Genomic DNA, 144,179 nt, shown 5'->3' on the forward strand with positions numbered 1-144,179 from the left:
TTCATTACATTCTCCATACTCTTGCATATATGTCAATGCAAGGAAGAGGTCTTCCTGATAGATTTTTTAAAATCTTTTCTTCAGTCATTGAGGTCATCTCTTCCTTCAGCTCTTTCACCTCAACTTTTATTTCTCATTTTACAGGCATGTACAGGAGCAAAGTCTTGCTTGAGGTGAGCACCATTGTACTATGGCATTGGTTTATGTAATTCTTTAATTAATCTGGTTGTTTAAGTAGACTGTAAACTCTGTAGCATTTATTTGCTCACCACTGTATCTCCAGTACCTTGCATAAAGTATACACTCAGTAAGTATTCATTAAATGGACATGAAATTTGCTAAATGAAATGAAATTTGCTTAAAAAATTAGCAGGACATGTGAAGGATCAATCCATATGTGAAAAACATACACAAGTTGGAAGAAAGATACAAAGATTACATGAAAAGGAGACATAAAGATAGCAGAGACAAGGAACACAGGAGGGAAATCAGGATGAACCACAGAAGGGAAGTGTAATGCCTGGCACATTGCATCAACACGATATCTATTTCAAAATTCAATTAATGTTAGCATTGGAGACTAGAAATAATGCCTTTTTTTTTTCTTTAGAGGTAAAATGAAAAATTATTAAAAAGACAATTTCCAGTTTAAAAGCCAAAAAATTCCATTAGTATGATTTTTGTCCTCAGAAGTAAAAAGTTCTTTGCTGTCTGGGTTGCAGAGCCATCCTTCTGCTTCCGGTCAAAACCTGAAGCCTCTTGCTGCTACCTGCATCGTAAATTGCTAACATCTTATCAGATGTTCCAAAAAGAACATATAAATTAACTTTCTTGTTCTGGGTTCTTAGCAACACGCTCCACTTTCCTGAACGAAGCATCTCGTCTCATTGAGCTTATTACAGCTTCTCTCTACTTTCATTCTCTTGACTTCTATTACATCAAAACAATTGACAGTTCTGACTCCTCAACTTGATTATCAGGGACACCTACTCTCTCATTTGTAGATTATCATCATCACACCATGTCCACCCATCACATTTCCGTGTTGTTCTTCTCAAACATTAGCAAACCCAATAGCTGCTCTGCACCTTTATTATAGTACAATTTCTTTGGTCTCATTCAGACTTGGCATGTTCCTTAATCTAAAATGACTCTGGAAAAAAAAATCTTTATTTCCTTTAAGTCTGCACTCTCTTGACTGGCCTCGAGGCAAATTAATAGTGCTAGGTCAAGATATACAGGCTGCTCTTCTTGATACTAAGTGACTTGTAGAAACAGTACATACCCTCGGGCTATTTTCTAGACAGCATTTCTTAGGATTAAGTCACATTAAAATTTCAAATTCTCCCATGTCAACATAAATTTTAAAAAACAACATATGATGAAAGGAATAGTTGGAAAGCATCTTTTCCTTTATGTCAATACAATTTTCTGATTTTTTTTTTCTTGAAATAATCTAGCATATGGGTCTCTGGAAATAAAATGCCTTGAGACAGAAAATATCGACAAGTTTTTATACTGATAGCCAGTCACCAAGGACAATGGAGAGAGTGGAAAGCTCTCACTTCATAAATGATCCTAAACATATAGACTCCAGCCTGAAATACCAATGAAATTTTTTTACAGCTCATAGAAGGAGCTATTCATATTATGAAACTTACTTTCCTTACGGAATCCCCATAAATAACAGAATTGAGATTTTATCTCTCTTCATGAGATCACAACAAATTTCTAGCTTTCTGGTAATATGTGATTTTTATTTCCTCCCAAAATAGTTTACAATGTTAACAATTTAAAAAATCTATTATATGTAGATTGACTGTACCACCTGGTTTACTCAGGATGGTACCAGTTAAGATTCTTGTTTCTGTGTAATTATTAACGGTGACTTCTACTCTCAAAGATTGCATGATAAATTATATGGTCACCTAATTATAAGGCTTTGATGACTAGCACTATATGTTCCAAAATAACTTACAGAAATAGTGCTCCACAAACCATATGTTTAAAAGTGTAATGTTTACCTATCTGAAGGAACACAATGCGTTTGTCTATTCAAAGAGCACGGTTTCAAAGAGGGAAAAAAAACTCTCAGCAGAGGCCCTGGGTATGAATATTTAGAATCCATGATTAGATTCCTTTGAAAATGTCACATTAGTTATTACCATTGCACTGTGCAAATTGCATTCGTCTCCCTAACGGTCATGAAACAAGAGGAACAATAGTTTATCATCTACTTCACAAATAGATGTAGTACCCAGATAACAATTTCCTAGGGAATCTTCTCATATACTTGGTGTGGAAAGAACTGACACATGTCAAACCTTGTCACCTCTCTTGTGTTTCAGTACAGAGTATAGCAAACTAAATCTTTGGGTTTTCTGGGGACAAATAAATATCACACTGGTGGGTTAATGGAATGACATTTAATTTCCAGTTTGCAATACAAAACTATATCTGTAGCAAATCCTGCTACAATGCTATTCAAACCATATGTTAATGGCTTTAAACATCTGCAATACTGTAACTAGTTTTAAAAACCCTGCTGGTTTTAAGCGCTGATGGAAAACAGCATGTAAGCTCCAGGGAAAACTGCTCTTTGACAAATATCACCACCCCTTCTCACCAGTTCACTTTCTCTCTACTTCAGGATACCCATATTGTTCAGCAAGTGTTGTTAGGAAGGAAATTCCAACTCCTCTCAGAGTTTGCCAAGCCATCAAAAATCTAATTTGTACAGATAACCCTCCAAAGCTACAAAAATAATAATTAGTCTCACATGAGAAAAAATGTCTAGAATAATCCCAAGAATAATAATTAAAAAAAAAAAACAGATAGTCTTTTTGTAATTGAGTCATCACTGCACAATGAGCTAGGATTTAAAATCAAGTTCTCTGATAGGAAATGAAGTATATCTAAATAAGTTGGGATAGGCAGAGAAATTATACTTAGATAAGAAAAAAGAATGGTGAAAACCATGAACAGTATATTCTACATTTATTTTATATAAAAAAAAGAATGGCTTATTTACAAAACTGAACATGATTCTTAACTGAATTGTCTACAAACTAGAAGATGACATGTAGTTTATACATGTATAATCTAGAGATTAGAACATAAAAGAAAAGATAGGCAATGAGACCATGGAATAGTCATTTGGATATTTTAAATAATTCAATGGTGCCACGTCTACCCAAATTATTTACAGGGAATTTAAAGAATCTGTAAATAAATGGCTTATGAAATGGAGACACGCCAGAGGACTGGAAATGTTCATATGTGTCCTCTTTTTGCAATGGTAGCACAGAATCAGTTCTGGAAATTGCTAAAAAAAAAAAAAAAAAAAAAAAAAAAAAAAAAAAATGCTTGATTAAAGCTCCTGGCAAAATTCTACATCAAACTATTTCACATGTATCAAATTAAGAAAACAAAAGAATAAATGTCAATGATGGCCTGAAGTTCTCTCTTTCATGAATTTAAAACTAACTTGAAGCCCCACAAAATAAAATTAGGTTTCTGAGCAACTTTATGCTTTTATTTATAAGGTGCCTCTTAAGTCCACACAGTTTAAATTGCATTTTACTTCCCACATTTCCATTACCCTCCAATGATACGGATCTGCTTTAGGGAAGATGGTGGATAAGGAGAGAAAAGATGCAGTAATAGACAAACTCAGAATCATTTGATCTTGTGTATCTGGTTTTCAACTTCTCTTCCCCACAGACAGGGTGCATCTCTTCCCTTAAAAAAGGAAGGCACTGTTTCCATTACTGTATTAAAAAAAAAAAAAAAAAAAAAAAAAAAACTCAAGGCCCTTCTCCCTGAGTGTCAGTTTTCTCCGTGACCAATCACAGCCTGGCTATTAGCTAACCGATAAATTCCTGCTATGCTTTCTCCTCGTTACCCAAGACCAGCTGTGTGCTTACCAGCGATACAACGTGACCCTCTGGGTTAAGCTTTTCCATTCTCCTTTTAGGACCAGAAGTTTTAACATACATGTTAATGGCTTCCTTGTTTGCCTCGTCTCCAAATTTCAGCTTCCCCATTGTATATCATGCTTTGGGAGACTTCGAAACTTTACTCCTTGTGGTTGTCTGGTGCTGTAATTTCCAAAGAAGGCTTCCAATTTTCCCTTTTCCTCTGTTGCCTGATTACACTGGCTCTTCCTGTTTTTGAAGAACCTAAAACCAAGATAGAGATTCTAGTTTATTTTTTCCCTTCCCACCCCCATCTCTTTTTGTCCACAAAGAAAGAAAACTTTCCTGCCAAAGTGTCTTTCATTCAACAAATACTGACCACTTACAGTGTTCCAGACACTGTGCTTTGATCTTGTAGCTACTTTAGACTTACCCAGATTGTGAGATGGCTACCACTAGTGTGGAGGTGTGAAGAACACTAGGAAGTCAATGAATAATTTTTCAGTGACTATATCAAAAGTCAAAACAAAGATAACATATCTAAGGATTTAAAAATTATGTCATGGCTATCTGACATCTTTAAATGATGAAATTCTGAGGATTCAGGGTGTATACCAAAGATGAAGTAGTTCTGAGTAAGGAGGAGCTCAGAGATGGAGACAGGTCGTGCAGAGTTAAAAGGCAGAGGAATGTGTCCAATAGCGACAGAAAGAATAGAGACTGAAGAAACTTTATGAAAGGTATGAGTTGTAAGGATGGCTGTGTTTGAATCTTTCATGGGTCCTACTCCTTCTGTGTTCTGGTATCATTACATTTCTAGATTTCCCTCAATATTTACCATTTCTTTGATTTTCATGCATATGTATCTTTACAACTAAACCTTTACTGAAACATATCTTCCAATAATTATTGAGCAATCAATATGAACCGTACAGAAGCTATGTGCTTATTATTAAGTTTATATTTACAGTTTAAAGTAAATATCGTCACTCCCACCTTTTATAGTGGGAAACTGAGGGTCAGACTGACTAAAAATAGTGTAGTGCTGAAACAGAAGAGTATTTTGCCAGAGATTAACTTTCTTCCTCTCTTCTTTAGTGAGAAAATCACCAACTCATCTCAATGTTGGTAAGATATAAAATCATCTTTAAACTTCTGCAGGTAGTATTCAGAAAAGAGAGAGTAATAAGACTTTTTAAGTTTATTTTTGATTTCTTTATTTAAAAGGAAAAACAAAGTTTTCTTATCTCTGAAATGAATCAATTTCTAGAGAAGAAAAGGGATTCAATTCTGTGTCTTTGAGGTGGAGAGTGCTGGAACTTGTCCAAAATTTGGTGGAGTCCCTGATAGGTGAAATGTATGTGACCTGAGGGAATTACCTTAAAATCCAAGTACAGTCCCTTTTGATCAAGCTTAGTCCTAACAGAGTAGGATCACTGTTCCATTACGGACCAGGGAGCTTTGGGAAGGCCTCTAAATTAGCAGCAGAACCTTCAAAAATCATGAAAATGCATCACTGATTGGATAATTAAGGAATAAACTTCAAGAGTAATAAAATTAGGAAGCTTACTAGATTTCAATTCCCTGTAAAGACTAGTGTGAAAAATTTTTTGGACAGGCGAACTCCTGGGACAAGTAAGGAGGAGTGGCTCAAGGGCAATGCTCTGATAAGAATGTAGGTGAACCAAATAGTTAATTAGAAAAATGAAATAAGTTTGGGGGAATTCTTATCCCTTTCCACAACTTCAGTTTGTATAGTGGTTCATATTGGTTTCACAAATAATTTGCCCAGAGCACACAGCTAATAAATACTAAAGCTTGGATTCAGTTCTAAAATCTTATGATTTCAAATCAAAACATTTACATCATGCTCCATCATTTCTCCTTAATTTAAATGTGATGGAAATAGTTTTGATACAAATATACATATAAAATTATAAATTGTTACTCATTTAGTTTGATGAAATGCATAATTGGTTCATATTTAGCTATATTCTATCTTTTATTCCCTTTATTGACATTTTGCTTGTCAAAATGAATGAATTATACTTGTTCTTTTCTAAACATACTGAAAATAGAAATGTACATAGTCTTTTAGAGTCTATAAATTTTATGGAAAAAGTACAAAACTGAATATTGATATCTTTAATTTTCTAGCATTTTATCTTCTAATAAGAATTTGAACTATGGGTAAATAGACATAGGTGAATTCTTTTATATTAATATACTAATTTATAACCTGTCTGTAATATTTTGAATCTATTTTGTTAAATAACAACAACAATAAAAATAAAGTTGAGACAGTTCCCAAAGAGAGAGCATGGGATGAAATGGTGGCCTGGGTCAGGAGGAGGAAGGGAGGAACAGTTAGTGACCTCATAACCCCATTTGTCAAAAACTTGAAACACTTTTTGAATCTCATCCTGTTGAAGAAATAATCATATCATGTTGTTGATTTGGCCAATGAAATGTGAAAGAAAGTAGCATGTGACATTTTCCCGCAGAAGCTTTAAGAATCATTGGTTAATATACTATTCCACTTGTTTATTTCCAAAATTAGGGCTGTTTTATTTATTACTCTGAGCTCTGAAGTAAAGAGCTAAACTGACTCATGTTGGACAAGTATAATGAGTAAGAAATAAATGGCCGTTGTTAACCCACTGAGATTTAGGCTGTCATTTGTCATCACAACCCAATTTAGCTAAACTGATTATTCAGAAAGTGACACCCAAAAGTGAAATACTGCTCTAACAACAAAAACAAAAATATAAAATATTGGCTTTGGAGTGTCAGATAGTAAGAGGTGAGGAAATTATTAATGAAGGCTGAAAAGATGGTGACATATGTTTACAGTGGCAAGCAATTAGTAAAGCTATCATCTGCTATATCTTAGAAAGCAGATGATGAACCTAATGTACATTTGGTTTTGATTGTAGAAGTGGAAAAATAGGATATTAATAGCTTGCATTGGTTGCATTTAACAAGGCACTACAAAAATGAAATGAGTTCAGGAAAGACTTGAACAGATTGCGAACACATTTGAAAGACAATAGAGAAAGTCTTGAAATTTCAGAAAATGTAGGGTAGAAGTTGTAATGGATTATCACTTCCAAACAGTAAGATACAACTAAGAAAGACTTTGAAAAAAAATGATTAATTAAAATTCAGTATCCTGAGAATAGGAACAAATCAAGGATCAAAGTATATTTGTAGGGGAGGAGGGGAGAGAAAAAGAGAAGGAAGGAGGGAGGGAGAAAGGAAGGAAGGAAGGAAGGAAGGAAGGAAGGAAGGAAGGAAGGAAGTTAGTTAGAAAGAAAGTTGAAAGAAGAAAGAAAGAAAGAAAGAAAGAAAGAAAGAAAGAAAGAAAGACCCGAAAGTAGCACACCTCCCGACACAAAAGAAACAAGCCAAGTCCCTAGCCCCCGAAAAGGGACAAGCAGAGACAGAGCAAGAGAAGAGAAGAGAAGAAGAAAGAAAAGAAAAATCATGAGCATCTAGGAACCAGCAAATCTTTTAAATTATTTAAAATGACTCAAGTAAGAAACTAAAAGTACAGCTATCTTAAGTGATAGACTTAAACAACCAGCCAAATACATTGAGAGAAAGAGAAAGAGAGAGAGGCTTAGATACTTGTTTTATTAAAAAATGTGGATTTCAGCTATTCATATGCAGAGCTATTTACAGCTAAATATATAGATAAAAAGATGACTTAAGTTCTTAAATGAATTGTATGGTCAGAAGAACCATCAGACTAAAAGAGACAGTAACTAATAAACTCACAAAGTGACTTTTGCATTCTCAACATTGTATTGGCTGAAAGAAGGCTGAGAAATCTGCTCAGCCCCCAAGGAAGATATGTTTTCTAATTTCCCTTCAGACATAACTTCAAAGGAAAAAGTAAAAGAAAGGAACTTCCAGTGAGCAAAACTCAGAGCCATGAGGAACAACTGGTAGGGGAGCAGAACCCAAGCCTAGCCAAGAGAGCTTCCTTACCCCCTTACCACTTAACTCAAATTCAGGAAAACCTTTCCTAGACCACAGGATTTGGTCTGGGCTCTCCTTTTCTCTTCTCACAGAACTATACACTGCTGTTTATATTTTTTAATCTCATTTTGTAATCATACATTTAGTTTGTGATTATTTTTTTAATTCATGTCTCACTAAATTGTAATCTTTATGAAGGCAAGAATTCTATTTTGGTTCCCCGTTACATTTTGGGAATCTAGTCCCATACTTAGCACATGATAAGTAACCGACAAATATTTTTTAACTAAAAGTATTTTCTCCCTTTGTTCCCTTAAGCTGAAAGTGTTTTGAAGATAGAGTTCCCAGTGTACATCTGCCCTATAGGAGCAGGTTTACAAGTACCATGAATGGCAGTAATTCCTCAACCTCCTTTTTCTTGGTACTGACTTTCATTCAGTTTGGAGCTGAGGACAATGATACTCCCACTAGAGGCTGTTAAGTGTAACCGCAAGTCCTGGTTTGCCTCAGATAAACTTTATTTGCACCCAGGTGTCCAAGGATAATTATCAATAACATCTTCTTTTACTCTAAACAGTGCCCAGGTTTAGAAGATGAATTATATAGTGCTCTTATTCCTAGTTGGGGCTACCCTGCTTGAACCTTTTTATTCTCAGTCTAAAATGTTAGGGTTCCCCATGTTCGAAATAATTGAAATTTACTCCTATTAGAATCTAGAGTGCCAAGTCAGAAGTTAAATTAGAGATATTTTCTCATGAGTTATGATGGTTATTTAACCTAGTCCATTAAAAAATAAAATCGGTTAGACACAACTTCCTCAACTGAACAAAAAAAGCAAAGAAGGTCAATATCGAAAATAAAATGCAATAAATGTCAAATTTTTCTCCATTTTTAGGAACTAAGGGCTTCAAAAATGTTCCATAGAAGACAAAAAGATATATGGGAATTTCTCTGCCTTACAGAGACTCCCTCCCACACTGAGTTCAATTGTGATGTGTCTGCATTAGAGGTCTTTATTGCTAGAGCAAATGAAAATGCGATCTGATGGGAGTGAAAAACTTGGGAAAATCCCACACTGTTAGTAAATTAGGTCTTTTAAAAAAGGAACATCCCGGCAAGCTCAAATAAATCAATGTGACTCTAAGAAATAGCACTGAAAGGTAAGTGCATTTTCAGGGTTACATCTTTGTTCTCTTTCTTTCTTAGCTATTTGACTCATGTAGTGAAGTAAATTTCTCTTGATTTTTTTTTCTTTCATGATATACAAGTTACTGAGTCTGATGGACTTTTAACTAACCAGCGTTTTAATTACAAAGCAACACATTTGCTACATAGAATGGCAACACTGTGTTACTGAATCAACTTGTTCAGATATGTTGCTGGAATCCTGTATTCTCTTTGCTTTATAAAGATGAGAAACTGACCAGATGCCCTAACAGCAGGGCTTCTTTCTAATAAAAGGTAATTAAACCTTACAGACAAATGTAGTGCTTTGAGTTCTTAGAACGAGACCAGTTAATACAGGAACACCAGCACAACAGTATACACAAAACTGAATGAGTCACTCATAGAATTTGCAAATATTTCTCTTCCTTCTCATTATCTCTTCAAGGAAAGAATTATTTGCCTAGTCTTTTCCTTGTTCAAATGGAATGAAAGCTCAAAATTAGAAATAATAATGTACCTGATAACTTAGGGGAGGAAAATAGGCACCACAGATTCAAGCTGCACAGACCTATTTAGGGTGTGACCAACTTTCACAGTTTGCCAAGTACTGTTGCAGTTTTCATACTAATAGTCCTGTGTTTCAGGAAACACCCTCAGTCCTGTGCAAGATAAGACAAGGGCAAACCTAAAACTTCTTGGCAAAACTACAAATTTTACCTTATTACAACAACATATGAAAGCAGAAATTACAAATCAAATTTTATAGTAAAAACATTCTATACAGAGAACTTATTAATTCCTGACACAGAAACTCAACCACAAAAGGTAAACTGAGTGCCTATAATGGACATCTAATTATGTATAACAATAAATGGAGGAGTTCTTTAACTCAGAACTTTATGAATAACATGAGTAGTCTAATCTGTGTAATTTAAGACACACACTGAAATCTGAAACATATATATTGTAGTAGAATTAATATAAGCTTAAATATATTTTAAAAGATTTGACTGTTAAATAAATCCTAATATCAATATCTATTTCCTAGTCACTCACTAAAAAACTAGAATAAGCCACCATTGCTAGTAAACATTCTTTCCATTTTTGCTCCATGAGTGTTCCTTCACTTCCTTCCAAGATCTGCTGTCTTCTCCGTGTCTCGCGCTGCTTTCATTTTAGATGCTTTGTGCTTTTCTCCTTCTATTTATGAGGCACATTGGCTTCCTGCATGTCTTTCTCCTCTCAATGGCTCCTATGATTCTGATCATACTGCAGGGAAGGGATCTATGTTTTATAATATTTTGAGAAGCAACTAACTTCCTGATTGGCATCCAAATTGAAAACCGATTTTCCCCATTGGCCAGAATCATGGGAAACATTGTAAGTTCTATGGAACTTGTTCGATAGCATTAAATAGACTTTAGGCCACAACGACTTTTAATGATTCCCGCGCAGCATCATCTGTGACATGTATACAGTGCTAGCCTCTAAATATATGTTGTTTAAAAGCTCCATGTATACATATTTATCTCTTCTGTTATCTATTAAACCAGCTTTTGCAGCTTATATTTGAATTGCTATTTAAGATTTTAATTAAATTTTATAACTTTCAATCACTTTCTCTAAGCTAGCTTTGTCTTTTTCTCTATAATAGAAAAATATGACCTTTTTACACAATAAAAGTCTCATTTTATTATTAATTGAGCATGCATAGCATTCGTATCTTTTATCTTCACCTGGTTTCATCAAAATAAAACTCTCCACCAGACACTCATTTCCTCATTATCAATATAAATTAATTAATTAATTATTTTCAGATGTGTAGATGCTTAAAATTTATGGGTATTTTAGAATTTATGGGTGTTTAAAATTTTATTTTATTAAAGCCAATTTTAAATAAAAATTACATCTACCTATTTTGCCGTTGTTTTTATTTTTCTATGTCTTGCTAGTTTCTCATGATGAATATTTGTACCATGTTAAAAGATTTTAGTTAGGTTTTAAAATACATTTTTGTAAGAAAATTAACTTCCTGATAATAGTTTAAGCTAGGAAAATGGGATACATATAAAAGAAAACAACTTAAATAGTAAAATTTGGTGTCAGGCATAAAAGCTTCAAGAGAAATTCAGGAATCCACGTAGCTAATAGTCATTTAAATCAGGGATCTGCAAAGCCCGGGCCTGGCCGGGTATAGGTACCCATCTGTGGCCTGTTAGGAACCAGGCCACACAGCAGGAGGTATGTGGCGGGAAGCCAGCAAGCTTCATCTGTATTTGCAGCTGCTCCCCAGTACTAGCATCACCACCTCAGCTCTACCTCAGACCATCAGGCATTAGATTCTCATAAGAGCACTGGTCCCTGTTGCTAAAAAGGTTGGGGACACTGATTTAAATAAAAATAAATTTTAAAAAATTAAGTAAGCAACAAAAGAAGAATAAACTCTACTTAATCCTATACATATCATTATCATTAGAATAGTATATTGAGATTGGAGAATAGAGTGAGTCTTTTTTCCTACAGAGTTTGGAAAGATTTTGCCAAATCTAGGGAAACTTTCTATAAAACAAACAGACAAGCAAACTATATTGCAAATGTACTACACACCAAATAGAGAACACAAACTTTGATCTGTATCAACTAATGATCTGTATGTCCTACCCACACAAAGACCAACATGTCAGGTTTGTGTTCCTAAAGAGATACTGGTCAAATTGGGGCCGGGGTGTGGGGAGGAATGTAAGAAGGGTGCAATAGTATTTCCCAGATTAAATTACCATATTGAAATTTTATGACTTCTTTTGTTTATGCCTGAAGATTTCTAGGACCTCTACAGAGAATAGTGAATAGATTATAAAGCCAGTCTGCAAATTGATGGAGTTCACGTTGCCAGTTTAAAGGAAAGTTACAAGAACAGAGAAGACATCAATATGTAGCTGCAGCTATGGTGAACCTGACCTACAGGACATGAATATTTTTTATTGTGGTAAAAATAAATAATAACATGCGATCTCCCCTCTTAACAAATTTTTAAATGTACAGTAGATCTTCAGAACTTTTTCATCTTCCATAACTGAAATTTTGTACAGATTGAACAGCATCTAATTTTAACCACTAGACTTCAGAAGGACTTTTAAACGTTGCAACTCAAAATGTGTTCTTCAAACCAGCAGCTTTAGCATCACCTGGGACTTTACAAGTGCAGGATGGTGGCCCCACTCGCAAACCTGATGAATTGAAATTACCTGGGCATATGAACAAGATCCCCATTTGAAGGTACATTAAAATTTGAAAACTGTGGCTTGAGAACACTGCTTTCCTTTATTTCTCTAGGGCAAAAACCTTAGAATAAATGTATTTTCTCTGCTGTGAAATAATATGATGAAATTTGTGAAAATAATACTTAATTCTTTAAATTTGTGGTTTGGGGTTACTATTTTCATCAGTGAATCATTCTGAAGTCGAAACACAAACATTGCCTTTAAAAGAGAAAGGTTTTGCTTTCAGAAGACCTCCGAATTGTTGTCTCCTAAAGAGCCTGCACATTTGTGGAAATAATTTTGTTGCTATGGCTTTACCTGCAGAGTCTGCCAGTGTTCCAAAATGTATCACTACTATTCACTGTGGCCATGTAGTTCTACTTCTTTATTTTCATTATTTTTGTCACTTTTTGCTCCACTGCTGTATATATCCTATGTCCTATAATACTAAGCAATCCAGGACACAATTCTAAAAGCATCATTCACAACAAATAACTGCCTTGGTCCGATTTGAGAAAAATACCATAAATGTGCTCTTTTATTCCCCTAAAGAGCTGTAAGATAGAAAACACCACAGAAAGTCATTTTCTTCAGGAATTATTTATACACAGATTTAGGGAGGTTTTTTGGCAGAGATAGCTATTTAGAATATGAATGTCACCAGGTCTTTCTCCAGATTGAGCAAGTGGAAAGCATGACAAGGCAAATGCATTCTGCTCTTAACTTTACATCAAGCTTACCTGGTTTCTCAATTCCTTTAAGAGTACTTGGATTTGTGATTTTAGACAAAATACAATAAAACTGGGTATTAAATCTTTTCAAAAAGCATAACTTAGAATGAACTTTCCCCCCATTTATCTTTTTTATTCTTTCCTAAATCTATTTTTAATATTTTGTCCCCTATGTGATATTGGGCAGTAAAATGAGAAAGTTCAGAAAACTTATGGTACATTATTAGTCTATGGTAGTCACCACAATTATTCTTTATTACTAAGCATTTTGTTAATATTTTTCATCAAAAAATAAAAAGATCTTTATAACTACTTTCGAAGAGGATTCTTTAGATTTTAAGCTTACTTTCTAAACTGAACATTGAACATACAAATGAATAATGGGGATCTGTTTCTGCCTCTAAGGGAATGGCAAGCCAGGAAGTTAGTGGTTTCTGAGCATCGACCCCACTGCAAAGGATCCATGTCATGAATAATCCATTCGGCCTTATAAGAATGTGATCACATATTACATTTTCTCATTACCTAGGGAAGTTAAGACTATAGCAAGTCCAGACCCCTTTTCTAATCCTTTAGGCAGCTAGGTTGCTGGAAGCTTTGCTATGTAGCCTCATAAACCTCACACTTCTAGCAATAGGGAATGACTCCAGCCTGTGTTAAGAAAATTGAAAACTGGCAATAATGCATGACAAGTCTCTTCCGATGTTAAAATAAACAGAAAATGTAAAATATAAGTGTTCAGATAATCACAATAATTCAATTTAATAAGCAAAATTTAAGTTGAAAAGTTAAAAATATATTTGCATCATTGACTTGAAATCGCTAGAATTATAATACAGTTTAAACAGCATTTACACATTTTATCTAACCTCTCTAATCAAATTATGTTCACACTTTAAGTTAAGATGATGTAACTCCATGTCAAAGACTACTATAGAAAATGTTATAGAATTAGAGCAGTGACCTCTCACTCTCCTATTCTGGATGCAACTACCCCATCTGTGAGCATGCACGAACTTTCATCCCTTACGATGTTAAAAAGGCTGTATGAATGTAACAGCCACAGTAAGGGCTTTCTTGTGTTTTTACTAAAAGAATTAAACTTTGCAGGAAAGTGAAAGGAAAAGTTGTTCTTTAAAAAAAAATAAAACATCACAGTATAGGTAAAACCTGTGGGGATTCAACAGAACTTGAAAGCCTACTTTTAAGTATTCTTGATCTAAATGATCTAAGGGGATTGTGAGAATTAATGAATAGTGGGTTGCAGACTAGGTCAAAATAGAACTTCGCTACCCTATTACCCCCCAAATTTTTTATTGTAGAAGAACATTCTTATCTCACTAACGGGGGTTTATTCAGTTGGATATTTGCATTTCAAGTAGTCATTTAAATAGATAGTTTATGGAAATCTAATGAAATTATAGAAATAAAGGTATTCACTTTTAAAAACATTCCAGAATTCCATCTATTAGAGAAATCAATTTGAAATGTAAATGATATAATTTCAACACATATTAATTGAGTCTCTGTTATTGTATAAAACAAAATTTTAGGCATTAGAAGGTGGATGACAAAGCGTAAGCCTCGAGCACTGCTTTTCTTTGCATGAACATAACCTAATCAGCAAAAAAAAAAAAAAAAGTAAGAATTATTTTAATTAAAATTACAAACATTAAACAATAATGTTTAAAATTAAATGTATACTAATTGATAATTATGAAATAAACCGGTAGTATTATGAGGTCACATAATTTGAACAAAGGATGAAATTATGTGTACACACACAAAGATGTAATAATTTGGATGAGAAGAGCAAGCCAGTCGTGACTCTTTTGAGTTAGGACCACTATACCAAAAGTCAGCAAATTTTCTTTGTAAAGGACCAAATTGTATGTATTTTTGGCATTCAGTTTTTGTTACAACTGCTCAACACTATAACTGGAGTGCAAAAGCAGCCATAGACAATATGTAACTATGAATGAATCTACTTGTAGTTCAATAAAATCTTATTTACAAAAGTAGGCAGTGGGGCCAGATCTGGCCTGATGGCCATAATTGGCCAAAACCCATTATACAGGATGCTTAAATTACCTCTTGAAAGCAGATTCCTGCAGGAGAATATCTGTTGGTTGTAGTATTTGTACGTGTGATAAACCAACCACTTCAAAACATGACTCTAAAGGCTGAAACTTTACCATGTATGCACTTTGTGCTGTTGAGCATTAAAATTACTCAGTATTTATTGAACTAGGGTCATTAATGGCTTAATATGAAGAAAATAAAACACCAGAGAATATATTTCAAGGGACAATTTTATATAGCCTCAAGGGATAAACTAGATAAGTTGCAGCTTTTTTTCCATTTTCATTTTCTGTATTTTTCTGATTTATTTAGGACGAATTAATAAAACAGGTTTTTTTTTGCATTAGATTCCATATATTGAAGTTTAATAAGCTACAACCACTAGTCAGAATGAACTATTTCTTTCAAATGACAAAAAAAATAATTTTACATTTTCTTAAAAGAGATGTATTACAAACACGTACACACAAACAAATCGAACTGAAAGTACTATAACCCATTGCAAATACCAACAGGTTCCCTAAATTAAAAGATATATTTGACACCTCTAATTTAATTCAGTTTACCACACAGACTATATTATTTACTCCCTAGGAAATTGTAAGAATAAAATATTGTAGCTTTTATTTAAAGATGAATGATCATGAAGGGTGAAAGGAAAACTGTATGAAATACTTGCTATAAGGAACTCAATATCTATTCTGTAAGTATAGTAATAAAATTGTGCTTTGCATTGCAAATGTTATCTTCTGTGTTTCTCACTAACTAGTTTTCAAATACTGAGGAGGCAACATTCTACTCTGAATCTATAATGTCTGATTAGCAAAATGTGTAATTTTTAAATTGACAACTGTAAAGGTTTAGTACACACAAATTGTACAAATAAATAATACCAGTCTGTGACATATCAAGTATAATTTATAAATCAATAAAATATATGTTTATTTAGATTTACTTCTTTTGAAGCTTCAAAAATTTTAGTCATAAGCAAATTTATTTAAAAAATGAAATTATTTAAAGCCCTTCGTTGAAAGATCCCAGAGCTTTTAAAATAAGTTTGAGCAAGAAATTTAAAAAATGTATATTCTCTTATAATAAGATGTCGAATTTAAAAACATTTAGTAATATGCATAAATAATCTAAAAAAGTTTCAAATTTCTATGCTGCTAGAAATGTTCATGAGTGATCTAGCCTTTGCAATTCTAATATTGAAATATAGTCTTTCTTAAATATTTGTCTGCTCTGAATATTACACAATGAGGATGCTGGGCTTTGCTCCAATTAGAGTTGGATCGCTAATATTTTTAACTCAAATTGTAAAAAAAAAAAACAAAAACTAGGTGGTAGATCATATTGACTCACTTTAGACCATGTTAGGGTTTAGCATTGTTAAGGCTTTTTGTGGCTTTTCCATGATGAAACAGAGTAAGGATATCTTTCTATTTGATACAGAGCTTTTTAAGAGACCTATTTCATACTGGGAATTACAAAAGTATCATGGCTTGAGCTGTTGTAGGTACAGAATATAAGTAAAAGGCAAATAGAAACCATATCTTGTGTTGAAATTGCAATGAAAAACATTTTTTCCAGGTCTTCTCAAATAGTCTCTAATTAGACACAGTTTGCCACATTGCTATTTTTTTTTTATTGGTTGAATTTTCTCCCCAATATTCGTTAACATCTAAGAAAAAACTAACTTTTGAATAGGATACTTACATTCTTTTTTCTTATTTTAGACTCTGTAATAGTAATAATGTTATTTCAGACTAGAAATAAACTAACTCAATTATTTTGTATTTAAATCTATTGAAACATGTATTCATTTCAAATGTAACTTCCATATTGATATATGCCCTGAATAAAAACAGTAGAATATTTTTAAATGTTACAGCAGTTTTACATTTTTCTTATGATTTTCTTGTCCATGAAATATTTGCTTCTGAGTTTTCATGTGTTACAAAACCATCCAGGGGCCAAATATGGTGAATATATGTAGAAAAATTGAGTGTGGCATCTGCTACTGTGAACATTTTTAGATTGAATTCTTCAAAACAGATTCCATAATGTCAAAATAAACAGTTTGTAATGAATGTGAATTTACCAGGCAGAATTTTGTGACTTTTGGATACCCCCAGAATGATCAATTTCATGAGGAAATTGCAGTTTTACAGTTAATTATATTCACTAATGTCTAGAGTTTGAATCCAAATTCCATAGTTATCTTTGATTCTTAGATACATTTCTAGATGCAGATTTGTTTCTTTAGCGGGCCGAATGGAGAAACAAGCTGAATAAATTTTGGCAATCTCTGCTGCTGTTTCAAAATTCAGTGCTCTAGGATTATTAACTTGGCATCTAGTCATTTATTACTTCTTCACATAGTGCAGGTAGGTAAGCTTCATGTTTAGAGTTTTATGGCTTCATTTTCTTGCCAATGACCTCCAAGTAAATCACAATACACTTTTTTATTAAGGAAGTCCTAATAAAACTAATTATTCCTTAAGAAGTCAATTATTCCCTGTCATATGGGGCCAGACTATTAGTAAAATATAATAAGGAAAAAAATTAATATAAAGGATAGCAAGAATAGACATTGGCTTATATAGGCAAGTATTTTGAGATATGACAAAAACCTTTACTTATCTGGAAACATGAGTACTTAGTTTCAATTTAAATATGTTATAAATAGTTCCAGAACTAAAGATAATTTATTGGATAAAATGATCACAAAATACTGACATATTATATGCAATAATGGGGAAAAATTGCTATGCATAGAATTATCTGTCCTTAGTTTAAAAAATGAACTACTTCTACTCTTATCTAATGAACTTCAGCTAATAGAGTATTTTTGGAGAGAGACACTAGAATTCTCATTTTAAACTCATCCATTTACTTATATCTCCATTAACATTACATGAGGACTTACAAGAACACTCTGGCAGCTTATTTTGGTTAACCTTAAGAAAATGTTCTTTCTACATTAGAAGCATACTTTTATTTTTATTATTATTATGTCCACAGCATCAGTTGGTGTGCCTCTTAAAAAGAAATTGTAACAATTAGATAGAAATCCTTCAGAATGGAAAACAAGTCAGAGGAAAGTAGTACCCAGCATATAATACCACTACAAATGTTTTCTTTTCAATGGTTATTAAATTTGGTGTGTGTTTATACACAAATAAAAAAATAATTTATTTTATAATAGCAACAAGCAGTGGGAAATATAAGTATTAGAGAAAAGCACAGTGTCATAGCATTGTTTCAATGGTTACCAAGATTTCATAATTCTCCGTCATCTCATAAGAGTAAGCTTCGTGATGTAGAGCACCTGTGCTATGGAGTCTATTTCATATGTTCCACAAAAACATGATTTTTTTAGAAGCAAATTATTATTTTTTAAACCTAGTTCAAGAAATATAATTTTACAATAAAATTGGAAATCATAAAATCCATTTATGAATGAATAATTTGAGAGACGATAATGCCAATGATGCTATAAAAGAAAATTACTTCAACAGTCAAGCTAGACTTCTATCCACCTCGTCAGAGAGATGTCCTAAAGATGCATGCCAGGAGTGTGAGGGTAGCATGCTCCAAAGGGAAACCGGCGAGCATTTGATTCATTCATAATGAAACTAAAACTGGCATCTGGAAATAACTTAGAAGTAAGTTAGTTGTGCTTTTGGTATGGAAAAGGCTTTAATTAAAACTGAGTTAGACTTGAAATGGTTTAAATGGACAAAGAGAATGCAGTTGTTTTTGTTATTATACCACTTCCTATTGATGATGACACTGTCTTAGGATGTAAATTCAGAGCACAAGGAAGCATTGTTTTAATAGAGAATTTTCAATATGTTTGTCATTTATGAGATGTAGCACATCTGCTATAGTCAAACTATGGCAAATCGATACTCCCCATATCATTAGGGACCAGGTTATGGGGAGGTGATCGGTGTGTTATCATGAACAGCAAGTATTTCATGGCTTCCAATCACCAAACAAGGAAAATGTTCTAAGGGTAACTCCTCTCTCTTCCTTATTCCCACATAATTCAAAACATGAGCAGATTACAAATCCTGATAGACACCAATGGATTAGGTTACAGTCTATAGCATTGCCACTTTTATAAGTCAAATATTAGCAATCTCATATAGTGCAAGTTTAAGACAAATCATGTTAAATTCTAAATGGAATTCTCTTTTTTAAAAAAAAAAATTACTACTCAGAGATTATAGCTGAGAATAAGCAACATGGGGAACGACACAGTCTAAGTTCTGACAGTAACCAGTCTTTGCTGAGAAGTCAGCCCAGTCATGGGACTAGCACTGCCCCAGCTCACCACACCCCTGGGTAGTACAGGAGGATGATTGGGGAGGAGACTTAAAAGCAAAATCATACTTTAAGTAAAAGCACTGTTTTTGAAAAGAGAATATTCTCTCTTCCTACATTTCTGCTAAAGAAGAAAAATAGTGTCTCTTCTTCCATAATAGAGTCATGTATAGAGCTCATAAGAAAAGGAATTGCTCATAAAACTGAAGAATAACTATAGCAAAAGTTATTGACCTTTTATTGCCTGATTAGATATCACTAATGTGCCCTACTTGCTACTGGCAGTGTGCTATGGACTAAACTGTGTCCCCAAAATACATATGTTGAAGCCCTAACCCATAATGTGATGGGATTTGGAGATGGGGCCTTTAGGAGATACTTAAGTTTAGATGAGGTTGTGAGTGTAGGGCTCACATGATGAAATTAGTGCCCTTGTAAGAAAAGACACCGAATAACTTGCTCTTCCTTTCTCCCTACCATGGGAACACAGAGAGAATGTGGCCTTCTGCAATCCAAGATGAGCACTTCCACCAAAACCTAACTATAATGGCACCTGGATCTCAAATGTATAACCTCCAGCACTATGAGAAAATAAACGTCTGTTGTTTAAATCACTTAGTCTATGGTATTTGTTACAGCAGCCCCACCAGACTAATACGCAGAGCAAGGAAGACTTCAGAGCAGTTGATGAAACGGGGCGGCGGAGGGGACGTATAAAAGAGGTCCAGGACCACCACCTCAATTTTTCGTTTTCCAAGTAATATATAAGATAGATCCTACTTTTTCCCATTTTACTTAACTTTGAGGATTCCAGAAGGTGGATAAGAATAGAGGCCTCAGTCTTACCTGTAATCACAGTCCTATGAGGCCCCAGGTCTGATGCTCCCAGGTGAGTTTCAGTTAGTAAATATAGCTACAGGATGAGTGGTGGAGAAGTTCTCTTGTCAAAAGGTATATGAGGAGAAACAACAACAACAAGAACAACAGCAACCCAAGTGGACGATGATTTCAGATAATGCTAATACAGGGAAGAAGATCTGTCTTAGAATAGGAGATGCCCCAGACACAACTGGTGAAGCCACAAGTCTGGTAGGATTCCAGTATTAGACTGATGATCCCAAGCAAACAGGACTACGTTTTAAAAAATTAGATTATATTTTTCTAGGAAACAAAGAAAAAAGAATGAAAAGTTAGAAAGTCAGACTGATACATTTGTTATTAATGAAGTCTGCTACCCATAGTGAGAAGAAGTAGCCACAAGAAACAGTTGGTGCCAATTACTTGGAAAAGTAAAATTTCTTCAAATTAATAGACAAACCATTTGAAGCTCTTTTTCTAAAGCATTTATACTAATGTTTTAGAACATAATTACATGCTGATACTATGGGCATTTCTAGGAGCATTCATTGTCATTCTTTCCGTGTATAGTACTCTGAATTACCATAAAATTGTCTCTCAGGAGATTTATGCTAGACAAATGAAAACATCTTTGAATGTTTTGCAACAAAAGGTATCACTGAATCAGTTTCTGTAACTAACAAGCATTAATTGAGTACTTGGTATGAGCTGAAATTTCAAAGAAGAGAAAACAGTTCTCGACATTAGTAAAATCAAATTCTAATAGGAGAGGCCAATGCTCATTCAAATAATAAATTTTAATAATGAAAGGTTTACAATATACATTTCATTTCTTTTCTGATTAAATACATTTTTGCTACCATCTTATTAGTATTATATGAAAGAATGTATTGTTATTTAAATTGTTTATGCAAGCACACTAATGATAATACATATATTCCAGAAGAGAAATTATATTCCAGTTAATTGATTATTTTAGAAAACCAATGCTTTGTATGCATGTAACAAATGTTGATTTAATATCTCACTGCAAATATTTTCTAAATGAAATTACAAGAATCATTAGCCACAGAACCTATGATCAAGATCTTCATAATTATTTACTCTCACTTCTATTTGTCCTATTTTTTTGTTTATTTCACTACAAATAGTTTGTAAATGGTAATGAGTCAGAAATTTTGAGTGACAATTTGTAATATTTATTTATGAAATTTATTCACTTCTTAAATTAAGTCTAATAATTTCTCTAAATTAGTCCTATTATTTACATACAAAATGACATATAAGTAGCCCCAAGTTTCCAAAGGTGAGGGTTTTAGAATCACAAATATTTGGTCAGCGATTTTCCTGTGTTACATAATCCAGTGAACTGAGCAGGAGGTTATAGTTTTTTATTTGTTTCTCAGTTCTCCTGTATCCTATAAATTACAGCATACCAACATATTCCACCAATACTCTGAAACGTTTCCAATTCTTCCTCCCTTTTTCCCGTCACATTCTCATTTCTTGTGTTCACTGTAAGAGCTTCGTCTTTGCCTCCAGTTTTCAGTGCCACATGTCATTTTGTACAAATCTACTGTCAACTACCTATATTAAATATGCGTAGAGAGAGATCTAAAGTTTTTATATTGCTTATAAGAAAAAGATTTCACACTCTTTAAAGTGACATTCTAGGTTCTTTATGGTCATTAACAGTCTCATATACAGATTTTTACTAATCTATTTACCTTATTTTTAACAACACTTCTCAAATACGGCATGAATATCTAGGTTGTATCAGTCAGGGCTGAATAGGATATATTGTGGGAACAAACAACTTCTTAATCTCAGTGACTTAAAACAACTAAACTTTATTTCATAATTATCACAAGTTAACTGAGGACTCTGCTTTATGTCCTCCTCACTCAGGGGTGCATGCTGAAAGCACCTGCAGAAAATGACTGGGAGAGAGGAATGTAGAATGTGTTTTACTGGCTCTTGTATGCTTTTATTTGGAAGTGATACATATAAATTATACTCCCAACCTATTGAAAAAGCAAGTCATATGATCACACTTATGTAAAAAAGTCAAAGTATGTGCAAAGTCACATGTCTTCATGAATTCTTTCATTCCCCTTTCACTCCCCCAAATTTACCTTTTTTTTTTTTTGTATAATAAACTCCTTTTCATTCTTTATGGGTGAGCTCTTTTTATACTTCTAATAATATCTTGTTAGTGTGTTTCATAAGTATTTATCTCACTATAATAATAGCATTAATAATAGTAACAGCACCAAAAACATCATTTTGAGCACCCATAGTGCTAAGCACTATGCTAGGTACTTAACAAATATTTTACTCAGTTCCGAGAAAAACCTTGTTGATAGGTATATGTCATTTTGGAGAAGCAAGCTTGAAACAGCGAGGGCAAAAAGGCTTCGTTGTATCTACACATTCGGTAAATGGTCAAGCCAATATTTGAATCCTAATCTGTCTGGCTACAGAGACTAGTTACTGAACCACAATTCCACAATCTCTAACTTGCATGATAGAACCCATTCTGAATTCCTTAAGTGAACAGCCATTTTTTTATTCCTTCTACTAAGGAGTTTTCAGTAAATAATTGGTAAATTATTTAGTATTGTTAGTATATTTTCTAATGACTCCACAGTCCTCTGTTTCTCCTATAGGAAGTGGTAATAGTTCTTTAAATAAATAATTTGATTCACTTATATAGGGAAAAGACTCTATGAAACCCAGATTCGTACTCACTGCAGAAAATTTTGGTAGACTTTGCTTTTCATTAAACTATGGTTCAAACTATTGGCAGAGCAAATAATGCAACTGCTTCTAGATTCCAGTTGACCAATCCTGAAAGTGCAAACAAATAATGGCAATTCAAAAAGGATTCTGAAACCTCCATGGGGTACCATTTTAGAGTCAAATGCACATATAACTGTGCCTCTATGAGGCAGTTTAGCAGCAATATTTGAATTTTATCTAATTTCACTCTGTTTTAGTGGCCCATTTACATGGTATAAACTCTGACTACTTTAATTATGGCTGCCACTTTCTCTAAATAAATATCGGTAGCAAATAAAACTAGTATTCAATACTGTTTTGTACTCCAGGCGTGCCTGTCAGTAAATGAGTTTGAGCCTTTGATAGTGATTTTACACTGAGCTTGGTTAGTGCCAATATAATTGGTATAAAAGTTATGAAATCACATCATAATTTTAGAAGCAATATAGTTACCATATGCTTGCATTATAATAAAACTGTTGGTTTTGTTTGCAGATTACACATGCCCCAGGCATCCTTTAGAGTCATTTCGATTTATTTAGAGAAACTTTTACATGCAATCTATTGGAATGATGCTTAGTGAAAATTTTTTAAAAAATAATTGCTTAGTTAAAAAAAAAAAAATCTATGTTTATTTTTCTCAACAAATGATCAGAGAAAGCAAAGTCCCTAAAGTTTTTACAATGAAATTATGTCCAGTAAATAGAAAATCTTTAGTGCTAAATATAACAGAACTAACCAAAGCAAAAAATGTTTATATTTTTTTCTGTGTTGGTCATTTTTATGATAACAGAAATCAGTTTTAAAGTTACATCAATTTAAAATATCACTAGAACAATTTTTGCATCTTTTTTTCTCATGACATCAAGCTTCAAGTGGAAAAAGAGTCAGATAGAGAGAGATTGGCTATGTAGACTAAAATAAAATTAAAATAAGTGGGATTGAGTGTTGACACATCAATGATACACAAAAAAAATCTTGTAGATTAAAATTTGGACAAGTAGTTTGCCCTTTTTCCCTGAATCTTGATAGTTGCCAAACATTTGAAAACATCATAGCAAATACTGTAGCATAAAAAGAGGGAGATTTTTCTGGTCAATTACTTGATTTTTAATTTTTTTTAAGATAGCATTCTCTAAGATTCGGAATATATAGCCATATAACTAAAATGTATTAAGCAGAATTTCCTTCATATTTAATAATTCAGAAGATAGTTCAATGCCTTGCTGCTTCACAGTTAGCTCTGTAGTCATTTATCGAAAACCCAAAGTTAAGCATGGACTGTCTTCTAGTGTGATTTCAGAGGCATCCCTCCTAGGCTAAACTAGGCTGTTCAAAATGTTTGAAATGATTTTACCAGGGAACAAAATCTTTAAACACACTAATAGAGATAAGGCTTCAAATGTAAGTATTCTTGGTTGAGGAAATATTTTAAATAAGATTTGTAATTAGGTACACAGATGGCTTTTGGTTTTTCCCTCACGAAGAATCAGTTCTTACAGTAGAAGAGAGCAATGGTAGAATCAAAATGAGGCCAAGAGCGCCTTAGACTCTCTTCAACTCTCTTCAACAAGATCGACATTGAGATCTAAAGAGGCACATAAAAATTTATCTACTTACTTGACTTCAACTATCCTCTCTCTTTGGGTCACTCCCAAATTTGGGTATCATTCATTATCTCTTCCTATATTCTAGGTCTACTGGATATGTGTACTAACATGTCAAACTCAATAGACTTTAAAGGGCATTTCGGTCCTAAAATTATGATGAACAAACTATTTTTCCAGTTCTCAGAAAGCCACTTTACTTTAATCATTCACACACACACACACACACACACACACACACACACACACTCAAGATCTTACATTTATTTCTCTAAAATTTTATTTTCCATATTAAAACCCTCATGTTATCCAGTCTTCAAATCAATTTATGGTCTCCTATTTACTCTTCTCATCTTCAGTATCCTGAAGTTACATATCTTTAAACTATCACTTAGGCAAACGTTTTTTCTTTTAATGAATGTAGGATTTCTTTTTGCTAAGGATGTTGACAAAGTTTAGATTATTTTATTATTTAAGTGTGATACACTTCCAATTATTTGAAAATAAGCAAAATGGAGATTGAGTGTCTTGAAGCTTGTAAAATTAAACTTTAAATCCAAAACAGGATAACTGGAAAAAGAAATTTAAAACAAAGAGATTTTAGAAAGAATAGTTTAAAAAGAAAAAGGTTAACAAAAAATTTTAAAAATAGGATAACAAAAATGGTCCAAGCATGTTAAGCAAACATTTTTAAAACATTGTTTTTTTACTGGTTAAACTTTGTTCTCAAGAATGTGCAATGACTTTACATTGTCCATTTTCTCTCTGTATATTAGGGAATAATTTTTTATTATTCCCTAATATACAGATTACACTCTTACTATGTGCTGTATGTAATACACTCTACATATATAGTGCACTTTCCATATATAAAATCTATTCCATTCATTTGTTTATAAAAATTTTCTCTAATCCAATTATCTATTAAAATTTTACAATCCTCAAAGATCCAGTTTATGTCTTCTTTCTTCCATGGTATTCTCATCTACTTAGATTTTTCCTTTGAAGTTCTGTTGCATTTACCGTCAGTACTTACCCAAGATAAACTAACTCTTTCTAATGGCTTCAAATACTAAAGTTTCTTTTTGTTTTCCTTGAGAACAGGGGTAATATCCATATTATTACTTTTTTATAACTTACAACATATATTCAATGATGACTATATATCAGGCCCTGATATTTTTTATCTCATATACTGATTTCCAGTAAGTTTAAGGCTAATTTACTAGACTAGGTAGAAACAAATTGTCAAGTAGGTTAATTTTTTTTGCTTTTATGCAAGTGTTAAATCACTATAGGTAATTGTGTCTTGTCATTTATTTAGGATTTATACCCCCACTTCTACCATCCTTCTCCGAGAAATAGGAGACCTAGATGATCACTAAATTCCTTCTTATTCCTGAAATTTTATAATCTGAGAGTAGATAACTCATATAAGAAAGCAAAATTGAAGTCAAATCAGCTTGTATAGGCTAACGTGGTTTGTATAGAAAATATTCTGAGGTGGGTTACTGCAAAACCTGCAAAGCAAATAAAAATTATAAATATGTAAATATAAATATATCCATCTGAAATAAAGATAAAATTATATGTTGGAAAGATTGATTAACATGAATGATTATAATGAGCTAAATTTATGATGCTATGTCAGCATTGGCCTAATTATTAAAAACTGAAAAGGTTTAATAAAAACATTTAAATACATTATTCAAAAATTAAAGGTAAAGCGTAATTATTTTATTTTATTTTAATTTTTTAAATTGTTTATTGGGGCAACATTGGTTAATACAATTATATAATTTTCAGGTGTACAATATTATTTGACATCTCTGTATATTCTATGGTGTGTTTACCACCCAAAGTCCAGTTTTCTTCAGCTACCATATATTTGATCCCCTTTACCAATTCACCCTCCCCCTAAACCCTATATTTGAGCCCCTTTACCCTGTGCACCTCACCCCTCCTCCTCGACCCCACAAGTAACCACAAGCCTATAATCCATGTCCATGAGTCTCTGTTTGTTTGTCCTGCTCATTTGTTGCTTTTAGGTTTATATCCCACATATAAGTGATATCATGTGATTTTTCAACTTTTTCTGTCTGGTTTATTTTGCTTGGCATGATTATCTTGAGGTCCATCCACGTTGTCATAAATGGTAATATTTCATCTCTTCTTATGGCTGAGTAATATTTCATTGTATATATGTACCACAGCTTCTTTAACCAATCATCCATCATAGGACACTTCGGTTGCTTCCATGTCCTGCCTACTATGAATAATGCTATGAACATTGGTATGCAAATATCTTTTTTGGATATGAGTTTTCAAGTCTTTGGAGTAAATACCCAGTAGAGGGATTGCTGGATCATATGGTAGATCAATGCTTAGTTTTTTGAGGAACTTCCATACTGTTTTCCATAGTTACTGTACCAATTCGCAGTCCCACCAGCAGTGTATGAGAGTTCCTTTTTCTCCGCATCCTCTCCAACATTTGTTATTAATCGCCTTGTTGATTAAGGCTATTCTAACAGGTGTGAGATGATATTTCACTGTGGTTTTGATTTGCATTTCCCTAATAGTAATGTTGAACATCTTTTCATATATTTGTTGGCCACTTGTATGTCGTCTAGGGAGAAGTGTCTGTTCAGATCCTCTGTCCATTTTTTGATTGGATCATTTGTATTTTTGTCGTTATTGAATTGTATGAGTTCTTTGCATATTTTTGTTATTAGGCTCTTATCAGAGTCATTGCTTGCAAATATATTTTCCCATTTGGATGGTTGTCTTTTTACTTTGTTGACGATTTCTTTTGCTGAGCAGAAACTTTTTAGTTTGATGTAGTCCCATTCATTTATTTTAGCTTTTACTTCACTTGCTTTTGAAGTCAAATTCATAACCTCTTTAAGTCCAAGGTCCTTCAGTTTAGTTCCTATGTTTTCTTCTATGCATTTTATTGTTTCAGGTCTTATATTCAGGTCCTTAATCCATTTTGAGTTAATTTTGGTGTGTGGTGATATACCACAATCTAGTTTCATTTTTTTGCAGGTGGCTTTCCAGTTTTCCCAGCACCATTTATTGAAGAGGCTTTCCATTCTCCTCTGTATGTTTTTGGCTTATTTGTCAAAAATTATTAAAGCATAATAATTATTATTACACTTTTGTGTTCTTTAAGAGTTGTATGTACTCTAATCAATACTAGAAGTTAGAAAGAAAATATTTTAGCTGTGGTTTGATTCACTCTTATAGAATATAAATGGCAATTCATGTCACTTATTAAAGTTTGGGCTGTTTTAATCTAAAGGTAATTATGAGAATATTTTCCCAAGAATCTTACAGGGATACAAACTCAGCGATAGCTTTTGGGACCAAATCCTGAAGAAGGCATGAGCTTCAACTATATGCATCTGGAAGCTATCCTCATTCTGCAACCAAGGAATTGGCTACAGAGCACAACAGGGCCTTTCTCTAAGGTCACAGGTTTTAGGAAACCATTTCCTACCTGGCTGCTCTCATCTTTTTGTACTATTAAACTGGCAGGTAGAAATTCCTGCACAATAGAATACTAGGGTAAATAGAACATCAATCTGTTTCTTTTCTTCTTAAGAGACAAAATAAGAATGTAACCTCCCTCTTATACTTCAATGCTGGGTTATCCCTGCCTTTCTTTCTCCCCTACCCCCACCCACTCTGCTCTGATTAATCCTGTTTATTTTCTACAAATAGAAGATTTACATGACGTTATCAATCTAAACCTTATATCTGCAAAGAAAAGTTAAAATCTTTGAATGAAAATGTTATTTTCCTATGTAAAATTGTTTCAAACCCACGTGGGGCTCAATAGGAGGTGAAAGGAAACCACATCCTGTGTATTTCCATGTTATATATACATGACTCCTAAAAGCACTTTTGGGAGAATTCACATTGGAAATTCATGGGAGTGGTTTTAGAGATGGACATCCAATGTCCAATGTAGTAATTACTTTTGGTAATAAAAGCACTCAAAACCCCTCAAACGACTGAATAAAATAGTCTACAAAGAACACAAACAGATATGTTATAGGTTAAGTGTTATTAATTTTTAAGGCCTTCCAATATTTTCATAAGATTTGGGGGGCGGGGGTGGATTACATGCAAGGAGGTAGGAACTCACATCAAATTCTAAGCCAGCAAGTCTCTAGGGCAGTTAGGTTAAAATAAGCATCTGTTTCAGAGAGAAATAGATCTATGCATATGGATGTGGGATTACTTTCTTTGTGGCAGGATTGATCTTCCCCCCAGTGATAGGTGTTAGGGAGATCCTCTGTTAACTAGATTGTAGGCCAGAAGTGTGACTCAGATTCTGATGGATACATTCATCATGTAATTATTCACATAGCTAATGAAAACGACATTAATGAATTAAATCATTGTATTCTACTGCAAATGAATTCTTAGAAAGGACACAATTGACTCCAGATTTTTTAAATTAAACTTGAAACTAAATAACTTAAAATGTGTAATAAGTATATAAAATACCTAGCTTTTCCTGGTATCGTCTCTCTTTCTTACCTCTTTAAGGTGACAGATTTGCCCTAGCTAAAGTGTGGAAAATCTTATTATTTTATTTCACCATAGAAGGAGAACAGTATTGATTAGAAACGATGGAAGAGAGAGAATGATATCTCAATGGAAAATAAAGTGTTGGCCTTTCTTCTTTATGCAGATTTGAACAAAAGCACAGTTTTATTGAGTATTTTGTTATCTTACTGCACCCTATTCTTTCTGATAAGGTAGTAATCATGAGAACAATTGCTATCTAAAGTGTTTATAGTATAGCGTGTACTTTATAGGCATTATTTCATTTAATGTGTGTAATAATCCTGAAAGGTGGGCCTGATTGTACCCTTTAACAGATGAAGAAGTTGAGGCATGGGGAACTTGAGTTATACTCAGGTTCAAATCCTGTTACAGTGGCAGAGCTAGATTCAAAGCCAGGTGTTTTTATCCTATAGCTGAAGTTCTTATCCTTCTGCTCTGCTATCTCACAAAGCTAGAATTTATTATTTCCTAATAAGAAACAAAGGGAAAGGAACTCTATACTTTGACTTTTTAAATATGTGAAGAGTTTAGTCTGTCCTCAGATTCATATCATTCAGGTCTCCCAAAACTTTCTACCTTAGTATATTTAGAATTTGATTTTAAATTTTTCCTTCGAACTCAATGTCCTCGAGGGGCATACAAGTTAATTTAAAATATGCTTAAGTCAAGCCTTTTTCTCCAAGATTTTTTATGAAGATTAACTGGTAATAAGAAAGCATTTAAAATTTGTAAACCAGAGGACATGCCATGATATTATAAAGCCTAGTTTTACTTTACAAGTACATGAAGAACACTAAAGTGAGAATAATTTTTAAATATGGGTATTTTCTCTTTTGAGTTGAGAGTTGTCAAATAGACACTGATTACTAGATTTATTGATGCAGATATTACAAATTGTCTTGTATTATCCTTCAAAGAGATGTTGGGGCTTCCAACAGAAGTTTAAATCTGAAGAGGTTCTAAAATGAAGACAACTTCATTGAAAGTAGATCAGAGTCAGTTGTCACAAGTGCCTAGTGTGTTGTTTATGATTATTAGTAATGTCTGCTGAATTGCAAAGCAGGTTGAGGCTTTGTGTAGAAACAGCCATGTGGTGATGAACTACACTAGGTATTATTGCATTCTGGTATTAAATTACACCTTACAGTGTATCTGTAGAGTTGCATCTAATCCCACAATATAACATTTGCTAAGCAAAAGTATTTTAATGTCTTTTCTAGGCAAGTAAATGGCAGAGCAAGCATACATTATTCTCAGCAGGGAAATTCAAGCATATTTTGCTGCTGCTGACAAAAAATTAAATAAAGAAAATCTAATTTAATATATCAATGTTCCAGCAATAACCTATAGTGAAAACAGAACTCCGAAATAAAAAAAAAAATTTGTTACCATCTTCAAGAATAAGGACTTGCGCTATTTAAGACAGTTGAAATATCATGTCCTTTTTCGTTTTTTAAAAAAGTCATTTGCACTAAATTATTTATCAAATGATTGAATTTCCCCCCATAGACAACAGATGCAGAAAGAAAAATGCCTTTTTTTTTTTCCTGCAGGAATAACATTGTATATGATACAAGAATAAGTATTTAACGGACATTATCTAATTAAAATCTTTCAACGGCCTTACAAAAAATGTTATTTTGTTAGGGTTTTACAGAAGACAAACATTAAGAATCTGAAAGTTTCAACAGATAACCCAATATTGCACAGCTAGTAAATTGTAGAGCTAAAATTCAAACCTCTGTCCCCATAACTTCAAGGCTAATCAATTCTCTTACTTAGATGCTATACTTTCTTGTGACATAAACTATGATTCACCCTGTCTAGCACTTTTTATCTAACAAATAGGTTATGATTAATAATATTATTTAAAAAATTAAAATAATTTTCTTCCATGTGTCAGAAGAAAATTGTGATAGTCAAATAATTTGGAAATGAACTTGTTATCTCTAGTTACTGCTTTTGAAAAATATTTAGCTGTCCTATATATATAAACATATTAAATTAGATAAATAATTTACTTCCTGGTGAACAAATGCAACTCAATTTACTGAAAAAAAAAGGAAAAAGAAAAAAAAGAAAGAAAAACAACTCATAGAAATAATCTCTATAATAAGATTGCTGATTTGTTTTTGTTTTTTAATACCTTAGTACCTCTTTCAAACTTCATAGGAAATCAAATACAATCAGTTTGTGGTAAGTGCTAATCAAAGACAATAGAAATACAATTCACATGAATGTTTTTTTTGCAATTTTTCTCAAAGGCTATGTAACATTGATGTCTGGACTATCAAGTATTCAACTTACATATACCTTGAGAAGAATGCCATAAATGTTTTCTCACCAATTTCTTACACAAAGCTGGAAATTCAAGCTTCAGTCAAGAGGTTGATCTCTCCTACACAAAAACAGTATGATTCTTTTCACACTCCTGCCAGAGGCAATTATGGCTATATTTAATTCCCGAATGTACAGTTCTTTGAACTACTATTCACAGTCTCAGAGGGGAAAATTAATGTGCTTTGTGTCAAAATACAGTATCTATTATTTCTTATTAAGATTTTATTTTTTAGACCAGTTTCTTAGAGCACAGCAAAATTTAGAGGAAGATACAGAGATTTTCCATAACTCCTCCCTACACACACATAGCTTCTTCCAGTATACACATCCCCTACCAGTGTGGTATATTTATTCCAATTGATGAACCTACATTGACACATAGTAATCACCCAAAAACCATCGTTTATACTATTTTTCACTCTTGATGTTGTATATTTTATGGGTTTGGAGAAATATATAATGACATGTTTTCATTTTTATGGTATCATAAAAATCATTTTCACTAACCTAAAATTCTCTATGCTCTACATTTACATCTCTAGGTACCTAACTAAACTGTGGTAACAACTGATTTTTCACTGTATCTATAGTTTGTTTTTTTCCAGAATGTTATGTAGTTGTAATTATACAATATGTGGTCTTTTCAAATTAGCTTCTTTTACTTAGTAATATGCATTTAAGTTTTCCTCATCTTTTCATTGTTTGATAGCTCATTTCTTTTTAGCATTGAATAATATTCCATCATCTGGGAGAACCACAGACTATTTATCTATTCACCCACTGAAAAGCATCTTGGTCGCTTCGAAATTTTAGCAATTATGAATAAAGCTAATATAAACATCTCTGTCCAGGTTTTTAAGTAGAGATAAATTTTCAGTTCCTTTGAGTTAAGACCAATGACTGTGATTGCTGGATCATATCATAAGGTATGTTTAATTTTACAAAAACCTAATAAGCTTTCTTCTAAAGTGACTGTACCATTTTGCATTTTCTCCAACAATGAATGACAGTTTCTGTTATTCCACATCTTTTTGAGCGTTTGGTATTGTCGGTGTTCCATATTTTGGCCATTCTAATAGGCAAGTAGTGGGATCTTGCTTTTGTTTTCATTTGCATTTCTTACCTATTATGTGGGGCACCTTTCCATATATATGTTTACCATCTGTCTATCTTCTTTTGTGAGGTGTCTGTTTAAGTCTTTTGCTCATTTTTAAAGGGGTATTTGTTTTCCTATTGTTAAGTTTTCAGAGTTCTTTGTATATTTTAGTTACAGTTTTTTTCAGATGTGTTCTTTTAAAATATTCTCTCCCAATCTGTGGTTTGTCTTTTCATTTTTTGACATTGTCTTTTGCAGAGCAGATGTGTTTAATTTTAATAAAGTTTAGCTTCATTACTGTCCCTTTGGGGGTGTATCTAAAAAGTCATCTCTATACCCAAAGTTTTTGTCTAGGTTTTCTTCTATGTTACCTTCCAGGGAATTTTACTATTGCAAATTACATTTAAGTAGGTGATCCATTTTGAGTTAATTTTTGTGGGGATAAAGTTTGTCTTTCGATTAAGTTATCTATCTATCTATCTATCTATTTATTTATTTATTTATTTATTTATTTATTTATTTAATTTTTGGCATTTGGACTTCTAATTATTTCACCATCATTTGTTGAAAAGACTATCTTTGCTCCATTGTGTTTGTTGCTTTTGCTCCTTTGTAAAAGACCGATTGACTGTGCCTATGTGGGGTCAATTTCTGGGCTCTCTATTCTGTTCTGTTAATTTATTCGTCCTTTTTTTTTTTTTTTGCCAGTACCTCATTTTCTTGATTACTATAGCTTCACAGTGAGTCTTCAAGTAAGGTGGTGTCAATCCTCCAACTTTGTTCTCTCTCCCTCAATATCATGTTGGCTCCTCTGAATTTTTTGCTTTTCTATATAAACTTCAGAATCAGTTTAATATCCATAAAATAACTTGCTGGAGATTTTAATCGAGATTGCATTGAACCTAAAGATCAAGTTGAAAAGAACTGACATCCTGACAACATTGAATCTTTCTATCCACGAACATAAAATATTTATTTCCTTAGTTCTTCTTTGATTTATTCATCAGAGTTTTATAGTTTTCTCATGTAATCATGTACATATTTTATTAGATTTATATATAAGTATTTCATTTTGAGGGTGCTAATGTAAATGGTATTTTGTTTTTAATTTAAAATTCTACTTGTTTATTGTTCGTATATAGAAAAACAATTTACTTTACTTTTTTTTTTTTTTTTGTATATTAACTTTGTATTCTTCAACCTTGTTATAGTCACTTATTAGTTCCAGGAGATTTTCTCTCAATTCTTTTGGATTTTCTACATAGATGATCATGTCATTTGTGAACAAAGACAGTTTTATTTCTTCTTTCCTAATCTGTATAACTTTTATTTCCTTGTCTTGTTTCATTGCTTAGTTAAGACTTATAGTATATTGCTGAAATGGAGTGATAAAAAATGACGTCTTTGCATTGTACCTTATCTCAATTGGAACACTTCAAGTTTCTCATTAGTAAGTTTGATGTTAGCTGTAGATTTTTCATATTTTTTCATATTTTCAAGTTGAGGTAGTTTCCCTCTATTTCTAGTTTATTGAGAATTTTTATCATGGATGGGTGTTAAATTTTGTCAAATGTTTTTATTACATTTATTGATAAGATCATGTAATTTTTATTTTTTAGCCTGTTGACATGATGAATTACATTAACTGATTTTCAAATGTTGAACAAGACTATATACCTAGGATAAATTTCATTTGGTGTGGTATTCAGTTCTTTTCATATGTTGTTAAATTTAATTTGCTAATATTTTATTCAGAATTTTTACATCTATGTAGATGAGACATATTAGTCTATAGTTTTCTTGTAATAACTTTAACTTTAACTTTATATGCTTGCCTCATAGAAAAAGTTAGAAAGTATTCTCTCTGCTTCCACCTTCTGAAAGAGATTGTAGAGAATTGGCATAATTTCTTCCTTAAAAGTCTGGTAGAATTCACCAATGAACCCATATGGGACTAGTGCTTTCTGCTTTGGAAGGTTATTAATTATTGATTCAATTTCCTTTATTGATATAGGCTTATTCAGATTGCCTAGTTCTTGTTGTATGAGTTTTGGCAAATTGTGTTTTTCAAAGAATTGGTGCATTTCATCTGGATTATTAAATTTGTGGCCATAGAGTTATTCATTGTATTTATTATTCTTTTAATGTTCATAGGATCTCCATTGATATTTCTTCTTCATTTCTGTTATTAGTAATTTGTGTGTGTGTGTGTGTGTGTGTGTGTATTTTAGTTAGCTAAGCTAGAGGCTTATTGATTTTATTTATCTTTTCCAAGAACCAGATTTCGATTTTGCTTATTTTCTCTACTGATTTTCTGTTTTCAATTTCACTGATTTCTGTTCCAATCCTTATTTCTTTCTGCTTAGTTTAGATTTAATTCATTTTTCTTTTACTAGTTTCCTAGTATATAAACTTAGGTTATTGGTTTTATATTGTTTTTCTTTTCTAATATATGTATTCAAATCTATAAAATTTCCCCTAAACACTGCTATCACTACATCCTGCAAACTTTGGTAAGTTGTGTTTTGTTTTCATCTAGTTCCAACTTTTTAAAAATTTATTTTCACCTTTCTTCTCTAACCTATGTGTTATTTAGTAGTGCATCCTTTAATTTCCATGTATTTTTCCAGTTACCTTTCTGTTATTGATTTCTGATTTAATTCCATTGTGATCTGAGAGCAGACATTATATGATTTCTGTTCTATTAAATGTATTAAGGTGTGTTTTATGGTTCAGAAGATGGTCTGTCCCAGTGAATATTCCTTGTGAGGCTGAGAAAAATGTGTAGTCTGTTATTGTTGGATGAAGTAGTCTATAGATGTCAAATATATTCAGTTGATTGATGGTGTTGTTGAGCTCAGCTATGTTTTTACAGATTTTCTGCCTGCTGGATCTATCCATTTATGATAGAGGAGTGTTGAAGTCTCCAACTATGATAGCAAACTCATCTATTTCTTTAGTATCTCTTTTTAAAAAATAATCATGTTTCTATATGTTTGATTCACAAATATATGTTTTTATAACAGTGTATAATAATCTTTCAATTGACGACTCCCAACTCCAAACATATGTAATAGATTAGTACTTTAAAGTCTTATTTCATCTTAACAATCCAGTTGTCTTATGCTAAAATTAAAGATTTTCAAAAATTAAAAGTACTTTATAATTTACTTTGTATTTCACAAACATAGCAGAAGATAAAGCCTTACTTGTTTTCATTTTTTTATAACTGCCATCTTCTACCTTTGGTATTATCAAATCCACTCATGGAAAATAAATGTGAAAAAAATTTATATGAAGACCAATCCTTTGTCTTATTTTACTTCCTAATTGGACTTGACTTGGCATGAACCACTCATGCCTATCACCCATTTCCATATATCCATAAAGAATAACTGGAAATGTTTCCTTCTTCTTATTCACCTGTATCTTAAATTAGCAGATGACTCCTCCTCGCACATAGCTATTTGTATTATATATGTATAATATTTAATACAATTTGTTTATATTAAAATAAGTTCATTATATTTAGTGTTACAGAAAAGTTCTTACACCATCAGTAAATCTCTCAAAACCCAAAATACTGAATGTCTAAACAGTATACAGTTTTTCCAAGTCTCTTATTTTTTTTTTATTTTAAACCAAAGTTTTTATAGTCTCCAAATCTCTTTTCTAAATTCTCTCTTAATTTTATACTTTGTTTATGTAATATCATAATGTCTCCATCACTCAAATTGCTACATACAAAGAAAGTTCCAATGATTCTATAGTCAAGGTCATTTCTTATGAGATGTGAGCAAGAGATACTCCTATGTTCACTACCAGAGAGATGCCCTAAAGAGGTTATAATCCCAGCACAATGGTTTGCAATATTGAGACCAAACTTTATATTCATGGCTAAGAAAAGGATGTTTATTCGAAGGTTGATATTTGCTTGTTTTCTTGTTCTTTATCAGTAGTACCAAAAGTTAAACATTTTGCACTACTTCTGTAGGATGTAAGTAGAGTTTAAAGAGAAAGAGTTAAGAAAACAATATTGACAACCAATGGCAATTTTTAAAATGTTGACAAGTATTTAAATTGTTGGCTATTGTTCCAATATACGTCTAGTCCGTGGACAAAATTTGTTGTAGTTTCCTTCCAAGAACAAAATGACTCTAAATTGGGCATAAACTGATTAAATGATACTGTTGTAACAGAGTGAGGCTGTGGAATATAGCAGTCCAGAATATGATCCCTGCAGCCACATCATCTGGATTCACTTATCTACAAAAGGAAGACAACCACGGTACTTACTTCACAAAATGTTATGAGGATTAAAATGGTTCATAATGTTGAAGTATGCTGGACATGCATAGGAATTAAGTGGTCAGTAAGTCTGGATCTCCTTTTGTATGCCGCACATGGTATGGGTTAGGAAAAAGGAGAAGAAAGCCAATAATCCCCATACCTGATGCTATTCAATATGGAAATGTTTCTGATCAAGCTCCAAACAGAAATAGTGCTTTCTGCTAATAAGGATTGAAATAATCATAGAGAGAGGCTGTCAGTTGCTGCAGGGAGAAAGCTAGTTCCAAATAGAGGCCCACGCTGCTGACAGCCATAAAGAACCCTGTGTTCTTTTGGTACTGGGTAAAGCAGGTAATGATCACTTTGTGAAGCATATGGAAAGAAAACATTTTACATATACATAATAGAAAAAGATTCGATTTTAAAAGTTTATATATTGAGCAAGTATACAATGAAATGTCCTATAGCTAATAATAGAGGCCTAAAGTAAAAGAGGAAGTGTTAACACCATTGTTGTTGGATGTAGAACTATAGTCCCCAAAGTCCATATCCCAACTCTAAAACCTGTGAATGTGTTACCTTACATGAAAAATAAAGGACTTTGACAATGTGATTAAATTAAGGATATTGATAAGGAGATTATCTTGAATTATGCCTGTTGTAATTAATTAATCATGAGTCCTCAAAAGAGCATGAAGAAGGATCAGAATCTGAAAAGGGGATATGGTGATAGAAAAAGAGTCAGAAAGAGAAAGAGAGAGAGACTCGAAGATGCTACATTTGGTTTGAACATAGAGGAAGTAGTCATGAGCCATGGCAAAACAGTCTTGCCTACAGCCTCCTCAAGGAACACGGTACTTCTGATACATTGGTTTTAGTCCTTCAGGCCTTCAGATCCATGAAATCATAAATTTGTGTGCTTTAAACCACCGAATTTCTGAAATATTTGTCTGTAATTTCCTATTACAGCTGAAGTAGGAAAATGACATAATTGACTATACAAGAAAAGTATCTTGGATGTACACACACACACACACACACACACTCACACACACACACTCTGTTAGTCCAGGGCTATTGCACTATTGCATCACTGAATGATACGTCACCAATTCTTTTGTAAGAAATAGCTAAGATAGTATTAACTGTATATTCTTTGTACATTGTTCTAATTGTTTAGAATACAACAAAAAACTTCCAATCTCAACAAAGTATTCCGTTCTATTTACTTCCACTAAGTCACTAGTTTGAAAAACCAACAAAGAATAACAAATAAGCTATAATGTATGTGTAATTCCTGAACAGGGAATCAAGTTTCTAGTCCTCTAAGTTTGCATTGGTCTTTAAGGTCTATAAAGCTAGAGTTCATGCTTTATTACCCCTAAACCTAGCACAGATTATGGCATCGCATAAGGTCTCATTCACAGTTTGTTCAGCTCAATTGAACAAGATAATAAAAACTAACTGAACAGGGTTTCTTACATAATTTTTTGTACAATCATTCTAAGTATGATATATGTTCTCTTATACATGTATGCCTATATGAATATGTGTATAAATGTATATGTGTGCACTCTCTATCAGCAGATAATGTTTATGTTTTTATCGTTCTGTAGTAGTAGAGGATTTTTTGCTTTATGACAATATTTCACATTTATTAGATGCCTGACCAGAAGTATGAGTGAGGCTTCTGTTCGTGAGTCATCGGAGAGAAGAACAACTGGTCTTCACCAGAATTTTCCTCACACAGCATCCAAAACAATGTAGAGATCCCAGTGCTTATTATAAGTTAAATGAGATTTTATGATGATGATAAAAGTATTCCTTTTAGTTACTGTTTGCCAGTGTCTATGAATAAAAAGTCAGTCTGAATGTGCATTTACAAGTGAAAAAAATCTCATAAATTCAAAAAGGATTGATTAAATCTATTAATATTCAGCTAATATATATTCTAATCCACACTAAACCCATAAACACAAATGCCTGGTTTATTAAAGACACATGGTGCTAAACTTTGTGCATGATTACTGTCTGGTAATCTAGCTTCACAAATAGCTTTAAAATGGAATGTAACAAATGAGATTAGCATTCTCATCTGAGTGCTAAATATCTCATTGCAATCCACAGCAGCCAAGGAAACTTCAAGGTCTGCTACTGCTGGGAATTGAGAGGGGGTAGACTAAATCTAAAACATTTACATTTTTAGTGCATCATTTTTCCCTTACTAAGAACTGTCCAACTGCTGTCTCATTTTCTCCATTAAAATCCCAGTTCTCGTCACTCTAGTCTGTCTTCAGCAATAAGAAAGTAATTAATCAAACCCCAAGGAATAGTTTTTAAAAAGTCCTTTTATAAGCCTGTATCTGTAGTGTAATTATAGAGCTTCCCTATGCTGCCATTTTTTTCGGGCCCTATGAACTCACATATGTGCAGGGACAGTAACAGCCGTCATGAAGAAGCTGGAAGAGGTTTCTGAAAGGATTCCAAGACATTCTGCCCTCCCAGAACTCTTCTAGCTCTATTGCCCTCCTTGAAATTCTGTTATGTTCCTTCTTATGTTCTTTCTTGCTATCCTTCTGAATACAGCATGATAACACATTCTCTCGATGTCATAGCCTCTTTGAAGCCACAATATTCTGGAGCCAAAATTCTAAGGAAGGAAAGAATTAGGACTGCTGTTGCTATTTTCTGTTTTCATTTAAGTTGGTTTTACAATAAAGTAGCATCCAAATAACCTGAATACAAAACCATAAGCCATTAAAAGCAGTGAAAAAATGAGGATAAAGCTTGTTTTCAAAGAAATCGAAATAAAGCACAACACAAATAAGAGCATGTAGAGTGGTAGCCAAACATAAAAATTGTATCTTGCCATTATAATCTGGATTGATAATTTTTAAAACTATTTTACGTATGGAGGACATGGGAGGAGAGATGGGGGGAGGGAGGGAGAGAAGGTGGGAGAAAGGGAAGGAGGGCGGGAGAGAGAGAGAGTGAATACTTCATTTAGTCTGAACACAGAAAAATGGGTTTGGTCAACAAACCTACTTTCAGACCTGCACTCAAAGGCTGTAAGAGTAAATTGGCCTATATGGCAGGAAGCGGGCAGATGGCTCTGATCACATGAGACCCCATTCCTGCCCCCTGCTCACACATTTATGTGTCAGGAGATGTTTAGTCTCCCTCTATTTCTTTATCTAATTAACCAACCTACTTTGGAGTACAGTACAAGTGAAATTATTTCACCAAATCTTTTATGTACAAAAGCCAAAGTATATACTCCCCAGAGAGCTAAGATAATAAAACTTAGGAACTATTTCTGCATTAAAATGACCAAGCATATGTACAGGAAAGTACGTTCCTAAAAATTCAATTAAAAAAAATGTTTTCATCTGGAGAGCAGTACTTATTTCTTAACACAGTTATATATGCACATGTAATACAACAATCCTTCCTTATTATAGTCACAGGGGATATGTTCCAAGATCCCCAATGAATACCTGAAACCACAAATAGTACCAAACCCTATATATACTATGTTTTTTTATACATATTTACTTATAATAAAGTTTAATTTTAAAACAAGCACAGTAAGAGTTTAACAACAAAAACTAATAATAAAATAGAACAATATAAGGATATACCATAATGAAAGTTATGTAATGTGATTTCTCCCTTATGCTCTGTCTCTCTCAAAATATCGTATTGTACTGTACTCACCCTTCTTATTCTTGTTATGATGTGACATGTTAAAATGAGTAAGCCTACATGAGTAAGGATTACTTGAACACAAACACTGCGATACCATCATAGTTAATCTGATAACACAATCAGTTACTAAGTGACTAATGGGAAAGTAGCATATACACTGTAGATACGGTGGACAAAGGGATGATTCGTGCACCAGGTCACCTGTAGAGCAGGGCAGCACAAGATTTCATCATACTACTCAGAGTGGCACTCAATTTAAAACCTATGAATTGTTTATTTCTGCATTTACTATTTTTGCATTTAATATTTTCAGTCTACTAATGCTTCATTGACCACAGGTAACTGAAACTAAAGAATGTGAAACTGTGGATAAGGAAGGGAGAAGACTATTATATATAATAAGCATGTATTGAATACTTTTAAAAGTTAAATAAAAAAATAAGTGTTAGGCCACTTCCCTGCCCACATCCTTCTCCTTTCTACTCCACATCATATGTCCCAATATCAGTGGGAATATGTTGCCACTTTGGAAATGAATCTAATGTTTAAATTGTTCAGTTTTCATAAAGCAAGGACCCCTACACACCACCAAACTGCTTCTTTTGGTGCTTCAGCTAAAAAATCAGTGATTTATTCTCCAGAGGAATTTAAAAGAACTGCCGAGAGGACAAGGTGGCTTCTAGCATAGCTCGGGCTGGTTGTCCTGTCTCCTGTGCCCTGAGACTTAGTGGGGCCACTTAACAAGGCTCCTGCAGAAACTTCATTCCTAGACTTGCCCATGTGTCCCCATGTTCCCGCAGAACCACTTAAGACAATTTCCAGCAAAATTAAAGAATCCTTGGGAAAAACCTATTGAAGCAAGAGTGGGGATTAAACTAGACTGCTTGGCTGGATCGAAGCTGTTCCCTGTTCCACGCTGCGGTCTTAAGTTTGAACTTAAGTTGTTGAGAAAGCCCCACTGATAGTGCAAAGGGGCAGCAGTGAAATGGTGGTTAAGGAAGCTTTCTCCAAGACACTTTTGCTAAATTTTTTCTGTATCTTTTCAATTTTTTCATTCTTTTCTCTCTGTATATCAGGAAAAATACTCTGTGGATGTGACATAATGAGATTTGTTCTAGTTCTCAGGTATTTCTGGAAAAAAAAAAAAAAGCTTAAAGATTAGATTTAAAAAAAAAATGCGTGGAATTGATAGCTTTGTGTAAGTCAGCACAATCAGCAGAAGTATAAACATCTCTGTGATGGTATTTCTCCAGGACAGCTGAAAGGCCATGCGTAGCCTACCATAAGACAAGCAATAGAAAAACTGTTACAAATGTAAAGCATCACTGTTATGTGATAGCTTGCATATTATGTAAACATCTGTGATGGGCAGGCTGTAATGATAAAATTCAAGGCCAAAGTTCAAATTAAACTTGTCTACCAAATTCAAGTATAACTTCTATTCAGTAATTGATAGTTTCACCTCTACTTAAAAATCAGATCTGCCTAAATATTTCTGACAGTTTTTCCCCTTCATTTAAATCAGGGTTTCTCAACTTCAGTGCTATGGACATTTTGGGTTGGATAATTCTTGCTTTCTGGGGGCTGTCCTGTGCATTGTTGAATATTTAGCAACATCTCTGGCTTCAAACATTTAGGTGACTGCATCACCACCACCCCCAGTTCTGACAATCAAGGATGTCTCCAGATATTACCTTATGTGGATTATGTAGATTAATGAACTCATTTCAATAAACACCTAATAATTATACTAATGCTAAGAATACCAGCTTGAATATAAAACATTTCTAAACTTTAAAGACTTCACATTCTATCAGAGTAAGACCATAATTTTGACTTAAAATCTATACCGTTGTGTAATTTTTTAAATAAGGAATGTACAGGTTACTAAAAAGACATGAGGATTTAACCAAACTTGTAGAAACTGGATTTAGTGAAGATATTAACCTGGTAGATGAGCTTGGGCTCTGAAGAGAGGGTTAGCCTTTGCTATATTCCAAATAACAATTCATGTTAATGTCATTGAAGTGATAAGGTTACCTCTATTTTAAAAAACAATATTGAGACACAAAGTAGCTTACCTAAAATCACTCAGGATTTCAACTTTTAATTTTCTCAGTCAAACTCATGGTCTATTTTCTTTTTTAATTTGAAAGTAATTGCAGATATACAAACAGTGGCAAAAATAAGAAAACATGTAGAATCCCTACACCCTTTACCAAGAGTCACCTAGTTTTGGTTTGCACCATTTGCTTTCTCATGCTCTTTCTCTCTGTTCCTTTACATGTAAAAAAAAGAGTAATAATATATTATAATAATATTTTATATAAATACCAATAATAAATAATATATTATGTGTATTATATTTATACATTATATATTGATATAATATATACTTTAAACTAATATACATTATATATAATATTTTTTCTGAACCATTTGAGAGCAAGTTGAATAATAATAGCCATTTACCTTAAATTCTTCATTATGTCTTTCCTAAGGATAAGGATATTCTTTTAGCCACAGTATGAATATCTACTTGTACAAATTTTAACATGAATACAATGCTTCTATATATATATTTTCATAATTATATTTCAGTTTTTTCAATTGGCCTAATAATGTTCTTTATAGTGAAATTTCTCTCCAGTACAAGATTCAGTGTAGAATCAGGTATCATATTTAGTCATTCCTATTTCTTCTTTGATCTGGAAAGTTTCCACAATCTTCCTTTGTATTTTTGTGTGTGTGTGTGACAGTGGCATTTTTGAGGAATATAGCCCCTCCTTCCTAAAATGTTCCTCATTTGAGGTTTGACTGAAGTTTCTTCATGATTAGGCTCAGATGCAATACTGGTTTTCATGCTAGATTAGCGAGGGATATCCTTCCTAGGACATGATATGGGAGATGCATAATGACATTCTGCCTTTTATTGGTGACAGTAATTTTGATGCAATTGTTAAAGTGTCACTCATTTCTCCACCATATATTTACTGTTTTTCCTCTTGCAATTACTAAAGAGTCTTGAGGAGACACCTTATGACGATACATATAATCTTACTCCTATTCAATATTTCTGTCTAGATTTAGCGTACATTGATACTTTCCTGAACCAACTCCAGCACTCCTCCACGTTTACCAATTGGCCCTTGATATTCTACAGTACATAAAACAGTCCCTTCTCTCTCATTTATTTGTCTATTTATTTTTGGTTTAAAATTATGAATGCTTAATGTTTAGAAATTACCTAGAGTCCATTAGTGTCATTCATGACTTTAGGGCACAAACTTCTATATTTGGTCAGGGAGAGATTTTTCAAGCTGGGCCGGTATCTTTGCAACATACTCTATCACTTTTTGAACACAACTTAATTTTTTGACAAAATAAGATCTCCCAGTCTTATCTTTTACTCATCTTGCCCCAGTCTAGAAGTCCTATTTCCTTTTGGCATAAGATAAATGGTAGAGAGCAAGATATGGGGCAGTAGGTACACCTATTGTTGCTGGGATGTTGATGCTTCTAGACCTAACTGCTATCTAGAGCTATGCATATAACAATTACACATACACATGTAGAAATGAGAAGTGACTTTTATTCTTACTATTGAATTCTTCAACTGCATGAATCAGAATGATAGTTAATTGACTAAATATTTAATTAAATGTGCCATCTGAGGCCCTCTCTCTCTGAATGGAAGTTAATTTATACAAACTGCACTTTACAACCAGGATACACGGGGGTCTGACCCAGAAATGTTTGCTGACAGGTTCTGGGTCTCATTGGCTCCACAGGTTCTCCTGATTCAAAACTACTAGTAGTGCAAAGTTAATTAAAATGATGGCATGTTATAAAAGCAGCTGTTGTGATTTTGGGGTCTACCTGGGATGTCAGATGGTGTGTATATTATAAGAAGTTGAACATTTACCATTTAATAGACTTGGATTAAATTTTTATCTCCAAATCTTTAGGAAATATCCATTTTCTAAACTATATAATTAGGATTATTGTAAATATAAGATTACCAATATGTATCTTTCTCCTATATCTTATTAACGTGTATATGTATCTATTAGACATTCATTGGTGCTATCTCCTTCCTTTACATCATCATCTTTACAATAATCTTAATTACTATTGGCTAAATTTGTAGTCTGCACATGCAAAAAAGGTATCACATGATTTTAGACCAAATCTTAGTAACTATTTCCATATGTAAGTAGTTATCTCTATTATATCTCGGAATTGTGTAATATAGATAGACCTTACATTATCACTATAATATTTAATTTCTAAAAACCACGTAATTTAGACTACGGAAATCTCATCCTTAGGTCTTCCAAGTCCCATGATGATTGATTGTGGGTACATCTTTCCTTCAGGGACAACTCCAAGTTCTATCAAGAAGGGTGTGGCTTATTCCCTAAATGCTATCGAAGATCAATATAATACTTCTCAAAAATGGTGTTATTTACTCTTCTGGCACTCAGCTGATAAACCCTGAGTGGGCCACTCTTTCAGTCCTCTGATACTTGGACAGACCTGACTAAGCAACATAATCCCGACTCCTACACATCATGCACAAAGCCAGGCCAGTCAGATTCCAGAATTCCAAAGTGGAGACCTCACATACAAAGAAGAGGCACTTGGACACCATAATTTCAAATTGAGCACCACACATGCATAGCAGACCATCCCAAGATAACAGAGTTTAAATAACAAACTCTAATGCAGCTAGCCACATTTAGAGGTGTTGCTTTCTACATATGGGACAGAATTTGGAGTCTCTGAAGTTTAAAAGTCCTATTTCACTTCTCTACTCCACTCCTCACTTTTAAGAACTTTCCTAAACTCTGTGTTAAATTAGGTTTGCTGCTTAGCAGTAAAGAATTTTTTCACCAAGTGTTCGATCTTTGGCCTCCATAGTCTTTATTTATTTATTATTACTATTATTGTTGTTGTTATTGTTATTATTATTATTAGCATTAGCATTATTATTGTTTGTTAACGCACATCTATATACTACTAGCTCCTTGCTGTAAATACCACAGTTCTCTTGGCCTGACAACTTTTTTTGGCTGTGGGAACATGTTCAGCTCCCACACGGGCAAGGCAAAAATGCCAAAAAAAAAAAAAAAAAAATACTCCCCAAATCTGCCCTCGACCAATAATAGAAAAAATGTTAGTGATAAATACCTTAACTCCTACTTCCTTGGGTAACTCTGAGCCATGTTCTATACTGTCTCAGATCTCAGATCTTGTCAACAAGACCGAGTTCCAATTGTCCTCCCTCTGTGGTCATTGACTCCCCGATGTACCCTATATTGGTTTTTCTCTCTTCCATGCCTTATGTTCTGTTCTTTTACTGATGCTTTCTCAGACTTGGCTTCACTCGCCAAATAAACCACTAGCATTCAAAACCGTATCTCAGGGTCTACTTCTAGGGGATCTAAAACCAAGACAACTATCCTTTCACAGGTTTTTCTAATGAATGAGATAAAAAGAAATCCAGTCCTCAGCAGCATGTCTGGTTTTGGCTTCCAATCTTCGTGACAGTGACAAAATGTTGAAAGTATATTCTAAGAATAATTAATACTCTTCAGGCATTGGGAAGTCTAATTCCAAATATAAGAAAGGAAAACCATTTTAAATCCTCAGGAGCATCCAATTTATTTTATGAGATTGAACATATAACATTTTTTAGCATCTGCCTTTGGGAAGACCTTCAGGAGAAATAAGTATTTTCTCTACAGCTACGTGAATACAAAGTCTCAGCAATTTTGAGTGTATCGAAGAAAGAGCTCTATCCAAAGGTAAATCCCTATTTCCACTTTCAGAAGCAGAAAATTGTTGAAGCTTTGAGAGAACAGTCCTGCGGCATCATATTTCCCTTTTAACACTACTGTTTTAGATATGTTTGCAGACAGGGATTTAAACTTAGCCATCTTTATTCATCTAGCACCTTGCAGGCTCCAGTATGTTTAAGAAATATTTGTTGGTCTCAACAAAATTTAATTGAAATAGCTTCTTTAGAAAATACGCAGTTATAATCTGCTACCCTAGCCAGTGCATCTCTGAAATCCTTAAGGTAAAATAACAACTGAGTTTTGTTCTATTAATTTTGAAGCCGGTTAACAATTAATGAATTAATAGATTTCAGATATAAGATCAAATGGATTTAAAATCAAATATAAAGGTTAATAATGCAGTTGAACAGAGCAGTGATTTGTGAAATCACTTGTAAATAAAGATTGCATATAGTTTCAAAACTCAGATTCTGGAGGCGTATGAAGATGATTTTATTAAATTTTATTTCAGTTGAATTAGTTGTTTAGTAGAATTACATATGTAGTATTAAAAGTTATTCTAATAAATAGAAATGTACTAAAGAGTTTTGTATAAATACAATTAATGCACATTTGCAAATCATTATTAAACATATTATTGCCTTATTTATAAAACATAAATGAACTTATGAACTCATGGTGTATATGTAGATGTACATATACATATCTATATATATTTCACAATACTACTTTGTATTTCAAAGTCTACTTTGGGGAAAGAAATCTTGCGGTAAGTGTCTGACTATATTATAAGTATTACTGATAATTAGATTTTTAACTTTTAGGGCATTAGTATGTGACACATCATGCTATTTAAAGCCATAACAATATTTTATCTACTTATACCTATGTTTCACTTTAGCTACTCTACCAGAAACACACATTTTGTTCTTTATACTTAGACTTTCACAATGTTTATGTATTTTAACTCCATTATTTTCCTTTGTTTATTAATTTTATCAAATAGAAGAACACTTGGTTGTATGGCTACAATTTGTCCATCTGTTACTATGGCTATAATCTATAATACTGAATTTCACTTGCCATTATATATATCATTAATGTTAATTAGTACTTTTAAGAATATATGGAAATTACAGACAGATTATGCCCTTGTGAAAGCCAAAGAGGTACCAAGGTACAAGTCTAGCTCAGCTCTTTTAAAAGACTATTTCAGACATTATCAATAATGTATTCAAAGAATATATACCTTTAAGAAAATAAATATAAAGGAGAGGTTGTTATCCCTTGGAAAATACAAAGTAGGATCAAATTAAAAAGAATTTATAGGAAATATGGCCACACTGTTAAACTGTTAAATTGAAACATTTTAATTGGACTTCTGTAAAGAATAAAATAGACTTTCTAATGGAAAAAAAAGTATCAAAAATCAGTGGTAAGTTACCAGGAAAGATAAAGAATATTGATATTGAAACGAAAATATTTTCATATACAAGGTCACTTGTTTGCTAAGAATTTAAGAAAGAGGTAGAGCACATTGTGAGGACATTTGGAGCTGTGCTATTGATAAAGACATTTAAAGACAAGTGTCCCTCATTTTTTCTCTGTTTCCCCAACACTGTGCATTGGTCTTATGCAGTTCTCTTCATTATTATTTGCTCTGGAGAAGAGCCCTCTCACTAGCCTGGGAGCCCCTGGGGGGCAGCACTAAAACAGTCATCTGTGTATCCCTGTTCTTGGAGCATAGGTTGTGCTCAGGCTTTCCTGACTACTCCGAGCTGGGTTGCAATTTTTTTTTTCTGCAGAACTGTTAAAATTCATGCTTTCGTAATTCTCAATGTTCACTTTAATATTAGGATATCACACAATGGATGCACACTGCTATCCTATTAACATAAGAAAAACTCACTGAAATTAATTTTGAAAAGAAAACAATGATTCTGTGTTTGCAAACCATCATGTGCTAAAACTTACTAATAACAGTATTGTAAAGTGTGCCCCCCCCTTTAATTTCAGTCTAATATGCAAAACTACTTCCTATTACGCTGGGTTCCCCCCCACCATTCTTTTGTGATTTATTCAGTGGCACAAATGGGGATGAGGTGGGAAAAAGAAAGTGTATTATCATGTATTGAACTTGTATGATTTGTACTGACAATATAAAACTTAGAGCTTTTCTTCAGTAAGTATATGTGGTTTCACCTTTGTCTTATGCTGTCTAAATGGGCCAGGGGCACAAGAGCAATTTCTGCTTGGTTCCTATTAGAAAGATCTCATTGCTCATTAACCAATAAAAACAATGACACGTTTTTTCTGTTCCACATCACTTTAATTTACTTAATTGTCATTTTGAGAATTTTTAATTCCTTATTTTTATTACTTATTCAAGAAGATGTGAGTAAAATGCTTATCATAATGACTACAGCCTTATAAAATCCAGCTCTTTCGAAAGGAGGAAGTACAGATTTATAGTACATGTTCGATTTCATGATCTCTTTTAAAGTCACAGAACAGAATGAATATGAATTAATAATGATTTTAATTATTATTCCAGATTCTATATTCAAGGCAACGTAAATGAAGAGAGTTTGGAAAGTTGACATATTCAATAGATAATTTGTCCCTTGATGTGTTAAAGAAAACCATGCACCCAAAATGGCTAAAGCCCATAATACCAAACCTAGATTAGACACCTGATCTAACCTCACCCAGAAATATAAACTTAATCGGTCTGGAATTTTTCTGGTCAACACCAATGAAGTAATCTATCACTTGGGCCCTCTCCATCCACCCCCTCCCATAGAAAGAAGAGGCAATCTCTATTTAAAAAATGAATAAATAAAAACAGACCATCCCCTGCCCTCCCCAAACACACACACACATACCTCCCACCCCTGCCAAAGAAGAGGTCCTGGTCTAAAAATCATCTTTTCTTTTCTTTTGTGAATAGCTCCCTCGCCCCACTCTTCTTCCTATAAAACCTTCCATTATGTACAATCCTTCAGTTTTCCCTTATAGTTGCTAGATGGGGTGCTGCCAGATTCATGAATCGCTAATAAAGCCAATTAGATCTTCAAATTTACTTGGTTGAATTTTTTGAATTTTGTTCTTTATCAGATTCCATTTGAACTTATGATTGGATAATTTAGCGCTGGCGACTTAGTATGAAAAATAGGTTTATGCATTTTGACTGGATTTCCCATCTCAGTACTGAAAGCCACATTGATCATTCCACTAGGGAAAGAGGGTTATATTTTAGAATATCAAATTTGTTTTGAAGATACAGAAAAGAGAATTAAGTGTATTGTTAAGTATTCTTTCTTCAAGGTGTTATAAGTATAAATTGTTGACATGTGGAGAGAAGAGATGCCACGTTGCAGATCATTCTTGTTGGATGAAGCACTTACTGAAGTATCACTTTCTAACAATTAAGAAATTAGTACTAACAATTATGTGTTATTTCTTCTCTAGAGCTCACAGCATGATTAGTTTATGCCTAATTAAGGGCCTAAATCAGCAAAGAATGTCTGGCTTCAGCCCGAGGGAGAATTCCTGTAGGCTACTTTCTAAGCTTTCTCTACCTCAATTAAAATGTAATTCGATTTTAAGTGATAATCTAAAGAACTCTTTACTACTTCACAATTCTTTCATTTCAAACAAATCTTTGGTTTCCATCTCCTATCTTTTTCTTGCTGTCCTTTTTTAACTTGTCTAAATAAAAAGAGAGAGAAAAGAAAAACAACGAAAGTTGAAGAAACGTTCCATTACATTTGTATAGTCTTTCTTTTCTTTTCCAACAGGTGGTCATCTCTATACAGTCATGAGCTGCATAACAATGTTGCAGTCAACAAGGGACCCCATGTATGATGGTGGTACACCATATAGCCTAGTTGTGTAGTAGGCTGTATCATCTAGGTTTATCTAAATACACTCTATGATGTTCACACAAGGACAAAATTCTCTTTTTCGGAACATATTTCTCAGAATGTATTCCCATTATTAAGCAGTGCGTGACTAATTTCAAATTCCTCAAAAAATCTTCTGAAACTAAAATCTACAACTCAGGACCAAAAACCACACCTTTCTCTCAAATAAAAAGAAAGTAAATATTTATTTTGCTATATTTAAAGTATTTTATTGATTCTTTAATTGAATAAAATTTTTTTCAAACACCTTATTAAAAAATAGCAACATAAGGAAATGACTGGACACAATAAAACTACCAGAAAAATAAATAAAATTGATAAATGGCACATATATACATATTTATATGTATGTATGAGTGCATGCATATATACACATGCATATGCACACATATACACTACATATTTATGTATAGATATATACTATATTTAATGTATGTAAGGCATTTGTTCGTACACATATGGAATTTATCATGCTTTATATTCTTACATGCACTATATTATAATATTATCTCTATTTTACAGCTGAGAAAACTGGAAACTGAAGCAGAGACGTGTTTATTAACTTTCACACAGTCATACAGCTAGTAAAATGGCTGAGGCACAAAGTAAAGAATACAGGACAGACTAATATAAAATAAAGGTCAAATGAGTGCAAATAAAATTCCTAATTTAACGTTGCCTTTATGATTAGTTACACCCTTTCAAAACTAATTTAACTCTTAAGGAACTTCTTATTTAAAAATATAAAACAAATGGCTCCTACAGTTTATCAAAAATAAGAAAAAGATTTTAATGCAATTTTTCTTTTTCTTTTGACATTTCTTTGCATGACAAATTTAGAAAATATGACCAAAGGCAAAGCTGTTTTCCTAAAAGAGAGAAATAAAAAACTTTTATGATATCAATGTGGTAAAAGAAAGCAACCGAAAAACCTCGATCTTATGGACATATAAACAGCAATGCTTATATGTTAGAAACTACCTACAAGAAATTTTCCATGTTTAAGTAAAACTAGTTTTATCTTCCTCCAATTTTCAGAATGGAAATCAACGACTTCTAAAGAATAAAAACAAAAGAAAACTAAAAGAGGGAACAAAATAAGAAGCAAATTATACATTTTTTTAATTAGAAGGCAAGCTTAGAAGAGGGAAAATGCCTTTTGTATACCACATATTAATCCTAGAGGCTCCCTTTCACTTGCAATTTATTTATTTGGTTTGCCAGCATATGCTTGGTTTAAATGATTCCCCATTCATGTGCATAATAACTAATCAAGAAAACACTTTGTTTCTTTTTCTCTGAGACAGTAGAAAACAAAAATGAACCAGGTTAAAAATCTACAGATTTTTATCTCTTCCAGCCACTCAATTTACCTTCAAACTGCTTTTCAAATACCTTTGAAAAACTGGCTACTCTTGCTGGAGGGGGCCACAGAATCACAGCATTATTGATAACAACTGGTGATTTTTTAAATTTTACTTAGTATTTCAAATACATTTATTATTGGAGGACCATTGTTAGAGACAGTTTTAATATTTTTTTAAAGATTGATATGCTAAAGTATATGAATGTATCTGTACATATATTTATACGTAAATATTCACACACAAATGTATATAATCTAAAATATATACACTGTTGGTAGTTGAGTTTTGTCATGGACAACACTTTGATCCTAGGACCCCTGAAGAACCAACTAGTACATAGCAAAAGACATACCCATATAAAATCATTAACATATATTCAAATATCTAGAGCAAAAAAAAGTCAGAATGGATCTAAGAAAATCAGGGATTTGACCTGAAACAATTTCTATACTGTTACATTTGGCTTATCCCCAACTGAAGAGGAATTTTACTGGGAGAAGCATAAAGTCTAGATTAGTCACTATGGGCATCACCACCACACTTGCATAAAATACAAGCAGCAAAAACTTATGGCAACATATATTTTATCAGTCTCAAACTATTTCTTCCTAAAGAAATATTTTCTACTTCCAACTCCACTTATGTAATAGATTGACATAGAATATTTATTCTATTATCATTTTAAAATTTTGTTTGATAATGATAATCATGAAAATATTGATTTCCTGGTATTCATTTTAAAAGAGGTATAAGGCAATCTTCGCTTTATATTGATAATCGTAAAATAAATGAATTCTTATATCTGAGAAACAGACTAAAAATATCATATACCAGCTTATTTCATACTTAAAAGTTGTATAGTTAGAAAACATTTCTATGATGTTTTGCCATTTTTATATCTTCTTCAGAAAATATAGAAGATTTTATATTTATATTTTTAAACCAGTTCAACAAAGCTTAACTTTGTTCTTCACAAGGGCTGTAATTTTAAACTCCTTTGTTTCCCCTTGCACAATACCTGTATTTCCATCAGGTTTTAAGGAAGGGGGGCAAAGGTGGGAGGAACAATGGCTTATTTATTCTACCCAGAGCTTTTCACCTATTAAAAAGTCCCATAGAATTAACCCTAAGAATTAGGTTATAGCAAAATTCCAATAAAGTTTTTTTTTTTAATCAGAAGTTTTGCAAGCAAATGATCACTAAAACTATTTCATGTGTTTTAATTGAAACATATTACTTTGATCACAATACTATTGAAAGAAAGGAAGGTGAGAGGGAAAAAAAAAACCTTATTTGGGAAATATTGGAAAAACTAGATTAAAATGCACTGTAAATAACTACCTTTTTGTCATTTTTAAAGTTATTTTTGCTCTATTCTCAATCTGGTTTAGAAAGCAGTTTATGAAAAAGCATTCACCATTGCAGGCATCTAAATAGAAGGCCTTTGATGACAAGTTTCTACCCTATTGTCATATTCAATATTCATTTGGTTTAAGAGCATTATCTAGTGAACATGACTGCTCTATAATGGCTGAATCAATGATTTATGTTGGACCAAAATATTCATCAATTAATAATAAAGAATATTGTCTGCTCTTTCAGAAACAAATGAACAACAAATAAACACACGCAGACATACACACAAACATAAACCATCAAAATTTGGTTCTTTCCATTTGTCTCTGGCAACGGGTAACTTCTAAGATGTTAAAGAGAAATATTAATCTTTAATGAGGAGAAGGATATGTTTGTAAAATATATAAATAGAGGAAATAGTTCCTGGCCTGAGCTACTGATCTGGTTATACTACTGAAAAAAAATTGTTTCCTCTTCAAATATTATTCTAAGTAACATTATAGTTATCCAAATAAATGGATAATCACTTTCTCAGACTGCTCATTAATAATTTATAGAAAAACAATGTTAAAAACAGGGTACAAAGTTTTCCATAGTCATTGCCAAATATTAGAAATTGAGGAAATATTTGGATAAATTTTTTTATCTTACAAAACATGTCATATAATTTTAAGAAAAATGACTTAGAAAACCGAGTTAAATGGGAAATTTTATGAAACACACAATAAGTTGATTTAATTATCAATAATTAAACAGCTTCTGTGTAGTGAGTTATGGCTATTTTAAGGGCCATATTCTAGGACTCAGACCTTTGACACAGGTATGTAAAGGAGCATAAAAGTACCAAATGTATTTTGGCCCCGAGGGTGGAAGGAACCGACTTGAGTACAGGTACAATGACCTTTACTTGGGTCATAAATTGAAGCCCCTGAATAAAGAATTACACTTCCCAGTTCTCATTAGATTGAGTGGAGTAATAGTTCCACCCTTGACATAAAGGAAGTCTGAGATGAGAATCTCACAGGGGATTTCAGAGCCTCACTCAATACCACCTGGAACGTAGAAATTTACAATGTCAAACTGATATTACAATTCAATGTCTACTATTTAGACATGGCTGGATATAAGTGTGTAAGTAATGCAAATGAATAGTATCTTTTAAATTATGGGATCAGACAATAATTCCCAACATACCTTTGTGTCTTTTTTTCAGAAAGTCCTGAGGTAAAAGCACTGTCTGATATTGTTATTGGTGTAAGTAGTCCCACCAAAAGGGAAATATCCAACTTCTTATCTTTGGGTAATTAACTGAACCTCAGTTCCTCATCAGTAAAATGTATAAGTATGGAGCTTGTTGTAAGAATTAAATGCATTAATAATCTTAAAGCCACATTTGAGAAAAATAATTACCACGTATTAACTGTTAGGTATAGGTATCTGTTAGCTAAAGTTAGAGATATGAGACTAGAACTCTAGAGAGTTCTAGGGTAGGAAATAGGTTTAAGACTCCAAGATTGAAGGTTCCATGACAGTTGGTGAAGCCATGAGAATAAATGGTTATGTGAAAAAAGCAATACAAGAAGGGAAGCATACAAGTCAAATCTAAACCCTCGGAGATATGCACATTTAATAAGGAATAAGAAAGCTGTATAGAGAATTAAGAGTGTGGTAACCAAGAGAATATTAGAATATAGTCAGATAGAATCTGAATTCAAATCTTAGCTCCTATTTTCTAGCATAACACTTCCATGTTATTTATTCTCTCTGATACTCACTTTCCTAAGCTATAAACTGAGGAGGATAAAAAAAAAAATGTCAGACTTGCTGAAGAGATAAAATTGCATTAAATATTAAAGCACATAACAAAAATATTAGTCCTTAATATATAGTAGTTTTTTAATAGTTAGTAAAAGTAGACCAAAAAAAAAAAAAGCCAAAATAAATAAAAGAAATAAAGGAGAGAAGGAAAGAAAGGAAAAAAAGAAGGAAGGAAGGAAGTAAGGAAGGAGGGAAAGAAGGAAGGAAGGAAGGAAAGAAGGAAAAAAAGAAAAGTGGAAAGAGAAAAGAGAGGGGGCAGAGAAGGGAAAAGGAAAGAAAGAGTAGAGGAAAGAGGGAGAAAAAAGAAAGAGGAAAAAAACAAAAGAATAAAGTTAAATCTCCAGGGGATTTTAATTTTGAAGAACCATGACCAAGTGTTTCCAAAATATGGTCACTATTCCTGGGGGAATGTGGGGGAAGGGGGGCGGAGGGAGGGGCTAAAGTGTCCTAAAGATAATTTTACTACATTGATTCTTATTTCCTTTGCTATTTTCGTCATAACTAGAAAAATGTGTTTTGAAAGAAAGTTTGTTATATGTTTGTATAAACACACACACACACACACACACACACACACACACACACAGGAAAATAGGAAGTTTTTAGGACATTTACTGGTTTTTTTTGTCATTCTTGGTTTACCAAAGTGATATTTTTATTACAAAGAAGTAAAAAAATTACATAGAATACCATATCCCAGACATAAAAATGTTACTATTTTCTACATAATTTTTCATATTTTTCTAAGCATATCGGTATATATATTTGTGTGTGGCTTCATAGGATACACATTTTATGTGCACTTTTTTATTTAACAACATAATGATTGATATATTTTTACATGTCATTCTAAATGATTGCATAGAATGTGCCATGCTCTCTAAACTAAGTTCTTATTGTCTTCCTCATTTTACAACTGAAAATAAAATTGTAATGAAAGTCCAGTACATAAATCATGTCCATAGAATAGTTTTAGAAATGAAATATTTGTATCAGGGCATTTAAAAAGTTCTTGTAAATCACAAGTAATCATTAAAATAAGGAAAATTAACACCGATCAAGTAATGCATGTCAATATAAAATACTACAAATTAGGGGGAAAAAACTTTGAAGAGTGCCATTTAATGGCAGTTCGACAAGCAAACAATGATGGAAAAGCGGTTGATCCCACCTTCTTCAGTGAAATTTCATAACAGCAAGGAAACAGTCACCATAAAACTGTTTGTTAATTTTTGTTTCTAATTGTTTTACTGTAGTCCTGGGTATGAGTGGAAAAGAAAAAATGTAATTGGTTCCAGATGATGATGTCTGTTCCCTCTTGCTTTACTATGAGGTCTGGTTTTGGAGCTAAGTGGAGAGAACTTGAATTGTAAAGGGTAGAAAGAGAAGAAATGTGACAGGTGAGCAAACAAAAGGCGACTCCAAAAAAAGGGCAGGAAAGGAAGCCGGAAGAGGGAATCTGGAGTGGGTTGCCCCTGTTTGGAAGTGGAACAGCAGAATTAAGGCTGCTAAGAGCTCCATTTCTAAAGGTTCTGACAGGAGTCTTTCAAAAAGTTAAGCAAGTTCTCTCTCCTACATAATTTATTCCTTCTAGATTAGAGAGAAATATATTTACCTGTTTGAGAAATCTTTTTAGAAAATTTGTAATACCTTTGAGATATCAGTACTCTAGCTTCCAGGAGACAAAATGGCTTCTTTTCTGACTAAAAATATGTTCTTGAAAGTAAACATAGTTTAAAGTAATATTAAAACTTTTTCTAAATCGTATTTATATATAGTCTAATTTCTACATGTTATATAAAAATAAAATTGAAGCACAATAAACAGAGTTAACATTTACTAAATGTACAACGGGGAAAGTTCCAGATAGTGGCTGTTCTGTCAAGTTGACTCCCAACATGGTGCTGAGGGCAACAAGGGGCTTGAGCCACAGTCTCCCCATCAGGGCATATAGCAGGGATGAAAGAATAAAACAAAAGAAAAAACTTTGCCATTGAAAGCCACTTCAGTAAAATCTAGGTTAGTGCACATCTCAACGGAAAAAAGCAAAGGAAGAACCAGGAAATTCACATAAGATGAAGTATAACTAAAATATAGATGAAATATATACAGATAAACGAGCTTTTTCCTCACCAGAAATAAAAAAGTTAAATCGATGATTGCGTATATATATAATACATATATTTTAAAATAAGAATCAGTGCAATGCTGGTAAAAATATAGTGAGTGAGCAAATGATGTAACTTTATAATAAGTAATTAAGAACCTTGAAAATAGATCTTTCCATTGGATTTTCTTCATACTGTTACTTATTACTGTGAGTAATAACCAAAACACACACACACGCACACACACAAAGTCTTTGTTCCACTACTCCCAAAAATAAGAGAATGGTTAAATGTATATTTTATATCTTCATTTTGTGATAATTATATAGACATTAAAAGTATATGTTGGAAGATGAGAAGGTAAAAATGTAGATTTTTACATGAATCATAAACATTAGTATAATTTCTCATACTTTGTGAGCCTCCGATGTGTAGGCCAAATGTATGTGTATGTGTGTACATTCTGTGCCAATGATTTGTGACCTTGGGTGTTAGATGACAAGACAAAATCAGGCAAGGAGAGATGGGAGGAATGGCTTCGGAAAAGGGCATTTACTATGAATGTATTCAGCAAAATGTTACATCCTGTGCTGTGGGACATGCCTGCAAGGACAGCAATCTTCTGTTAAGTTACAAAACTTCTTACGGAGAAGTTTTCTGCATATTCCCTAAAAAATTTTATTGTAAAAATGTTCTTCTTGAATTTGCTATGAATTGCAATGAATTTGAAAACATTGGGGATGTTTTCAAAAGTACTAAATTTGCATCAGAATTGAGGGTAGTCTGAAAGGTTATCCATGAGGTTAATGGAAATGACTTAGGGAGAAAAACAACAGGTAGTGAAAATTTCTAAGTATTAAAATTTCTGAGTGTATACGTGTGTGTGTGTGTGTGTGTGTGTGTGTGTGTGTGTGTGTGTTTCTAGCAGCAGCCAGAAAACTCAGAGCTAAGTTTATGCTTATTTCAGTAAATTCCTTTTTTTATGGATTTTCTGTTTATTTCTTAAGTAATATTTTAACATTCTTTTATTCTTATTTTCATAGTTCCATTGTACATTCATCATGTTATAAGCTGCCTATACTTATTTTGAAAGTGTCTACACCTGCCATGCTCCTCTTCACATTGTAGTAACTGAGCATACAAGGCTACTAATGGAACGCCTATGCATGTATTGTTTTCTTTTATGGCAGAATCGGTAAAATTATTTTGATTCTATGAAGTTTGGACTGATTATTAGCTCCTCTGGGACTGACAATGATTTGTATATTACTTCCACAGAAGTTATAATATTAAATTGCAATTATTTTTTACTCTTTCACCAAGCTTTGGGTTTCTTGGTGACTAGAGTTACCTTATTCATTTTCTTAGCATTACTGAATACCACCACAGGGTGGAATGCTTAATAAATACTTAAATAAGTAATGTTAGACAAATAAGTAAAACTAATGTGTTCGATCAATTACTTAAATGACCACATTTGATTTCTTTTTTAGGAATTTATTTGTAATTTTTTGAAATTGTAGAAAATAATCGAAACCATATTGCCTTTTATTAAAATCTGGTTTCTATTCATGTGGTTTGATAGCCATATTCTGCTTCATTTATCATTTGTCCTTTTGCAAAATGTTTAATGGGACCTACATTGTGCCTAGTGTTGAACTAGAAACTGGAGAATCAAAGGAAAATAATACAGGCATGATCAATGCCCTCATGAAGTTTCATTGGAGCAGCAGAGACAGATATTAAACAATTTGTTAAATTTATGGTTATGAAAAATGCAAGCAGAAAATGCACTGTGTTCTAAGAGTTCATAATGGAAGTTAAGGATGTTTCATTCTAAATAATGAGTAGGAAATTAGCTTATAAAGATAATAAAAGTTGGAGGGTAAGGAGTTAGGGGGCTTCTGGGGCCATGGAAGCATCAGTGTAAGTCCTCAACTCTTTTAAAGTCTTGAAATAAACTGGTGGCCAAGAGATAAATAATACACTTTTAAGCCATTAGATGAAAACAAGTAAATCTAATATCTGGAATGTAATAGTTTGAAAGTTAAAAATTAGTTTCACAGTAGGATTCCTCTCCACTGGATACCTACAAGAGAAGAGATGCTCTTTCATCTTTGCATGCTTGCTACTTTCCACAGACACATAACAGATACATAAATATTTCTTGAATTACTTTCCATTATCAATGAGAAATTATTCTTTTTTTTCTAAAGAGAACTAGGAATTTTTAATTTATCTTTTCTTGAGGAAGGCAAAGAAGTATTAACACAGAACCTTTTAATACAACACTACAATGAACAATTGGGAATGAACACTTAAAAGCAAAGGTCTAACTCACAAAGTGTGGAGACTAATTTAAAAAGATATATGCCCCCTCATGTTCACAGTAGCATTATTTACAATAACCAAGACATGGAAACAACCTAAGTGTCTATGGACAGATGAATGGATATTATGAGATATATACGTGTGTGTGTGTGTGTGTGTGTATAATATATATGTAATAAAATATTATTTGGCCATTAAAAATGAGAGAATCCTACCATTTACAACAGTATAGATGGACTCATTAAGCTAAGTGAAATAAGTCAGAGAAAGACAAATACTGTATAATCTCACTTATATGCGGAATCTAAAAACAAATATACAAACTTCCTAGAAAAAGAGATCAGAGTTGCAGTTACCAGAGGTGGAGATGGAAAGAGGGGAAATGGAGGAAGGTAGTCAAAAGGTCAAACTTCCAGTCATACGATCAATAAGTCTAGGAAAGTAATGTACAACATGGTGACTACAGTTAACATTGCTGTATGATATGAAGGAAAGTTAAGAAAGTAAATCCTAAGAGTTCTCGCCACAAGGAGAATTTATTTTTCCTTTCTTCGTTTCTTCTCTCTTTTTACTGTATCTATATGAGGAGATGGCTGTTAGGTGAACCTATTGTAACCATTTCGCAATATATATAAATCAAATCATCATGCTGTATGCCTCAAATTTATACAGTGATGTGTGTTAGTTATTTCTCAATAAAACTGGAAAAATGTACAGGAACATAGTTATTAAGGAATAAAAGGGCAAAATCACATTAATAATGTGAGAAGAAAACTAAGTTTTGATATAACATGTATTTCTTTTTTAATATAAAATTCCTTATATTTGCATATAGTTTTTATTCAAAGCTCTTTAGCATAAATAATTTCTTTAGGTAGTTACAGTAACCCTTCTTTTAAATATTTTCAAGTTCTTTTTATAAACCACTAACAGAATATGATCACATTAAATCAAGTTTGTCACCACTGAGCCAGGAACACCTATAATTCACTACATTATGACCCGATTACTCTGGTGCTTTGATTTTGTCTCCAGTTTAAAAAATTTGTACCTACCATTGAGTAACAACACTCCTTCATGCAGAATTGTCAAACAATGAAAATTTGGTGATTGATTTATTGATCTTGGTTACATTTTATTTCTGCTGCCATCTTGATCTTATGCAACTCGACTAATACATTTCAAATTTTAAATTTACTTTGACAGAAATTTTACACACTATGCCTATTTTTAAATGTATTAATTATCCATAATAACTTCTTCAAAGTCCCTTCAGTCTATCAATACATATGCTTGTATTAGAACTAACTTTGACAACAGATTAGCCTGAAAAAAAATCAACTACAGCTGTTACTCTCTAATTGTGAAGTCCAATATTTTGGCACTTTTTAATAAAATGGCTTTTGACCCAAAATACAGCAATAGCTTTTTTTTGTTTTTAGAAAGGGAAATATTGACATAATTCTTCTATGCATAGTGCGAAAGCTTACAATATGTTAACTAATGGAAGCAATAAGCAATCTGCTTTCTGTGTCAGTGGGAAAAAACTCTTTAAAGAAATAAAACTTTGATCTAATGAAAAATCATCTTTTAGGAGGTAAATTTCTACTGTAACTCAATAAAAGATCATATTTAATTGCAAAGAAATATAAATTTTAAGTTTTCTGTACACATACACAATTCTTATTTAGAAGTTTAAAAAATGAACAACTGCAAATAAATTTAGGAAGTACTCATAACTTTATTAAAAGTCACTTGGTGTTACAAAAAATTGTAGTCAAGCCACTCTGAAAATTCTGTTGCAATTAACACAGCTTAAACTTTCTGTATCCAAATTAAGATATTTGTGATCTAATGCCTTCTGCATTATACATGAGAATATTTTAGATTATTCATATCACTTCACAGTATTTATTAATAATAATAATGAGAATAAAATTAACAATCACTTAGTAGGGAAGAAGAGCATAAATCGACTCTGTACTTGATATTAGTTTTAGTATCCCGTGGCATCACAGGGAAACCATTCAGTTAATTTGCAAAGCTTCATCTGAATATCTCCATTACCACCCAAATAACTGCCACACTCCTCAACTTCCTACTCACTAACCTTCTGTCTATCCTCCAGACTTCATTCTGGGTGTTTTTTGTTTGTTTGTTTGTTTGTTTGTTTTCCAAAATACAGACACTAATTCTTTCACCTCTCCATTTAAAATCCATCACTTTCTAATATCCTCAAGACAAATTCCTTTACCTCTTTACCCTTTGCTTACTTAACTTTAAAAAAAAAAATGTTCTCACTTTCCTCAGTCTTTATCTATTAACATATAGGTTCAAATATCTCTTCCTGTGTATTCTGCACTGCCACCTTTGGGTGTAGTTTCTTGACTATATCACAAAGCACCCATACACCACTTCTTCATTACGCCAATCACGTTTATCTTTCTAATTTTACTTTTAGTCTCTGCCTCTCTTACTAGATTCTTACTAGGGTAAGAAAAGAGTCTGGCTTTGCTTAGGATCATTGCCTGTTGCCTAGCACAGTTCCTGGCATATAATTATGGCTCATTAACCTATGTTGTATTTGAATGAGAACTGAACCAGGAATTGAAATCTCTGCTCTTAATTTCTACTTGACTGTTTACTAGCAGTGTGAACTTGGACTAGTGTTTGTGTGTCTTACCATTAGACCGCAGAAGAAACATTTCTGTAGACTCTCAGCCCCATGGATAATTAAACCTTGGTTGCACATTCCCAGTATTCATTGGCCAGTTTAAAGGTCACAGATTTCCTTACCATAATTAGAATCAAAGAGCTTCATTCAAATGGTAGTAGGCTCTAGTCATATGGAGTCCATCAAAGACCAATTTGGAGCCATGGCAAAGCAAGTATACCGAAAGCCAAAGTCATTGAGTAATGCAACCAAGAGAAGCAGAGAGTTGTTTTACAGAAAGAAGAAATAAATAAATGGAATAAGAGACACAGAGATAAAGGAGTGAGTAGATGGGAAGAGAGAAAAGAGAAAGGGAAGGAGATCCACATGGACAGAGAGAGTGTGATTAGTTATCTTGTGACTTTCCAATTTCCCCTCAGTCCTGGCTCTATTCCCAGCTTCATTTTTCCCTGATATTTTCCTTTGTTCTTGGAAAAACTCCCATTTTTTTCTGAATTAAACTTAGTGAGTTTCTGTTCATTTTAACCAAAAATTCCTGGCTGAGATATTGAGTTTCTTAAAGTATCTGACTCTCTGTTGTCTCCTTGCTAAATGGGATTAATAATAGGTCTGCTGTGTATCTCAATGCTACTTAGAAAAAAAATAATAATGCATGTGAGAGAACAGGCATTTATAAAAATTTTAATTGATTTCTTCGTATATCCATTCAATAAACATTAATTACATGCCAACTATGGGCCAGATATTGGGCTCGTTCAGAGATTCAATAATGAGTAATCTCTATAATACCTTTGAGAAGCTCATCATCTAATAAAAAACACAACACAATTGTTTATTATTTTGATTTGAAACTATCAGTACTGTTTTGTTTTTCCCTTTTTCTGCAGCAAATTATCTAAAACTTCTCGCATCATTTACTATCTAGTCAGTTAAGAATAAGATATGAATTACTTCATTAAAATCTATTTTTTTCCAAACTGTGAAGCTTATTGCCATTGCTATATGAAATTTTGTATGTAACTTAAAGAGAATAAGTAGTTAATCATGCAAAAAGATCTAATCACTAATGCAGGAATCTGGTTGTAATTTTTCCAACATAAACCATATAGCAAATATTATCTTTACACAAAAATCCTTTAGAATGGATTATAGTCATGCTCACTGTCTGAATATTTTTATATAGCACACATTTTGAGATTTAATTCAATGTTCCTAAAATTCTGCTACTAAGACTCTAGTATTCAGCAAGATTTTTATAGGCATTGTGTTTAAAATAGTTCTGAAGTAAACAAACAACTAGATTTCATTCTCTACTCTCTCCCTCATACACACACACACACACACACACACACACAAACATACTTGAGATTAGAGATCATTAAGTGATGTCTATATGTATTATTTTCTCTAGTAGTGCTAACTGTACTAAAAGAAGATAAATGTTAAAAAGATACAGAGCCTGCATCTTTTGCAGAGTATAATAGAGGAAAATGGTGATAAGGGAGATGAGTGTAGTTAACATGTTATAATTATAATGATGAACCATGGCATCTAAGAGTAATGAGGACAGAATTAAAGGCAGGAGTAGCCTGAAGAATAGAAAGGAAGTAGTAGATTTAATTGATTAAAAGACTCAACAATGAGTTTTGCGATCTTTACTGTGTACGAAAATAATATGTCATTTAGGAGTTAAGGCATTTAAGAGAATGTGTGAGTTCCATACTCACTCTTTTTTCCTGCTATGGTGACCTAGAAGCCACATGTTGAAATTATAGAGCCAAAGGTGTAGGTAATGGATTCCCGAGTCATCCCTTGGGAGCTATCCTGGAGAGACTTTGGTTATAGAGCAGTATGCATGAGCTCTTGTGTACCCATTAATTGAAATTTCTGTTATGCAGTATAATATAGCTTATTATGACTCCTATAACAAGTGAGCAATACTTTTATGTGAAAAAAATAAATATAGCAAGGAAGAAAAGTGAGTCATCATAATTCTTATAAGTAGTTATTTTAAATACAGGCATACCCCAGAGATATGGCAGGGTCTATTCCATACCACCACAATAAAAGAGATGTCATAATGAAGTGAATCACACAATTTTTTTTTGGTTTCCCAGTGCATATAAAAGTCATATTTACACTGTAATGTAGTCTGTTAGTGTGTAATAACATTATGTCTAAGAAAACATAGATGGCATAAGTAAAAAATACTTTATTGCTAAAATATGCTAACCATCATCTGAACCTTCAGTGAGTCAAAATCTTTTTGTTAGTGGAGTGTTTTGCCTTGATGTTGATGCCTGCTGACTCATCAAGGTGATGGTTGCTGAAGGTTGGAGTGGTCATGGCAATTTCTTAAAATGAGACAAGAAAGTTTGCCACATCGATGACTCTTCCTTTCATTTGAACATTTAGAGGTCATTGTAGGGTTATTAATTGGACTAATTCCACTCTTGCTCTGCCTCAGGGAGTAGGGAGGCTTGAGGAGAGGGAGAGAGATGGGGTTGGGAGAGCAATCAGAACACATAAAACAATTACTGATTAAGTTTGCTGTCTTATATGGGCATGGTTCATGAGACCCCAAAACAATTACCATAGTAATATCAAAGATCGCTTATCACAGATCATCTTTACAAATATACTACTACTAATGTTTGAAATATTATGAGAATTACCAAAATGTGACTCAGAGACATGAAGTAAGCAAATTCTGTTGGAAAAGTGTCACTGACAGACTTTTTTAACACAGAGTGTCACAAACTTTTATTTTGTAAAAACAAAACAAAACAAAAAGAACAAAAAACAACTATAAACCATATGAAAGAAATATTTTTAAGGATGTTGGACTAATAGATGTGTATTCCTGGGACCTTAACATCACTCCTCTTTTGAAAGGAAAGTTCTTGATACACCCTCCCTTCTAGACTTTAAAGGGAATTGGTGAAACACATGCTGAGTAGTTCAAAAGGCTTCTTTTAAATACTTATCAAACATGCAGTATGACTTTTTTTTTTTTTTTCCAAAACATTCATTAAGCTACATCCTCCCGACCATTACCAAATAAGCTGCCTTTGTAAACAGAGAAATGCCTTGGTTTTAGTCTGAAGACAGTATAGGAACAATGATTTATTGTTCTCCGAGATCTTGTGTTCCTTGGATAAATTGTGCAATCTGAGCTTCCTAGCACCTCCTTATGTTCTCATGCCTGTTTAAGAATCCACTGCATGGCTAGAAGGAAACTGATCATAGACGCCTTATGTTTCAAAAATCCAGAAAATAATAGTCTTTTTGGCCCCATTTTTCACACATTACTTATTTGAAGAATGATTGCAGTGTATATCTAGAGAAGCAAGTGCTAGCAGCAAGAGTAGGAGAAGAGGGAAGACGAAGACAATTTTGATTTGATAAGTCTCCCTTGGGACTTATCAAAATCATGAATTAGATCCACATTTCACCTGTTCTCTGAGCTTTCTGAACGCTCTTCCCAGAAATTTCATGGAGTGGTGGCAAAGCAGGGACAATGGTGGCAGAAACTGGTGAGTGACCCTTCAAGGAGGCCAAGTGCCAATTGGACAGCATCTGGAGCCACTTTACCTGTAGTTAATCACATATTTTATCTCTGCTGCATGGTATCCTTTCTAATAAATCTAACAAATCTCTTGTTTTAGGACAAGGAATGAGGACTGTTACTTTTGTGTTGGTAAACTCTGAAAAGATAAATAATCCCACATGCTTTGAAAAAGGATAAAAGACCAAATATCAGGATGAGACCTCTTAAACCTACAGTGACTGGGCAAAAGTAAGGGAAGAAAGCTCATGTTTGGAAAGAGGTTCACATATGGGCTCTATATGAGTCCAGCATCCAAAAGAATTGGATAGGGCAGTTATAAATTGGGTGAGGTCGGTATTCAATACAACTCTTGCAATTGTCATAGATCTATGCTATATCTCCTTTGTTCATTTCATTACAGGTTTTTAGCTTTTTTTTCCTCCAAAATTTCAATGCTTTCAAGCTTCCCTAGGTCTTCACTCACATGAAGAAAGATAATTAAATCAATTAGTATTAACCTGTGATTACTGAATGCTTTAGCATTTCACTAAATATTTATATTTTATAAAAAATACTGTAAACTCATACCATTGTATTAAGCCATGCCATTGCATGCTCATAGCATTCTTTATAAAATGTAAATATTTAGTGATGAACTACACATAATATGAGAAAATATTGTAAGGAAGCGAGTGTTTTCAATATATCTCATATGATACTGGATCACATACTATTACAAGAATAATGGCAGAAACCTACTTTGTATCTTTCAAAATGCTATCTTAATGAAATCGATGAGATGAAATGTTTACTAATATTTTACTCTTCCAGAAACTAGAATAGTGCCTGAACATAATAATCATTCACCAAATATTTGTCAAATGACTCAAATATCTAGAAACTAGCTTTTGTCAATTGACAGCCAGGTTTTGACAGATACCTTTAGTTATCTTTCTGTTCTTTTCAATGATCCAGTCATAAATGTTAAAGAAAAAATTAAGCACTTTTCTCCATATAATAACAGACATACCTATGAGTTTAATAAATCTTAAATTCATAATGAGAGGGTACTCCTTCTTACCAAACTGAGCAAGACCTTCTTTCTTATTCTAGATTATGACATTTTCATCTACTAAACATACACTAAAAAGGTTACTAACATCAATTAAGCACCAAATAAGGTCTATGCATTGTTCTGGATATAATATTTACACAAAATATTGACTAATTATTATTATAACCACATCTTGCATGTAAGAAAATATACCCAGAAAAATTAAGTAAAATTAAGAAAAATTCTATAGCTAAAAATACAGAGAGTTAGGATTTAGGATTCAGACTTATTCTGAATTCTAAAGGCTGGAGGCTATCTACCTATTATACTATATAATAAATTCTGCTTTAATACTATTATATTATATAAAAACAATCTTAAATTATGTTTATATTCTGATTCATTAAATTCTCTTCAATGAATTTTTATTTCTGAATACATACAAATGAAGCAAACTTTTATTATAAAGAGAATAGAATTTTTAAATAAACATAATCAAGTAGCCATGACCCTCTATGGGTTACAAAGGCTAGAACAAAAAACCTGGTATCAGTTCCTGCCACTACAAACATTCCTGTGTTTTCCTCCAAGCCAACAAGTTAAGCTCCTGTAACAGCAACACACATTCAAAGGCAGCTGAAGTCTTTCATAGACAAAACACTACCCGACAACCAAGCATTGGAAAACATCTAAGGAAAGATGACATCCTGATAAAGAGGCATAAAACTTAAAATCATTTTTCGAAGAGATAAATTTAAACAAGAGAAAAAAATAAATATTATTTTTAAAGACATTCAAAGAGATGATGTACCCATAAAATAAAACAGACATACTATAAAAGAAATAATTAGTGATATTGGGAATTAAATTATTTGATTAGCAAAATAAATATAAAAAAGGGCAAGTTTAAAAATAGAATGTGCACAACAAAAATAGAATGTGCACTATTATATAGTGCTTAATGAGGTAGAATATAATCCCCATAAAAAGATAAAAGGTCAAAAATACATAAAAATTCAAGAGATTCAGAGGACAAGTCCAGAATATTTGATATCTACATAATAGGATTTCTAGAAGGAAAGCAAAGAAACAATGCAGGAAAGAAAATGGAAAGTAAAATAATAGAAGAAATAAATACTGTAAAAACTTATTCTAGAGTTGAAAAAATGTCAAAGATTAAAAGGGTCCACCAATTTCTATGCAAAGTAAAATGATACTGAAATATATGAGTGTAATTTTAAAACAGCAATAATAAAAAAGAATTTACTAATAGCTCAGCATGGAGATAAAAAAATCAAAGACTATCTACTAAAGATTCACAATCGGCCTAATTTTTGGTGTCTCTATTACTGGAGGCTACAACACAAATGAACAATGGCTACTGGGGAAAGTTATTTCATATCCTAAATTCAATGTCAATTATCATTCAAGTGTGAGAATAAATTATAGACTTCTTTAAATGAAAAATTTATTGTGTTTTTATGAATACACAATTCAGAATGAGTAACAAACTAAAATTTAAATATGAATTGAAAGAAAACCATATATTACAAGAAACAATTGGTGTTGAAAATATAAAAAATAAAAGCAAAAAAGTATATTGACACTTTAAGTATAAAGTTGTTGATTTACTACATGAAATATTTACGATAAATTAGAATTAAAATTTCAGATCATTTAAGCATTGGATTTAGTCAATTGATCGAAGAGAAGGGATGTGACATATTACATTCATATTAGAAAAGAAAGATGAAAAAGTAATGACCTGAGTATATAATCTAAGAAACTAGTAAAAAAGAAAAAGCCTCAAATTAATTAGCTTACATTAATTTCAAATAAAAAGAAAAAAGAAAACCAAAAAAACCTGGACTTTTTTTCTTTTTGCTGACCTAACCAGGTAATAAAAAATGAATAGACATAAGAAGGAGAACAAAAACAGAATTAGAGCTAAATAAAAGATTTATTTATAGTCACAAAAAATATGTAACTAATAGATATACTTTTATTTCAATACATTCAAAAAACAAATGAATTGGAGGATTTTCTCAGAAAATATAAATTATCAAAGTCAGTTCAAAAAAAATAAAAATATAACACCGGAATAGACCAAAAAAAACACACACACACACACACAAATATGTAAAAGAGATTATCTGATCGAGGTAGACATACAGGTGAGGTCTAGCAAAACTTCATGGGAAAGCTATTATCTCAATAATTTCATAGCACACACACACACGCGTGCATATGCGCACGCGCGCACACACACCACTGTGGCCCAAATTTATACACGAATATATGTGGGGAAAAATATTAAGTGAACTATTAGCAGTTCAAATCCAGGAAAATGCTAAGGAATCAAAACATCATGGCCAAGTTTGCTCACTAGAAATAGAATAACATTGCAATAAAGCCATTTGTTATGTTATGAACTGTAAGATGAAAAAAATCGTTATCCCATTTGATGCCGGTAAACTATTGAATAAGATTTGACACCCATTCCTAACTTTAAAGAGAAAGAGGGAGAAAGAGAAAGAGAGAAAAATGCTCTCCTAAGAAGCTAGAGATAAAAATTAGAAACAGTCAAGGATTCCTTGCCATCACCGTTACTATTGTGTTGCCTAAGAAAGTCTCACTGTTGTTACATGAAAACAATAGCCACAATTCTAAACAATGGAAATAATAAAACAAATAAAATAAAAATAGCTATTTTCAGGCTTTGCTACAATTACACATAAACACTAAGATAATCCACTATATTTGGTTAAATTTTTTTTCATGAAAATGTATGGATAGTTAAATTGTATATTTTTAATTAAAAAATTAAGAAAAATAATTTATTCCCAGAGTTCTCAAACAACCACAACCTAAATTTAAAGCAGAACTATATGCTGACTTTATAACTGAATTTGTGTCTTTTCCTTTGAGTAGAGAGCAATTACAGAAGATAAACTCACTGAAAATGATAGAGGAAATGTTTTCATATCTATAGTACAGTCCTACAGAATCAAGACAATTGAAAAGCATTTCTAAGGGACCATAATTCCTTTAATTTAGGGAAATTCTGTTCACTGACCTTAGGGGTGTGTAGAAATCTAAAGGTGTGTAGAAATCTAGGGGATTCTAAGAGATTGAATTGCAGTCTGATGAAAAGGCTTAATTGTTGTGATTCTGAAATAGCTCTACACTCTTGAGGCCCAAAGCAGTTTCCATACTATCACTGTCCATCTCTCTGCATGCTTAAGCTTTGCATATTTCTACTCTGAAGATAAAACTTATTAAATGTTTATCTTGTTATCCTCAAGCTTCTTAATCTTTAATCTCATCTAGATTCAAGTCTTTAATCCAGTTTAGTAGTTATAAGGATTCTGGGGATAGACCTGAAAGATTATAAGGCTGAAAAAGAAATTATACCTAAAAGAAAAATCTCATAAGAATTGAAACTCTGCAATTAAAAAATAAAGAAGGCAACAACTGTGGACTATCAAGAAAATATTAAGGACATTCAATTCTTAATATATTCAGAGGTAAAATAGACTTGTGAGTAAAGTCTTGTGAATATGCTATGGTACCAGATTTGCACTTTTTTGTTCCTTTGAGATGCTAACTAGTTGTGTGGCCTTGCTCATTTTACGTGACCTTTCTGAGGTAAAGTTTTTATTTTATATTAATTAGAGTAAATAAGACTTACCTTAAATTGTTGCTGGGAATTTTTAATGACACCTGGTTTCCGACTTACGATAAGCAATGTAGGCAATAAATATAAGGATTTCCCCATCAAATGCTGCACAAAATGAAATATGTCACAATGTATCATAACAGATAAATTTTTTTAAATTTGCCTTTGATTTTAAATAAAAATGTTTGTGTCCTTTGTGAGATGACAAACCTAAATCAAAATTATCTGTACATACTTAGCATAGGCATTTAGCAGTTTAATTTATGTATGTTGAATTATATTATTAAAAATAAACATTTTTAGGAGTATAATGCTTTTAGTGATATTCTATAATACAGTATAAGTTGTATTTTTCAAACAAACCATTAGTCTGCATATGATAAGCAAATACATTTTCAAGAAAGAATGAAACATGTGAAGTTAAATTTTTAATCAAATCCCTAGTCTCCTATCAAATTTGGTTATGAAACACAAGAGAAAAATCCCAATTTGCATGTGTCATGCTGGTTTTGCCTGATTTTATTCTACTTCCTTTATAATAATCTTATAAAAATATATTGTCTATAATCATTTCTATTTTGGGGGGGAGATGTTCTTGTATAATCATTTTACACAGTTATGTCCTTATGAACAGATCTTATGTTAGCTAGTCAAGACAATTGTCTTTGATTTATTCTAGAAAAGAGATGGAATGTATAGACTCAGGCTGCCACTCTGCTTTCCTCTGGCTCAAAAAAAAAATCACATCCATGATCACTGAATCTTAATCTTCATGAAGCAAGAAGAAATGGCACTTGAGATATTATGTGAATATCTATGCTGTTATCACAAGAGGCTGTACACCCTCTACAGTAATATATGCAGATGAAAAAATTTCTAATTGAGAAAATAACATCACAGGTGGTGCAAGAAGTCTCAGCTGCAGCCATAGTACATGTTAATTTCATTGGTAATAGAATTCAAAAGTCAGCATGGCTTAAGGGTTCAGTATCTGGGCTTTGGATTCAGACAAACCTGGATTTGAATCCTGGCTCTGTCAATAACCACATTTGTGACTACAGAGAATTTATTTAATCTTTCACATCCTTGGGTACCTACATGAAGAATTGTGATAATTAGTGAGATAAAGTATTTATGAGATCTTAGCATGCTGTCCCGAACATGATCACAACTCAATAAACATCAGCCAATATTAATATTAAGTGTTACTGTGGTGGGAGAGGAAATGAGAGAGGGGAGGAGTAGGGGGATGATTGTATCAAAATATTCCATTAAGTTATTTGCTTTTCAGCCTTAGTTTTAAAAATTAAATCTAGGGAATCAGCTTCTTAACAATATCTCTTTCTCGTATATTAGAAAGAAAACCATTAAATGAAATATAATCAGAGGAAGCCATCAACTTCTCTTCCAGCTAAAATTTTGCCTTTTTTTTCCTTTTTTTTTTTTATGATTACTAAGTGGTCTTCTCCTTGTAACAGATATATTTCTAAACTTGGCATTGATCCTCTTCATGGAGTTGGCCGAATAAACCATTTACTAATATCAAACCCAAAGAACAGGATTCCTATCTTAGTTTTGTTTCTGTATATAAGTGCAACATTGGTAATGTCTTCAATATGACATATATAATGTTGGAAGTTTGGGGGCCCTGATAATAATGCTCTTATTGTTCACCTACGATCAAAGCAAATTGAAAAGGAGAGAACGAAAATAAAGAAGATTGAAAAAAAAATTACTGGTAAATTTGAGATTAAAGAATTGACATGCACGGAGCATCATTGAGCCTCCTAATGCCAAGCATCAGAGTTAGACTTGTTTTCCCAGTCCTCCCTGGTTCTGGGACGCCTCCCACCCCAACCCCTCCCCTACCTGCTCTGAAGGGTCTCAGTGTGTGGTGTAGCCAAGCAAGTCCTCTGTGGGCAGCTTACTCCCAAAAGAAGGGATTTGGCCACTGTCTCTCTTTACCAGTTAGAACTAACAAGCCTCCCCTGCCGCCCAGAGAAGGAACGAGGGAGGGGGGTGGAGAGAGACTAAGAGTATTATGCTAATATATGTCTCTATTAAGGATCTGATAGGAAGGAGAATTAATGTATCCCTCACTCAGATTCCCTAACTTAACCCATTGATTAGGCTATTGTATCATTTAGCTTATTATCTCCTAAGGATTGCCCACTGCGATGGGGGATCTAATGAAGATGAACAGGCTATTGGGACAGGCTTATTGGTACCTTCCTGCATTCATGCCATCCACTACTTTTCTGGGTGTTCTCTTGGGGAACATATAATAGAATATAAAGATTTTGCCCTAAAAGGAGCTTTAAATAGTTTAAAACACTGTGTTAAATCAACTGCAAGACCACTCTGTATCCAAGGCTAAAGTACATTGTCTACTCTATTTCCTATCCTAAATTATGTCTTTTCATATTTTCCATTATGCTTCTTCAGAGATTCTGCAATATGAAATACATCATAGAGATATTCCAATAATTACATAAATACACATATTCTAATAATATAATGTCAGAAACAAATAGAAGTCACATATTTAAATAAAACATATCTCTCACATTCTAAGAGAGACTAAGTTTAAAAACCACTTGTAAGATGAAGTTCAAAGACCAAAGGGAACTAAAATACAAGATCAAATATTTTTCTCTTATGAGCTAAAGGTACAACATATTACGCCCCACCCCTCCCTTCCCCCCATCCCCCTCCACACACACCTTATTATTGCCCTGTTTCAACCATAGGAATTCTTTATGTTTAGCTAGAGCTGAAGTTTCTTTGGCCAACTGTGGCATTTCCATGGGTGTAAATGTGCTTTCTTAAATATTTGAATTAGTTCAATGCCAAATTTCTAATACAGCACATGTTTTAGAGTCTTCAATAAGTTAATGGAATTTGCAAGATGATCATAGCACTGACTTCAAAGGAAGCCATTCCCCAGCCTCCACAGTGATTATCTAAGTTGCATTTATATTCCTAGAGGACAGTACATATATTCCCAAGGACATAACAAGGATTCAGAAGTGTTTGAGTGACATAGGACAGATATAAACTTCCTGTTTATAGCCTCATGAGGATGCCAGTAGTTCTTTGCTAACTTCCTGTGCATTTATCTGACTTTGAAAATTCTCTGAGCAAGATGTTAATTTTTGCACTCTGGCTGTTCTACTGTCTAGGTAGAATTCCATCCAAGCCCATATCCTCTCTCCAAGAATGGTATTTAAGATATTGAAATATCTTGTAACATTTATAAATTTGATGACAGGTTCTCTCTGAGGTGCTTTTCTTTCTGCACTAGTATATTGAGAAAACCCGTGATTTCCATTTCCTCTTTGTACTGCCTACCTACTTCTAATACTAACAACTTCATACTAGAACCTCATCTGTGCTTTGCTTGAAACACAGAGCTCAGCATCTTTGTGGTTTAAAATTAATAAATTCTGAAGTATTCATTAATGCATAAAGACGTGTAGAGAAAGGGGTTCTTTCTCCTAGAGATCTTTGTCTTGCAATTTATTGGGGCCCCTGAAGCATGTCTGAGTCTGCAAAGGTTCCTAAAGAGCATCAAGCCATAGTAACTCATATGATAAAGTCCTCAACATGGAATTAGCTGTTTTTCAGTGACAACAGTTGCTCAATAGAAGCTTCTTGAGTCTCACAATACTCTTACCAACCTCTTGACAAGGGTTTGAGAGGGTTGGGCAAGACACTATGTGTGTTCAATTAATGAATGTCCCTCTTCATGAAAAAGTTGTCAGGATCAGGAAAAAAATCATTCCCTTCCCCTTCCTGATAATGTATATATTTTTAAAAAGTACACTTAGGAAAATTACTTTAGTTGTAAATTGCCCAATACTCACATACTCACAACACTTAATTCAGAAGTAAAATTAGTTAATAAGTATTATTATCATTAAAATTAAATTTTTATTAAAGCTCAGTACCAAAATTGTGAGTTTAAAAAGCAAGTTAAGTTTTAAGTTTATTGAACTAAACAACCATTTTTTAAAAAATTTAACTCTTTAATTTAAAAATTTATTGTTTACTAACTTACTTTTATTTTAACTTACATATTTGAACTTAATGATAATAAGCTTTTCTTTTAATACATATAATGTTTAAATCCGGTAGGAATCTCACAATGGAAATAATATTACCAGTGATGTTAGTAATGATTCTGGAGGCTAATCCTATAGTGGAAACTTTTGTAGACAGCTGAAATTAATAAATGATTAAAAAACACCATATCATTTTAAATTATAAATGATATGAGAACCATTTGTATAAAGAAATCCATGTTCTGTCATAACAAGAACAACATATTTCTAGAGATAAAATATGACAAAGGTAACCCTCATTCCTTGCAACTTCGGTGGGGTGGGTAGGAGTTCGGTTGCTGTATTTACGTTTTATCCAGTGTTGGCCATGTTTATCTTATTTCTTTGAAGCTGAACATTGAGGCTCCTTGAGACTTTGGCTTGGGTACTTATTAATGATTTAAGCACATCTATTTTTTTTTCTTTTTCAGCCAATACGCCGCTTTTTTTAAAAACTCAAAACCGCTTTATCTTACAACCAAAAAATGTTTTGTGGAGGAGGTAGCTAACTAAATGTTGAACAGTGTGTTATTGTGGTTATCATCATCATCATTAACACTCATTAGGGCTTTTCATCTTCAAAGTGCTTTGTATGCATTAGTAACTCCCTCCCTCTCACCTCTTGTCCACCTTTTCTCTCTTTCTCAAGGACCGTAATGGATCTTTAACTTCACGTGACCTTTGAATTTTTATAAAGTGCAGTCATTGATGACGTTTACCCTTTGGGGTCAACCTTATCTGGTGGTAAGGAGGAACATGTGCCTTGAGGTTCAAAATTAATAAGAAATAAAATGCCTTCCAAGTGGAATTCAAGGACTTCTTTGCAACACATCTTGCTTTGCTCACCTCTCCATCCACCCCCACTTCAGGTCTTTAAAGTATCGCACACATGCCACACTGCTCCAGCACGTGGGGTTGTTATACAAAGAAAAGTGCGCTGCTATGTCTGGACCCAAACATTTCATTGCCAGGTGACATACATTTTTAAGACTAGAAAGAAAAGAATTCCAACAAACATTCAACAGGATGTAGAGTAGGTTAATACCAGAAAATATAATTTGTGAAGACAACATGTTTAAAAGAAATGAGGCATAAACTTGATCTGTGGAAGGACTGCCTGCTGTTCTTCATCAATGTCTTCCTCTAAAAGATTATTCATAAAGGAGAATTAATTACCATTGGCCGCACAGGAAAGATCAGCCTTGAGCATATACACTCCAATTAACTAACTAGCTAAATATGTAGAAGCCAAAAACAGACATGGATTACCTCTGTGCACCCCCCCCCACCCCCACCAAATTCTTTAGAGTTATTCCTGAAGTACAAGCAGATTATATTTTGTTGCAAAAACTCAAAACTACTGACTCTTACCTGTTAAGCACTAAAGCAGGGATAGCAACCTTGTCAGCAAAGCCTCCTTCCAAAGCAGGGATAGATAGCAACCTTGTCAGCAAAGCCTCCTTCCAGAAGATAATTCAGAGGACGATGAGAAACAAAGGTATGACAGAATTTTTGTATGTGGGATGCTTCAGTTAGACTGAACCCCTTCCGCTATTTACAGGTGTGACTGGTGCTCTGTTAATATTTGGAACTATAATTATGATTGAAAGGGCCTAAAGAATAAAAAAATTCTTGAGCTCCCATCTCAAGTTATCAGCTTTTGCCTTTTCTTTGCCTTTCCCCCTTAATTCTGAGAGGATCACTCTGCAGTACTGAAAGAATATGGTTCTTTTTGAAAAAGAGGGATGGGCTTCTGTTTTCTTTTTAGAATTGTTTTAATCTGGGTTAGGTTAGCCAGGGATGTAAAGTGATTGCCTTAGGCAAAACAAAACGACACAAAGCACACATACACACAAATATTCAACATCCGCATTGTTTGTAAAACTCTTCAGCAATGGTTTAATGTTTAGCAAATGGCAATCCTAACAAAAGCTAACTTTTAATGAAGTATTACAGTGTTTCAAAGAACACACAATTATAGATTTTGTATCCTTTGTTTTGTTTCCAGTGTCCTTTTTTAAAACAATTTTCCATCCAAAAAAAAAAAGTATTCGGCCTTTGTCAAAGTCACTTTGATTAAAAAAAAAAAAAAAAACCCTATTGCAACTTAATCATTTCCACATTTCTAATTGTTTTCTCAAAGAAGCTAAGGATTATTAATTTGGTGAAAGTTGTAAATGTTTGGCACTTGAGTTTCTGGGGAATACTTTGGTAAGAATTGTTGGAACCGTATGTTATAAACTATGCTCTATACTCTGCATTGATAGAATAACAGAACCCAATGTTTTTAAGCCTAATTGCTCTATAGGGATCAAAGACATGTTACTTACTCATCTTACACTAGGTTTTGGGATCAGAAAGAAAAGTAGCTTGATCCCCCAGAAAGCTTTTATGAGGCAAAATGGGGTGTAATAACCCATATTTGAGCCAGGAAAAAGGGGGAACAGATTCCTAGTCAGTTTTATACAATGGTGATATAGGAAATAGGTGATTAGTATGGGGGAAAAAATGATTGTGACACATAGTTAACTTGGCAATTATGATCAGTGGGTTTATAAGGATACATTGGAAAGTATTTTTTTTAGTATTTTAAAAATCACATGTATTAGCTAAATTTTAGATTACATTTCCCAAACTTAATAGGAAAAAAAAGAGAAACTTTCATCTATGAGTTTTGCACAGATCTGGTTTTCTAAAAATCATTCATCTACTCATTCATTGGTTTGTATATAAAAGAAAAAAATTAAAATTTTTAAAGAGTTAAAAAATAATAAAACAATGATGTAAAAAGAGTTCTTAAGATATTGTGAGAATGATTTATTTCCTAAAATTTAACAAATGAATACCAGAATGTCTTAATAGTTAACTTGAGAGCTTATACCCACTATCTCTACATATATGATAAAGAATTCCAGAAATTTCCACTGAATTTTCTCAATTAACTCCTCCCACTAATTCAACACATGTCTTATTGGAGCTATAATTTTCAACCCTAAAATGAGAAATTTGCATAGTGTATTTAGTCCAATTAAATCTAGATAGTAATTGTAGCTGATATTTATTGAGCAGTTAATAAACTGAGACACTTAGAAACTTCGTATTTTTAATCTATACTCAGAACGGGTCTAAGAAGTAGAATTATAATTATCTTCACATTACAAATGAGAAATCTGAGTCACACAGGGTTCAAGTGACCTGCTCAATATTCACCAAGATGGCAGAATTCAGAGTCCATGCCTATAACCCATAATCACAATCCCCAGTTTTATAAAATCAAGGACAACATTTCTCTAATTTGTGTCAATTATAAATCACATTCAGATCTAATTTCACCTAAACTGTTTTTCCTTTCACTCAATTTTCTCATTTGCATGTCAGACCTTCCTCCCTGACTGTGCCTTTACACTTAAGAAGTATCATTTAGTACCTTGATACTCTCACGGAAAACAAAATGCTTTCTTGCTTAAATCATTTTATTTTTTTTTTGCTCAAATCAAACTATATGTGAAAATTACACTGAAAAGCACTGTAAAAATGACTCCGTTCAAATGAGCCTCTGATACCCTAGCTAATAGATTGAAAAAGAAGTCTCCTTTAACAAGTAAGAGATTGTTCTTATCTTTTTATTTAAAACATGCAATTTATTAAATGAATGGGACTACATCAAACTAAAAAGCTTCTGCTCAGCAAAAGAAATTGTCAACAAGGTAAAGAGACAACCATCTGAATGGTTGCAAGCAATACCTCGATAAGAGCCTAATATCCAAAATATATAAAGAACTCATACGACTCAATAACAACAAAAATCAAATGATCCAATCAAAAAATGGGCAGAGGACCTAAACGGACACTTCTCCCTAGAGGATATACACATGGCCAATAAATATATGAAAAAATGCTCAACATTGCTAGCTATTAGGGAAATGCAAATCCAAACCACAATGAGATACTATCTCACACCTGTTAGAATACCTTTCATTAACAGGACACGTAATAACAAATGTTGGAGAGGATGCAGAGAAAAAGGAACCCTTATACACTGCTGGTGGGACTGCAAATTGATACAGCCACTATGGAAAACAGTATGGAAGTTCCTCAAAAAATGAAGAATTGATCTCTCATATGATCCAGCAATCCCTCTACTGGGTATTTATACCAAAGACTTGAAAACCCATATCCAAAAAGATATTGCATGTTGGTGTTCATAGCAGCATTATTCACAGTGGCCAGGACATGGAAGCAACTGAAGTGTCCTATGATAGATGATTGACTAAAGAAGCTGTGGTACATACATATATACAATGAAATATTACTCAGCCATAAGGAGAGAGAAAATACTGACATTTGCCACAACATGGATGGACCTCAAGATAATCATGCTAAGCTAAATAAGCCAGACTGAAAAAGTTGAAAATCAGACGATATCACTTATAAGTGGGATATAAACCTAAAAGCAGCAAATGAGCAGGACAAAGACCATGGGCATGGACTATAGACTAGTGGTTACTAATGGGTTGGGGAGGAGAGGGAGACAGATCCGGTAAAGGGGGTCAAATATAGGGGAGCTGAAGGAAACTGGACTTTGGATGGTAACCACACAATAGAATATACAACTGTCAAATGATAATGTACAACTGAAAATGATATAATTGTGTTAACAAATGTTATCCCAATAAACTAATTTAAAAAATTTAAAAAAATAAAATATACTATTTATGATTCTTTCTCTCTATCCCTTCCTTCTTTTCTTCTCTCTCTCTCTCTCTCTTTTCTTTCTTTCTTTCTTTCTTTCTTTCTTTCTTTCTTTCTTTCTTTCTTTCTTTCTTTCTTTCTTTCTTTCTTGTTTCCTTCATTCACTATATTCATTTGCTAACTCATTACCCCCCAAATTATCCATTTTATAATTTAGAACTAGACTGAGCTGACCTATAGACCAGTTAAGTGAAATGATCACTTAGGAAATAAATGATATATTGATATTAACAGTATTCCACTGAACAAAAAACTCATACTAAAACAAATGTTTGTCTACTATACACATGTACACATCAACATAGAGGTAGTTATAGCCTAATTTAAAAGTAACTAAGCTAAAGCAGGTTCCAATGGACTATTACCATATCTTTGTTAACAGAAGTTGAGTTTGTGATTTGTATTTGAATTAAAACCCATTTCTGTTAAAAATTCAGAATCTTAATTCCAACTGGCAATTTGACCCCATGTTTTTAGACTGCCTTGGTTGTGTTTCACTATCCTGTGGATAATTTTCTTTAGTAATTTTCCATTTCTTTTCATGCCCCTAATACATTTAGTGAATCAACTTAACATCAGTTAAACTATAAATATGCAAGATAGGACCTTCCTTTTTGTTAGACTAGCATCAGGTATGCCTGAATGTTTAATAAAATCTTTGATATGATGATTATATGGATGGCAAAATGACAATGATAATTTAAGTTTGAGGTTTTAAATCTCTAGGTTTATTATATAAATTTAGAGAGGTAAATGAAAAAAATATATACATATATATAAAAGAAAATAAACCAAAAAAGTAAAAATATTCTCAGTGCTGTCATTCTTGCCCTTCAATTTAGTAATTATTTATTTTTTTAAGTATTCTGATTATAGATGTAGTCCTCTGTTTCCAAATCCCCTCTCTTACCTTTTTTTTTTTTTTAATTAAAATAACTGACTCCTCCCGTGGTTTAAAAATAGAGCCTCCTTGGGATAGGAAAGAAACCACATCACCACTACTGTATGACCACTGGAAAGATCCCTATTCATGTCTTGAGATCTCTAAAACAATACCTACCCAGCATCCCTATCGTTTCCAATAGGCAGCATGTATTTGGGAAGCATTATTGATTTTAAAAGGGTCTGGCCCTTAGAATTTTTCTTGTTAAGATCCTTTGCATTTTTCTTTTCAAAGGGCTTCAAAATGGGGACCTGGTAAAGAAGGATTAATGCAGTTTAACAAAGTGAAAAACTAATTAAATCATTAACTCACTATTCAGATTCAAATATCTTCATTCCAAACCTCATTCACTATTTACACTTCTGCTTTGCTCCTCTGCCTGACTCTTTTCTTCTCCCTTATTGGTAAAACTTCTTAGTCTTAGTTCTAACCCTGAAAAGGTCATGTGAAAATGCACATCAAGCATGTCAGAGAAAGTCATGGCTGCTAGAGTGAAGACTCAGAAGGCTTTTTGCTCTAGAAGTTTGAAATCTTACAATTCACTTTCTTTGACTACTTCAGAACCCTGTTAATTACTTAAATTGACACAAAAACATAACTGGCTATCACTTCTTTTACGAATTAGTATTTGACAGTTTGGGGTCACTTTGTATACCTTATTGAATCCTTTTATTTCTACTTAGAACATGAATTCAAAGTTACGATTCAATTTCTCCAAAATTTTGCAGTTAACGGTAGCTTCTTCACATAATAACACTCCTGTAGGTTTACTATCACTTTAAAAAAAAAACTGTGGAGAATAATTTTAAAATGTGTATATAGTGCAGTGTGGACAGGTAATCATCTCATACATAGAGAGAGAAACCTAGGGTGTGGGTGAGGTGTGCTTGCAGGAGGCTATTTAACAAGTCCAGCACTAATAAGACATTCTTAGCAGTTACTTTCTGTATTTCATCTCCCACATTTTATTGGATCACTGGCAAATTTTAACCTTTAGTTTAATCTTTAAACTAAACCAGTGATAATAAAATAATCATCTTAAGTGGCATATTATATATGTTTAATATATAATTAAATTGCTACAATATATGTATTTTTAATTTTTATAATAGGTTGAACAATTATGTTCAACCTATCATAATAAATTATTCCATTCCCGCTAGTCTAATCTATTGTAGACTCAATGATTTCTTCCAGGCAGACACAGGTTAATGTATATTGATAACACAATACAACATTTAGTTGACTAGAAATAATATATTAACTAAGAGAACAATTCATGGACTTTTACAAATAAGCCATTTTCTCCTGAAGCACTGGTAGACTCAACTCCATTTTAGTTCATTCGTCTTCACAATAGTAGTTATAAAACAAACATTATGAGGAATTACTCAGAATTGTTTTAATCCCCTAAATGGAAATAGTCTTGAACTTAGATTTAAAACAAAACTCAGTCTCAGTAATGTTTATCATTTAAAGAGAAAGAAAAACGACTGCTTTCTTAAATAAGATCACGGCAGATAAAAATTAAGTCCTAATTAAATGCAATTCCGTTTGTGGAAGTACCTAATGCAGTGCCTTGCGTATGGTAGGTGCTCATTTAGTTATAATTATAGTTATTAGCAGAACTGGAACTAGCCCAGATGCTTTAAGTCTCCCAGTCCCTTTTCCCCATATCTTATTTCTCCTTGTAAACCTCTAGCACCTCGTTCTGTGCAATTTATCATCCTTGTACTAATCACACTCAAACTGCAGTTTCCAAGAGCAGGAGAGAGAGATAAACAAATCAGGAAGGCTTGTGTGCAGTATTACCATAGTCTGTACCTTCCTGAAAAGGCCCTGGTTTCAGTTATTTAGCATTTCAACTACAAAGAGTTATTATTATTGTTGTTGTTATTATTATTATTATTTTACTGACATCACCAGAAGCCTAATTTATACCTGAATATTGACAGCAAAATAACATTATAAAAAGTTAAAGTACTCTTGAGTTTGATGAAGTAAAGCTCCAAATGAACCTAATCAGATTTTGACGATTCATCAAAGATAATGAAATGCATTGCCTTTTTTGCACATTAGAGCAAAGAACAGCTAGTCTGACAGCCAGTGGTTCTATTCTAGATTCACCCACAACCTAGTGAGACTAGAGAAGAGAACCAAATGGAAAAACAACGATAAAATTCTCAAGGATAAAACGGGAGTTTTCTCCACAGTTTTTCAAACAACACAGTATTTTTCTTCACTAAATCCTCTTTTTGTAACTTAGTATCCTTCACTAAACAAAAACAAACCAAAGAAACTTTGCCATAGTAGCAAACCCTTAGAGGAGGCTTTTTCTGCGTTCCCACCCTGCCTCGGGCTAACCCACGCCAATGCTGGCACTGAGTTTGGTGACGGGAGGCCAAGCCAGGAAGGGGCCCCAAGAAAGGGCCCCAAGGTTGTATGTAAAGTTTTATAGTTTTCTTCTCTCCACAGCTGAGATTATTCCTTCTGAGGGTGGATATCCGAGACATATGGTTCGTTCTGATGCTACAAGAAGAAAATGAAATAAACTGCTCCGTGTGCTTTCTCAAGGCTTGGTTGCCTGGTCTAAACAAAAGGAGGACGCAATTTGGATTTACCTCATTCTCAGCCGCCTTGCCGAGGCAGATGTCTTAAGCACTCTGTTTTAAGGATTCAAAGCCCATAATATTACTAATAACTCCACATACTTGTTTGCATTTCCCATGTTACCTATAAATGTCAGAAGCAATGACTTGTAGCCCCCTTTAATCTCGTGACAGCTTTATTATCATTGGTTGGCTGAACTTCAAGAAAAGTTATGACAGTGGCGAAGTTCTGCAAACTGCAGCACATATTTCAGTAATTAGGTAAAGGAGCGAGAGCTACATTTAGAATGCACAGCTGAAATTATTTTCTAAACATTTAAGATGCGGAGGTATATCACATTCCTCCCAGGACAGCTTTTGAAGGATGATTTACAAAGCATTTCTTTTACTATTTAACCTTTTTTTCCCCCTTCCAGTTAGGCTGTTTTAGTTCTTACTTGAAAATGGATCTTCTGATAATGGAAATACTGTGCTTGCAATGTGAGAAGGTGAAAGGAGGGACTGGGCTAAGGCTCTGTGTTTTTTATTTTCTTCTGTTTTGAACTCAGCTTTCTCAAACAACTGCATCTCTCTCATGAATGCTTTAGCATTGGACATTGGAGCTGATTTTTTTTTTTTTCATGGTTCTGGAGTCAGGCCAACGTTTTCCAATCTTGAAATAAAGTAATAAAAACTGCTCAAAATACATTTTGATTTCTCCCAAACCAAACTATTTGTCTTTTTTCAAAATTTAGTTATCAGTAAAGTCCATACTATTACCTAATAAAGTTGCTGGTTTTTATATCTTGTTACAAGGTTAAATACTGCAACAGTTTCTTACAGAGATTTTTTTCCCAGTATAGTAATGGGTTTCAATGAAAAACCCCTTCATTCTGTTTCCTTTATAACCAAAATCATGGAGAGAAAGAAAGTGTAGAATCTGTGACTGAAAATAATCTAGAATTTGCTTTTGTGCAATAAATTTATTTTAAGAACACCGTCTTTTAATTACTAAAGTTAGCCTGCCCAGACTCATAGTTAATAAAACTTGTTCATCAACTACTAAAACCTTCGATTTTTGTTTTAATCTGAAATTCAAACTATCTTCATCTAATCCCGTAGATTTCGCAGAAGCTGATCTGAGTAACATTTAACAAATTGACAGAAATTCTTTAAATTTTCACGAGAAGACATGTGCTTTTTGTAAAGTGAAGAAGAAAAAATTCTATTTGTACTGTCTCCTCTGTTGCAAGGTATTCTGCATCATGCTATAAAGAATGCAAAGCAAAATTCTCTTGTTCTTATTTACTTCTCTCTTCTTCTCCTCACTTCTTTCTCTTCCCTTCTCTTCTGACTTCTTTCCTCTCCTCTTCTCTCCCAAACTATATATCTCGGATCTTGATCCAAAATAGATTTAGAGAAACTTAAAATATATATATACATATATATATATATATATGATAAAGGATTTTTTAAAAAGTATATAAAAAGATTAAGCTAAGGAAAAAAAACAAGAGCTTGAAATGAAAGCCTCATAAAACGTATGCCATTATCCAAGTGCTAAAAGTTGGCTGCAAACTGACTTTAAGCAGGATGAAAGTGTTTGGTTGGTTATGTGACAGGATTCTCAATGTTTTTAAGAAAGAGCAAACCTAAATATTGAGAAAGCAGAGGCACTTCTGATCATAGAATGAGCAAAAAATTCCTTTAAGGACTCTGTGGAGGAGAAAGAAATTTTACTCTACCCTTCTAGGTTCTTTTGTCCAGTCTAATAATTAAAGCAACATGAGACAGGTTAGCAAGAGAAAATAATTAAATTTAATCACACACACACACACACACACACACACACACAAACCACATATACATGAAAAGTTCTGAGACAGAAGCATAAATTGAGGTATACGTAACATCCTGAGCTAAGGTAAGGGTGAGCTAAGATTCCCTGAGTCTTCAGACAGAAGGCAAGTAATTTCCTAGGAAGATAGGAAGAGAATATGTTCAGTAATCAGAAGTTTTCCCTGACCTACAGATAGGTCATAAAAAGTTATTTCTGATGATACTCTTAATAAGGGCAAGGCCCTAAATTTAAATTCTTTAGGAGAGAGGTAAAAGTTTCTCATGAGCCCACAGGGTCTCAATAGCTTTCAGCTCCACGTAACCCACATGCCAAAGTAGTACATCTTGGAGCCTTCTGTTCTGAACCTCTCAGTACTTAAAAGAAGAACATTACATAATTGTTATGCAACAAACAGGGTCACTTACCACAGAGTAAGCGAAAATAACAACTTCATAGATTTATCTATCATACTTATCTTCTGGTTACCATGCTTTCCTACCAAGACCCAATTTAGTAAATGCTGTCCTACAAGTAGGCTAGTGTGCTTTAGGATGGCCTTACTTCAAGAGTATATTATTTACTATCTAAAACAATAGATTCACTATATATCTCTCAAATGATCTCTCAGTAATATCTCTTTCCGTTGAGCTTCGTTAGACATTGGCAAGCACTGAATGCCAGTCCATACTTCAGACAGGAATCTAGACTACAGCTAGGCTGGGTTGCACTAGGGTACAGATTCTTATGGTATAGCAGTCGGAAGAATTCCAAGAGATTCAATTCTTTGTTGCACCCTAGTAGACACCTTTTAGAAGACTTAAGGGTTTCTCTACTGCCCATGTTCGAATTTCCAATTTATAAGATTAAATAAAGAAGGGGGTAGAGAGAGAGTGAGAGAGAGAGAGAGAGAGAGAGAGAGAGAGAGAGAGAGAGACATGACATTCTTTTCATAGAAAAGTGATCAGGAGAAAGTTTGATAACTATGCAACTTTTTCTTCAACTATTACATGAATATCAAAGAATTGAATAAAAATTTTTGTACTTTATGATTCAAATACAATTTGTTTTATAAAATATATACTTTGAAAAATATCATTTTACCTTCTTTTCTCTGAAATATGTTTAAAACAATTTTCTACCCTTCGCACTTTATTTAAATAAAATGAATTCTGTCAGCTATTTTTCAAATTTTTTATTATTTGGTTTTCAAAATAAGGATTTACATAAATGCAATAAATATTGATTTAAAATTTATATCAAAGATAAATATGATACAAGCTAAGGACCAGTAAGTATCTGATTTCTCTGAAAATCACTTATCTAAAACTTAATTTGATGTTTGTTTTATTATTAGATCTCATCACATAGTTGATATTTCAAAATTAGAAGTCAGAACTAATATAAGAACCCTCCTTGGAAGTCATAGGATCCTGGAAAATTATAAGTGTCGTAGGTAATTGAAATGCTCAGATATACCCATGAAAAAAGAGTACTTACCATTGAAGTCTTGTTCTCTTAGTCCTTTAAAAAAGGGAGGGAATAGTGGGAAAAATATAAGAAAAAAGGTTGATGTAGACCTGTGAATTTATGTAAGAAAAGAGAAGTAAAAAAAAAAAAAAACTTATCATTTATTGTATATCATTCAAGTCACTTGGAGCAAGTAAATGTTGGTAACGTCATTTTAATGTCAAATCAGAAACTGTATGTAGTTAAAAAATGCTATGATCCATTTTACAAAGAGACTACTATATTTTATCACAAGTAATATTATTAGCTTTTTAATAGGTCACCTAGAAATGTAGTTATGTGACTCAAAATCTTTTCTATGGTTAAAAACAATTAACGATCAACTTAACGACTATGTTCAACTAATAAATCTCAATCTCCCAGCCATGCATAACCTTATAAAAAATTTTACAGAATAATGGCATATTTATTTTTCTGCATTTTTGAAGTAAGTACAAGAGAACAAGTACTAACATCTGAGGATAGCTTTTTTTCACAACAGTGTAAGAGAAACATGGTATACAGCAAAACTGTTGAGTATCATATAAACTAAAAGTTTCTTTGCCTTATATCCTTCAAGTGCTAAATATGAAAAAGAACAAATCCAGCACTGTCATCAAGGGACTTTCAATTTGGTAGGAAGCAGTCATTCAAGCAAAGCAACCTCAATGAAGTAGATAAAATAAGCAAATGTTGGTTGTATATTCTCTAGTCATCGTTTCTTACGTAGTATAATAAGAAATAGTATTGGTCTTTGTCCCCGGTTCTAGCAAAGAGGTCCAGAAATCCTTGGAATTTCCTTAGTAGTAGGAATGTCTTTCCTTACTCGTAAGGGGGCCTCTTTTGAGCATACCTGAGTTAATGTTAATGAGGTGACTTAGGGTGGGGACCCTAAATAGCCTCAGGATAGGGCTATTCACCCAAAATACCTAGTGATTAGTTGGTTGGAACTTTTAGCCCCACCCACCAACCTCTGGGAAAAGGAAGGGGATCTGGTGGGAGATGAGAGGTAGAGATTACTTCTATAAAAACTCTTGAGCAATGAGATTTGATGAGTTCCCTGTTGGTGAATGCATTCACACGCCTGTGCTTGATGCACTTCAGTTCCAAGGGACAGAGGCTCCTGTGCTTGGGGCCATTCCAGACCTCTTCCTATCTACCTCTTCATCTGACTGTTTATTTGTATCTTCTGTCATGTCCTTGGTAAGAAACTGATAATAAATGGCTCCCTGAGTTTTATGAGCCATTCTAGAAAATTATGAAACTTGAAAGAAAGGGAAATTGTAGGAACCTGGTTTATAGCCAGCCAGAAATACAAGTGATGACCTGATTTTGTGATTGGTGTTTGAGTGGGGGTAATCTTGTGGGTCTAAGTCCTTAACCTGTGGACACTAATGCCATCTCCAGGTAGACTGTGTCAGATTTGAGTTAAATTTTTAAGACACCCAGTCCACATCTGATGAGAATTAGAGAATTGCTTGGTTGTGTTGGAAACACTTCAGCCTTACCATAGCATTGTTTCTTACTAAGCACTCTGATATTGTTGAGATATTGGTCAGCTGTCTGTTTCATAGTCTCTTCTCCAATTTCAGAAGTAGGATGGTAATTAGCCTTAGCCAATCAGGATAATTCCATTCCACTTAACAATTGTAGTTTAGCACTGAATGTGATCAATATTGGGTCAGTGAGATGTTAGGAATATGTGCTGCAAAAACTGTTCTTGTAAAAAATTATGCCCACTGAGTGTTATTCTGTATGTTCTCGTGTGAGTTTGAGTGCCTGGACCTGCTCCAGCTGTCTGTGCACTGACCTACCAGGAACGTCTCATGTTGAAGATATTACAAGTTTCACTTACTTCACATGACAAATCGACATGATAAAAAAAATAAATTCATCTTAATGACTTTATTCAAAGGTAGATTTGCATGTATAAACTCATAAAATCAATGGGATTATTCTTCTAGTGGAAAATTAAGAAATTCTGACAGGCAATGGAGGAGATATTTATGTGATTCTAAAATACTAGCATGCAGACGGTCTTTCATAGAGTTGAGTCTAAGTAATTTTTTTGCTTGTTTTTATTTTTAAATAATTTTCCCTAAATTCACTTGATTTTCTTCCTTGCATGACCTTTTTCTATACCTTAGATTTTATTCTTCCATGTCCTCATGTTCTTACAAGGACATTATTTGCACAAATAAAGGGATTATGGATGTAAGAATTTTTTTTTTTTAAATCGTTGTAATTATCAAACAAAATTATGTATTTAATCCCGGCAGCTTCCTTTTCTAAATTAACAATTTGTACATACCTAAAAAGTCATTAGATATCTATATAAAAAACTGCAAAATAGTCTATAGCGGGTATACAACAATTTGTTCAGCAATTTTCCTATGGAAGAGCGTTGGGAATGTTTTCTTACTCCACCTCCACCTATAACATTGCTCCAGTAAAAACTTTCATTTATATATATTTATGTTTCATGTATACTTATATAAGATAGATTCCTAAAGGTAAAATTGATGTGTAAAAGGTAAGATATATATATATATATATTTCCTCTTCTTTAAATAAAGATTTCCCTTTGTTTGATTTTTTTTTTAATTTTCCAATCCTGCCAAACAACTTTTCCTTTTATAGAGAATTGAATAAAATATATTCTAATGTATTTACACATGTTTACTTTACCATAGAATATATTTTATGGGACTACTTACCAAAGGGATTATCTTCCTGAGATTACCTGCTTGAATTTCATTCTAAGTGGTCATTTGCAGAGTTAAATAAATGATAGAAAAAAATAAGCTCACAAAGCTGCCCTTTAAGTTTTCTCATTCTGGAATTGCATTATGTTACATATTTCAGTACTAAATTATTTTGCAGCTACTACTTTACAATAGTGAACCTACAATTCATAGTTCAAGTTCTTTATTGTCATTTTATTTGAAAGCAAGCCAACCTCAAACCTTCCTGGTATTTAATCATTTTTTCTATTTTACGAAAGAAATAAGACGAAGTATTCACTGATAAATAGTGAACTTTCTTTACTCATCTCTTCAGTTTAAAAGTCAGCACTCAGAAACAGCACTGTTCTTTTATAAGGGATCTCTTCTGAAGGGACAGGTGTGAAACAGCAGCCAGACCAGCTGTGGAATTGGCAGTGTTTCTAAAATATGTTGCTTTGGTAAAACAGGAGGGCATAAAGATAGTTATATTGAAGTCCTGAAAAGACTTGCTTATTGGTTTATTCCTTCTGTATTAGTCTTGGAGCTTGAGACAAGCAGAAACATAACTGCAGTTGTCATTTGCCAAGATACCACTGGCAAAGGAGTTACAAATGGAGCATCTCTTCTTTCCTGCCAGAAGCAGCCATGGTGACAGGCTACCACAGAGAGGATTGCCTGACTCTTCTATTCACTCTTGTGACAAAGAGATCAGTGTCATCTGTCAATTTGGCGCATTTCACAGGCACAAAATCCACATGAAAATCAGAGATTGAGAAGGATCTTCATTAGAAAATGATCATGTGTAGCAGTAATCTGAGGAGATAAGACTTCTAGAAGAGACAAGACATGACACAGTGTGCAAAACTGAAGTGAAATGGTCGTTTAAAGTGCTCATTTCTAATGCTGAAGTGACTCATGATACATTACAATGAAATACAAGATCAAGGGATATGAACAAAGTTATGAAAAATAGAATAAGTATTTCACTCCTAACACTGTGCGATACAGTCTGTGATTACATTTACAGCTGATACATCTTAATGAAATGATGGTTAAAACTGAATTCATCTGATAACAAAATATCTGGCAGTATGAAAGTAGAATCATTTATTACATAATGTGCTGTTGAGCAAAATGGGTAAAGGAATATTAACCCTGATATTTTTAATATTGACGTAGCTTTCAGAGAATCCTGAATTATAGGAGAAACTTTATGTTTATCTACTCAAAACCCAGGGAATCGACATCCTTTTTCTGTTCATTTTTTTTTTTGTACCTGCGAAATTCAATACTACTTAAATTACAAAGATAAAATATAATAATTCAAAAAAATTTTAATAGGTATTTATAGGTGATCTAAATTCATTCTGACATTTCTATGCATTGCATTACATGAACATTAAAAATCAGTTTTTCACAGGTAATGAAGGTCAAGATAAAATTGTATGTTATATACAGGAAACAGTAGAGGGTAATAGTTCAGATATTAGACTTTAGAGTAAGTCAATCTCAGTTAAAATTCCAATTTCATCATTTGTTTTCTGTGGAACTTTAAACAAGTACCCTTTCTGTGCCCTGATTTCCTCATTCACAGAATGTGGCTGAGAATAATACCTATATTAGAGATTATTATGAAGCTATAAGATTTAATCAATGTCAAATCTTAGAACGAGGTCTTAGACATAATAGATGCCTAATAAACATTAGCAAATATTGTTTGACAATTTATCTTCACCAGGCCCAGTCTTCCTCTCATATTCCCTTCCCTAGTGCTTAAACACTCGGTCATCCTGTATCATCATCAACATATGTAAGTAAGAAAGCTTGAGCAAGCCTGTAATCTTCTATTAGAATTTAAGTCAATGTGTTACCTCTCTCAAGGCTATTTAACTCTTGAGAGTTTTCCCTCCACTCAGATTCTGCAATTAAAGGTTTACCATCTGTCACAGATATGGCAGCAGCTCTGAATGAGTTTGAAGGTATTTCGGGCCCCAAGGTGTTATTTCCTGTCACAGATTAGATAGCTCTACTTTACTAATTCGAACTACACATGGGGCCTGTCTACTCCAAACACTCACAGGAATGTAAAGCAGGTGTCAAAGCACTAAAAATGAGGATTTGTATGTGTTCTAAGGAAATTTTTTTTTAATGTTTCACAATAGAAGATTTTTAATTGTGCTTTTATTTAAATTTTTCACATCATTTTTATTCTATATAGAGATTTTCAATAAGTTCTACCTCCTCTTTTCTCCAACTTTCTAAGAGATTTAGAGAAAGCAGAAACCATAAAGTTAGTTTCCTGAAATGTCATCAAAAGTAACAACTTAAAAAAAATATACAATTAATGTAGTTTCATTTTCATTTTTGATCAAATCTACTCATTCTTGTTTATCTAAATCTGCAATGGTCATATGTGTGACTTATGTGTGGCTACTTAGCTATATGTGGCTACTGAATGCTTAAAATACGGCTAGTACAAGTTGAGATCTATCTAAGAGTAAAATATGTACTGTATTTCGCAGACTCAGTTTGAAAGAATATATGTAAAATATATCAATTTTTATACTGGTAACATGTTGAAAATATTTAGTTTTGATTTTAAAATATATTATAAAATTAATTTCATCTGTTTATCTGCTTTTCTATGTAGCTACTGGAAAATTGAAAATTACATATGCATCTTGCGTTTGTGGCTTCCATTTATTTCTCTTCAATAGTGTTGCTCTTGACTATTAGAAGGGAAATATTGAATTTATAAAACACATACATGCATGCAAATTGAATTAAATTTTTTAATAAAAATTTTAAAAAGAGATGTAATCCCAAAATTCCATTTTGTAAATGTAATGGAGTAGTTCCCTTGATTAGAACAATAATGGAAACCAGATTTATTATTCCCCTACAAAAAAACACATTGTTTGAAAATGTCAGAGAGCTATGGAGGCAACCCACACTTGAGGGAGCAGAGTCCTGGGAGGAAGACCAATGCAGAGACGTGAACTAAAATAAAAGAGCTAGAGAACCCAGTGGCGTCTTCTGGGAGCCAGGGAAGCCAACAATCTTAAGGAGATGAAAAGACAAAAGTTGGAGTTTGGGACTTTCAGAAATCCAGGGTTTGAAGTTCAAGACCTTAGAGAGGAAGAAACAAGAAAGAAACGAGCTGAACACTAGTGGAATTTCATGAAGGTTATTTGCCAAATTCTTAAACCATTCAAAGGCAAAAGACTAAGATGTTAAGCAGAAAGTGTCTGAAAAGTAGAATCAAGTTTTTGGCTGTCTTATGATTCCAAGGAATTAAAAACTGGGCTTTCAGAAGATGCCAAAGTAGAAGGTGCCATAATAATGACTTCAGGCTCCCTGTTGGGACCTCTGGAGTACCAAACCAGAATTTGAAGCAGTCTTGTGAAAACTCTAATCAGTCATGGTGGTTAGAGCCCCCACTGTTTTATTTTCCCCTTTGGGTGAATTTGGAGAAACAAGCCTAATGGAGAAAAAACTAGGTAATTGACATAATTGCAGAAGATCCATGGTCTGAATGTGTTCTCCCAAAAATTCAGATGTTGAAACTTATCCCCTAAAATAATGATATTAGAAGGTGGGAACTTTGGGGTGAATAGATCATGAGGGCAGAGCCCTCAGGAATGGGATTAGTGCTTTTATGAAGAGCTCCCTTGCTTCTTCCACCATGTGAGGATACAGTGAGAAGGTGCGTTTTAGGAAGTTGGGGCCACACCAAACTCTTGACCATGTTGGCACTTTGATATTAGTCATTTCAGGCTCCAGAACTGTGAGAAATAAATTTGTTATTTATAACCTGTTCAGTCTATGGTATTTTCTTTTAGCAGCCCAAGTGGACTAAGACAATCTGGTTACTAAAGTTATCAGATATGGCCTCTGATTATTATGTTTAAGAAAATGGATGACAGTTATAAAAAAAAAAAGTTAAAAGTCAAATGGAAACTCTAGAACTACAAGTGCAATTACAGAAATTACAAACTCTGTGGGTAGGTTTAATAACAAGAGATAGGATTCATTAACTCTAAAATAGGTCATTGGAAAATATCAGGCTCATTCAGAGAGCAAAAATGATAGAAAACATGCAAAAGAGGGAAAGAGACATATAGGTCTCAATAAAATGTTCCAATAATAAATATAATTGGAGTCTTGGAAGAGGAAGAGAAACACAACACACGGTTATCATATTTGAACAACACTGGCTGAGAATTTTCCAAAACTGTCAAAAAATATCACAACTCAGAGTGAAGAAACCCTAAAACTCCAACTAGGATAAATGTAAAATTACATTAGGTACATTGTAGTGAAACTTTGGAAAAACAAAGACCAAAGGATGATCTTAAAAGCATAAGGGCTCAGGGTTGGGGTCAAGAGCTGGTAGCTACTCACTTGCTAGAAGAAGAAGATGTAACTTGGCAAGTTGTGAGGCTGAATGAAATTAGACATCAAAACTGTTCTGTGAAACTAGCTCATAATTCAACATCCTTGGAAAGGCTGCTGCAGATTAACGAGCAACCCTCAAACTAGCCCATACAGGGAAACAGTCAGCTGTAACTAGTAATTGCATGGTGCCAATGATTTTTAGTTTTCTGGCGACTATGGGGACAGCATCCACCAGAAGAAAAGCACAATAAAAAATGGAAACAAACAAAGATTATCTGTTTTTTAAAGCCACTTCACTAGGCTTTAAGATTGTCATAATTTTGGCTTATGTTACCAATGAATAATGTTGGAAACTTTTTTTTGAGAGTTGTCGGAGTAGAACAGCTATTGTAATGATATGATCCTACTCTCTGTTTGAAAAAGGACCATCAGCTAGTTAGATCAGACTTACAAACAACATCATAACCTAAACCCTTTCCAAACTGCAAAAATTTCCCCAAATTTACTTCTTCCATTCATATTTATTCACATCCTCTTTCAACAATAAAGGATAGATGTGCCTATTAGCTGTAGTAAATAAATAAATAGAAACAAAAACAAATCAAGCAGAAAGTTTTCTCCATCAAATATCACTGAGAAACAACAATAATAGAGAAAAAAAAGAAAAAGCATAATGCACATGTCATATGTATATGACTATCATACACTCTAAGTGTATTGCTTCTGATGCTGCCTCATGTAGTCAGTTCTGAAGTAAATTTACGGTTCTAGTGGTCTGACCTCTTCTGATTTTACCAATCTTCAATATCTGTCCCTCAGCCATTCTTTCCTTTTTTTTTTCACCCATTTATTCTGCAGATATTTATTGAGCACCCACTGTGTAGCAGACACTATTCTAGATAGGGTACCTAAATGGATGAGACAAAGCAATTAAGTAAAACACAATGAATTGTTAAATATTTATGAGTGCTGTGGAGAAAAAATAGATAAGAAAGAGGTTAGAAATTGATGGGATGTGATTTTAGGTAAGATAATATGGCTAATAAGATAAAATTAAAGGCTCGACAAAAGTAAAGGAGTAGAGAACTTGGGGGCATGTATTTCAGTCAGAGAATCCATTAAAAATGCAAAGGGGCAAAGGCCATGGGGCAGGAGTAGGGCTGATATGTTCCAGAAAAGGGAAGCCCATGGGATTGGTGCAGAGGGAGTTTAAAGATTATGAGATTTAATCACAAAGGTGACTGGGAGCAAGTTCCTAAAGGGCCTTTTAGGTCATTGAAGAACTTGGGATTTTACTTTAAATGAGATGCGGTGTCACTGGAAAGACTTGTGCACAGGAGTTATATGACTAAAGTTGGATGTTAAAGGATTGTTCTGTCTGGATTATGTGGAGGACAGAGGTTAAAAGAGGCCAAGAGTGGGAGCAAGGAGACTTGTTAAGAGGCTATTACAAAAACCTAGGCATAAAATGATGACACTTTAACTTAAAGTGGTACTGATGAAGATGGTGAGAGATCATTGGATTCTGGCTGTATTTCACCCAACGAGCCAAGAAATTTTGCTGATGGAACAGCTATGAGGAAAGAAAGGCATTAAGGATGACCATAAGGATTTTGGTTTAAATAGCTCGGGAAATGTAATAGGCATTTGTTAAAATGAAGATTGTGGGAAGGGCAAATTTGGGACATCTGTTTTAGACACATTAGGTTTAGATGCTAAATATCTAAATGATGAATTGTATTCTGTGTGTCTTTGACAAAAAAAAAAAAGTTAAAAAGGGAAAATAATTATAAGTAAATACTCATTGTAATTTTTTCACAATCAATTATTTAGATTTGCAATGTGTTATTGGGAGACAGTCTCTTAGATTTGGCTCCTCAGCACATCATTTTCTCCACCTTCTCACAATGAGAAACTGTCTCTACTCCAGAAATGAGGTCCATGTGATCCAACCTTGGTTAGTCATGAACTCTGTGCTCTTTGACAACACGATGTGGCCCAATCAAACTACTCCTGTTATTGACATATTGGTACTGATATATTGAGTTAAGAGAAATAAATACTTTCTCTAAGGTTCCAAATTTAAGATTATGTAAATCTGCAGCTGCCAGACATTTCATCCATTCATAATTCAAATTTAAGTAGAAAATTAAAATACTAAAGATTAAATGCTATCCCCTCAAAAATTCCAAATCTACATTAAAATCAACTACTTTCATTCATTATTCTAAATATGTTTTATGGAAATTCTAAGCCATGTGTCAGTTATATTTTCATAATTTTATCCAATTTCTAGAGTCATCCTGTTGTGGTGTGATCAATTCTAAGACCCACGGAGCCAATTGAGATGAATTATGAGCCTTTATTAGCCAGCTGGCGACTGACTCTCCACCACACAGGGTCAGAGAATCAGCTCCAAGCTCCCAAAAGAGGCAGTTTATAAAGCCTAGACCCACACCCTGGAACAAGCAAGCAGATTAACCACACCCTGGTTAACATCAAACAACCAAGTATATTACAGAAGCAGAAGATGGCTCACTTGAAAATTTTCCACCCTTAACAATCCTTACTTTGCTGAAAAGACCAAATTCAAAACTGAAGTGACTATAGAAAAAAGATATACCCAGGGTTCACTGAACCCATTGATTCTATTATTTGCCTTGAATGATTAAGAACTTGTCATATTAATAATCAAGAGCCCAGAAAACATTCCGAGACAAACTGAGTTAAAATTATTTAGGTAATAGATTCTTGGCTGAACTTTGGAGTACTATTATTATTTTCAATCTCCAGTGTACTCCAGTTTATAATTATGTATCATTTACTGTATCAGCTGGTAGACAACTTGCCTTCTAAACTCAACCATTAAGCACATACTTGAAATTCTTTTTATATCTGTATTGGTTATTTTATAAATGTAACAATGGCTTTGAGGTTGGTCCAAAAGGCTGCAAATTTTTCTTTCATGCTTTTTATAAACTACCAAAAGACATGCATTTATTTCTATCAATAAATTCAGTATTCACTAAGCAAATTAAAAAAAAAAAATTCAAAACATATACTAAGAGATATCTTTAGAAATGTCATCTCTCTTTTGCTGGTGGGGAGGGGAGAGGGGGACTAACTTTTGAAACTATTCTTAAAATAAACTTTTCTCATTTCCAAAGAGAGTTATTGCCAGATGAGAGTAAATTAAAAATAAAAACTTTTAGAAAATATCCAGCAGAGAAAATATGACTCTAAAGGAGGGTGGTTTGCCTCTCAGGGTTCCCTCGAGCAATCAGAATGAAGATCATTCGCAGTGTCTCTACAGAAGATGATTAACACAAATATTAAAAAAAAAAAAAAAAAAACAAACAAGAATCTTATGATTCCATGTCTTAGAGACATCAGCATTTTCTTCTGATTTGTTTTATTCAATTCTTGAGTAACTCTGTAAGTCTAAGGATTAAAATGCTAAAAAGAAAATGAGAGGAGGCCTTATTAGATAGTGTGAACTGTAGTCTAAATAAGAAGTGAGGCCCTGAGCATTATCCTCATGTGAATGGAGATTCCTTGGATAATGCCTATAGATTGGAAAGGAAAAAAGGCTTTGCACACAGCCATCCATTGTTTAGTTTTTGTTAGAACCAAAATAAGTAGAGACTGGCTTTTCAGGGCCACTCTGTGAGGACTAAAGAGAGGAATGCCACAGTGTTTGATGTCTTCATTTTCCAGGGCTCCTCTGGGAGTGACCTGGCAGGCAGGGGAGTCTCCATAGAGAAAAGACAACTCCTGATCCAAGTCGCACTTCCCTGGTAATGAGCCCTGGGGCACTTCTCTTAGGATAATGTGCTTTATTGTCAGAGTACAGCTAATAGAGCTGTGATGACATCACACACCCTGTAATGAAAAAAATAGAAGAAGAAAAAAAAATCTCCAGAGACCACAAAATTCCCCAGAGGGCCACAACTAATAATGGCAAAACTGCAACAGACGGATATGTAACATATTGCATGAAGGGCAGGCATGAAGAAATCACTAAAACGTTTAAGCCATTATTTCCAACTACAATCCACCTGGCCCATCCACCAGAAGCGTGGGAAACTAGAAATAAACATATGAAGATAACTAAATATTAAACTTTTGTGGAGGGTTGGCTATCTGTCAGGGTTTAGCAATTTTCTTAGATGTAGGATTTTGGCATGCTTTATCCTTTGTGTATATTCAAATATTTTTAGATTCAGAAATATGATCATATTGTGATTTAAAACATATTCTAAGTATGCACTTCTTAAAGCACTCAAGACTCTGTCAAACAGCCATTTTACAGTTCTCTGGATTTTTACTACTCAGCAAAAATTACTGGTCTTATAAAAGCCAATTTCATTGTCTTGTAAAATACTGCAGGTATTTATACCACAGCGTGATAAATTTCAGAGAGAAAAGAAAGTGAGTATGAAATTTTTAGATCTATTACAGCATTTAACTCAAAGAATGTTGATATGACCCACTGCACAAAGTTTAAGTACATGAGGCACTTTTGATTGTTAACTCCCTGAACTTGCTGGTGGAGCAGAGTGAGACAAGACATTTCTGAATAGTTTGTGTGCTTTGGTATTGTTATCAGCAGTAAGGCACTTTCTGTCTTGTCAACTGCTTTAGACATCTGCTCAACTCCATAAAACCTGCACACAGGCGTGGGTTTTATTTTTGTTTGTTTGTTTGTTAGCTTGGAGTTAAGGCGTATTAGTTGATTATAAGTTAGGTCTGTTACTCAAAGTTAGATAAGACAGGAGAATTTTAGTGATAAACTTAGTTCTCAAAAAAAAAAAAAAGGCTTAACCCATTCAGTCTGTTTCCTGGATATATTTTCACCTAAAAAAACAGTGTATATTGCTTTATGTCTTCTAAATTACAGCACTTTGAATAATAAAGAAAAGAAAATGTTCCATCCTAATTTTCCACATAACTCCTTGATCATTTCAGAGTATTTTTTCCAGATTTTTATATAAAACCTTGTACATAGTCTAAAGATATAGTAACATGAAATATACTCTGTTGTTTTCCTTTAATATGATTTTATATATTGCTTTATTCCTTCATAAAACACCATTTTAAATTGCTTCAGAATGTGAAAATTAAAAAATTTACTTATTGTTATCCTGTTGTTGATTATGTAAGTTGCAAAGTATTTCTGTGGGGCCCAGTTGTGAAGTTAATCCTACGCTTGCTTCTGTTTTTAGGTGTCCTTTCCCAAATTACATAACACAAACATGTTTCTCTTCATTTTATTGGGAAAAAAGGCTTAACTTATATATTAGTGTTCGGACAAATTGCTGTGTGTATTTTTGACTAAACTTTAAAATTCGTACATGATAAAATGAATCTAAGATGCATGTTAACATTCCAATGCTCAATTGTTGTGCAGGTCTGTCCTGGGCCCACACATACGCCCAGTTTCTGTTGACATGATTCCTGCCAGGCACAGGAATTAATTCTGCTTGGCAGGAAGGGAACAGGATTGTGATAACTAGGGTGTCCTCCCAGGCTTAGAAAGAGGAAGACTAATCAAGCTGTAGTTCCAGGGTAAACTTGCAAATGTAAAGATTCTAAATTTAGGTAGAGTACACAGGGGGAGCTTTAAGGCTGTAAGGACAAGCTAACATTTATGTTTTGGCATCTTTCAACCGTCTCCCTCTAGTCTTCTGTACTATCTTCACTGGCCACTTCCATTCATTGAGTCCGTGGCCCATCTATTAATATTCTTAGAGAACTGAAGACTTGGCAGAGGTGAGTTCCCTGTCTTATTAGTCATGATCTTATTGCTGGTAAAAACTTCCTCAAACTTCCTCTCCACTGGGACAGATCTAATTTAGCCTATTGATGCTCTTGCTATTTGTTCAGAAGTGACTAGCCACAAAGGACGTTGGCAATAGGGCCAGGATAGAGCTAGGGTGTTATACTGGAGATTGACAGCATAGGCACTTCTTCATCTTATCAGAATCCACTCATGAGAACATGATATGCCCCCTGACTTCATGGAAATAGGCTTGAACTCATATATTTTAAACAAAGACTCAAACTACAGCCTTCGAAGAGTTATATTAACTAACTAAGTTCATTTTGAATTTAATAAGATATTTATTCTTTAAAAAATAATTTAAAAATTAAAAATGTCCTAACACAAGTGCATTAATTAGGCAAGAATGCAAGAAATTTTGTACTACCTACAAAATTGGTAATATTTGTAGCTCAAAGTTCTGTCTCCATTATTATTATAATATATTATTATATGATGATAGCATGTCAGCGCTGGCAGCCCTTTAAAATATGTAAATAAAGGAACTAAAAATGCTCAAACACTTAAGTCTCACATTAAATAATAACCTCTTGACTCACTCATAATTCCTTAATGTATTCCCCTCTCCAGTTACTGCACCAACTCTTCACTCCCCATTTTAGCACAACTCCTTAGAGTTATTGATTCTGGCTTTCTTTAATTCTTTTCTTATTTTATCATATGCACTTAAGCCATTCTTTTATCCCCAGCGTTTCCCTAAAACTGCTCTTGTCAAGGTCACCCATGATCTCCAGGTTGATAAATCTCATGTCACTTCTCAAGCTTTCTCTTAAAAGTCTAGCAGCAGCATTTGGCCCAGTTTTCCTCTTTCTTTCATGAAACGTTTCTGCACTTGATTTCTGGGGCACCATATTTTTCTGGTTCCTTCCTAGCTGACAACATTGCTGGTTCCTCTTCATCTCTCAGACCTCCAACTCTAACTGTACCTAGTTTCAATTCCTGATGCGCTAGTCTTTTTTTTATCTACACTCACCCCCTTACCCATCTGTCAGTCTAAGGCTTTAAATACCATGTATCCCCCGATGACTCCCAACTTCACACCTCCAGCCCAGTCCCCTTTTTGTTTTTCAGGTTTAACCATTTCACTTGGAAGAATAATATATAATTTTAAAAAATTAATCTAAAGCCAAACTCTTGATATTCCCCCAAAAGCTCTTCCTCTTCTCATATTCTTTACTATTTTAGTAAATGGCAACTCTATCTTTACAGCGGTACAGCCAAACCTTTGAAGTCATTGTGGAATCGTCTGTTTCACCCACTCACAAAATCCGAATCTCTGAGAAAATCATTTGGTTCTTTCCTCAAAATTTATTTGGAAATATACCACTAATCATCATCACTACTAATATTGCCTGGTCCAAGCCATCAACATCCCCCACCCAGATTATTGCAACGGTCTCCTATCACTGTTATAGGAATGGCCCATATTAAATAATTTAGATAAGTAATATAATATAGGCAAGTCAGATGGTATCATACCTCTGAGTCCAAAAAAATTGAGGGCAAGATCATGGTCTGGGTTGCCACATAAAATACAGGATATGCAGATATATTTATTTTCCAAATAAAGAAGGGATAAAATTTAAGTATATACCAAAGATTGCGTGGGATATATTTATACTAAATACATATATATGCATATGTATAAATATTTTATATATGCTGTATAAATGCAATATAAAATATATACAGATATGTATATATACACAAATACATCCAAATATTACATGGAACACATTTATATTAAAAATATACATAAATATATAATATTATAAATAGCTATAAAATATAATAATATATTTAGTACAAATATGTTCCATGCAATGTTTGGGGTGTATGTGTATATGTGTTAATTGTTTATTTCAAATCAAGTCAAACAAAAATTTATTTTGTTTCTGTGTTTATTTGTTAATTTATTGCTAAAGATGGCAATCTTAACCTGGAAGACTGTAAATTCTCTTAAGTAATGAACATTATTTGAGTCTTCTTTGGGAAAAACATGCTAGCTTTTTGTTGGTGAGAATAAGCCAAGTTGAGCCCTACTTTTCCCTTTAAACTTCATTTATTTTAATTTGCAATGATAAGGACTCTTAGAGCCATAGTTCAACTGTCCTTAATTTCACTTACTATTCTTTTATCACTAAAAAATAATTTTCATCTAATAACCATATCAAAATAGGCAAATAAACTATTTATAAGCTAGTTAATTAATATTATTTTGTACCTAGTAAATTAAATTTATTTTGTAATCCCCTTTGTCGTCTGATTAAACATTTGCAATGTGTAGTATTCAATAAAAATATTTATCTAACAGGCAAAGCCTGAACTTTTTATCAAATGGTGACTAGGCTAAGCTCTTCTCTCCCACTCAGATTCTCTTAAATTGACGCTTAGACACCTTTATGAATGTGTGCTCACACTCAACATGAACTTGAGTGGGGCTAAAGTAACATCCCCACTGGATAGAGTCCTCTTTTTTTTTTTTTTTTTTTTCTGGTGGATCTAAGAAAGTGGAGGCAGAGAAGTTGCTGATATACTTTCTTCCCCACATCACTTCCAACTTAACGATTATCATATTTTTTTTCCTACTTGATGCAGTGGTCCCAGAATCAATGCTGCAACTACAAGAGCTAGAAACAGGGATGATTCCTAAGCAAGAAATTTCAACTGTGTTTTTCACCTTATGTCAGAGTTCATAAGGACCTGACGGGGCACCATGTGCCTTTACCACATGCGGCAAAAGTTGAACTAACAGTGAAAGCAGCTATGTATGGTTCCTGGCACTTAAGATAGCCCACCAGTTCTGCACCTGCATGCCCTTACTCCATGTGAATAAGAGTGAACTGAGGGGGAAGTACTTGCTAAACAAGTATTGCTGCCAGCAATCTAGACCAGCACAATAGCCAAATCTAATGTCCCTCCTAAAGCTGGAAGGGATTCGATATAAATAAAGAGGAGGAATAGCAGATAAGTATAAATAATGAATAAATGAGTTATACAACAGGGAAATCCAATATTTTATTAACATCCCAAAAGTGGCTCAGAGTAAGAGATGATATTGTCTCTTAGTTCAATTGTATGAGATGCTTGAAAGGGTGAAGCCATCTGTTTGTCTAGGTCACTCCTGTTTTGGGAACATGGCAAAATTGAGTGGAAGCCTACAAATCTGAGATACATTTTTCATGTGATCATGTGATATAATGATCAACTGGAATGATTATTAACAATTGTATGGAATTCTAATAACGTGCCAATATCTTTTAAGTTGTATATCATTTTACTATACATATTTAAAAAAAAAATCATGGCCAGAGACCAGCGGGTAGGCTATGAGAGAATAGAAAATATATATATTGTTTCTGCCTCTGGTTCCTGGCACAGAGCTTCTAAAACCCTTATAATTTCTTATAAGAATACTAAGAATATCTCCTGTTCTACTATTGGTCTTTGATATCTGTTCTTGACACAGACTCCTGAAACCCTAGTATCAGAATTGAGTTGAATCATGGGACATCTAGGTAGTATTATAGGGTATTGCTTGGTGTGGCAAAAAAAAAAACCTCCGCACATTTGTCAAAAGATGTGAAAGTGTTTTACGGAGTAGTAAAGAAAACACATAGAGAAGAAATACACAATAGAGAGGAATTGATTTTTTTCCTACACAGGTGGAAAGCTGAGTTTTTCATTTTTAAATGCCATATTCAAAATAGGGGTTAAATTTGTTGAATTGAACAGAACGTACTTAGGACCAGAGAAATGATGGTTGTATCGTTACCATTCGTACTCAAACAGAAAACTGGCAGTACAAAAACATTAAACTTCCTTTCTACATTTTCAATCATTTTTCTTTATAAGGACAAAATAATCTGTAATTAAAGTAAAGTTTATTTATATTCATGTAGAAATAATATGCAATCCCTTCTTCCACCTAAAAAGACTAGTTCTGTATGATTGCAGTAGGATCTAATCAGTTACAATTTGTATAGTTTCTTATTTTTCTTTTTTCAGAAAGCTAACTACATTTACATGATCAGCATGATACATACAAAAATATGTGTTAATGTGAACTTAATCTGAATAATACCAAGTTTTATGGAGCTGATTCACCAGGTGGGAGTGACTGACATTTTTCCCCCTTGCAAAGTTTTAAAAAACATTTTGAGACTTAGGAGCTAGTGATAAGCTTAATTAAAGTGAAACCAAAAAAAAAAAAAGAATGAGTAGTTAAATGAGTTTTTTAAAGATACCTAAATTTCAGTAAATCATTATACCATTATATCAAATAATTACGGATGTTGCAGGAATTTTCAGAATTTCTAATGTTCACTTGGTATCTTCATTTTTTTTCCTTTGTCTATTCAAGGATTTAAGTTCCTTTGAAGCCTGAAAGTGGATTATTGGATTTGCTTTCTCTCCCACTTTGAGTTCTTAATTAAGGTTCTACCTCAAAGAAGAATATGTGAGGCAAACATTACTAATTGTCCCCAGTATCTATATTTTCTCCATTCGGCAATAGGATCTCTTAGACACATGTCTGTGCAGATTGAATATACATTTCTCAATCACCTTTACAGTGAGATGTGGCCATGTGACTAATATCTTGACAATGAGATGTGGGTGGAATTGAAGGGTGTAATGAACTATCAGGACTTTATCTTCTTCTCTTCTTATGTGGCTGCAAATTGTTTGGTCCATGCCAAAGAAAGCAACACATTAGGAGAAGTTGAAATAATAAAATAAGAAACCTGGATCCTTGAATGATCGTAGAGAACATGATATCCCACTGAACTGAACTAATAATCATCTTTAGATTTTATGTGTGAGAGAAGTAAATTTTAATCATATTTAAGACACTGCAATTTTTAAATCTCTTTGTTAACCTGCTTAGCCTCTGGCCTATCTAACGCAATTTATCAGAATTCATTGTCTAAACATTAGAATATAAATTGATGACTTTTGCTTTTCTAAATGTTAATTGACTCTTCTGGCCTCGGTTGTGGGCCCAAGATTCCCTTTTCACTATGTAAGCCCCGTCATCTACACATGGGTGTAGGCTTTACTAACTGACCTCCAAGGCAATTCTGGATGCATTTTAAATATATGGCTTTCTTGTATCCTTTAAATTCCCTTTTTTTAAAATTATTTTTTTCTTATTTCAACAATATCTTAAATTAAAATATCACAGGCAGTATGTTTTTGCATATATAGACAAAGCAGGATAAAGACTGAAATACTTTGCTACTTAAAACGTTTTGTCATATGAACACTAAACATGTTAAAAAATATTGTGAAGGAAATAGTAATTGTTCACAGCACCAGCATGGTTGTACTAGATGCATTGAATTTAGTATTCTGGCCTTTTATTAGCCTTTAAAAAGGAGTAGTTTCATAGATTTCACTTGGCATGAGCTTCTTTTTCATAAGAATCTTGAAACTGCCGATGATGTTTCTCTTTTTTAATAAATACTTGTTTATAAATACTCATTTCTCTTTTTTAATAAATATTTGTTTATGAATACTTGTTTCAATATACAAGAGATCAATAATATTTTTAATACACGATAAATTAATAAATAAGTTTACATGGTTACCTTTAGAGAATAAAATTTTGTTAAGTGATTCAGAAAAAATAGTAGGAGATTTCCACTATGATGTGAGATGAAATACATCTTCCCACTTTCCATTTGCCACCTAACAGCAAAATATTTCTTAAGTCTTCAGATTTTACTCTTTGAGCACACTTTGTGGGGTCTAAATTAAATCTTAACAAGAAAATCTCAGTTAACGTAACAGGAAGTCACTGTATGAAGAAGCAGAGAAAGCTATTAATATAGGTGCTAAAATAAATGTTGTCGGCCCTATTGAAAAAAAGGTGAATGTATCATCTATATTAATCTTATGCTTTGCAGAAATTGAATGTTGGTATAACTTTTTAATATAGATGGATAGACAGATAGATGATAGATAGATGATATAGGTAGATGATATAGATAGATGATAGATAGATAGATAGATAGATAGATAGATAGATAGATAGATAGATAGATTCTTTACTGTTCAATTTGATGTCGTAAAGAACATTGATATTTTCCACAACCTCCTAAAAAGTATCTTCTGTTTGCTTATGTCTTTAATTTATTTGAGGAAATTAATTCTGATTTGACCATTTAATTGCATTCCAATTTTTAGTACCTTATTCTTTTGAGATAGGTTTAATGACAGTAACAGTCTTCATGCACTTTGAAGTTGAAAGGTCACATAATGCCCCTTGAACCCTAAATACTTCCATGCATATTTTATAAAGACAAGGACAGTCTCCTAACTATAAAACTACACTGATATTAACTTTCAAAAACAGAAAGTTAGCATTAATGCAATATATTATCTAATCTACAAGTGTTATTCAAATTTTCAAGCTGTTGCAATAACCTTTTTTTATAAAAGAAAAAAAAAATCTGGTCCAGGATTCAGTCCAATATTACACATTAGATGTAATTGTTCAGCCTTTAGTCTTTTTTAATATGGAACAGTTCTATAGATTTTCTTTGACTGTCATGACCTGGATATATTTGACGAATACAAAGTGGTTATTTTGTAAATGTTCCTCAGTTTCAGCTTGTCTGATGTTCTCTCATAATATGATTCGGATATGTCTATTTGACAGTAATACAGAAGTAATAGCTTTTTCTCTGCATCCTAGAAAGAGGTGCATATGTGGATTTTGCCTATTATTGGCAGTGTTAATTGTGATCATTTGCTTAAGGTGATGTCTGCCACGTTTCCCCACTGTAGAGCTACTACTTTTCCCTTGCAAATAATATTTTCTGGTGATATACTTAGGGGATTGAAATATCCTATTCCTCATCAAACTTTTACTTATTAGTTTGCATGGATGATTATTACTCTAATGTGAGCCAAATGGTGATTTTTTGCGAATCACCATTTCCTCTAAATTTATTAGTTGGCATTCTTCCTTAAAAAAAGAGCTTTTCTTCTTATTCATTCATTCATTCATTCATTTATATCAGTGTAGTTATGGCTTTTTATTTTCTTTAATGGGTTGGAATCTATTATTATCACTATTTTGAAATTCAAATTGTCCTAGCGTTGGTCACTAGAATTTCCTTTGAGCAAGCTCCTAGATCTTTTTAACATGACCCATTCATTTTTTTAATACATCTTTATATTCCAGACTTATCTTGTCCTTTTTCTGTGCCAGCCTGAGATCAGCCATTTCTCCAAGTAGTCTTGGTTTCTTCTACTGGAGAATGGTTTGGGAACCAAGATATGAATAGAACATACGCCAATGTTACTGAAGAGACAAAGTCTCTCAGCAGACAGAGCTAATAATTCTATGCTGGTTCCTCTCTCTCTCCCTTTCTTTTATGATTCAGAGTCATCTAGTCCAAAACAGATATCTTTCAAGTTAACTTTTGTATCTTTCAAGAGTGAACTAATTATTTTTTCTCCTATTATGAAACAATCTCCAAAAATTACCTGTTTGTTTTTTTTTTTTTCATTTTACCTTCATCAGAAACATTGTCTTATCAAAACTTATTGAATCCCAGGGAACTTTTAAGTTTGCTCCATATAGTCAAAGCTCTAATTTACAAGGACATTTTTTCAGTATTTTCACACTTGAGATTAACTTTCTTCTGAAGGTGATTTTATTCAATGTCTTTTCTCTCTCCCACACAACTTCCCCATACTACCCTAGCAATTTGTAAAGGTTTATAGCAGGAGCTGAAGAATTAGCTCTGTTGGATTTTTTTATAAGTAATTTGAAGTCTTTAGTTACTTTGTCTTCTGATTATACTGAAGGTATTTTCTGTGATTTTATTTGTTCTTTCATTGCTCTTTATAGTTTATTGATAAGGTGAATGAGAGATTTTCATTTTGGCTACTGACATACCCTATCTACTGGCAAAAAAAAAAAATACTTTCAATTGTCAAGTTAGAGAGGACTAACGTACAGTGCTTACAAAAGGATATATGTTTAAAAATTCTCCCATTATTAAATAATTCGGTCCAGCTCAAGTTTGTTCCTCCAGTTAAATATACAATCTTCTTTTCATCCGTTAATGATTTGTAACATATTATGTTTCCTCTCTTTCAGAGGGGAAGAAGATTCTGGTAATCAAAATTTGTTGTCTAATTTTGGGTTTAAATAAGTTACCTTCAGGTTCTCGGTGTAGGTATTTATTTCCATCCTTCAAATCCATGGTTTTAATTTGCATTCTGTGGCATTTTTGTGGTTCTGTGGAGATGTGGGAAGACTACAACATAGCTTCATCAAAATAGGTCAAATTTTAATGTGTCTTTATTTTGAATTTGTTATGCTATCTTACAAATATATAGTTCAAAGCTAAAAATATACAAATAAAAATAGAAAGAGAAACACTACATACCTCTAAATGAATTTTGAGTCTTTTTTATGTCCTTCTAAAGATACATTGCTTTATATTTATGTGTATTTTCTTAGTAAACCAACTCCAATCCCAACTGGAAGTAGTTTAGTGGAAATAGAATATATGGATAAGGGTCATATCTAATTAGCATGTCCCTTTTCTGATTCTATTTTTTACAACAGATGCTGTTGTTAATGTTATATATTGCTGAAAAAGATATAACTCTAAAATTTAGTTACTTAAGCCAACAACATTGTTATCTCTTACAGTTCTGTGGGTTGACTGAGTCCACCTAGGCAGTTCTCTCCTGTTCTATTTAGGATCCTATAGGGTTGAATTCGGATCTCATCTGGACATTTGTCTGGGATGCTTAGATGGCTGGCCCACTCTATCTCAACATAGTCTTACGGACTTTCTCCCTGTCCCTTTTACATAGTGTCTCAAGCAGGGTAGCCAGAATCTTTACATGGTGGCTTGGGGCTCCCAAAAGTACAAAAGTGAAAGCTGTCGTCTTTTGTTAAGACATGAGCTAGAACTGACAGTATTAACTTTCTCCATATCTATTGGCTAAAACTAGTCGCAGGCCCAGCCTATATTCAAGGAGTGGGGACAATACAAGGGCATAAAAACCAGGACACGTGGTATATTGTGTTCTGTCTTCACTGTGCTCATACCATGTCTTATACACAGAAGTACAAAACCAGGAATAGATTATCTCTCTTCGGTTCTATTATTTTCACAAAATAAACTACTCTGAATGAGTTCCTACTTTTTTACACTTGTTGTGATTTACTGTGTGCTTTCCCTCTCTGACTTTTTACTTTCCAGTGCGGATTGTTTAGACTGCCAGGACCAAGAGCCAAACCATGAATATTTACTATGCAATTTTTGTTTTCTACAAAACGTCTTTTAATATAGAAGATGCATCCTAAAAGCATGCCTTATTTTTTTTCTAGTATAAATAGAAATTACATATGAGTCAAATGCCTTGAGAGCTGGAAATATACTTGCTTTTTATTGCATCTTTTGCTTTGTACATTGTAAATGATAAAACATGCTTGTATGAAAATAAATTTTACAGTGAAATCCTTGTGTTTCATGCTTCAACTAAGTCCTGTGAGAAACTTGGCCTGCCTAATCAAGATAGTGCTTCCTCAGTAATTTTATTCCTTCTAAACAATTGAACAAAAGCTGTTTTGAGGTTATAAGCTAGCTCCCCAGTCCTAGACAACTTGGTATGGAAGACCCAGAAAGATTTCTTCCCTTCACCTTGAAAGTCTATAACAGAAAGCTCTCCACCTGAATATACCTCACCTTTTGTTCTCAGCAATTGTTATCAGAATTATTCTAGTATTGACTACACTAGAACTACTACCAACACATTCTGTATATGAGCAAACTTTGTTAAATTTCATTTCCTAATGATTAGTTAATATACCAAAAACTCCAAAACAATATTCAGTTTAGATTTTGGTTGACAAGTTTTTCAAACCTTGTTCTTTTAATCAACTATGATATTAAAGAGGTGCTTCTTGAACAGTTTATTCTACTTTTCAATTTCGATGTCAAAATCTTGCCCAATGGTTAAGAAGGTAAAGGTAATTTTCAGCTAAATTTCATCTGATGGTTAAATTTGCAGTAGGTATCCTACTAAATCTTGATCAGTGTTCTGTGGCTCCTTTAAATTCTATCAGTGGGATGCCTACAAAGAACTGAACTAGTAAATTCTCTGCTGAACTTATCCCAGTAGGATTTTTCTCTATTGAACATTTCACAGCAGTCTATCATCTGATGTGTGGGCATGTCTCTATTTCAGCAATTAAGAACTGGTAGTGTTTAGTAATATAAAAAGTAATTTTAAAGTAATGTTAGCTTAGATTATAAGCTATATATAAGTTTTTTTCTTAAGAACATTTTTTTTTCTATGAGTGTAAACAAGAGAAAGCAGTTCATATAGCTATTTCTTGTGGCTCATTTCTTTCCCACACCAGTAGTGCCTGGCTACAGTTAAATCCCCACAGGCCTGTGTAAGCCTTCTCAATTCTTTGTTTTAGCAAAGGCAAACATATACAGGGCAAGAGTTAAAAATTCACATTGGTAAGTGACCAGGTATGACATGTTTCACCATTTAGAATGTATTCATTTATATCTTTGAGGATTTATTTATGTATCTGTGTAAACAAATCATTAGTAGTCATTTTTAGATACTTTAACTGAGTACCAATTACTACAATGTGGAACACTATCTATGTGTAATATGTACTGGTATCTTAAAATTTGTTACTTAGGAGGAAAACTCCAAAACAAGTCTGAAGATCCTAGTTAGATTAGGGAATCTATACATACACATATACACATATCCATATATATATATAATTTCTCTATAATTTTAACTTTATTCATCTTGAAACTTACTCCTGTTAACTTTGCTGAGACTTTTTTCTCTTCTTTTCTAAACTAATTTGATCTTCAAAGCTTCCCTGAGAGCTTTATCCTGTACTTTGACTCTGACTAGGCTCCCTGACCACCTCAATTGATCATAAAAGAGGTAATTTTCCTTTTTTGTCAGCAAGATTCTGCTTCTCTCCAACATTTTTCTATGTACCTTTTCCCTTGTTGGCTTAGCTCTATTTCTTTGTGTTAATAATTAAAAAAGGAAAGAGAAAAAGAAAAACACATAAAGAATGAAAATTATTACCAACAATATTAATTTTACTCTTAGAATGTTTCAGATTCATTTATCAAATTAATTTCTTCTATATTAATTTACATTAGGTTACACAACTGCAAGTTGGTAATGGTAAAAAAAATTCATAAATAACTACAATTAAAAGGGAAAATAGATAAGTGTCATACTCATAAGAATATAGGCAATTCGTACATAGTAAATGAGACCAGTTCATTAACTATCCACCTTTATAAGTGAGGAAACTGAGATGCAGAAAGGTTAAGTAAGTTGGGCAACATCATACAGGAAGAGTTGAGAGCTGAATCTGTGTCTAGGGAAAGATTACCACTAGGAAACAAAGTTAAGTGAGAACTCATTTGTTCAGTGACATCAGGTACTTTGCTGGGTACTTTACGCATATTATGTCATTTACTACTCATAACAACTACATTCTAAAAGCATTAATTGCCTCATTTTGAGAGGAGGAAACAGATTTATAAGCTTTAAGAAAATGTTTAAATTCAACAACTATTAGGATACAGAACCAAGTTTAAAACTTTGGTCTATTTCGCTCAGGAGTTTCTTTCTGCTAAACTTTGTGATGTTGGTGGTTTTTGAGCTGGGTATTACAATCAGCTATACTCAGTATACAAAATGTGGATGAATGTATTGGGTAGAGGAACCTTAAACACAAAAAGAATACTATGTTGTGATACAGAGGCACAGACTAGCAAATGGTACATCATAAACAGTACCCTTTGTGTGCTTTTTCTGGAAGGCAGTGTGACATGTTTCACCATTTAGACTATATTCAGTTATATTTCTGTTTTAAGTAAGGGGTAATCAGGAAAAATGAACTTTTTAGGAAGACCATTTTGATATTACTTTGGAGGACTAATGGGAAAGACGTGATATTGAATCTGTACATCATCAATGTGCAATTTAATGTGCAATTATGGTATATCTTCCATAATTGAAGGCTAATTGGATAAAGAGAGTAAAAAATAAATAAATCATTTGGTTTGAGGATCAGTTTTGAGTGGGTCACTGGATAAAAAGTGGGGATATTTGCCAAGGTAGAGAATCCGGGTGGAGGAGCAGATTTGGAGGAAAAGATGATGAGTTCAGTCTAGTAAATGTATTAGCTTGAGGTGTACATGGGACATAGAGATATCCACAAGTAGTAGGATGCACAGCTTTGGCTCTTAAGATTAAAATTCTGGAGTTATTAGTATAGAGGGGATAAAGATCTTCACATTAAGATCCTAGTTAAATTTGCTTAGAATAAAAGCATGCAACTAGAATAACCTTCTGGGTTAAACGCAGCAAAATAGTCTTGGCAAAGTCAAAGAGATAGAAACCAAATTTTAATAGGTTTAAGACTGGACACATGAAGGAGATTAACTAGAGCATGAATAGAAGGATGGAGTAAGGGTAGGATAGGGGTTAAAATTTTGTTGTGATTGTTCTTTTTCATGATGATTGTGATAGTTCTTGTTTTGCTTAATGTTGCCATTTAAGGTAGAAATGACGACAATGAAAAACCCCCAAACCTGAGATCGTTTGTAATGTTAGGAGACTGAGTCAAATTGCAGGTAGAGGCATTAGCTTTTAAAGGGAAATTAAAGATGTATTCATCTGAAACTAGAAGAGAATGAAAGAACAAAATAGATTTTGAAAAATTGTTAACTATGGAAGTAAAAAATTGATTTAGTTCGAATCACACACTCTTAATTTTCTTGGAAGAATTGGAGGTAAATTCATCTTCTGAAAAGGGCTACAGAATGAATTATTATATAATAGAACATTAACTATATTCAATAGAAGCAGCAGGAGAAAGGAAGCCACAGCCCCATGGCATAGGTACTCTATCAAAGGGAAGTGCAGCTTCCAGCAACGTGTACCTTTCAATTAAAGGATTAGAAGACCTCTTGAACTCAGAAGTACTCCAAATTGCCCACCACCTGACAACTAGTTTTATTTTTATAGCGCAGGTAATTTGGAATACTTAAAGACAGAAACTGAAAATGATTTTTTGGTCCATAAATTAAGTGTTGAAGGCTCTATATAAATGATTCAAGCCAACTTCTCTTTATGCGGTACTTCACATTAAGATCCTAGTTAATTCTAAGAAATTATATATGACTCTACCATATTTAAATCACCTTTTTATCAGAATTTTTACTCTTTTTGACACGTTCTAGTATCTACAGTTAGACTCTTACATCTAAGACAGACATTTTTCTGTAAAATGTGTTCCGGAATGAGATTTACTTGAAAACTGAGATAGAAATTTGAAATGGCTCTGAATTATTAACGAATAATGAGCAGTATCTATGATTCATTAAATGGAATTCTCCACCAAACAAAATTCTGATACTTGTGTAAGTTTTTCTTTGATTTTGTAACTAATGAAATAGCCACAGTATCTTTGGTGCTTAAAACTCCCTGAATGGCTTTCCATAATATCCTTGAACACTGAAGAGATGAGTACATGACACAGTTATTCCAGGTTAGAGTTGGCACGGTCACTGTAGGAGCAGGTCTGATAAATTATTTCTTCAAGGACTAGATTTGAAACATAAATTTCTAGGAACTTTCTGATTTTCATCATAGCAGCAAATTTATATGTTTGTATTAATTGTAAGAGTTTTATCTGTACATCATCAATGTGCAATTGAATTGTATTTGTGTTTTTACTTAATTTACTAGATAATATGAGACAAACATCAAATTTGACTCTCATTTTCACTAAATTGACAGTTCTTTTACTTACATGACTGGTTATTTTGGCACTGGATATAAGCAAAATCTCCCTAGTGAGTCCAAGATAACTTGTGATAGTATTGCACTTCATCTCTCAAGTCAAATCTTATTTAACTAGCTATTTTACATCTAGTGACAACAGTAGACACTAACTCATTAAAATTCAGCATTGTGCTTTACATAAAATCTACTCATCCCTTAACTTTAAAATAACCATAGCTATTATATGCACACAAGCACATATATATGTATACTAGTACTACAAATGCTTTTGTAATGACTTTTCTAAGTAACTAAACCACAAAGAAGCCAAAAAGAGCTTTTTCCTGGGATGATTTGAAGAGCATATACAAAAGATGACATTTTTTAAAAGAATGAAGACGAATTGGTTTTTATGCTTTCAGAGTACATTCTGGAAGAAAAAATGGGACTAAGTTGGTCACTGATGGTTATATTCTAAAATCTAATTATTTTATCATCTTGTTAGTGATAGTGTATTTTTTACAGTATAGCATTGGAATATATATATTCTTTGTTTCCATCTGCTATAGATTTCATTACACCATTCTCACGAATAAAGAACTCTTTAAGCATCCATTGCTTTAGTCATAAAGGCTCAATCTCTTTACAACATATAGTGAGAAAAATAACTTAACCATGGGCATGTTGTTTTCATTGTTTAGAATCACTTTAAAGCAAATCATTTCCTTTCAACCCTTCTGCTAACACCTAAGTTATATCTGCAAATAGCTTCCATGATAACCATTTGCTTACATGACCACTCGAAGAAAAATGTGGAACATTTTCCAGTTGCTTTATAGGGAGACCCCAAAGTAGAAAGCAGAAGTTTTTCTGTTATCAGACTGTCTGACTCCTATCTTCCTTCTTATAAAAGACCTTTTAAGTTAGCCTATTTTTGTCTGTAATCAAATATTTCAGAAGTGGCCCTTCAGTAAAGTACATGTACTTCCTTCCTTTGTTAGAACTCTTCTTAAAGTCAAGAGTCCTCTATTGACTTTTAGCTAAGTAACCTCCTATAAACTGCAACTTCCATTCTGATGTTCTGGATTGATAGTAATTTCTCTGCATATGTATTCTTACATACAACAATGTTCGGTCATCAATGTTGCAAATGCCAGCGGAAATGTGATCCACTGCTAGAAGGAAGCACTTAGGAATTGGCAAAGAATAAATGAATGGCTGCCCTTGGGTATAAGTGCTTGTCTTATCAAAGATTTGACAAACGTATATGCTTGGAAGACTTAGTGTAATAAATTTCATCTACACCTACCAGATGTGATATCTAGAAATTTGCCAGGTGTTGTGCAAATATATATTGCCTGGAAAATCTTAGGAGTAAATGAGATTTAATTTCATTTTGGTAAATATAGTTAGTTTAGAAAAATCTAAAAACATACTTTTCCATGTTCATCACTGTATATTTTTGCCAAATTAACAATATTTAACAAAATCAACAATATTATTAACCAATGTCACCATACTAAAAAATAAATTAATTAACTTAAAAAACAAAGATCATAATTCATTTGTAAAACATTTTATACTGGAGATTTTCAGTATGTTTGAAGCACAACAGTACAAAATATAAAATAAAGAAAAAGATATACGAAAGATCATATCCATGAGCTATTTGCTATTTTTTTTTTATCCTAGAAGTTTTGAGTTAACTTTTTAATTGTCTTTTGAACACTTCTTTTCAACAAAGGTCAGAAACTGCTTAAATTAATATGTTCTTCCTCAATTCAAATGCTAAATTGGTTTCTTGGATGCAATCTAACAATATATCTGATAATTAAAAGAGGAAAGGGAAAGTAGACAGTCTTTTTAGGTATTAACACCAGAGAAATTTCATCATCCAACAAAGAAAAGAAAAGACTGTCTAGAAAAGACTTAAGTTGAATTACCTGTTGCTAAGAGTTCAAAGAAATCAAAGTAGGATTAGTATTAATGACAAAACAAACACATTGTATTGTCTTAACCATAAATGAGGTACAGACTATCTGTACTCACTGAGATCAAAGGATAATTTTCAATGAAAGTTCAGCATACTTTCCAAAATAGTATGAGAAACCTAAAAGGAGACAGAGTTCGAATTTCATTTTTTTCCTCATTTGATTCTTAAATAAAGATGGATTAAAATACTTTTTTGAAGGTGTCATATTTAGGTGTTGAAATGTGTAATCTTATTATTACAGACTTGCAACAGTAAAGTATCTTTTTAAGAGTATGTTCTGACTTGTTAGAATTTGAATAGATACATTGTAGGAAGGAATATTTAAACTATCAGAGTAGAGTTATAGGAAAAGTGTAAATGCCTGCCAATACTGTTGTAGCTTGAATTGTGCTCCCTCTCCAAAGTGGGCAGCTAGAAATAAGGGCACTCCTCAGAAGATTTTTGTTATAAGAAAGCTGAGACAGAAATACCCATAAGAAGATGCCTTTGGTCTGCACCAAAAGGGGAATGTTTGACTATAGAGTAGTTTGCTTGCTCTTGAGACCTACAATTGTGGAACCTCTTTTCCATCTTATATGATCACCACATTCTCTCCTTTCAGTGGACATCTATTTTTCCAGTCATTTCATGGTCTCTTAACCCAAGCGACCATCTATCAAGTTGGCTTTCACTGTTTGGCATGTACTGCTTCTACTTTTCCACTTATCCTATTCTTTTAGTTCATACTTATTTCATTATTATTATCCCATTACAGAAACTTTCTTGACCTTAAGATACCTTCCATAGACTGGGTTAGATACTTCTTGACCTTATATCCTACTTACTAAACAATATTACCATAATAAGTTCATTTATCACATGTCCTATTAGACTGAATTCTTCAAGGGCACTAACTGTGTCTTCTCAAATTCTTTTGGTTTTGTAGGTAGGGTAAATTTTACTGAATGTCATAAGATAAAACTTGCCTGAAAGTTTTAAATTATGGCCCACAAGTGGCTTAATTCCCACCTAATCATTCCAGTTTGTAATGGGTCTTTTAGAATCACTAAGAGTTAGAGACTGAGTATATTCAAGTATTGAATGTATTGGTTCCTTTCAAGACCTCTGACAACATGAAAAGGCCACAAACTACAGTCACCACCAAAGAAGGCGATAACAGAGATGATGAGAAACAATCAAATGTGTGTCTTTAATTTCACATTGTCTTGTCGCCCTATGATTTTATTCAATGTTTTAATGTATATCTTTATAGGGATGGAGGTAAAGACTGTAGCTCAGAAGACAGTTTTTCGGCCCCCTGTGAGAAAACCAATATAAAGTTATCCCAATTTTGTTTGAAAAATCCCCCCTTCAATATTCTTTGGTATCTAAGAATCCAAATGGAAAGAAAGAGAATTTTGCGAAACAAATTAAATGTGATTTTTCCTAAATCTAATACTATGTTGTTAAATATATGACCAATCTGAAAATGTTCAAAACGATCTTTTCCCCAGTTATTCATTCAAAAGAGCACTGTGGATAGTGGAGAGTGAGGGAACTAATGGAGATGAACATGAGATAAAACGGGGCAGCTTGGGCAAAACCAGATCTTTTCCTTTCGAGACCTTGTAGAACATGGCAGACAGTTTGAATTATATTTAAAATACAATGGGAAACTATTGGAGGGCTCTAAGTAGTTTTATTTGCATCTTAAAATGAATACTTTAACTGCTACAAATAGCATGAGCAGAAGTGCAGTGAACAGTTAGGCAGTTATTACATAACAAGAGAAACTTGTGTCCCTAATAAGTAAAATGGCAGTAAAAATGGCTGGAGTGGACAGATTCAAGATTTCTATACTGGGTATAAGTGATAGGATCTCTGATCAATTAAATGTGGAGGATTAGGGGAAAAAAAAGAATTGTCTCTAGCTTGAACACCTAAGTGAATACTGATACCATTTTCTGATAAGGAGAACAACTTTGGAAAAGAAAATCACTTATTACATTATTTACTGGATATGTTACATTTAAAACTTCTATGAGAAATCCAAATGAAGTCTAGTAGGAGTTGACATGTCTGGCTTGCTTTGGAGATATACATGAGAAACATTACCTCTTAAAAATCATCTAAGGCCGTGAGACTAGGGTAATATCACAAAAAGATAGAGGAAAAAAGTATTCTTAGACCCAAATACCAAGGTTCTTCAAATTATATTCCAAATCTAAACACTTCTCTCTGCTTAATCATTGCTACCACAGTCATCTCTCACCAAGCTTTTTTCAAGCACTATCATTTCCCAACTACTTTCACTCTTGCCTCCTACAATCTATTTCTTAACATAGGAACAAGATGAAAATTAAGTCAGATGTGCTCTAAACTCTCCTGAAATGAAGCAAACAAACAAAATGCGAGATCCTTATAGTGACCAATGAGACCCTACCTGATCTGTCCCACATTAAATCTTAGACTTAATATTTATTCTTCCACTCTCCCCTCCAAATGATCATCCATGCTGCTCGCCTCACCGTTGTTTATACTCACCAGCTGTGCTCCTGCCTCAGTGCCTTTTGCTCTTACTCTCCTTCTGTCTGGAACACTGCCCTCCTGTACATGTGTGTATCTCAGTCTCTTGCCTCCTTCAAGTCTCCACTCGAGTATTATCTCAGTGATTTCTGCAAATGCCCAGAACCATCTTTATGTGTGTGTGACCTGTGTAGCTGTGCAGGATCTTAATCTTAAACAGGCCCAATACTTGTTTTAATGCCCTGCAGCTGCTGTCTTAAAACTCTTAACAATATTCGAACAAGGAGCCCTACATTTTTATTTTGCACTGGGCCCCAGAAATATGTTGCTCATTTTGTAACCACCAGCTCTAATCCTCTCCATCCTCCCTATCATGAATTCTTTTCCTACATAGTACATATCTACTTTCAATCTACTATATTTTATTCGATTATTTTCTCCCTCCATCAAAAGTTCATAAGAGGAGAATATTGAAAATATGGTTCATTGTTGTATCTCCAGGGCCTATATTAGTGGCATACTATAGATGCTCAATAAGGGCTTTTGAATAAAAGAATAAATAAATAATTGAATGAACTCTGACATCAGGAGTTAAAGAGTGAGGAGAAAAAACAAGCAAAGAAGAATGTGATGAAGTATTCAGTGAAGTGGGAGAAAAAATTAAGAGTGCATTCCAATGGAAATGTAGAGAACAGTGCTCCAAAAGGAAACATAGTCAAATGTGGTAAAACTACTGAGGGGCCAAACAGCCAATGAGGCCAATGTGGTATTTGCTGTTGGTCTTGAAAAGAGTGATCTACATAAGCATAGTGGTGGGGATCAAAGATAAATGGGAGTAAATGAGAAAAAGTAAATATAAGGTAAGAAAGAACTGTTTTTTAATAAGTTAGACAAACCTCTAAAGTATTAATCTAGGTATCATGTACATTCCATATGTCTATGTATCCAAATAAAGAGCATAATTGTGCTCATAAAACTGATCCCCATAAAATTTATTTTTACTATACACCTATAAAACTCCAATCAACAGAGTACTTTTTCTAGACTTTTCTTCAATCTCCATTATTTTTTAACACTTATCAGGGAAGAGATGAAAAAGTCTATGCATTTTTTCTTTACTCAGGAGTTTTCAATATAATTATAAAAACATGACGAACATCAAGTCAAAAAACCCTGAATTTAAATAATATTTTGAAGCAACATAGAAGAAATATCACAATATTATGCACGATGAATACTTCGTAACCAACAATAATTACAGTTAAGATTTCAGAGGAGAAAAAAAATTATTCAGACTGTGGTAGTTAATCAAAGTTTTAGAATAAAGAAAGATTTTTAAAGTGATCTGAAATAATAAATAACATATTTATAGACAGGAAATGTCAAAAAAATACTCCACATCTTTGGCAGAATCAGGATCAGAAAAAATTAGATCAGAAAGTGTAAGATTGATTTGAGCTAAGTTAGTTTGGAATGGATTATTGAGGAAGATGAGAAATTGAAAAACGTAGAATGGGAATTTATATGTGACTAAGAAGCAACATGTGTGATAAAAATTGTATTTGCTTTGAAGTAATAGAGATCTATATTTTTATCCTGTTGCTGCTCTCCATTAACTGAGTAACTTCAGATTGTGTAGAAATTCAATATATTCAACCTAAAAAACATTAAATATTGCATAATGTTATTTAACTTATAGGTTCGATGTAAAGGTTAAATTCACTGAAGTAAGCAATTTGATGCACCTGATATATAATTGGTTTCCAATACATATTTGTCATTTCTCACACATATCCAGCCTTGCATTACAGATACCTTAAATGTTGAAGATTTGTTTCTTATCTAGGTAGAGGAGAATGTTTAAAGATTTCTAAATAAGCAGGCAATATGTTCAATAGTGGACATTTCGTTAAGATTAATCTGCTTTTATTATGCAAGAAATTAGGAAATTAGAAGGCTTATAGATTAATAGTTTACTCTAAACTACTACCTTAGTTCTTGTCCACATATCAATGATATTCTAATCTTTATAAGTGCCTAAAATATTAGCTCTAGCAAGTATTTTCCTTCTTGACTACTTAATAGTGATTGAAAAGGCAGATCTTACAAGTACAACTTCATGAAGTTTTACCAAATGTGTACATTCTTCCCAGAACTAGATATAGAACATTTGTTGGCCGCCCAGACATCTTCTTAGTGTTTTCCCCAGCACGTACTTACCTTCTCTTTGACAAAAAGTAATCATTATTCAGTTATCATTGTCATAATTGTTTTCTCTAGTTTCAAATTTTATATAAATAAAATATAGCATTTACTCTTTTGTGCATGGCTTTTTATCACTTTATTGCTATCAGATTTACCAATGTTGATGCATATAACAGTAGTTTATTCTTTCTACTTGCCGTATACTATCCCATTGTATAAATATATCACAATCTGTCTTATAACTAATAAATAAGTGCTTCCAATTTTGGGCCATTATGAATAATGCTGCTGTAAACATTCTTGCACATATTATTTGGTGCACAAATGTATGTTCTTCTATTGGATATATATCTTGAAATTGAATTACCTGAATCATAGCATGTGTCAAGGAGCATCTACGAAATCAATCAAGTTCATTTATAGATAAAGATTCTGGAAAATAACAAAAGAACATATATAAAGAACCTTTGGGAAAGGAAATATTTTCATTAAAAATTTTAATAAACCATTAACTATAAAAGAAAAGATTAAAAAAAATGGTCTCCACTTAAATTAAGAATTTTAATTTATCAAAAGTCACCTTTAAGGAAGTAGAAAGCAAGACATAATGGGAGAACATGTTTGAATTAATTTATCCAACAAAAGACTCATATCCAGAACATCTAAAGAACTCATTAACACATCAAGAAAAAAAAATGGACAATTCAATGTAAAAAAAAAAAAAATGGGCCAAAAGAAAAAAGAAAATCTAACAGGCATCTCACGGAAGGAGGTACCCAAATGGCTGAGAAACATATAAAGGCGTTTCACTTTATTAGTCATCAGGACAATACAAATTGGATCTATAATGGAATATAACTATAAACACATTAGGGTACCTAGAGTGAAAAAGGTTGAAAGTATCATTTATTCATAAAGATATAGAGTAACTGTGACTCACTAATACTGCTGACGAAAGTGTAAGTTAATAGATTCATTTCATTTATTTATTTATTTTTAAATACTATGTGGGTCAAGCAAAACATATCTGTATGCTGAATCTAGTGAGGACTGCTGATTAGCAGGCTCTGAGAACTTCATGTAACAGATATGGACCTGGAGGCACAAAGAAGTTATTTGAAGTTTAATTCAAGTTCAGATAGCTGAAACCTATGTCTCCCAACTGCTCAGTTGTTTTTTTCTTTTTTTTTTTTTTTTCCCCTGCCACACAGTGTGGCTTTCTCTAAACAACCAGACAGGATATAAAGAGTAAAGTATAATGCTTTGAAATTTAACATATTTCTCATTGTGCTGGTAAAATCCTTTTCATGCAATCTTAAATGAGTAAAAGGAATTTAAATTGAATGTATTTCAATTCTACTAAGGAAGTTTTAGGCTTAAAATAATAATAATGGTAAGCCTAGAACCACCTATTAGAGGTTAGAATTTAGAAGGTTCAAATACAAAAGCCTCTCATAAAAAGAATCTGGGTATTAGTCACCATTGTTTTTGTACATTTGAAAGAACTTAATAACCTACTTAATTATTTTTTTTCTGAAGTACAAATGAACTGTTCCAAAAAGATCAATTAAATAATAGGAGTGAGAGGCATCTTTTTATCATCAGGGTTTCTTGTGAATTCACTGCATTAAAGTTAATTCCCTTGCTATTATTGAGGAAATAGTATGGTCGCGTTGAAGTTTTAAAATTTCTACTGATGTAGAAACAGAATTTCTTGGCAGATTAAACAATAGACTCTGTGGAAACACTGAAGTAGTCTTAAAAAGAAAAAGATGATCTCTTTAAAAGTGGTCCATCTTTAACCAGAAAGAGAAGGTTTTCTCTCTACCTATAAGCTTTCAATTTCACATTTAGTGAGATGAATTATTATTTTCTATTACATTGGAATTTTATGTATAAAAACTTGAATAAAATGGTTATATTTTTTTAAGTGCATAGATATAAAATTAGGTAAAGTTAGAAACTAGTACTTCAAACATTTTCTAGCTAAATGTCACTTTTATCTATTGTGTTGAAGTTCCATTTGTTTTTAATTAAAATAAAATAAATAATCCAAAGCTAGTAAATCAGAGAGACCATATAAAAGGCTTGAAAAGGTCCAGTGAGCATCTCTAAATTTCTCAGAATGTTTAAGTATTTCAATGATACTGAAAAGTTTCAGCTCACCAATGAAATTCTACCAATCATGCAAACAATAAATACAAGTCATGTACGATTAATTAGCTGTATCTATTTTCTTACAAAAAAAAAAGTTCATTCTGACGGTGAGACAACAAAAGAGCATATACACTATTCCACAAATATTAGTTCACATATAAAATGGTCTACTGTGCTTTCTCCAATTTGACAAAACTAAATGTGTTAGCTGTATAAAGGGCAAGGAGCCAAAACATCAGAGAGAGAAAAAAGAAGGAAATGAATTTTCATAACACATTGTATAAAACTTTGTAGAAAACTTTTATTCACTGCTATTAATCCTTCACTTTGATGAGAAATGTATTCAATCAGTATTCTTTTTTAAGAAAATGTTCTCAGCCTTTTAATACAGAAACTGTAAGACTTTTTTTAGACTTTAAATATCTGCTTTAAAGTGCTTAAAACAACTAGTCACATTCATTTGAATCTGTCTATTGCCAAAGAGTTGGAGAAAAAAAATTGGCCTGATATAGTTAGATTAAATAATTTATTATATTAGAATATTTAAAAAAACAAACATGTGCAGACAGGAACAAACACAGAGTAGACCTTTAGTTTTTTGCCAGTATTTTCAACATGCTAATGTTTCTAAAACATCATTTACATAGTTTCAGATATCTGTAAATTGACCAATGTACTAAAAGGAGGATTGCAATCTCACTGTGACCTCAGAATCTGATCCTTTTCTTTTACTCCCTTTCTATTCCATCATTCACCCTCAAGAACTACACAAATAGGTAGCAAGAAACAAATAGTCACATACAAATATTCAGCATGTTATCAAATTCATTTCCTAAGTGGATAGATATATGTTCTTTTATCAATGGTTTCTTAAGAGCTCATACAGACTTATAAACTGGTTTTCAGACAAAGCTTGGTGAGTAAAACTAAGTACATGAAAAATGACATTTTCATTCTTTTTGTTTGTTTTGCTGTTAAACCATAAGAATATTTTAAGTCATGATTCCTGTCTATGACAATTGTTTCAACAGGGAGTGACGTTTAAAAGAACTGTACCAAAGAATGGAGAAGAGAAAAAATAAGTTTACTTATACATGAAACTTTCCCTAATATTTGGAGTTAACCCTTAGAGTTGGGGTTCAAGCCAAGCCAATTGTTCACAGATTTTACATGAAAAATTTTTGTCAAATTTATAGATTTAAGAGTCAAAGCTGCCTGAAACACACAGTTTATGTCTTAAAGTAGTACCCTGGAATCTTCTTACTGTATTTCAAAGGAAAAAAAAAACAGGATGCTGATATGATGTTCTCAACCCCTCGGAATTTCTGAAATAAGCTAGATAATATTCTCAGAAGAAACCTGGCTTACTATTGGCCTCCTAAGACCTACTAGCTTTCTAAAACCAGGGGAGATTCCTTATAATTAACCCTTTCCCACTGAATCGCTTCCTATACTGAGCTGTCTTTACCTCAATTACTGATAAGCCTGACCCCCTCAAGATAATAAAGAGTTGCTCTGTGTTTTATTTATCCTTGTATTCTCTACAGAGCTTCTGGCATTTGGGGAGAGAGGGACACACAGGACCCCATAAGAATCTGGGTAACATAATTGGGTGATACACTTTTTATTTAAATTATACTCCATCTTCATCTTTCTTTCTTTCTTTCTTTCTTTCTTTCTTTCTTTCTTTCTTTCTTTCTTTCTTTCTTTCTTTCTTTCTTTCTTTCTTTCTTTCTTTCTTTCTTTCTTTCTTTCTTTCTTTCTTTCTTTCTTTCTTTCTTTCTTTCTTTTCTTAAATGCCTACAGCACCTGGTCTTCCTAGGTGGTCTCCCATCCAAGTACTAACCAGGCCCAATCCTGGTGTGTTCAGGGTAGCATGGCCATAGACTAGCTTCATATTTCTGCTGAAAACATTTGTGCTGTTCGAGCTAGTGAAATCCTTGATATTTATATTGAGCAGCACATATAATAATGCTAGATGATTGCTACATTAAAAAACATTTTAGTTACTCTTACCTTATATGGATAACAGTAGTATATTTGACTCTTCCAGCATTTTTTTCACTGCTGTTTTCAAAGTGTGAGTGTGGGAAGAAATATGATGTATTAAAAATAGCTGGGGCTATTCTAGACCTTGTTCTGCCATGATCTAACCCTCAAGCCTATCTACTAGCATCTCAAAAGGTGTTTGCTTATAAAGAACAGATAATATTTCACAGGACAGATATAAAGCCCACAAGAGTATGTAGTAGCAAATGAGTAGTAAGGCATAAAACTGCACAAAAGTGTTAAATCTTAAAATGGCATTTGGCTGGCTTGGGGCAAATCATTTGAGCCTCTTTATTCCCATTTTCTTGTCCCTGAAATATAAATCAGGTGATCTCTAAAGTACTTTTTGATACCAGCTCTAATTGTGTACTTATTTATGCTTAATAATTTGATTGACAATGAAATAAAAGGTCATAGAATGGGGCATATTTTTGTTCATCATCAGTGAGTGACATAACTCAGGTCCCTTGAATAAAAGTAGAGATTTAAGCAGACTGGAAAAATAAGAGCGATTCCTGAGAGCCTACCCAGACACAAGTCTGGACTGACACTAAGCAAGGATTAAGAGATCTATTACCTTTGGATCTAGCCATCTACTCTTTTCTTCCTGTATTTTCAACATGCAATATGTTTGCCCTGATTCCGTTAGCAAAATGTTTTTGTCTTTGACTATTAAAGAATAATCTTTTCCACACTAGTTGGAAAACCATGGTTCTTTACATCAATTCCAAATTGTTTTTCAAGATCTCTTTTACCTCTTCAAGACAGCATAGATTCTCATATTTCCCTTCTCTAGCCATTTTCCCACATCTTCAGACAGTTCTTTTCTGTAAACATTCAAAATTCATATTCATGTATCCTATAATTCCTTTCTCATATCTCCCCCAAACAATGAAACAATATATGTTAACACAGAAGAACCAGCAATTTTATATTTAATGTTTTATTAGTCAAAAAGTCAATGTGTCATCCATTGATAGATAAAAGTGGATAAGAGAGGATACAAAACACAGAAAGTGCTGCTAACCTTCATTCTTTCAATAGAAAGTCAGTTCTGATCAGATAACAAAAGTATAAATCACCTGGTATAGAAAAGAGGACAAAGTAGAATAGAAAATTACTTTTAAAAAAATCAGTTCAATTAAAATAAATATATAGAACCATAGTGTCTTATGGTACATATTATCACTGATTCACTAACAAATAGTTTGGGAGATCTGGGGAGAATCTAAGGACCTTTGCATTAGAAAAAGGGGTATATTTTACACTGTAATTTATGAAAGATAATTTAAAACTTAGCTAACCAGTTCAAGTTGTACAAATTATTGCTTCTCCTCTCAATAATTCAATTGTTTGATGAGAAATTTATATTCTTTCTATGAAATCTTTTGTAATCATAACTTTCACAATATTTTTCTAGTTCATGTTTTATTAAACTACATTTTGAGAGAGAAGGAGCATCACTTGACTGTTTGTATAAGCATCCTGAAAGGTGTTGGCACTGCAAGTAACGTGCAGAACCCCCAAGTGATGATATCAGGCAGAGAGGCAACTTCCTTCACAATTAACCTCATATCCAAAGAGAATGAGCGCCCACATCAGAGTCTTATACATTAAGTTATTCCAGGACATTGGCTCAAAAATTACTGTGGGAGGGATAATAACCATAGCCACTTTAACCTTCATTTGTGCTTTGGAAACCTTGATCTACATCAAAGACTAGTCAACACAAAGCAGTCATACTGATGCTTCCTGTTTGGTCCCAAGAATTTTTTGTTAAGAGATCAAGTTTACCAGCTAGCTATAAGTTTAAGAGCTTGTGTAACGGTTAGTTCAGGTCAGCATACTTTTACATGCAGCCAGACGGATGATCTCCTGGCACTTTTCCAATGAATCAATTACTAGAAGCTACGTAGGTGTATTGGAGAATTTGAATCATTCTGCTTCCATCATGGTTTATTCTACATGGTGTGTTGCAGGGATTTTAGTTTGAAATTGTCTAGCATTATGTCTATTAAATGAGTCATAGCTTTTTATTATTCATTAGGTATCATAAATATACAAAAATAAGGCATTCATTTTTAATGAAAGATAATGTTTCGAAAGAATATGGGTCAAGAAAATGCATACATAGTAAATGCCTTTTAAAAAATAAAATTTTACATTTTTCTCCATTTGAAATACCTCCACCTTCCTCCAAGAGTTAACATGTTACTCAGGTAGGATGAAAGAATGTAGAGGTGATGACAGAATGAAATGTTCTCTAAGGAGTTGAACAAAGCCACTTAAAACAGCATATATTTTGGGGGGAAAGTCTCAACAACCTCGCTCCTGCATTTATGTTTACTTAATACATATGCAAATTGAATGGAAACATCCATATTCATTATCTACATACTTCATCAAAATGGTGTCATTAATATTAAAGATAAATGCACATTATGTAACTTTTAATCAATTAGATGTATTTCTTTTAAACTTAAAGCAGAACTGCCTTGCACATGAGACACTATACTAAGAATCAAGGGTTTTACAGTGTAGTCCCAAAGGATTTTTCTGGATGCCACCTTGATGTCTTAGTTTCTTGCGGAAAATTGCAAACCTACATTTAAAATTAACAGTTCGTATAAAGGAGTGTTTCTTTTTGTTGACTTCTTCTCTTCATTATTTCCTCTCTGGTAGTGACTGCATCTATGTAACTTTCTTGTTCCCACAGCATGAGCATAATCCTTCAAGTTATTGAATAAACACTAGGTAATCTATAATTTTCTTTTTTGAACTGAAGAGCTAAGTATTATCTTAAGGTGCACACTATGTTGATTTGTTACATTTACATATTTTACAATATGTTTGCCACTTAAATACAGTCCTTTTATCTTATATCCATGATATATTTTAAGAAGAGACAAACAAAATTAATCCCGTAAAATAGAAAAAGAGCAAAGCATACTTTAGTAGGTTTAATATATTCTAATTTAGGTTAATGGTAGTAGTATCTACATTTACATACAAAATGCAATGATTTAAATCACAATATGTTAGAACAGATCTATGATCAATAATTTCAACCGTTAAATATAAAATTTAAAAGCAGTTAGAATCTGCATCTTTAATTGGCATTGGTGATTTTTTTTGTTAAGAGCTTTCTGTTTAAAAGTTTGTGTCCTCTAAAATCTAAGACACGTACACAGTAATAGATGCTATGCTAGATAATGGAAATCAATTGCTGTGGTCTGGTTTAAGGAATGCAATGATTACTGACTGGCTTCGTACCTATGCCAGCCAGCAGTGTGAGTCAAACAGGATAACTAGACATGCTTCTTTTCAGCTCTTTTTTTTTTTCCTATTTAAATATCTTTTTTAAAAAGATGTGGAAATTTCATTCCCAGTGAAATGACTGTCCTATTTCAAAATGAATAAATTTAAGGAGAATAAATTCCAAGGAAAATCAATATGAGTAATATTTTAAAATAAAAAATTTTAAAGAGATACAAGGTAATATAAGAAGAAATTCTCCCCCAAATTTGTTTGTACTATTTACTGGGTACTAGCACATTATTTAAATTAAAACTAAACTCTCCTTACTATTGTTAAAGAAACATGATTTTGGTAAAATCCTACAGTCTATTTTAATAATGGAGACTGTAATCTCCAAAACTTACTACTTTGCTTTTTTAAAGGAATTTAACTTAAAAGTTCTTTGCAATTTTAAAGGACTCCTATTTGATTTTTAAGAATCTGAATATTACAAATCCACATGTTTACACAGAAATTATTACATATAAAGCTGAGTTTAGAAACTACATAGTTATAATAACCTAAGATTATACCCACTTTTGGTTATATCTGTATAAATGAGATTTTTTTTTTTTTTTAGTGTAAGAGCAATAATTTAAAAATAATTAATGCATTTCTCTGTTTTAAAGCACTGGTTTTTAAATGTGACATTAAGGAAGTATCTCATGTCTTAAAAAAATAACAATGTTATTTTGTAACATTCAAGCATATCCCAAGTTTTACATGAATGTCCTTACTGCCAAACCATGTGTTCCAATTTTTCAGTTAAGAGTTTGAGTGAAAACAAACTACAAATAAATGGCCATTTAACCCAATTGGTGTACTCAGATAGATCTCTGGGGATCATACTGTCTGAAATATTTACATTAGTCAGCTGTTTATAAAATCTTAATTTTTTTTTCAATTTTTAATTTTATAATTATATAGTTTGCTAAGAGAAATTGAAACTAAAACAAATTGAGGATAAACTTATTTTCTCTTTTCAGTGTTTATTTGGCTTACTATCTTCTCTGCAGGGTCCAACTAGATAAGAGTACCTTTGGAATCCTTTCTATATGCAGACAGTTCAGGTTCAGTTTTCTTTTAGGCATTACCTTCATGACCAAGAGACCCTAAACATAGAGAAAAGATTAGAAACAGAATTTGTTGATCAAAATGAAAATTAAAACCATTGAGCATTTTTTAAAAATAAGTCGTAAAGAACTAGGCTTGACCGAAAAGTCTTAAAATTAAAGATAGTGTAAAATTTAATAGATCTGGATACCAAAGAAATGCTCTTCCATATATATTTAGTGGGTCAAATATCACCTAGATTATTAGAAATCTGTTGATCTGCATATATAAACACCAAACTTAAAGTCCTAAAGAGTTATGTTCTGTTTATATACCAGTGAATTTCATGAGTACTGTATGTGCAATTATAGAGGTCAAAAGACTTCTTCTACTGAATAAAAAAATAATGACTACATTATCAACATGGTAAAGAGACAAAACAAAGTCTATGAATTACTAATAAAGAATAAAATATGATATATACAACTGTACTAGTTAGCTAGCTTACCAACATCCTCCTGATCAATAACTTTATCTTTCATTAACCCAACTCAATAAATTTGTCTCTACATTTCTACAAAAGAAACTTTATGTGTAAATGTGAAAAGCCTTTAGTTATTACTTTCTTCTGGGAAAGAAAATTTGTTCATATAATGCTAGCTAGCTTTAAACACCAATAGGCACCTTACACAAACAGGAAATTATTATTAATATGTATTATTGATTATTATCATTCTTACATTTTAATTGTCTATTTTTAAGGGATTTTTATATCTTATTTTCTTAACATACAGTCAATGTTTTTGAAGTCTAAGATATGTAGTTGTAATGGCTATTCAATTATTAGCTTTCCCATTAGATAGCTGAGCTTTATTAATTTATATCTAACTTAACTATCTAGCAACCACTCACACATATCACATATTCTGGTTCTTAATTTTATGCACAGGTCTCTTTCCTATTAATTAACCAAAACCTGAAGTAGAACATTCATATTTGAGGGATAAACAACTTATTTCTCAGCTTGGTATTTCTGAGGTCTCTAGCAAGATGATTCCACACAAATTGATCTGACCTCTTCTCTTAGAATTATATTCCACCAGTCATGAATCCCAGTTAGCATTTTGTTAGGAGGAATAATAAAAATGCATGAAGAAAAAATGATTAAGAAAGAAATTCATTTTTTGATATGTCTAAAACATCAAATAATTTTTTTAAATCAAATTATCTCCCAATCATTGTCATTCTTTAGTCCCACTACAATTTACTGTACTGTAGTTAGGTTGTTGAACAGCCAAAAAATCAGAGCTGCAAATAAGTTATACTATGTAGATTATTTTTTCATAATTAAAACATACAAGAGAATTTTAGCTATATTAAGACTCCAGAAAATACTGAATGTCATTATTAAAAGTTTTTCCAGGTTAGAATATTTAATACTGCCTGTAACCAAATTGCTGATTTTACTTCTATTATAAATGCACACTCAACATGTTTTCAATAAGTTAGCATTTAGAGTTTTCTGGGCACATAGCATTATACTTATCACACTACCTCTGCAGCCAACCTCATATTTGAAATATTAATCTCTCATAAGAGTGGCTTATGCCTGCTGTTGAGGTCTTCATTTTTTATTTATTCTTTTTAATAACCTCATGAATAGTTCTACTTGGCCTTTGTTTAATACCTCTATAACGTGGCTGTGGACTTTATTCTCTTATAAACTAATGAAATAACCATCTTGCTTTCTGCCCCCCGCCCCACCCCCACATTCCCTGTGTCCAAATAAAAGCCATAGGAGAAGTTGAAAGTTAGAAGGTAAAAATTTTTAGAGGCCTGAGAGAAATCATACATTTACAAACATAAAATTATACTTTTGAAAACATGCAAGGCTTCAACCAGTACACATATGTTTGAACTACTTATTTAGATGAGAATTTTGTTATAAGCATTAAAAAATTGATGGAAAAGAAAAAATTTGATTACACAGATTTACCTTTCTGGTACTTTTAGACACTCATCTCCCTGTCCTGGCAATGCTGAGGTCTTAAGCACAGGATGTTATGTCATGTTTTCATTGCCTTCTCTGATCTCTGTTAAAGTTACAATGGATCTCATCCAAGATTGATAACCATACATTTGTTCATTTAACAATGCAGCAAGTTTGTAATCAATGGACATATACATATATCTAAAATGACCAGTAAGTCTGAATGAAGCTAACCATGTAATTACAGAAAATGTCTTTTTTAAAAGTTTCAATGATATTTACCACTTCAATATTGAGATTGCTTGAAAATAAATGCAATGAGAAAATCAAGACTGTCAATTCACAAGATCGCTTCAACCCTTAATTAAACTATCAAGATGGGACATTGAGTCTTGTTAATAAAACTGTCTTGTAAATAGAACATTCTACTAAGGGACTATATTTTTAGGAAATGTCCAAATTTCCTTCAGTCTTCATATATTACTTTCAGGTATTCTGAAAAATAAGTTAAAACTTACAAAATATTAAGAAAGATTTATCAGTGAGACTATCAAAAGGGTCAATTGGAGAAATTTGGGTACAACTGGTCTAAAAAACAAAGCTGTCAATCATTCTTCCCCAGCTTAAATTCCTAGCAAAAAACACAGAGAGTATTTTTGTTAGTTTAATTTGCGTTTTGTTTGTTTGTTATTTTAATTGTACTTATTCTCATATGACCTTCAATAAACTCATCTATAGAGTGTTCTCCTGTTGAGCCTAGTCTCATTTAATAAATACATTAATTTGTTAATTTGCTAACTTTCAACCAAAGATTTCTTTAACTTTCATTAGCTATAGAGTCTATTTTTATCATATTTTTTTTGTAAATGAACAATATAAAATAATTTTAATTAATTTAGAAAAAATGAATAATAAACTACATGTGTATGTTTGGGAATATAGGTGTGTTTTGGCCAAAATAAACATAGTTCAATGCCATTCTCCTAATTACCGGGTGTTTTCATACACTCTAATAATTTTTATTGCTACCTTTTAACTAATGGTAAACATAGTTTATCACTAGTTTTGACCATATCTCTGAACTAAGAACTCATATATATTCAACTGCTTCCTGGATATCCTAACATCCAATGCTATATTCATCATTTTCTCACACTTAAACTAGTTTGTGCCAAATCAGACCTAGAATCCACAAATGAGACACTTGTAATTCAATTATGACTAGTTGGTCTTTTATTTTTACAATAAATCAATCGTTATACAATGCCAGATTATCTCCTAATTGTTTTTCTCCTAATTATTATTATTTGTGTTTATAATAATTGTTATTATTGTTATTCTGTATAGTTCCCCTTATACAAGTCCTTTCACGTCTCCATACACTTTTTGGAGCTAATGGTCCTGACTGAAACATAATCTCCAACTTTCTTCAACTGATTGTTAAAGAAGGCATGTTTGAAGCTTTAGTTAAATCCAACTTTGTCACTGATTTACTCTATGTCCCTAGAAATTTTGTTCATTCTGTTTTAGCTTAGTAAGCACATTCAGTAAGTAGACATTTGATAAAAGGACATAGATATATGCTTTATGGAGTTTTTGTAAGGATCAAATTAGATAGTACATTTGGTGTTTAGTAAAATAATCAACATGTAGTAAGCAATCAGAAAGTTTATTTTATTAATATTATTTGCACAACTTAAGTATTATCTCCCCCATGGATCCTCAGTATCTGTTACACTGCTTCTCTTAGGAGTTTCCATATGAACTTACACAATTTATTAAATCTCTTACTATAATATATGAAATTGTATCTTCACATACTGTACTATAAATTCCTCTGAAGCAGAGATTGCTTCTTAGTCACCTATGTATGCATTTAACATAACAGTGGTACAAAGTGAGCATTCAATAAATATTTTTTGAACATAATTGAATAACCACAAAGTAATCAAGAGATTCTGAGCAATCTTATTAATATATCAAAAATAAATAAATACATGAATAAAAATTTATTAAATATCTTTGCGACAGGTACCATGCTAGATACAGATCAAAGGAAATACAGTAATCTTGTGAGATAATTATTATCTCCAATTTATAAGTGAGATAATTAAGATTTAGAGTTTATATACCTAGATCATAATTCAGTAAGAGTAATAAATCAAATTGCAATTTTCAGCACCAAATTGAAATATAATTTATGAAAAATATAGTTATATATTAAAATCAAATTATTGGTAAAATGGGTCATTTCTGCTCTATCCCAGATGATGGTTTTTAACCTGAAGTCTGAGGATAGCCTTTGAAATGTCCATAAATCTTCTGTGAGTCCATGTACAATTATGTGCATGTATAATTTGTTGAAAATAGCATCAGTGGCTTTTATCACAGTCTCAGAATAGTTCATGACCTGAAAAAGGTTATGAATCAAAGTTCTAGAAGATAGTTTTCATTACTCAAAATATTTGATTAAACAAGTATACTTTATTTTTCACTACTATTTATTTGTCATCAGTTTTTATGTAAAACCAGTGTCCAATGCTAAGAGTATATGAGTAATATAACTTAATTTGCATAAGTATAATTAAACTAATTTGACACCAATTTTTGAAAGTGATATTGCCATAAATGTTACTTGGCAATCTAAGCAATCATAAATTTTAGAGTAAAAGCTTATTTCACTTAAGCTAATTTTCAAAAATCACTGATTTGCATAAAAAATATGCTAATTACATACCATATTATTTATGAAGACATGCTCCAAAGAAATGTATTTGAGAATGCCTTTTTAGTTAGTGGTTGTTACATAGATAGTCAAACATTATCATTATCTATTTCAAAAAGTATTTTAATGAAAAAGATTGAACTAGCTGACCTCAAAAGTCCCTTTCAATATGATAATATTCTAATTTTTTGACTCATATGGATAATTCAGATTTTTTATTAAAAAGAAAAATAACTGTTACTTAAATAAATCATAAATGTACTCCTAACAAAATCTATGAAAAATAATACCACAAGCTTTTTCAATAAAATGAGCCCATCTTGGGCTGAGATGCAACATGTACATTTATTTGACCATCATCTCACTTTTATTAGTTCCTTACACATTTCTTTTCCTTATCATGCCTGATACATCAGCAATAATACTTTTTATCCATTGATACATTTGTTTGTTTGTTTGTTTTCAAATATTTCCTTGTCTTGGGTTGGTCACTGTGATAGGTAATGTGTTTCATGGCTCCACACATTTCCAATCTCTTCTTAATTTGTCATGTTACAGATGCCGAAGAGCTTAAAAACTAAACTTTTCAGACTCCCATGGAGATTAGAGTCTGGAGCTCATCCAGTTTTCCCAAGAAGAGGAATAAACACAGAAGCTCTAGCAGCAGAAGCAAGCCTGGGGAGCTTCTATAGCTCAAAAGCAAATTAAATCTTCTGGAGAGTAAGGTGGTTTAGTCATTTGGCTCTCCTGGGATTACTGTACTGGAGTGATTTGGGCTCCATCTTGCAGAATCATAGGTGTCATGTGGTAGGTGGTGAAGGCAGTGGCACATCCTCAAAGCAGTTCCACTTAATGTACCCATCTCAGACAACAAGAGCTTATACCTGAATGTAAATTAACACACTACTTCTTTATTGGAAAAAAAAAATTGTCAGCTAAATTAAATAATGTGCCTAGTGACACAGTTCATTTGAAATATGGTACAAGGACTTTTTCTCATTCCAGACTAGCAACAGAATGTGGATCAGTAGCTGGTGCACAGACCACATCAACTACCCTGGGTTGTTGGGCACCTTTCCTAGTTGTGTTTTATCTGAGTAGCTTTGAGTTATAGCAGTGTCTAAACCTGACTCTTTGAGTCTTTAAAAGCTTCTGTGAATTATATAGCCCTCTGTTTTTTTGTATTAGCTACAATAAAGTCTGTTTTCTGTAACTATTACAACTCTTACATGAGAATTTGTCCCCAATAGTCAGGGAGATATCAGACTTTAAGTCACATGATTATTTTAAATCCAGGCAGTTTGCTTGCCCTTTTAGGCCTCCACTTGCTTTTCAACAAATCCTACCTTTCTTCCTATGTTTATCACAGCTTAATTTTTGTTGTCGTTGTTGTTAATAAAAATAACCCTTCAAAGAATACTGAGTTTTCAAATTTCCTCCATGATGTTTTACCTTCAGTGTGTTTGTTTTTTGTTACCTGACTTTATATATATATACACACACACATATTTTTTTAAAGCTTGGGAGTGGCAATTATGTAATAATTATATTATACCTAAAATAACTATGGTTATGTAGCACTGGTTAGGAATTACAGTCATATAACACTATTCACACGTGAAAAATTTATAATATGCGTCTAAAAGAATATCAAATTATATACCTTCTAAGCGAGGTAGTGGAACATAAAAGCCCAGATAAGGTCAGAAACTTCTAAATTAGCTAACCAAATGCAGACTGGGGTTTTCCCGAAGCTATTTCCCAAGCAAATTCATCAGTTCATCTTTCCTACTGTGAGCAGTGAATGTCTGTGACTTCCTAGGGCTTTATCATGTACACAATTTTAGATTCCGACTTTTCCATCACATTAAATATAAAATATATCTGAAGTTTTTATCATTGGAAGCACTCTTCTATGGTTACAGGTCACTCTTTCTCTGATGGAATTCCATTGGGATTCGTGGAGGACTTAATAGACAAGTCCACCTTCCAGTTATTTTATTAAGGACTTAGGGAAAAAATTGAATATTAAAAATCATTGACCTATAGAAATGAAGCTCAGAACATTTTAGTTATAAAATGAAAATTGATACCGTTATAAAAATGTAAAGTAGGAAAGAAAACTAAAAGGACAATTAGGAATGAAGAGGAGTCAAAATGTCATAGCCTTTCTATAAAAATAAGCAAAAGAGGATTTCCTTACTCCCTTAGGAGTGATTATAAGAATTTATAACATTTAAAATATATTTTAATTTCAAACAAAGCATAGTATTATTGAAAAAACAAATAATTTAGATTTTAATAAAATAAAGTGACCATCCCTTGACACTTCTCTTCCACCCCCCAAAATTATCTACTTTTAACAATTATGTATGTCTTCTTTTAAGCCTTTCTTATTATGAAAATAAAGGATACCAAATATCCCATGTACTCTCCTATGTTTCTCAGCCCCCTTGCAATTAGGCAAGTCCACTTGACTTATTATGTCTATAAATGAGTAGAAACAATTTGTGTCCCTTCCAGGCAAAGATAGTGCTCGAAGCCCTGTACAGTCCTCCAGTTGCTCTTTTTTTCCTGCTGGATCAACCAACGAACCTTTGGTTCAGGTAGTAGAGCAGAAGATTGAAGGGTGAGGATCACCGAGTCACAGGGAAGGAGAGCTACTCTGTAGAGTCAGCTGCACTCACAATGAACTCGCATCAGTAAGCCATAAATTCTTGTTGCTTTAAATAACTGAGATTTAAAGAACTACCACAGGAAAACCTTTCCTATCCTGACTATTTTACCTATGCATATATCCTACATATAGAGATAGAAAAACAAGAGTACCTAAAATGTTTTTGTTTTTGTTTTTTCAAAATTGAGATTGTACTATACATACTAATTTATAACTTGCTTTCATAAACAACAGTATCTTTTGGTTATCTATCTCAAGGAGAACTGAGTGTCTTTAGTATTAACAGAGCATGCACTGAACAGTTGATGCTCAGAACAAATATTTAACAATGAGCGTTTATAACTATCCTATAAAATCTATTTAATCAAATGAAAACCTGTAAAAATATTGATAAAGCCTGTTTTGTAGTTTCTATAATTAATTATACTAAAATAAACATTGTAACTCAGAATATATCTCAAGTTTATCTGAAAGATTTGTTTTTCTCATCTAAGGTCACCATTAAAAGGTAATTTCTTCCTGGCATTCTTGTTTTATGCAGAAAAAGTAGAACTTTCAAAATATATATATTTTTTCTGTTCATTCCAGAAGCTAGTCAAGGTGAGTCTTATTCCCAGATTATCTAATAGATACTGGCATCCAAGAAAAGTGGGAATGGAGTATGGGGGAATGTGAAGATGTTAGGACTTGCACATTCAAACACAAGAAAATCCTGCCTGTCCCCAAATTTAAAGACTGTAATTTCATGTATTGAGATTAAGTTGTTATGGGTTCCTATTTCAGTTAATAAGGCCAGGTGAAGAACACCAATGACTATTTCTATTCCTAAATCTTGGCTATCAATATGATGAGAATCTAGAGATCATGGTTAATTAAATGTGAATGGATTTTGTTTAATTCCGTGAGAATGCTTGATAGGTTTATCTGCAAGTAACTGTTAGCTTTATGGTTAATTGGGCTAGGCCAATAGTGTGTATTTCTTTCCACACAAGTGATTCTTTTAAAGCAAAAATGAAGAGCAAAATTCACAAAGTCACCCAACCAACCAGTTTGGTTAAGTGGCAGCCTTTATACCTGTCATTCAAGTGACTTCAACAAACGTTATTGCAATTGCTAGTATGGACTTGACCTTTAAAAAAAAGTACCTTGAGGATTATCTGGTGTATTGTTTAATAAACTCTGTATCGTTGAGCCACCCAGGACTTTAAAGGAACTGAGATGTTAGAAGGTTGTTTTCATATCCTGTGTTTAGTATGATCAAACATTTCACAGACCCTGCTCAGAGAGTTCTCTTTCTTCGATGCATTACATCTCAAGTATGATTACTTCATTCCAGACAACTATGTTTTATAGCTCTTGTCTGTTTCCATAAGTTTGGATGGGTTACAGTTCTGCCAACACAAAACATTTACTTTCTCTACACTCATACAAAAGAAATTTTGGTCAGCTCTGCCAAGTTTCTACAGTCTCTAAAAATAAAGAAGTCTTGTTCAAAGAGATAAAGGAAACAAGGAACAAAAAAAAAAAACCAAACTTTAGTTTGCGAGAAGGAAAAGTGAGTGAGAACCTAGAGAGTAAGCTAACTATATTTATTAAAACAAAGTGATTTTTTTTTCACTGAGCTCATTTGAGGAAATTCACAGTTTCCAGCATAAATCGTCAATGAACTCAACTGACAGCAGCTTCAGTTGATTTCCCTATCATGACTTAGTCCTCTTTGTTGGAAGAAAGAGCACACTCTCTTCACGACTTCATTATTGCTCTAACACTACAAAGTTCTACCAAGCAAATTTACAAAAAGAACTAGGAATAATCACGTGGTATTGGATTTTATTTACTGTTACTATCCCCAGCATAGAACTTATTTGCCTTATGTTATAATGCAATTAGTTCCCAGAGTTACAGTATAAGAAGGGGTGAGGACCAGTTTCAAGCAGGAGTAAACTTTCACTATTTTAAATGATGGCTCAGGTTTCTGTAACACTGGCATCACCCAAGAGCTTGTTAGAAATGCAGAATCTCAGGCCTGGATTCAGACCTACTAAATCAGAAGTTGCATTATAACAAGATCACCAAGTTATTTACAAATCACATTAAAGTTCAAGAAGCACCAGACTAAACAAGTTCATGCTGATTTCTACATAATGGACCTGTCTTTATGTTTATGGTCAGTGGCTTAGGTTCTCATAGAACAGGGGTCCCCAAACCCCAGACTGCAGGTCGATACTGGTCCATGGCCTATTAGGAACCGGGGCCGCACAGCAGGACGTGAGTGGTAGGCCAGCCAGCAAAGCTTCATCTGTATTTGCAGCCGCTCCCCAGCACTAGCATCACCGCCTCAGCTCCACCTCTGATCATCAGGCATTAGATTCTCATAGGAGCACCGGTCCCTGGTGCCAAAAAGTTGGGGACCACTATCATATAAGACTGCTCCTAAGTGTATTTATTAACTCATTTAAGACATGAGCACTTTACAGCAGACACTCTTTTAGGCTCTTCTCAATAGGGACAAAAATCCTTGCTTTAGCAGAGCCATAGAGCTTAAATCCTAGTGTTCTGAAGCAAATAAAGCACATGACTTCTACAGAAAATTTTTATGCATCATCTTTGTTATTTCTTTGGTGAATCAGTGTAATTTAAACAAATAATAAGGGCTTACATCTAATAGTTACTTATTTATGATCTACATTTTACATTAAATCTTTGTTCTTTACCATTCAAATATGGGTGAAATGTGGTATTACCTAAATAGCTATGAATAAATCAGTATTTTACTTAGAGTGATCTTTTTCTCTGGATATTTATTTTCAGAGTAATCCTTAGAAAGGAAGCATAAAAAAATTTAATCGGTCACAGAGCACTAAATATGAAAATAATTGCAAAATTACACTTTATAGAGAAAATGATCAATTCTAGGGCAAAACCTATAGTTATATGAATTGTGAGTTAACTTATTTGTCACGTCTAAATACTGGCCTTACATTTCTAAAAGTAAGTCCCATTATACACTTAAACCCATAAAAAAAACTAGAACAAATTAGTGATGCTATTTATTAACCTTAACTACATGGTATACAGAATTTCGGCACCATTGTTACTATTTCGATTAGTATATAATTATTCAATACTGAGCTAATTAATTAATAATTCTCAGTGTCAAACTTCAGAAGAATAAAGATAACATGTGAAAATTCTCCATTGTTTTATATATTTTTACATATATGTATACACATATACACACATGTATGGATATATATATATCTTTGTATATATACACACATACTCACAGGTGCATGCACACATAGTATCCTAACTGAGTACATTGGTAATTATATGAGTAATAAATTAAAACATTTAAAATTATGCATACCAGATATAGAACTATGATATATATGAATAAAAGCTTCTAGAAGCTACCCCCCACCCCCGCCCACTCCACATTTGCTAAGTGTACCCATAGTTGTTTCTTTACTCCTGCAATAGAATTCTCAGGAATCCTACTTTGCTTCAGAAACTCTACCACACTTTCAATTTCAACAAACGTGCATTGAGTACTGATTATGAAGCTTTGAGAAACTCTCCAAGAACAGATGGTTAAAGATTGCCATACAATTAGCTAAGTGCTGCCCTAGACTCCGTTATCGACTACATTTGCAAACATTGGGGACAGTGGTATAGAGAAGGTCATGCCTAAAATAGGTGGCAATATATTCGTGACACACAAATATAGATTTGATGGTGTCAATAAAATAGTTTCCACAAATTTAGGAAAAGACATATGGTTCTATAACCATGGTAACTAGTAGCCACTATCTATAGATGACATCAATCCACTTGCATTTGTGTATGTCGATCATGAGATCAGTCTTCTCTGCTGAAAGACTATGCCTGACCAGCATAGCTCTCCTGCAATAAAATCAGCTTTGTGCTTTTTATCTTAGGTATTGTGTGGTGTTCTTGTCACTTTGACAGTGAATAGTGTGCCTGGTACAAGAGAAGAGTCCCTGATTGCTCAGTTTCTTCCTGGTAGAGGATCCTGCAATGCATTCTTACTGGACAATGGAATTCTCCTCAAAATGTGTGATCAGCGGTGTCAAGAATCACCTGGGAGCTTGTTAGCAATGTAAATTCATTAGACATTTCTAGACTTATTGGACTAGGAATCTCTTTAACAATCTCTGAAGATGATTTTGGTACTTGCTAAAGTTTGAAAAACACTGATAAAAGATACATAGCCCACATGTTATTGAGCCAAAATTCAAATCCCTGGAATGCGACCTCCTAAATATTTGACCTTGGTAATTTACTCAACTGTTCTGTACTTTGGCTTCCTAAATAATTAGGGATAACACAGTATTTAACCTCTAAGATTACTGTAAAGATTAAATTATATAATAATTTTAAAGAGGTGAACCTGGCATGTCATAAGTGCCATATAATTGCTAGCTATTTTATTATATTTATTATTATTACTATTAAAAACCATCCATGTGTAATTTCATAAATTTACTGATAACTATATCCAAATATGTGCGAGTCAGTTATAGGAAAATAGACAGCATTTTATGTAGCTACTTACTTTGATAATCAGTAGCAGTTTAGAGAATTATTTAAATAAATGCTTATAACACACACATACAACACACATACAAGATCATAACTTAGTTCTGAGATATGATGTAGAATAATTAAATAAAAAATAATATATATGCTTTATATATTTCTACTACTTTGGCTGAGTTGATTAAGTTGCTGTACATTCACAAATTAATTTAGAGTTTCTACTCTCTTTTCTTAGTGACTGCAGTTCCTTTCCCTTTTCTCATAATCAAATCATATGATTTTACTGTTAATTGTTCCAAGACATATTCTTTTTTTTATCCCATAATCCTTTTTTTTTCACTACTCTTCCTTAACCTTCACAGGACAAGACCTTTGGAATATATTTACTTCTCTCTCTCTTCTCTCCTTCTTTCTCCTGCTCCTACATGAGACCATTAGAACGTTTTCAACCTCTCTTCTCTCACTCTGTACTCATGTAGCCCCAACTCCTAGGTTTTCCTGAAATAATTTAGTGCTCATTGGACTTGATTTTTCATTAAGTCTCTTAGGTTTCAAAAGTCCTCATACCCTAATTTCCAGAATTCACACATGTTAAGCTCCATTGCGCACCGCTACTTCCTCTTCTCACATCTTGTGTTCTCTCTTCTGTCTTATGCTTCTCTTTGTTTATTGCCTTTATTCAAGTATTTTGCTTGGATAGCATACTTGTATGGCAAACTGTCTGAGTTTTTACATTAACGAGAAAATGACCGAGTATAGAATTCTTCACGTGCTGTTTTTTTTTTAATTCTCTCTATAGTATTCAATGATCTATTGTGTATTTGTTTCCAATGTAAAATAATAAGGCTTATGCCAGTGTGATTATTATTTTCCCTTTGTTGGTAACTTGTTCACTTAAGTTAGAATCACGGATTTTTTCTTTTTATCCATAGAGGTCACACATTTTGCAAGGATTTGCTTGGTTGAATTTCTTTTAATTTAATCAGCCTGGAATTTAGTCAGCCTTTTACATTTCAGAATTCAAATTTTTCTTCAGTTCAGGAAAATTTATTTCTAAGAGTTGTTTAGTAATTACCTCTCTGTCTCATTTAATCCTTTTTCTTTTTTCTAAATCACCTTCGACTTTTTTTTTTCTTAAAGCTATTCTAACAGTTTCGTTTTTTGTGTGTAATTTCTCTTTATCATTCTTTTCTGTGATTTGAGATATTTCTTGTACTTAACTATTCTCCCCATTAATATATTTAACTATTTAGTTCCAAAATCAGTTATTTTATCAAGCAGCTCACTGGAGCTCAGTTCTGGTGACTGGAATTTATTTAGGGCAGGAATCCTATAAAGGATAAAAGGCCAAAGGGTTATCTCTCTCTGTCTCTCTCCTTCTTTGAAATCTTATCATGTCTTTAATGGAAGGCTATCAGTCTCTTTCTGAGACACCCAGAGTGGCCTCTCTTTTTTCTGTTTTCCCTGCATTCTTACAGGTACAAAATCAGAGAAGACTCAGCCAAAACTCTAGTTCTGGTCCTTAGTGGGTAAAGCTGACCAGAGTCACTTAAAAAGAGGGATTATATACCTTCTTTGGTGATAAAGTTCACACATTTCCCCATGCTCAGACCTTCTTAGGATCCACCACTTACCTGCCCATTTCTCTGGGCCTTGATCCTGTTCCTTAGTCAATTGAGTAGCCCATATAAGAGGGACCTAAACAGAGCCGGAGATCCATCCACCCTTGGTCACCTACAAGTCTCAGTAGCTACCAGGCTCAGAAAAAAAAACAAATAGATTGCAATTGAGAGAAGGCAGCAAAGGGGATTTTTAGGTTGCTTTGTTGTTGTTGTTGTTGTTTAAATTAGAAAAATATGAGCTTGGAAAAAATACTATGTAAAAAAAGCCAAAAATGTATTATAGTATATAATAAGTTAGATGAGAGTTCATATGAGCACGGCACTTCATAAGGCAGAAAAAGACAGAACAGCGGCCACTGTTGATTGCTTACTCAAGAGACACCACTTCCCTCTCCTTCTTGGTGCCAAGGCTCCTTTTTTCCCCCAGATAATCACCCTCTCATATGCTTGGTATAGAAGATCCTCTGCCTCCCAGGGCAAATCATGACCAATACAAATTAGTCAAGGATATGTCAATCCCGTTGCCGATATCTGGTTGAGGCTGCAAATGTGACTCCAGTCCTGGGAAAGGAAATCTATTTGGTGGCTTTTGGAAAAGTTTCCCTCATTAATAAAAATAGAAATATGCTGGGAAATGTCTTTCATTAATTAGATATCATTGTACCTCCTACAACCTCTTCTGGAATTTACCAATTTTGGTTGCATTCTTCTTCTGTAAACTATCTAACTCTTTATTATTTAAACACTTTTCATGGGTACTCTGACATTTGCAACTAAAAACAATCACTCTAATACATGCTGTAAAAAAAAAGGATGAACTTTGGGGTCAGATTTAAATGAAAATTCTGTTACTTATTTAATCACGGTAAGTCTGCTTTTTCATCATTGGTTACCTAGCTTATTATTCACAAAATGAGGTCTTCTGGGGAGGACAGATTGGCTCCCAAGCAAGTTTGAAAAGGACATATGAGAGAAAGGAGGAGCAGTTGACTCGGGGATTAATTGCATTTAGTGGGTGTGTCTGGGCAACAGGCAGGGAGTTTGGTAGTTTGAATTTCCCACTGGAACAAGACAGGAAGGATGAGAGCCTTCTTATGTTTTTTTTTTTTTTTCCCCCAAAAGGTAGAGCAATAAAAGAAAACAGAGTATGTCTTGAAAGTTATCAGAAGCCAAATATCAAAAATGGAATCAGACTCCATTACAGATGCTCATGTAACATCCCCTTTGCCTCACTTTGTCCTTTTCAGTGACACATCATGAAGCAATGATTGGGGATTTTTATATTCAGAGAGGTAAAGAAAAATAGGATCTTAATAGGAAAAACAGTTTATATCCCCATTATTTTAAATATGTATTTTTTGGAAGGAACATAAGATACATGAACTCATTTACACATCCCTTAATACGGATGTTAGGCTCATATCAGATATCACTTTAGAATAAGATCAATGTGCAAATCATCAAATAGATGGTAGACAGGTGAATAAATGAAGAAATGTCTGAGTTAATGCTTTCCTGATGGTCATGTAGCTCCTATGTTTAATTTCCAGCAGTCTGAACATTTTGTTAGGCAGACTCTGACAGGGAACTTCCTTTTACATGATTGTGCTTTTGTTTAAGATCTTTTTAGCCCTTCTCCATATTAACAGTTAACCAAAATGTTTCCCAAACTTAAAACCAAACTAAACAGCATATTAAGACCACTGGTGTTTCTTTCTCCTGTCTGTAGGATTATTCCGTTACATTCCAGCCAACACTTTCAGGCACACAGCTAACAGCTCTGCAGCAGAAACTGTGTGCTCGCTGCTGCTGGAGTCCTCACAGAGGCAAGGGAAGGCAGCTCAGTTTTGCACATTCTTCTTCATTTGTTTTAAAGATCAAAAAGAAGCATGAAGCAACATTGTACATTAATGGCACAAAGATGAGTGGTTATGAGCTTTTGGCTTTCTATTGCCTTTGAGACTGTGCACCTAAGAAATTGGATGTTTAAAATGTTGGTGACTCAGTCAGCTATCCCTCACTCAGTTCAGAAAGGGATGAACGCTCATTATAACATTCCATCTCTGCCAAAATCGACTAGGTATGCTGGATGAAAATTTTACTATATGCTTCTTTCCAAGCTATCACACAACCTTGTCAGTGCAATTTTTTATGCGTTCTCCTTTTTCTTTATCTTGAAGAAATTCATCTTTTCAGTTCACTGCCACAAAGCTTTTGGGATTAAAAAAAAAAAAAAGCAAGTGGAACAAGCTCATTTGACTCACTATGCTTTTGATCTTAGGCAGGTCTTAGCCTCCAACACCACCCTCCCCACCTGACCGCAATTTCCCTTGCCTACCTCATAAAGAGTTCTAAACACCTGCTCACCAGTCATGAATGACACACAAGCTCACTATATTGCTAGTTATACAACATGCCACAGT

This window comes from Rousettus aegyptiacus, unplaced genomic scaffold (assembly GCF_014176215.1).
Source record: "Rousettus aegyptiacus isolate mRouAeg1 unplaced genomic scaffold, mRouAeg1.p scaffold_m13_p_1, whole genome shotgun sequence".
NCBI classification, from domain to species: Eukaryota; Metazoa; Chordata; class Mammalia; order Chiroptera; family Pteropodidae; genus Rousettus; species Rousettus aegyptiacus.